This window comes from Rhinolophus sinicus, linkage group LG04, assembly GCF_036562045.2.
Source record: "Rhinolophus sinicus isolate RSC01 linkage group LG04, ASM3656204v1, whole genome shotgun sequence".
NCBI lineage: Eukaryota > Metazoa > Chordata > Mammalia > Chiroptera > Rhinolophidae > Rhinolophus > Rhinolophus sinicus.
Window position 1 is genome coordinate 188,527,199 of NC_133754.1, and position 129,950 is coordinate 188,657,148.

Consider the following 129,950-nt stretch of genomic DNA (forward strand, 5'->3'; position numbering starts at 1 on the left):
TCTGAGATGAAGCCCCAAAGCCCAGAACTCCCATTGTTCCTGTGGGCCAGGGCTCCTGTCCCCTGGGTGTGCAGCCCATGCTGGGGGACACTGGGCCCTCTGCCCTCCTGGCCAAACTCCTGACAGGCCCAGCTTGCCTGCCCAGCTCTCTGCCTGCAGCTCTGACCCTGGCAGACAACCGCAGCAGCCTCTACTCACAGCTGCCTCTGGCCTGGAGGCCACTGACCCTGTCATCCCTGAGGACCCGTCCTTGTCTGTGTCCGCTGTGTGTAGAGCGGAGGTCGGTTCAACACGAGCTCCACATGAGGCCCAGCCCCCGTCAGCACCCCCGTCACCCAGGGGGCCCTAGCATGAACAAGGGGGCCAGGTGAACCCCCAGGACAGGCCTAAGCCAAGCCTGAGGGTACAGCCTGGGCCAGCCCTGCCCCTGCATTGCCACTTCTCTATGTTCCCACTGTCACCTGCCAGGCCCCACAGAGCTCTGCTCCCCGCAGCGCCCCCAGCAGGGATGCCCTTGAGGACCTGACTGAAGCTGCTGAACCACGCCCAGCCTCCTGCCATCCCTCGTCCCGGGTTCATCGTAGCACTTGCCAGGTCTGTGTCCTTTCTGCATCCCTGCTGGCCTTGAACACACAGCGTGGTGGACATGCTCAAACGCTCTCTGTGCGCTCCTGGTCTTGGCTCTTCAGAGGTCAAGAGGGCCGTGATTCAGGATGCTGACTCGAGCTACCCTGCCTGGCTCAGTGCAGCTCCAGAGCTACCACAGCCTCGGGCACCCTGCCACCTGCCAGGCAGGCCACTAGGTACCAGCAGACATGGCTGCTGCCTGCACACAGAGACGGGACAGTGGTGTGCTGTTGCCAACTGTTTATTCAGGCCCTGAACAGTGACTAGTGACATGCAGTTCACCCAGGGCCATGGCAGACGGACCCACACCACCGACCAGAGGGGGGTAGCGTGGGGTTCCCAGGGCAAGGTTAGACCCAGGAAATGCTGCCAAGGGCTGGCTGAGAGCTACGTGTAGTGGTGACTCCCAGGACCCAGGCCCAAGAAACAGGTGGGTGAAAAGTGGGCCCCCAGGTCCTGTGCACCCCAAGTCAGCCTGGAGGCCTCCCAGGACGCCCCAGTGCTAAGCATCATGGCTGCGGGATGTGGTGTGTGTGCATGAGCGTGCTGGGGGCCAGGCCATTTGCTCCTGAAGCCCTGCCAGACCCCCTTCCTAAGGCATTGCTGCTGTGGGCTTCTCAGACCCCACACAGTCTGGGCGGTGGCTCAGCCGTGGGAAAGGGCCACAGCCTCTATGGCGTCCTCAGTGGGTCCCAGCAGCACGAGGACACCCAGGATGCTTCTGTTGGCCAGTGGCCCTCAGCGCCTCTGGCTGGCAAACCAGGAGAATAAGGCGCGTGGGCGTGGGCGCGGGGCCTGGTAGATGCGCAGTGTGCGCGGCGAGCGCCAGGCTTTGATGGTGGCGTCATCACTGGCCGTCAGCAGGAGCTCCTGCTCCTGGGGGCTGAAGACCACTGAGTTGACCACGTCCTGGTGCCGCAGCTTGGCCAGGCAGATGTTGTAGTGGCGGTCCCAGATGTAGCCGTGCCTGTCCTCGGCCCCACTGCAGGATGGCCTGGGATGAGGCCCGGCCCCGCTGCCTGGGATGAGGCCCCGCCCCGCCGCTATGCTGGGCCCCGCCCCACCTGGCCCTGAGCTCCTACCTGGCCACGAAGTCCTTGCTGACGTCCAGGAAGATGAAGAAGCACTCGTCGTTGGGCGTGTAGGCGCGGTGGGCGCGCAGGGCCCGCTTCACCTCCCGCATGGTCTTGAGGTCGAACACCAGTAGGTCGATCTCCTCCGCGATGGGTGGCGGCTGCATGGGATCAGCCACCACCGAGCCGCTGGGCCAGGCGCGGCTGTTCACGTACAGATACCTGAGCGAGGGGCACTCTGCTCGCTCGGTACGTGTGGCCTGCAGGCGCCCCCACCCAGGGCACCTCCGGGGGCGCACCTGTTGTCAGGGGACAGGCCCATGCCGATGATGTGTCCGTGCACGTCGATGACGTGGTCCAGGGCGTCAAAGAAGGCGTCGGAGCCCCGCCCCTCACCCAGCACAGGCCCAGCGGTGGTCATCTGGTGCGGCAGGATCTGCTTGATACCTGTGGGAGGGCCAGGTGAGTGCGTCCTCGCAGCTCCCAGGCTCCCTGACCCCTCTGGGCCCCCCATGGTGCCTGCACTCTTGGAGGCCGGAACAGGGCTGGGCCCCTAGCACAGACGTGAAGCGGACTGAGCCCGCAGCTCTGGGGACTGAGGGCGGGCCCTGCCCATAGTTACCGATCTGGTGGGGCGAGTAGGTGAGGCAGCCTGTGGTGAAGATGAGGAGCTTGTTCCCGGCGCCCGCAGTGCTGCGCTCGGGGGGCTTGGTGCGGCCCTGGGCCAGCAGCTCTGCCACTTTGGTCTCCAGCGCGCGCTCCGCCAGCTGTGGCTGCACCCGTGCGTCCAGGAACCCGTCCAGGAAGTGCCGCAAGCCCTCCTTGGGATGCGCCGGGGCGGGGGCCGGGCCGGCTGCTTCCTCCTCGCCTTTGCTGCCCAAGTCAAAGACGCGGCTGGGGGCCGCGCCGGGACTGCCAGCCTCCAGCAGGAGGTCAGGGCTGTCGAAGCGGCCGCAGTCGGCCACCATCACCGTGCGGATGGTGCTGGCGTTGAGGTTCTGGATCTTGAAGAGCCGCTTCACCACGTTGACGTTCTCAGACTCCACGTCCTGCGGGGGGGTAGCACAGGTGGTGGGCAGTGGGCGCCAGGCCTGGAAGGGGGGACCACCTCTGCAGAGCCTGCCCGCCCGCACCTGAAAGGCGTTGTTGAGCCAGAGCACAGAGCAGGACGTGATGTCTCCGATGCGGTGCAGGTTCCCCGAGATCAGGCTGGTCTCCGTGAGCCAGCAGCCGAACACGTCATAGGGCTTGTTCCGCACGCGGGACAGCAGCGCGAAGTTGTCTGCAGGGAGCCGGGGCTGGGCAGGCGGCGGGGCGGGGCCGGTGGGAAGGGGCAGGGAGGGGCGGGGCAGTGGGGGGGGGGTGCTGGCCAGGACTCCCCAGATTCATTCTCACCTAGGCTGATGACCACGATCTCGCCAGAGGAGGAGTTGTGGGGCCCCAGGAACACCCCCGAGGCCAGCAGCAGGGAGTCATCCTGGTTGAACTGGGAGAACTGGGTGTAGCTCCAGTTATAGGGCCGCATGTCCGCGCTGTGCAGCAGCGAGATAGTCAGGTCATTGTTCCAGATCTGGGGGGCAGAGGGGTGTCAGCAGGGTACCCGGATCCGTGCTGCAAGCTCCAGCCGATCAATCTCCTGGCCATCTGGGCCAGGCAGAAACTTCTATCAGGGCGGTGGCTCCTTGCCCCTGGCTGTCAGCCCACCCGAGGGGCATGAGGACAGGAGGCTTCAAGCAGGACCCTCTCCTCTCCCTTGGTAGCTGGGGCCACCAGCCCAGCCTCCCATCCTGTGTGGTCCTAGCCAAGGGGCCTCTTCCCTGCGCTGGCCCTCTCCACAGGGATGTGGCAGACGGGGCCATCTCTCTCTCACCTCTGGCCTGGCCCTCTCTTCCCACCTGGGTGGGCCACCTGGCTCCTCTGCAGGGTGGTGGGGATGTGCCTGGCCCTGGCTGTGGCTGAAGCTCCCGGAGGCCGCCCTCACCTTCACCGTGCAGTCCTTGGAGCAGGAAGCAAACTGGTAGCCCGAGTGGGAGAAGCTAAGGTGCAGGACCTGGTCAGTGTGCTCCTTGAGCGTCTGCACCTCCACGCAGGGCACTGTGTCATACAGCCGCTGGAACTCCTCATACCAGGATGTGGCCGCTGTGGGGGGGGGGTCACTGCTGGGTCCCCAAGTCTTCCTTTCCACAGAAGCCAGGACTCTGGCAGTGTGGAGGCCAGCCCTGCCCCTGGAGCACACAGGCCCAGCTGAGGGACACCCCCTGCCCCCCCAGCCCCGGTGTGGCCGTGCTCTGAGCTGTGGCCTGACTGTGCCCCATCACTGTGAGGATCTGAGTAGCAGGTGCTCAGCACAGTGGCCTCAGGAGATGGTGGCCGGGGGGATGGCCCCACTTCCCACCCAGCCAGCCTGGTGGCTGTGAGGCCGTATGTATGCAGGTGCTGACCTGGGTGTCGGGGAACATCTCGGGCCACCTTGTAGTGGCGGTAGAACTGCTCCCTCCACAGGAACTCATCCCGGGACACGGCCTGCCATTGGCGGCACACCAGCCCAGCGGACAGCACGTCTGCCGGGCCCAAACTCAGGAAGATCTGGTAGACCAGGCTGTCGGGGAGCAGGGGCGTGCCCCCCTCATCCATCGTGACATTCTGCCCAGGCGGCCCTGAAACTCACACGGGGCCCCCTTAGCTGCCAGTTGGACGGGGGGAGGACCGCCCCCCCCCAGGCGGAGATGTGGGGCTGAGGTAAGGCATCCTGGGGGCTGTTCCTCCAGCCCCACCAACTGCCCTGCTGGGAAGTTCACCGGACTGAGCCTGTGCGCAAGGCCAGCTGGCACTGCCCGCCGGGCCCAGGATCCCATGGCTTCATCCAGCTTCCCTGGACAGCCAAGCTCCTCAGACTGCACACCCTTGTGGGACCTCCCTCTACAAGCCCCACATTGCCTGGAACAGGCAACTTCTGGGCGGGCAGCAGACACCTCTCAGCACCTCCCGGCCTGGTGCAGCCCCTGGAGATTCCAGACCCGCCCACACCCCAAAAGGGTCCAGGCCTTGGGAACAAGCCATCTGGATAGGGTCCTCTGACCCCCCTCCCCACGACGTGGGCCCAAGGAGACATCTGAGTGCCAGAGCTGGCGACCACTCCAAGGCCAAGAAACGAAGGGCCGGTGACCCCAACACTGTCACTTTGACCTTGCCGCCCCAACGCTTCGGAGCTGTCAGCGTGGGGCTGTGGTCCTTCCCAGAAAAGGCTTGGGGCCGGCGGGACGACGGCCAGCCTGCCCCTGACAACGCCAGGTGCACAAGCCGGCCCTTAGCCTCTGCTTTGTGGCCTAGGGGAGCCGTGCCAGGCGGTCGGCGGGCCAAACGGCCACTACCCAGAGAGCTGGGGGCGGGACGGGGGCGGGGCCGCCCAGCGCCCCCTCCCACCTTTCTGAGGGGGCTGTCGGGGGCGGGGCATCGGCGACTCATTCATTGGCCGAGGATGCGGCCGGAGGCCGTGAACTAGGGGTCAGGGTTCTGGGAATCGTGGGTGGGGTGACGACGCTCCCCGAGGCCGGGAACTGGGGTCCGGGCCGGGTATCGGGGACCGGGGCCGGGTGACGTCCTTCCCCGGGGCCGGGCGCACTCACCGCGGCCGCCTCCGCCCGGTTGCGCTGCCCCGGCCCCGGCTCCCGGCCTCGGCCCACGGACCAGCTTCCGCCCGCCGCCGCTCCGGCCGCCGCGTCTCTATGATGGAGCCCGCCAGGCCGACGCCACGAGCCCCGAGGCATCGATGGTTGCGGAGCGCCCGGCAGCCTGCGTCAGCTGTTCCTGCGCCTGCGCCCCGGGCCCTGCGGCCCGGGCGGCGCTTTGTGCGCCTGCGCGCTGGGGCTCACCCGGAAGAGCGCCCCTGGCGGCCGGGAGGAGCGGCGGTGCGCCAGGGTCCGTGGGCGGAGCTGCGGGCAAGACGCTGGGGCGGTGGGTTCGAGACCCAGTTCTGGCGCTCCCGTTGTCTGGCCCCAAACAAGCGGCTTCAGGAGCCTCGTGTTTTTGGCTGTGGGAATAAAACCAGCGTTTACCTCAAGGAGCTCTTGGCGTTTTAAAGGATATAAGTGTACACAGGGCTGGGCACTGGCCACAGTGGAAATTCGCTGGGGGCTCCTGCAAAAATAGCCAGAGGTCAACTCGGACTTTGTACACAGGGAATGGCGCCAGGGCCCTGCTGGGAAGTGCAGAGTCGAGGTCAGATTTCCAGGGTAAGGCCAAGCTGGGGGGTGGGGGCCTGGCCCTGGGCGGGGGCTTGGGGAGCACAGACGTAGCCTTCCGGGGCCGGGCTCCTGGGCCGCGCTCCTGGGCGGCACTGACAGTGGACTCCGACCCAGGGCTCGGTCGTCCTGCCCTTGGTTGCCCCCAGTCCCGTCACTGTCACTGCCACCGCCATGCTGCCTCCTGGGACGGCACTCTTGACTCTGCTCCTGGCTGCGGGCTCCCTGGGTCGGAGGGCTCGGGGACCCCCTCAGCTCCTGTCCCCCATCAACACCATCCAGCCCAAGGCCAACTTCGATGCTCGGCAGGTACAGCTGGAGGAGGTGGGGAGGCAGGAGCTCGCCCAGCTGTGTGAGGGTCAGGCCTGGGCAGCCCCAGCCCCTCACGCCCCCACGTGCCTTGCCCCCAGTTTGCAGGGACATGGCTCCTGGTAGCTGTGGCCTCCTCGTGTCGCTCTCTGCAGGAGCAGGGCCAACGGCCTGAGGCCACCACCCTGCGTGTGGCTCCCCAGGGCACAGCCATGGCTGTCAACACCATCCGAAAGCTGTGAGTCCCAGCACGGACCCGACCCCACCTGGCCCCTTCCCCACCCCAGCCCCGCCCCTGCTTCTGCTGTGTCTTGGACCATTGTCCATCAAGGCCCTGCCTGGGTTGGGGTCCCCGACCCTGCCATGCCTCCCCCCCCCCTGCACCCCTAGGGATGGCATCTGCTGGCAGGTGCAACAGCTCTATAGAGGCACGCAGGTCCCAGGCCGCTTCTTGCTCCAAGGTGAGGCAGGGACAGTGGGGAGGGGGCCCAGGGCTGGAAGTTGGGGGCTGACAGCTGGCCTGGCTCTGTCCAGCTCGAGGTGCCAGGGGGCCGGTGGACGTGGTCATTGGGGAGACCGACTACCAGGGTTTTGCCATCCTGTACCTGGAGCGGGCACGGCGGCTGTCAGTGAAGCTGTACGGTGCGTGCACGCGGGAGCCGGGGCTCAGCACTTGGCCTGTCTGGTTGGGGCTGGGAGAGCCCACAGACCCTGCCTTCCTCCGTCCCTTGCCCTGATCCTCCCCTGCCAAGCGGGGCGCCAGGGAGGCGTCCCTGCAGATAGGTCCCGGTGTGGGGACAGAGCAGGTACAGGGAGGAGCAGCAGTCAGACAGTGGCCGGCGTGTCGCAGGCACACAGACCCCTGTCCCCAGAGCACCCTGCCCTGCCCCGTGACTGCCCAGCACCCAGGAGCCCTGTGTGTCCCACAGCCCGCTCGCTCCCCGTGAGCGACTTGGTCCTGAGCACATTCGAGCAGTCAGTGCAGCGGGCCAACTTCACTGAGGACCACATCTACTTCTTCCCCAAGTACGGTGAGTGGTCCCTCGGCCTGGGCCTGCCTGCCCTCCCCGTGGGCCCCCCCCTGCTACCCTGACCTGTGCCTGGGCCCTCAGGTTTCTGTGAGGCCGCAGACCAGTTCCACATCCTGGATGGTGAGTGGGCAGCACAGCTGGGAGGTGCGTTGAGGGCGGGCGCCCCTGGCTCCCGCACTGGCTGAGTGTCGTCTCACCCCAGAGCTGAGGAGGTGAGGAGGTGAGGCCTTTGGCAGCCCCACACCGAGAAGGAGTGAAGACCCTTCACGAGCTTGGCACCCCATCGGGCCAGGGCCACGCACAGGGACTCTCCCCCACCTGCCCCCAAAGCTGGCCCTCATCCCCAGGACCGGGGCACTGCCCCCATTAAATGCTGTCCTTTTCAGCCTGACTCCTTTCCTTTCCATGCTGGCCCTGGCCACCATCTCATCTCATGGGCACATGGGGCTGCTCGCCCGGCGAGAACCCTCCCCAGGGAGGTGGGGTAGGAACGGCTCCTTCTCAAGGCCCTGCCTTCCCAGGGCCTTGGTTTCCCCACCTCACTCGGGCCTCTTCACCGTGGTCACAGCTGGCCTTCCCTGCTCCCTGACAGTCCCCCCCACACACACAGACAGGCCGCCTTTTCTAGAGGGAAATTTCTAGACCTCCCCACAGGTCTCCCTGGTCTCTTGCTGACCCCTGAGCTCCCTCCTGGAAGGGAAAGGGCCCAGAGTCCCAGGAGCCCTGTGGCCTATGCAGGACAGGCACTGGGGAGGGGCAGGGAGACCCACCCTGGTGCCTGGATATGGTGCCCGGCTCTGGGGGAGGGCAGGAGGCTGGGCTGCCCTCCCTCGTGGCCGGCCCAGGGGCTGGCAAGGCCAGACAGGACTCATGACTGGCCCAGGAGTAGGACTGACCAGGGGCTGAGTCCACTCCTGATGCCACTCCTGGAGGTCGTGTGGACAGGCGCGCAGGGGCACAGAGAGGTGGGGGTGAGTCTACCCCAAGCTGGCAGAAGCAGGCCAGCCTATTTCACGTGCCAAGATTGGGGTGAGCATAGGGGCTCTGGGCACAGGGGAGAGACCCCTGATACAGTCTGGGTGGCCCCCCAGGAGCCCACAGCTGGGCCTTGGCCAGGGTCACCAGCCAGGGACACCTGGAAGTCAGGTGTGCGCTGTCTGTAGAGGAGTTTCCCAAACATGGAGCTTCAAGGCCGGGTGAGGGAGGAGCTGAAATGGGGCAACGGTGTCCTCTCCTCCTAATGGCTGCCGGGCGGGCCCCTCCAGGTGATGCCAGGCTGTCAGGAGAAGTCAGAGCGCTGCAGTAGGGCCACCTCCACGGGCAGGGTCTCCTCGCTGTCCCCCCCCCAGGGCAGACTGCGTCCTGCTCACACAGTGAGGGCCTTCCTGTCCCTCCGCAGGGGGCCCCTGACGCTGGAGGAGAACTGGGGTTGCAGCAAACTGACCCCAGGAGACATACTCTGGGGAACCAACAACACCAAGGTCACTCTAGGACCAGCTATCCCCTCCCGCCCTCCAGGTCAGCGTGTGCCCAGGGGGCCCACGGGGCAGGGGACAGCTGCCCAGGAGCTGGAGAAGGAAAGTGTACCCTCAGCTGATGAGAACACTCAGCCCGCTTGTCAGATAGCGAGGGCATCAGCCTTTCAACAGCTGTGGTAAATTAGGGGGTGCCGTGCCCCCACACATGCCCACCCAGGCCCTGATGGGTCTGGGGATGCTCTGCTCTCAGAGGGACCCCCACAGGAGGCCACCTCTCTCCCATCACTCCCCTGTCAGCCCCCTACCCCAGCCCCGCTGGGTGAGCGCCACGGCCACGTGGCTGTCAGTGAGACAGCACCCCCACCGCCACCCCCACGCTGGGGCCCGCACACACTGCCCAGCCTGGATCCCTGCATGCACAGCCCTCCTCCTCCCGCCTCCCTTCAGGAGGTCTTGGGGGAGGGTCTGAGGGCAGGCAGCAGCCCCCAGTCTGGGGCTGGGCTGGGGCTGGAGGGTCAGGAACTGGGCATGATCTTGGCCAAGGCTGGCCCTGGAACCAGCCCCAGAGCTACTCTGTCCTGTCTGGAACCCTTGGCGTCATCCTGATGGACCTTTCTGAAGTGCCCGCTGTGTGCCAGCCATGGGCACCCCGGAGGGGCGCGGTCCCTGCCCCTGGGAGCTCAAAGTCCAGGGATGGCCTCCAATTGCCACCAGTGGTGCTGAAGTGGACACCCCCACCCCACTTCCTCCCCTCCAGCAGCCCCCTCCCTGGGCTTCGGGTAGGACCAGGCCACCCAGGTGAGCTGTGCCACAGAGCAAACGAGACTACTGCCTGGCGGCTGGGCAGCGGGTTGGGGCCCTGGTCCCTCTCTGCACACCTCACTCGCTGGCCCAGTCCAGACCAGGAGCACTGCAGTGGACGTTTGCTGGGAGGGCCAGCAGCAGCCCTGGAGGGGCTCCATGTCCTCAGTGGTGGGGACTGTGCCCGACCCCCAGACTGGACTCTCAGGAGGGCAGATAGGTGGGGCTGGAGGGAGAAGGGCGAAGAAAGCTAGTACTTCCCACAGGACCCTGTCCCAGTGACCCACAGACACGGCTGGAGGTCATAGGATGCCTGCATCCCACGGGCCGTGGCTCAGAGTGGCAGCTCCCCGGAGCCCCTGCACCCCTGGCCCTGTGTCCCCCACAAAGTAAGGGCCTCTGCTCTGGGGTGTGGGGGTTCAGCAGATCCCCCCTCTAGGGCGTCTGGGAAGAGAAGGATGTTCCAGGAGGGCTGAGTGGCCGAGGGGCAGCGCCAGAGACCCTCCTGAGTGACCACAAAGCTGACGCCACCCAGCTGCCCCCACTTTCCTCCGTCTGGACAGTAGGTCCCCAGGACCAGGCATGAGCCAGGTGGCCGGTTGGCCCCTTACACTCGGCCTGGGTGTCCGAGAGCTATAATTGCGATGCATTCTATTTTCACAGAAATGTGTAAAGAGCTCTAATCAAATGTTCACATAACAAGTGGAACAACTGTAGTTCCAGGTGAATCATGTTTTATGTGAATGTGTTACTTGCTCACTAATCAGTACTGGGCTGGGCACTGTGCAGCCTGGGGTCTTGCCTGGCCTCCGCTGTCACAGCCACTCTGTGCCTTGCTGTGCTGGCCCGGGAGGCAGGCTTGCGGCAGGACCCTGGCCGGTCGGGGTCCTTGTGCAGGGGCCCACTGCCCCATTCTGACACGCTACTGACTGCTGCCCCCACAGACCTCTCCAGGGTGCCCTGTGGGTAAGGCAGCACGGGGAAGGGGCGTCACCTGGCAGGGCTGAGTGAGCAGAGGTGGCAGGTGAGGGCTGGTGCTGGCTGTGGGGCGGAGGGCAGGCCTGGGGGGTGGGGCTGCTTCCCAGGCTTCTACTGTGATGGTTCCTATGGAAGGTTCAGGGAAAAGCAGTCAGGTTATTTGCAACTTCTCATTGTGGGCCAGTCTCCTGAGCAGTGGGCACAGCAAAACCATGAACGGGGTCACTGCACAGTGGGCTCCGTCCTCTGGACGCCCGAGCCCCCTGCTCTGCTCTGGGGCCTGCAGGTGACTGGGACAGGCCTTGGCCACAGTCCTGCTGGCAATGGGAATGCTTCCCAGAAGGGCGAAGGTCCCAGTGGGGAGAGTGAGGACTGGGACAGCCCAGTGGCCTGGCTGGGGCTCCTGCCCAAGGCCGAGGGCAGGGGATGGGAGGAGGCGGCCCAGGAAGGGAACCTGGGGGGGAGGCGGCCCAGGACAGGGAGCTCACAGGTCAGGGCCACATCTTTCCCACTGTAATGGAGTCCAGCACCCACACACCTGGCTCCCCGTGGGCACAGAGGGCACTGTCTTCCTGGTCGCTTCCTGCAGGGGTGGCGGGACAGGGAGAGGGCTGCAAGTCCAGAGCCCACCTGCACTGTCCCCAGCTGGACTCCCGCCCCCAGGAGCAGTGCATAGGCACCCCACCCCAGCTAGGCCTGGCCTCCCCACCCCTGCTCTCCCTCTGGCTGAGGGTCCCTGTGGATGGCCTCCCCCTCAACTCGCCCGCACCCTCAGGACTGCAGGCCCCTGGCCCTGTCCTGTCCCACACTTTGAGTTTGGAGACATGTGGGCCAGTGTGGGTGTGAGCAGCAGGAACACTGTGGCCCTGACCCCTGACACTAAGAGGGGCCCTGCCCCCAGCCTAGGGCATTCTGTCCTCCACCCGGGGCGCTCAGAGCGGGGGTCGAGGGGGTGCAGAGCGGGGGTCTCAGGAGTCCAGAGACCCAGCTGCCACCCCTGCCTCTCCATTTCCTGCCCAGGTGCCCCCCATGTTTGGTGGACAGGATGGTGGAGGGCCTCCAAGCCTGTGCGCCCACCTCTCCTCCTGCCAGGAGGATGGTGGAGCGGGCACACCCCAGGGAGGGGCGTCAGTGAGGGGGGAGGACGGGCCCATAAAGAGGTGAGTCAGCAGCATCACAGGCCACTTCGTCCCTTGGTGCCGCAGGGATGGGGCCCCTGTGTGCCCTGGGGGTGCTGCTCACCCTGTTGGAAGCTGGGAAGGGCCAGACCCTGAAGCCCCCTCCAGCCATCACCCCAGTCTTGCAGAGTTTCCAAGAGGACCAGGTCTGGGGCTGGAAGGGAGGGGGAGGCAGCCAGCTGTAGGCACGGCCCCGGAGTCCAGTACCACCAGCCCTGCACTGACCAGGGGGCCCAGCCCTGCTCTCAGCCACCCTCCTGCCATGGAAACCCCTGACCTCCAACAGAAAAGGACCCTTGCTAGGTCAGCATTCCATCCTGTAACCCCTGTGAATCCCTGTGAGGGGAGGACACCGCAGTCCCTCTGCACAGACAGGGAGGCTAAGGCTCAGAGAGGCCAGCTGCTGGCCAGGGTCACCCCGTCCTGCCAGACCCAGGGCAGCCCCTGGCTCCGGCCAGCACCACTGGTGCAGGCCCAGCCTGGGAACCTGGTGAGGGGTCTTGTGGCCATCGGGGCTCTGCCCATCCCCCTCCCCTGCAGTTCCAGGGGGAGTGGTTCGTCGTTGGCCTGGCGGGCAGCACATATGGACGGGCAGACAGGTCATTTCTGAACTCTTTCATTGCAACGTTTGAGCAAACTGGAAACCGCCGCCTCAGAGCGTCCTATGCCATGATGCGGTGAGTGCGGACCCCGGGCCTGTACCTGGGGAGCCAATGGCTTGGTGGCCTGGGTCCACCATGGGTCCCGAGGCCCACCTCATGCCTAGTCTAACAGGCCGCCAGTGACCTGAGCCAGCTCTGGGGCATACACAAAGAGGGGAGGCAGTTCCTGGAACAGACGCAGAAGAGCCCGAGGGCTTGTGGGTTTCAGGTTCAGGTGGATCCAGGAGACCAGACGTTGTGACCGTGGCCTCATCACCCCTCCCTTGCCCTCACTTAGCTCTGCATGCCTGAGACGTCTGTTTAGGAAGGTTCTCGCCTCACAGGATAAGCCTGAGCTGGCAAACTTCTCAGCATCCCAATCCCAGAAAAAGGAGCATTCTTGGCAGCCAGGCAGTGGCTGCTGAGCGCTGTGCTCGTCCTGGACCAATCGCTGTGTCCGGGGTGACATGCTCTGGTCGGCCTGCCTGGATGAAGTGGCCTCCCCCTGGCTGGGGAGACGTGGGGACTTCGATGGACAGGCCCCATTCGGGGACACATTCGGGCAGCTTTACCCTGCCGCCCCCCTATCTCCTCAACAGGCCTGGTGACCCTCCTTGTCCACCTGCCAGCTGTGAGGGAAGAGAGGGCCTGAGACCTCTGGTTACTTGGTTTCAAGTAACACAAAGTAGGAAGCTTAAGCAAGTCGGGTTTGTTGTGTGGCCCCGGAGGCTCCCAGAAGCCAAGGGTGGGACACAGGCCCACCTCTGAGGAGCTACACCCAGCCCCCTGCCCCAGCCCAGCAGTGAGCACGGTCCTCGCTGGCCCTTGGAGTCACCGGCACAGCTTGGTCACACCAGAACCCCCACTGGGGAGGCTTTGACTCCGGGGTTATCTGACTTGTCCAGCTCGGCTCTGGCTGGAGGTTGATTGGGGGGGCAGGGCATCCAGTGTGAATGCCCCCTGCCCACGAAGCCCTGTGGGCAGCCTCAGCCCTCCCCTCTGGCAGGCCGGACTGCATGTAATGCTTCTCAAAGCCAGTGGGTCCCTTCAGAGCCCCTGCACTGCTGGACAGTCAGTGAGGACCCCAGACCCAGCACAGGCCTGCCGCCCGCACCCCCTCCCACCTTTCCCCGTGAGACCCCGCTCCGCCAGGCTGTAGGCCAGGGGCCGTGAGACCCCCAAGAGGGGGCTTTGCAGCTTGGAAGGGGCCTTGTTCATGTCACCACGCAGCCACGTGCATTTTGGCCCTGTTCCAGGCTGAGCAGAAACTACAAAGGGCTCCCGAGGGACACGGTGGCCTGAAGGGGCACAGGGTGGACACAGCCCTCCCTGGAGCGCAGCCAAGCCTTCATTCTGTGGGGCCCTGCTCCCAAACCAACGGCTGAATTCTCCTCAGGGGTCCACCTTGGAGCCAAGGAGGCCAGCAGGCTGGCCAGGTTCCAGAACCTTCCTCCTCTGCCTCTCCCCCTCCCACAGGGGCCAGCGCTGCATCACCTGGTCTTATGTGCTGATTCCCCAGGCCAACCCTGGGAAATTCTCCGTGAGCAACAGTAGGTGTGAGACAGTGGGAGGTGGGAAGGATGACATGGGGGGCGCTGGTGGGAGGGCCCTGACCTGGGGCCGTCCCCTCAGTGTCCCCGGCCAGCCTGGAGGAGGTGCAGGTACATGACACCAACTACACCACATTCGCCCTGATGTTCTCCAGAAAGCAGTCAGGCAGCCGGCTTATCGTCAGGGTCTACCTGCTGTGTGAGCCTCTCGCGCTCTGGGTAGCGGGTGGCTGGGGCGGAGGGACGAGGGAGGCCGGTGGTACTCCTGGGCCTGGGGCCACACTGGGCAGGGGACGCCCACCACTCACAGCCCACCCCAGTTGCTAAGGGCAACACCGTGTTCTTGGGCCCCAGGCAGAATGTGGGCGATTGAGACCCAGGTGCTGGGCAGGTTTTTCTGCCTGGTCAGAGCTCATGGCCTGTCAGAGGACAGTGTGGTCTTCCCAGACCTGACAGGTAGGGAACAGCTCGAGGGCGGGGTGGGGTGGCACTACAGTGATGGGGCATCTGCCTCCGGGGCTCCAAAGCCCTATGGGAGCCTGGCTTATGTGGTGAGCGTGGCTTACACTTGGGGCCCACTGTGGGGTCCTGGAAGCCACAGGAGGTTCAGCCTGAGCCAAAACTAGGGGAGAAGCTTGTGGCTCCTTGGTCTCTGTCCCCGCCTGGGTGCCCCTGCCCTGGGCTACCTCCCTCTCCAGGAGAGGCCCCCATCCCCCTGTATCTCCTGCCTCTGGCCCTCTACATGTGCATACTTGCACACCTGTGTACGCACACATGTGCACACATACTATGCACTCTGTACTCACCAGCATGCCCACTGCATCTAGCCACCTGCGTCTGCATTGAGTCTGAGGCCCCCGGGGTGGGGGCAGAGCAGCGCCCTGGGGGCATATCCCTCTGCTCCTGGCCTCCCACCCCAGCCTCTTCCCTGCAGCAGCTGCAGGCCCCTTTTATCCCTCCCTTCAGCCCTCCTCCCCTCCCTCTCCTGAAAGCGTCTGTCTCTCTCCCTTACCATCCCATGCCTGCCCCTGTGTGTCCCCTCCATCCTGGCTCTGTCTCTCCCATCAGATTGGTTACCCCATCTGGGTACCTGTTGAAGGATGAAGTATCCCCCCAACCAGGCCCTGCCTCACTGTCTGCGCTGCCCTCCTCATCTCAGCATGAAATAAACAGAAATGTGAACCCCCATGATGGCTCTGGCCATGGCTGATTTTTCTCCCGGCTTGGTCTGGGCCCCAAAAGCAGCAGAGGGCACTCTTTTCCTTTTAGGATCCACTGTCAGAAGTCTTGTGGTGTCACCAGCACCCAAATTCCAGGCGGGTGTACACAGACCCGCCCTGGATGGGAAGTGTCAGTCACATGGCAAGAAGGGCACTTGGGATGGGAAGTAGTGTGGTGGCATCTCGGGAAAGTCCAGTCCACCCACCTGGCAGGCAGTCGTGACCTCTGCCCCAGCGGGTGTGGGTCGCCTGGTCTGACAGCTGCTTTTGTCCCACCTGCTGTCCCCACTCCTTTCTTGCCACCTTTAGGATTAAGTAATTTCTTGATTACATCATTTCCTCTTTATTAGCTTGTTAATTTACTTTGTTTTTTAAACCATCTCAACCACGTTTCAGTGCCATCTCAGTGGCATTAAGCGCAGTCACCCTGTCATGTGGCCACCACCTGCATCGTCTCCCCAAACTGACACTCTGTCCCTATTGAACACTCACTCCCCTCCCCTTCCCCAGCCCCGGCCCCCCATCTACTTCCTGTCTCTGAATCTGACTCCTCTGGGGACCTCCTGTGAGGGGGTCCTGCAGGGTTTGTCCTGGGACTGGCTCGTTTCACTGAGCACAGTGTCCTCAGGGTCCATCCACGTGGTAGCGGGTGTCAGGACCTCCCTCCTTTCAGGGCTGTGACATTCCACTGTGTGGAGGGACCCCGTTTGGTGTACCCTGTCCTCTGTCAGTGGACACTGGGGGTGCTCCCACCCCACCCCCGGGCTGCTGTGGACGTGGGGTGCACAGGTCTCTTCAGATCCTGTTTTGTTAATTTTTTTACTGTTCTTTTCACAGTTAACGGGAGGTTATCAGTTCATCCTTGAGTTATTAATGTTGACTATAAATTAGCATATCTACGGTCCTCTGGGCAACACAATGCTGCAGCACTTTGGTTCCATTTCTACTCTCTGTGCGGCCTGTTTCTGTCATATCCTCATATGTTACCTCTGAGTGGACTTTACTCCCCACCAGACAGAAGGGCTGACCAGGCCCGGGTCACCAGGGTTTGCCTGGTGTCTTGAGTTTTCTTTGTGCCCCATCCCTCCCCACTGGATGGCTCCCCATCAACGCTGTCCCTCTGACTGAAGAACACCCTTTAGTATATTTTTAAATTGGTGATGAATTCCTTTGGGTTTTATTTTGCTGAAAAAAATCCTTATGTAGTTCCCAATTCTAAAATACGAAGTCTGTTGTATATTTGACAAACACTGAAGTGGACGCTGTTCAATCGTACACTTTGGTGAGTCTGACAAATGTGGACACCTGTGTAAACACTGCCCAAATCAGATGCAGAATACCCATCGCCCCAGAAAGCTTGCTGGTCCCCATTGGCAGTCAGCGCCTGCTGCTGCCCCTACAGCTGTGACCTAATTCCCATCAGTGCAGAGCTGTCTGGCCTGACTTTGAATCGCACAGTATGTAGCCTTTTGTGTTACACAGGCTCAAGGCCACCCCACCCCCGGTCCTCTGAGGTCAATGGACAGCTGCATCCACCTCTCCACCCACACTTCCTGCGACAGCACAGCCTCCAGCTGGGAGTGGGTTTGGGGTGGAAGAGACAGACTCTCTCCCTCCTGCTGTGCACATGGCAGTGTGGCCAAGGGCTCCCCAGCCTGTCCCCCTCGCGCATGGCATGGTGAGATGAACCCCAAAGAACCATGAGGGGTGCGGCAGGGACCAGGCAGTCCCCACTGCGAGGCCTGAGTTCCCTGGGGAGTGAGGAGCCTTGGGGCAAGTGTGAAAGCGACCTGGGCCCCGCAGACGGCAGCAGTTACACGTGTGGGGTGCGTGGAGAAGAGGACGAGGGCACCGCCTGGAGGAGGGAGAACGTCAGTCTGACTGTGAAGTTAAAACTGTAAACTGTAATGTTGACCATGGTCAGAAAGGAGTCAAGTACGTGTGCACACACACATATACACACATGCATACGCTTATATATGCACAAACAATACATACACACATATGCACACATACATATATACAGACACACAAACATATGTAACACACACACCTATACACATCCATGCATGTGCATGGATGCACACACACAGATATGTAACACACACATATACACATACACACAAGGGAAGGGAAAGTCAGAGGGCAGAGGAGTTTTCTGGGGTGGGGGGATGCGAGGATGGCGCCGGCTGAGGTGTCACTGACCTAGTGGGACAGGAAGCCCCCCCTCCCCGCATCCCCGCCCCCAGACTCAGTGGCAGTCACACACGACCCTGTGTGGGATGAGCACAGGGACCCAGGGGAGAAGGAAGGCTGTGGGCAGGCAAGGGGTGAGGGGGACCCCACACAGGTGAAGACACCCCCCCTCTTGGCTGCTCTGCTCCCTTCTGCTCCTTCCCAGGCACAACGGAACTTCCAGACAAGAAGGAGACACAGTGGTCCCTCGAACAGAAGAAGCTGTTGCCCTCTCCCTAAAATGAGGATGCATGATCCCAAGCGTCACCCATCCGTGGCCCCCAACCACGACAGGGACAGGGAAAAGAGCAGGGAATGGCTGGCCTGTGCCAGTGACAGCCCAGCCAAGGGAAGGCTGCCAGTCCTCGTCCCTGGACTGGTCGTGCCGGGGTGGTGACATCCAGGTGTCCCTTCCCTGGTCCCATCCCACGTTCCCCACCATCTGATGGTGAAGCCCACATCTCGGTCCCCAGGGGCTGCATCTTCAGTAGAACTCCAGTTTAGTGGCTGTCCTTTCCCAGGCTCTACTGCAGGCACAGATGTGCGAGTGGCCCTGGGGGTCCCTGCTCCCACATGGCCTTCTTCCTCACAGAGCCCTGACCCTTGCTGACCGGGTCACTCACTCCAGCCAGAGGGACAGTCCCTTTTTCCGCTTGTCAGGTCAGTGGCACAGTGCCCGAAATTGCCAGTGGAAGCCAGGTGGAAGTCACATGTTCTGGTTCAGGTATTGTGTCCCCTGGGGACAGGAGGTGGTCCCTGGGTACTTGGTGAGAGAGCCACCCCTCCCGCCTCACCCCTCGGTTCCTAACTCCCCAGGACTGGCTCTGGGGGAGACAGCACCTCACTCCCACACACACGCAGTTACAGGTTGAAAACATGCTGTGTCCCATGAGACAGAGCCCGTCCTCTGGGGTGCTGCCCTCGTCAGGGTGACCGGTCTTCAGGAAGCAGCCCATGGCTGGGAGCTGGAGATGGGCTGCGTGAGGATGGGGACCCGCTGTGCGTGCCTCCATTCTGAGCAGTGGGCTTACAGACCAGGGGCTGCCTCGGGGGTCCATGACTGCCAGGCCATCAGACACAAGTGGGGCCAGGAGAGGCCAGGACACAGGTGCCCACCCTGTGACCAGGCCCAGGCGCAGCAGGCTCTGGCCAGGGGGGGGACGCTGAATGGGGGAGGGGGCACCGGCTGGACTGGAGTCATCCAGTGAGGACCCAGGGCCCTCCCTCCTGCCTCAGACCCCACAGGGACAGGCTGTGAGGGGACAGTGTGAAGACAACGCAGGATCTGTCCTGGAAGCTTGTCCTGTGAGGGGGTAGCAATGGGACCTGGGAGGGCTGCTGGCTGGAACTGTGGGGCTGCCCCCGCCTCTGCCCTGCGCCTTGGCCACCTGCCCTCCTCACAGTGGTGGCAAGGTCAAGTCTCTTTATCTTGGCCCAAGAGCCCTGTCACCATCTGGGCCTGCTGGGCCCAGTACCGGCCCCTGGGGGCTTCCAGAGCTGACTGCCTGTGTCCTGAGGAGGAAGGGAGGGAGCAGGTGGGGTGGGGTGATCCGGGCCTGGTGTGGGGGTCTGAGTGGGTGCACAGCTGAGCTGCAGCCCTTCCTGCCCATCCCGGCCCTATGCCACCCCGCCCACTGCCCCGTGCCAAGGCCACACCCACTCAGCCCCTGGCGAATCACCTTTTCCCCAAAGCCCCTCCCCACAGTGGGTAATTTGGGCCTGGTTTCCCAGTTCCCCAAGAGTCACCCCACGGACCCCCCCAGCACACACACATAAGGAGGACACAGGCTCCAAGGAGGACGGTGCTGCCAGGCCTGGGGTCGCACAGGCTGTCTGGGGCCACCTCGGTTGGGAGGTGACAGGGTGACCGTGGGGAGGGTGTGTTGTGAGGGGAGTCCCTCATCCTGGGGGGCTGGGGAGGGCCAGCAGATCTGTCCCATTGCCAGGGCTTTTCTGTGTGTTTGAGACCCCTCTGCAGGGAAGAAGGGGAGTGAACCTTGTGAAGGGAGCGCAGCCCAGGTGGGAGCCAGGGCTGGGCTTGGTCTGGGAAGGGGCCCTTCGGGACCTACCCATGTCTGCAGGCTCTCTGACCTGATCAGGGAGCAGGCGGGAGGGGCTGGGACCCCAGCATGGAGAGAAGTGTGGTGGCTGACAGGACAGGCTCCCCACACCCCAGCTGACAGGTCCTTGGGAGCTGGAGGGAGGGTGAAGAGGCCCCCCATCAACTGAGCAGGCGGGGCCTTCCCCACCCCAGTACCTCAGAGCCCCCAGAGCCATCACACGCCTGCTGAAGGCTTATGAGGCCAGGGTGCCGGTGGCCAGAGCTCCACCTGTGCTGCCCCAAGGTTGGACAGTGGCTGTCCAGCGTCACCCACAACCCATGGCTGCCCGCAAGACAAGGGGCGTGCACAGGGCCTCCCCCAGGCATCCATGCTGGGGTCCACCTCTGGCGTCCTCCAGGCAGATTGGAAATGGGAGTGGACGCCAGTGGAGGGGCTCAGACAGGGAGAGCCGTGGGCTCTGGCCACTGGGACTGGCTTGCGGACAGAGGTCTGGGCACCAGCAGGGACCCTGGGAAGGTGTCTGACTGCCCACCTCCCTTCCATGGTGAGAAAGCTGGTTTCCCAGGCTGATGGCGGACACTGAAACATTGTCTCCACTGTGTTTGTGCACACAGACTACACATGGACACACACGGACACACACACACACAGCACACACACGTGCACACGCACACACGTGCTCAGTCGTGCACCGCCACGCCCCTGCTGTGTGACACACTCTGTGTCTTCGGAAAGCTCCCTGAGGGCTGCCCCTGTCAGGGATCAATGCTCTGGCAGAAAGCTGTTTTGTTTTGAAGGAAGTTATCTTATTTCTTATGTTTGTGCGGATTAACTGGAAGCTGGGTTTTTTCCACCCTATCAGTTGCCAGGACTTGAGACCCTGGACAGCAGATGTCACCCGAAGCACCTGTGCACTTTAGCGAGGGGGCCTGGCTCCGTCCCCATCCAGAGGGCTGGGCAAGCCGCACAGGCTGCTCTGGGGCTGGTAGTGGGGGAGGCTGCAGGAAGGCATGGGGCTGCCCCTGGAAGTACACCCCAACTGCAGGGGGAGGTGGATGACAGGCCTTGTCTCCGGTCACCACCCCCACATCCAGGGGCCTGCTTCTGGTCTCACCTGTCAGAAAGACCTCAGGGGCTCCGAGGGCTGGTACCTGGTGGCCCCCAGGTCCCACAGCACCTTGCTAATGGCATCCTCCAGGGCATGCCCACAGCTCCCTGCATACCTCCCGGTGGCCTGGCCCTTCCCCAGGGCAGAGTGGGCAGGGTGGCTCCAAGTGCAGGGAGCTGCCCCCACTTCGGAGCCAGGGGTACCCAAGAGGACCCTCCTAGAGCCGTCTGGGGACAGGCAAGTCTGTGCAGAGCTCACAGCTATGGGCGAGCAGAGGGGCATGGGACAGAGCTGGGCATGGCGTTCTCCATCTCACCCTGGACTGCTGATAGAGATGGTCAGAGCCCCAACTCCTGGTAGACCTGCTTATTTCTGGGGAGGGGGAGGCGCACCATGAAGCAGAGACACCCCCTCCTGCTCCCACATCGTCCTTACCTGGCTAGGGGAGGAGCCACTTCATCCTTCAACAGCTTCCCAGATGGAGGACCAACCTGGTTTTGATTTGGATGAGGATGGAGGAGAGACTTACAGGAAAAGTGGAGGGTGGTAAAAGAGAATGAGACGGATGCAGCTTCCAGGAGAGGGAGGGGAGGAGGCTGTGCACGGAGGGAGAAAGGGGCCTGCAGCTGCTCTGGGGGGCCAGGGGCTGGGGTGGCAGAAGCCAGGGAGGGGCTGAGGGCCATGTCCCAGGTGTTGCCCTGCCCCCAGCCCAGGCTCCTCAGGAAGCCCGTGTGGGCCCCCAGACTCCATGCAGACCCAGGTAGTCCTGCACAGTTCTCTGTGAAAGACAGAGTGGCCACGTGTGCACATAGGTGTGAGTATATTTGTGCAGATGTGTGTGTGTGCAGAGGTGTATATGTGCAGGTGTGTATGGCCCATAGGTGTGTGTGCAGGTACATAGGTGTGTCTGTAAGTGTGTAGGTATGTGTTCAGGTGTGTGTGTGTGTGTGTGTGTGAGGATGTGCATGCCCCATAGGTGTGTGTGTGTGCAGGTGTGTGTAGGTGATCACGGGCATGCTTGTGGGTGTGTTCATACAGTGTGTCCCCAGGAACGGGCTCATGGGCCACACCTAGGTAGGGGAAGGGGACTGGTCCAGACTTGGTTCACAGCCTGTGAAAAGGGAAGGACGGACCAGTCCCCCAGCCCTGCAGGCTGTCTCCGCAGAGATGAGGGGCTCCCTCGGCCTGGGTTCAGAGAAACGCCCGTCCCCAGCGGTGCTGTTGTCACCCTCACAAGAGGCCATGGTCTCTGCTCAGCTCATAAGTGCCAGAGACATTGTGAACGTCTATCAGCCTTCCTGTGAGTGCTGCTCACCAGGCTGAGGATGAACCACTGCCCTTGGAACCGCAGGGGGCCAGGGGTGGGCAGAGCCCCCTCCCACCCTGCCCTGGGGAGCCAGAGCCTAGGAGTACCATCCTCGTCCTCGGCAGTAGGCACCAGGCTGGGCCTGCACTGCTGACGCCTGCTAGAGCCAGAGGCTGAGAGGCCTGGGTCTAGTGGGGACAGTGACCTTGGCCATGGCTGGCCTCTCTGGTCTGTGCTCAGCCTGCCATTGCAGAAACTGTCCGTGCCATCCACCCACTGCCACCCTCCCCACGTGCTTCTTCAAGTCTGGCTGTGGTGGGAGCTGCTCAGGCATTTGTCACCGGCCTGGTTCTGGGTCTTCAGAGCCCTGGTGAGGTCAGCCCCTCCCCGCCACCAGGGATCCCTAGGACCCCATTCCCTAGCCTGTGAGGAGGCATGTGAGGCCGCCACCTTGTAGACCCTTGTTGACAAGCCCGGTGGCAGCTGCCCACCCTGCATGGGCTGCTTCATCCTGTACCAAATCGATGAAGCACCCCAGTGACCCACCCGTCACCACAGCCTGTCAATCCAGGGAGGCCTCTGGAGGGAGGCAGCCTTCTCTGTCAGGTGGGTGGGTATTCTCTCAGATCCCCTGCGGGGGTTGGGGGGGACAGCTCAGCTGTGAACAGTCCTGGCCTTGGCGCCCCAGGTGACAGGACAGGCCTGAATCCCACAGGGTGCTGCTGGGCCAGACTTATGGGCAGAGACAGTGTTGCTGGGGCCACAAGCTAAGGAGGGGCATGTGCCCAAGGCCAGAGTGGCCCTAGGCTGAGAAGGGGCACCTGCAGCCAGAGCCCCATGGGCTGGCTGTGGGGAAGCTGTGCCCCGCACGCCTGGCGCTCTGGCTGCACTTCACCGACAGACCCAGTCTCTGTACCCTGGCCTGTCTCCCATCAGCCCCTGGGGCCAGCTGGGTCTTCCAGGACCAGGTATAAGTGGGGACTGGCACCCCCTCCCAGGGTCACCAAGCTTAGAAGGGAGCAATGATGGGGCTTGTGAGAGAGGGGTCGCAATCTCAGGTGGGAAGTGACCAGTGGCCCCAGAAGCAGGGTAGCACCGATGCACATTCCCCCTGCCCCACGCCGGGGCGGTCTCAGACGGAAGAAGGGACTAGCCATGAAAAGTCTCCCCTTGCCCCTCCCTCCCCCAGCCACCAGTGACAGGGCCCAGCCTGTCCTGGTTAGAACCTCTTACATAAGCATCCCTGTGGGGGGTAAAGCTGCAGCTGGGCTTTGCCAATGCATCTCACCCCCCCATCAAGAGCCTCCAGTGGGCGGTCTGAAGGCCAAGCCAAGCCCATAAATAGGGGTGTCCCCAGTGGCCACTGCCTGTGCTGTCCGCCTCCCTGACTCTGCCCAACTGCTGCCACCAGGCCCCAGACACCTGCTCGGCTCGGGGAGAATGGCCGCTCTGCACACGCTGTGGTTGGGGCTGGCCCTGCTGGGGGCCCTGGGAATCCTGCAGACTCGGGCAGAGGCCCAGGTCTCCCCACAGCCCAACTTCCAACAGGACAAGGTGAGATGCTCCCCTGACAGGTCCCCAAGGTGGGAAGGGGGTGCTCTGTGGAGCTGAGATGTCTCCTTGGGAAGAAGGGAGCTGAGTGGAAGGAGAAGGCTGACCTCCAAGGGCCACCCGAAGCACATGTGTCCATGAGTGTGCACATGGTACATGCAGACACGCGGGCCATCTGCGTGCCTTCGCCATCCAAACAAAGTCACCCCTGTGAGCTCATGACATCCAGAGGAAACAGGCACACGTTCCACACCAGGGTCCCAGGACAGGTCTCCGTGCGCGAGCGCGCAGATGGAGATGACGCAGGGCGATGGCGCAGCGGATGGCCACAGAAACCTCAGGGCGCGTGGGTGCACGCCCTGCATACACACAGCCGGGGGCTCGCGCACGCTCGGGGTCTGCGCGGGGACGCGGCGGTCCTGTCCGCCCGCCCCGCCCCCCGCCCCCACCGTCGCAGACGCCCAGCGGCAGGCCCAGGGCAGCCGGGCCCTCCCCGCCCTCTGCCGCCCGCTCCACCGGAGGGCTGGGCGGACCTGGGCGCAGGGGATTGGGCCCTGGCCTGTCCTGGGAGGGGGCGGGCAAAAGGGGGGCAGGCCCGGGCTGGAGGCTGGACGCGGAGGGGCAGGGGTGCCACCCTCGTGGGCCCGCGAGGGTCCTGGCAGACCGCGTGGGGACTGTTCGTCGCAGTTCCTGGGGCGCTGGTTCATCTCGGGCTTCGCCTCCAACTCGAGTTGGTTGCGGGAGAAAAAGGAGCATCTGTACGTGTGCAAGTCGGTGGTGGTCCCGATGGCGGACGGTGGCCTCAACTTCACCAATACCTTCCTCAGGTGGGACAGCCGGGCGGGCTTCCGGGGCTGAGAGTGCCCCTCCCCGCGGTGGTGGCCTAGGGACACCCAGGACTTGATCCTGACCCAAGGGTCACCTGCCCACAGGAAAGACCAGTGTGATACCCGGACTCTACTGCTGCAGCCAGCAGGCACCCCGGGCTACTACAGCTACCGGAGTCCCCGTGAGTGGGGACCCCCTTCCGGACCCCTGGGTTCAGCCCTGGGCAACACTTGCTGGCCAGCCCCCTGCCTCAGCAGTGCGTGAGTGGGATGAGAGCCACTCCACCAAGGTCAGCGAGTCCAAGGCCTGGCCTGGGAGTGCCCCAGCTCAGGATGGTGGCCCAGGGACCCTGTCTCTCCAGCTCAGGACCCACTTCAGAGCCATGTCCTGCAGGGCCCCTCCCTGCCCCAGGATGGAACTTACCCAAATTTCTGCTGCCCGCTTCCTGCTGACCAGGCAGGCGAACACAGGCAGCTCCCCGCCGCACGCACACGCGCGCACATGGCCTCCTTACTCCCCCAGGGATGGCTCCCTCTTTGGGAAATCTTTCCTCCTCTGGGAGGCCTGCGTGTTTGCGGCCCCCAAGACTCCTGCTTTGGGAACACGGGGACTTGTAGAGGTTGTGCAGGCAGAAAACAGGGGGCTGGCCACCTGCCCAAATGGGGGAAAGGATGGAGAAGGCAGCCAGCCCAAGGGAGAGCATCCGGGCCGCTCCCATAGCCAGCCCACGGAGGCACCCCTCTCCCACCCAGCTTGGCCAGAGGTTTGGGGCATGTCCCCGACCGACCGACCGACCAGGGTGGTCTGGGTTCCCAGGCTGGGGCAGCACGCATGCCGTGTGGGTGATAGACACAGACTACGAGGACTACGCCCTGCTGTACACCTCGGGCTCCAGACACCTCGGCCAGGACACCCACATGGCCTTTCTCTACAGTATGTGCCCCCCAGCCGGGGACCCAGAGGGGCACCCGTGGCAGGGGGAGTGGAGCAGAGACCTTCCCTGCTTCTCCTTCCTGCCACAGGCCGCGCCCAGACCTCCAGGGCCGAAGTGAAGGAGAAATTCACTACCTTCGCCAAGGCCCAGGGCTTCACCGAGGACAGCATTGTCTTCCTGCCCCAAACGGGTGAGCAGGCTGTTAGTCTGATGGGGAAGAGATCAGGTCGGATTAGAGGCAGACCATCTCCTGAGGGGAGGCCGGGGTGGAGTTCACCTGGCCACATGTCCACTGAGCAGCATGTGGCCTCTAGAGGGGGGCAGTCTGTTCTCACTGGGTAACCTTGATCTACAGCCCGTGGCGGGGGAGGTGGGACGTGGAATATGCTTCTTCTCCTGGAAACCCCCTCCCCAGATTCACCAAGCACCCAACGTGTGTGCCAGGCCTCAGTCAGTCCCCAGGACACAGGGGTCGGTCCCCAGCCTGGTGGGGGGTGGGCACTAGAAATGCAACCCATGGAGTGGGGGTGCCTGTGGGAATACAGGTGCTGTGGGCACACGGGACACCAGCACATTGGGGCTCCCTGAGGCCTCAGCAGGGGCAGGCAGCCCACTCTGAGACAGGTGGGGACAGAATCCTCTCTGTCTGGAGAGGCAGTGGCTGGGGTAGGGGTGGAGTGATGGACTCAGCAGTTTTGGGGGTCAACCAAGACCAAGTCTCCAGGGCTGTGGGTGGAGGAAATGCAGGCAGCCCTGCTAGGGAAAGTGGCCCTGGCCCAGGGTGATGACCGTGCCCCCCTTCTTTCTTGGCAGATAAGTGCCTGGAGTAGCACAAATAGGTGAGTGGGTAGGCTGTGGCCTGGCTTCACCCAACAGTTCCAATTCATTCATTCATTCATTCATTCTCTCATCATTCATTCAACACATACGCACTCCACCATGCAAGGGTGGTCCCAGGCAGACAGGGGCCGGTCCAAGGGGAAGGGGTCTCCACTGGGGTTCAGAGGGTGGCGGAGGGTAGGAGTAGCTGGAGGATGGGACAGGAACGTGTGGGGAGGTCAGAGGAGGCTGGTGCCCTTTGCTGAGAGTCAGGTGACGAGGCCCTGGGAGGGGCGTTCACTCCCCTGCTGCGTGGAGCCCCAAGGAGTCTGGAGACCCTGCGGCAAGGAGGGCCATACTGCCTGCTCCAGCTGCAGCCCTGCTCTCTTGGCCAGGTGACCCCAGACCTCAGGACCTGGATGGCCCGTGCTGCTCACTTCTGCTCCAAGACCCCAGCCCTGGCTCTTCCCACCACCGCCTCTGCCCCTCAGCTTTATCCTGCCTCTGAGAATAAACTGGAAGCAAGTCAGCAGCCTGGCTGCGATCTGTCTGTTCTATAGTCACCCGTCACTGCCCTGGGCCTGGCTCTGGCTGGCTCCCTGGGGACCTGACCATCCGTTTGTTCTGCGTGACATCTCAGAGGGGTGGGCAAGGGCTCGCTAGTGTTTGTTTCAGGTGGGGTGGGGGGTGGGCCGGGTCAGAAGTCAGGACTGCTAAGGGGACGTGCCATCAGTCCCCATCCACTCCACACATAACTCTGATCTCCCCTCAGCCCCTCCAGCTGCAGCCTGACCCTTACCAGCCAGGAGAGGCCCAAGGCCCAGGGGAGCTTGCACCCTGGTGGGTTTTGAAGCTGCAGGATTAGTACACTGGGATTGGGCAGAGATAAGGGTTTCTAGAGACAAAGAAGAGGGTGGCTGGAGTGTCTGGATCCCACTTCCCCAACTGGGACAGACTGACCGAGCGGGCTGGAGTCAGACCAATCTCACATCCCCTCTGGCTAGGTGAGCGGCCCCCAGCCCACTGGCCTCTTGCTGGCCCCCTAGAGCACAGAGCCCTGCCAGAGTGTGGTCTCCCTTGCAGACCTGCCCCTTGCTTCCTGCTGGGGTGGCCATTTCCAGGCCCTTGTCCTGGGCCCACCAGGTTCCCACCTGGGCAGACTTCAGCCAGGCCCTGCTGAGACACCAAGGACTGAGCTTCTGGGAAGGCTTCCTGGAGGAGGATTGGGGGTTGTGCCTGAGCTGAAGGCTGGGAGCCAACATTCCAGAGGACCTGCTTCGAGCCATCCGGCAGCCTCCCCAGGAGGAAACACGGGATGGGCCAGGGTGCTGCAGGGGAAACCTCATCAGGAGCCCATCTCAGTGGGTGTCCTGGCGGGCAGGCCAACTTCCCCGGGGCATCTTGGGGGCATCAAGGCCTGCTCCCCAGTCCCTGCAGTCACCGGGACCGTCCTCCACAACGCTGATGACACTGCTGGTCAGCTCTATCCTCGCCCTGCTTGGGGTGTCCACAGGCCAGGCCCAGGTCCCCATCCAGGCCAACTTTGATGCCATGTCACTGTTCTTTAAAGACATGTCCTAAAGAATTTGAGGGTAAAATGGCATAATATGAAAATTAATAAAGGAAACCTCTGCCAGAATTGTAGTGGGAGGGCCCGTAGGGGGAGCTCGCTCTCCTGCCCTGCCACTCATGGTCAATTACCCCAAACAGGAGGAGACACCTCCATCTCCAACAGATGTTTTCTAGGTTACTACCCCAGCAGGCGGGAGGAAGATTTTTCTCCTTGCCTGTGAGCAGCTCAGCTAATGAGACTGTCACAAACCAGCCAATGAGTAACCAAGACACTTCCAACTCTGTTTCCTCCAATATTCTTAACAGTCCTTCCCAACTCCCTCCTTTCCTCTATAAAAGAAGGTTCCCTTGTTTTGTTCTCCCGACTTGCTCATGGTTTCGCCATAGCTTGCATGTCTCAAATTCCAATTCTTTGTTGTTTCCCATTTCTGCTGGTATAAACTGACTGGTTTTTTTTGTTTGTTTGTTTTGTTTTGTCTTTTAGGACAACAATCTGTAATGTAAATAGTTCAGAAAAAAATAATACCAGCTGCAAATACATCCAAGTATTGATAATTGTTCCATCTGGGTGATGGCTCATCAGTACTTTTCCTTCTGCCTGACACCAGTCTGGACTTGAAGCCCTGGGGGAGGGGCCAGGAGAGTGTGGGAAAGCTCAAATAGCCAGCCCCACCCATATCTGTGACCTGTGAGCTCACCCTCCCATCCTTCTCCTGATGCTTGGATGAGGTGCCATCTGCCCACCTCAGTAAAGCATCTGCTGATACATACTGTCTGAGCTCCAGGTGTAAGTCAGTTGCTTGATCCACTGATAGATCTATCGGTTGTCATTCAGTTTCTACATGGACTAAGAGAAGAAGGGTGCTCTGTCACCAAAATCAGTTCGCAACTCAAGCACCCCGTTAATCCTCAGCTCGCCCCACTCTGTCTCTGGAACAGTCTGATCACTGGGAACCAGATGGAAGGCTAGAGCCAGTTCCGGGAAATAACCCAACTCTCAGGGAGTTCACAGTTAACTCAGTGGCACTCTGTTAACTTTCTCAATGAGGCAGCACGATCCAATACCGGCTACAACTGACCGATTTCAGTACAAATAACCTGTATCCCCAAAGGGATATTAGGCGAAGGCCAGTTTTTGTCTAAGAGGACGGCTTGCTTTCTGAAGAATTCAAGCCAACGTGCCACAACGAATACTCACACAGCATAAACAAATAGGCCTTTAATGCACTCGCGCGCGCGCGCGCACACACACACACACACACACACACACACACACAGCAACAAACAAAAAATTTTAAAAATAATTCCCAAGCAAAACCTGGAGAGTGCCAGACGCAAAAGCCCTTTGGCTCAGATCCAGGAGGCTTCCAAGACGAGGAGCACAAGCACCGAGTCCAAACAGCTCAGTGAGTTCCCAAACCTGGTTTGCTGACCATTCACAAGCCGCCAGAATTCGTACTTCTCTGGATCCCAAAGTGGACCCAAAAAATGTTAATTGGACAAAATAGCCTTTTAGGGCCGGCCCAGTGGCTCAGGCGGTTAGAGCTCCATGCTCCTAACTCTGAAGGCTGCTGGTTCGATTCCTACATGGGCCAGTGGGCTCTCAACCACAAGGTTGCCAGTTCAATTCCTCGAGTCCCGCAAGAGATGGTGGGCTGTGCCCCCTGCAACTAAGATTGAACATGGCACCTTGAGCTGAGCTGCCGCTGAGCTTCCGGATGGCTCAGTTGGTTGGAGCGCATCCTCTTAACCACCAGGTTGCCGGTTCAACCCCCGCAAGGGATGGTGGGCTGTGCCCCCGGCAACTAGCAACGGCAACTGGACCTGGAGCTGAGCTGAGCCCTCCACAACTAAGATTGAAAGGACAACAACTTGACTTGGAAAAAAGTCCTGGAAGTACGCACTGTTCCCCAGTAAAGTCCTGTTCCCCTTCCCCAATTAAAAAAAAAAACTTTAAGAAAAATAGCCTTTTAGACAGTCCGCCAAAAGGAGCGTTTATTCGGAAAAAATAAAAAGCAAAAGCCACCACAGCAGTGAGAGGAAGAGCACACCCCAGGACCCACTTGCAAAACAACAATAAGCCTTCCCTAAACAGCTTCAATATACACGAATCCCTCCCCGGAAGTTACCACAAAGTGTAAACAGGAAGTCAGCACTAAAGAGTTAACACGGGGCCCAGCTCCGCCGACAGTCCTCCCAGCTCTATGGTTAGTCATCCTAAGATGCCGGTTCACTGTTATCAGGCTGGAAGGGGCATCTCTCAGGGCGCCAGGGCTGGAGCCCCCACTGCTCTGTGCAAGCAGCTCACGGTGCCCGCGGGGCCCAAGTTGGAAACAGGCCATTCCGGTAGGCACGGCCCACGCACTAAGTCCCGCCCACAAGACATGGGGTCCGCCCCACAATTGAACTTCGCCCCGAGGCCCCGCCCCTTGACCAAGCACCGTGCAGATAGCCCCCGCCCTCAGCAATGCAGGCCGGACTTCTCACCCTCAGCTCCACCCCCCGGCTCCGCCTTCCTGGCGCGGGTCGACTGTTTTCTGGGCCCTAAGCCCCGCCCCAGGTCCTCTCCCCGGTGCAGGCCCCGCCCCTGGTTCCGGCAGCCGCCCGCAGCGCAGGGGCGGTGTCCCGGCGCCTCAGCTCGCTGAGGTGCCATGGTGCCGGTGCCGCCGCCGCTGCTGTCGCCGCCTCTCTGCACGCTGCCGCCGGGCCCCGGGCCCGCGCGCTTCGTGTGCTACTGCGAGGAAGGAGTTGGGGCCAAAGGCCAAGGCGACTTCAACCTCTAGTGAGTGGCGGGGTCCGTGGCGGGGAGCGGGCAGCTCTGCGGGCGGTCCTGCCTGACAGCCCCTCCCCCACAGTGTGACAGACGCCGCGGAGCTTTGGAGCACCTGCTTCACGCCGGAGAGCCTGGCGGCCCTCGTGGGTAACGGGGCCCCTGGGCGTGCCTGGCAGCCCCCAGCATCCCATACTTGCAGTGTGGGCCGCCTATGGGGCGGTAGGGGGTGGTCTGCATTCCCTGGAAGGATCTGGGCACCCTTCCCTTGGCTCTGTAGCTATAGTGCTAAGATTGCCTTAGGGTCCCAGGTAGCTCTTGGTCGGGCAGGTTTGGGGTGTCCTCAGTGGTTCTAGGGTCTTGAACAGATGGTAACTACTCGCCTCTGTGGCCTGTAGAAAGCCCGTTTTGGCCTGAATGCAGCTGAGGACATCACCCGCAGGTTCAGGTGAGCTCTGAGCCAGGAAGAAGGGTGGGTGGGGAGTGGGTGGGTCTGGCCACTGCACTCAGTACCCCTCCATTCCCAGGGCAGCCTGTGAGCAGCAAGCTGTGGCTTTCACCCTGCAGGAAGACGGAGCATCCCTGACCGTTTCACGGGGGCCCTTGGCACTGGACTTGAACCTCTCCAAGGTGCCAGGCCCAGAGGCAGCCACCAGGTTGCAGGCACTGACACTGGGCTTGGCAGAGCGCGTGTGCAGCTTGGAGCGGCGGCTGACAGGTGGAATTGGGGGTGGGTACCCCGCAGCCTCACTGGGGGCCCCCTTCCCGTGCCTCCATTCTTGGCTGTTTTCCCAGCTGCAGAGGAGACCGCTGCCAGCCCCAGGAAGAGCGCTCGGCTGGTGGGGCCTCAGCAATTCTTACCAGGTAAGGACTGTCACCTGTGACTGGTTGGGGCTGTGCTCATTCCTCTGTGACTCAATTCCCCCAAAACAAGACTCAGGCTCCAGAGATAGGTTCTTATGTGGAGAGGAGGGTGTGGACCTGGGGTCCTCCTGGATTCAGGTGCTCCCCCATCCTGTTTCCCCCAGACCCGGATCCTCAGAGAGGCATTCCTGGACCTGGCGTCAGGAGGCGGTGTCCTGGAGAGTCCCTCATCAACCCTGGCTTCAAGAGGTGCCCACCCACTGCCCCTCCCTCCTGTGCCCAGGGTCCAGCCCTGGACCCTGTCCCTCCCTCCACACCTCCATAATGTCCCCCCTCTTCTTTTCCAGTAAGAAACCAGCCAGTGGTGTAGATTTTGATGATCTCTGACATGCAGCAAAAAGAGATCCTGCTGGGAGTTGGAATGAGGGGAGGGGCAGCCCCCGAGACCTCACAACGTCCACCTGCCCATTCTGCTGTCCAGCGGCAACAAACCTTGAGCCCCTTCCCCATCAAATAAATGGCTTCCTCAGGCTGACGTCATGGCCTGGCTCTGGCTCCTGGGGGATGGCTGGGGGAGAGGGATCAGGGATTCCCCTCAGCCTACGATCTGGACATGGGACCACAGGAAGTAAACGGATGGATGAGGTGCTCGCTCCCTGGTGGAAGAGCTGCCAAGCTCCCCCGACTGCCCACCTGCTCCTGCCTGGCCAGCCCAGGAACTGAGGGCCGTGCAGGGCCCTGCCAGGGCTTCCCAAGGCTGGAACTCTGTTCCACCCCACGGGGCACACACCTCACTCTTCCAGACCCCACCCAGCAGGGCCTGGCCTCCAGTACCCGACGGCATGCACACAGTAGGTCCTACGTGAGATGGGGGTGTGGCCTGCCCCCTGGGGGCAAGGCTGAGGAATGCGGGCCACCCCGCCCACTGGCCGGGAGCCCCGAGGTGCCCAGGCAGGGCTCTGCTCCCCACCCTCCTTGGCCATCCTGCCTCCCTGCCCTGGACTGACTGGTTTGGGAGCCCAATCCAGTCCCCGCCGTCCCTGTCGAGTGGGGGGGATGGGCTGCGCCCCGCCCAACGGGCTCTCTGCCTCTGTCATTCTGGGCTGTCATCCGAAACTGAGCGTCCCACGGTCGGGGTTTGAGGGTGGCAAAAATCGTGGGCCCTCTGGTCCCTGGGATGTGCGGACACGCTCACTGGAGCACAGATGGCTTTATGGGGCTGCAGACGAATGCGAGGGGCTGGCAGAGGCGGGGTCGCTAACGGGGTTGGACAGCGGGCCTGTAGGCCGCCAGGATCTCGGAACTGTGAGGACAAGTGTACTTGAACTCCTTCTCCTGCAGCGCGCAGTCCAGGTAGCGGCGGACGCCACGCAGCTCCGCGGGGATGGGCGCCTGGCGGAAGTGCGCGCACACAGTCTGCGGACGAGCGGAGTGGGCGGTGTCAGGGCCTCCTCGAGGGCGCGCCCTGCCGCCCCCCGCCCCGCACCCTGCCGCACCCGGCCCGCGCTCACGTCCACGATGTGCAGCTTGGGCAGCAGGCCGCAGTCGGCCAGCGTGAGCTGGTCACCGTCCAGGAAGCGGCGGCGCGACTCGCGCAGCTGCGGCTCCCGAGCCAGCTCGTGCTCCAGGGGCGCGCGCAGATACCTGTCCAGCCTGACGAGGGCGCGCAGCAGCAGCTGGTACAGGGCTGGGGCGGGGGCAGGGGGGTTCGGTGAACACCTGGTCTGGGACACAACTCCCCCCATCGTCATCACGGCTACCAACCCTCCTCACCATCATCCTGCTCGGGCACTGGGTTCTTGATGAAGGCGGAGAACTTGTGAAAGACGTCGTTGCCAGCGGTCGTGGACTCCCTGTAGCGGGGCGCCAGGCTGGGGAATCTGGGGTGAAAAAGGAACTCGTGTCAGACCCCCGCGCTGCAGGCACCATAGCTCCCTTCCTGGGCTCTGTACTGGGGGTCCTCTCTGGGGGCCCCTCCTGCCGTGCCCGGGCCCTCACTCTGGCGGCCCCAGCGTCTCCTCCAGAAACTCCTCGATCTGCAGCGTGTCCGTTTTGGCGTCGCCGTCATACAGCAAGATGGGCAGTTGTGAGCCGGGGGCGAAGTCCTTCAGTACATCTGGGGACCTGTGGGCACGAGGGAGGGGAAGTGGCTAGCCTGAGGGGACAGAGGACCCTGAGGGGTCCCTCAGGCGCGGGCTCACCTGCGCATGTCCACCGTGGTGAGCGTGAAGGGCACACCCTTGAGCAGCAGGATCATGAAGAGCCTCTGACAGGAAGGGCAGTGTCCCACGCTCTCACAGTCCTCGCTTGCCTACGGTGGGTGGAGTGAGTTGAGGGGTGTCAGGTCAGGGCAGGGAGCAGACCCAGGAATCCTGCCACCAGGCTGGGTGGGACCTGGGCTGCCACTGCCAAGAGACTGGAGCGATGCCAGGGCTCCGGCTAGGTCGGGCAAGGCCTCAGCAAGTGGCCGGTGAGAGCCCTTGACTTGGTCTCTAGGAGGTGGGGAGGGGCACAGAGCTGCTGGAAGCCTGGAGGCTGGGTGAGGGCACAGCGGCCTGGCCCCTTGACCCTTATCTTCAGACCCTGGGCAGAGGCCCCCTGGGCTCCAGGCCCCACGGGCTGGTCTCAAGGGTGGGGTGGGCTGAGTGAGCTGTTTTCTGAGTGATTCACATGCCAACTGGGCACTGAGGCTGGCAGCATACTAGCTGCCCCAAGCCCTGAGGGTGGGGAAGGGTCCAAGGCCTGGCAGTCCCTACACTGGGCCCCACAGATCTGGCACCAATGGAGCTGCCTGGGCCAGCCACACACACCCCACCTCCCGCGTCGCCCCCAAGCTCTACTTGGGCATCTGCCACTGGCTGCCTGGTTGTCACCTCCCCCTGGAGGGGGGCTTTTTCTCCAGGATTGCTGGACTGGGTCCCGGAGCCCATGCTGGGAGTTGGGACAGGGCCACCCCCAACCCCTTTGGAGACGACTCATTGACCCTTCACCCCCAGGTTAACACCACTTTACTCAGCCTCCGTAGGGCTGCCTGAGCCCACCCACCGTGGGAAGGGGTGCAGATACTGCTGTGGAGACCCACCCCTCAGCCCACCCTGGAAAGTGAAGCCCCACAGAGCACCCCTCCCCGAGGCCTTCCCCAGCCCATCCTGACCCCCGCACCTTGACAAACAGCTGGAGCTTGGCGGTCTCGGCCATGGTGGGGAGCTGAGCGGCAAGGGCGGGGACCTGAGGAGCTCTTTAAAGCTCCCTGGGCTCCCGCCCTCCCCCGCCCTCCCCCGCCCAGGGCCCGCCCCCAGAGTCACCTAAGCAGGCGGGCAGGCAGGCGGACGAGGCTGGTGGGGCTCACTGTCCAAGCATGAGGGTGTGACTATGGGGGGAACTGAGTGGGCAGGGCTGGCCGCCTGAGGCAGGGGACCTGAGCACCCCATGGGGGGGATGGCACGGTGGGATGGAGGACAAGACCAGTGGACTGGGAGGCAAGAAGAGAGGGGCCCCAGCCTGGGAGCGGCAGCTCCGCATCAGATCACCCCCTCCATGAACCCCACTGCCCTCCCCGCAGTGAACACCCCATTATCTGTAGTGTCCCCCAGTCCAGAAAGCTGGGGAGTGGATAGAAGAAATGAACAGCTTGGCCGCAGCCTCAGTTTCTCTATCTGCCTACCAGGGCATTACAAGAGTGACAAGCCCACTTAGAAGGAAGGGGTATCCCCTCCCACCAACAGAGCTCTGTCAGACAGCGCTCCCCCTCCCCAGGGCGGGGCCCACATTCCAGACTTGCCCTTGGGCAACAGGCCTGGCTCCAGCATCCGCCCAGCTGACCCCTCAGCCCTGCCCCTCCCACGAGGGCTCATGGCAGCTTTATTTCCCCTCTTACCCTTTAAGAGGAAGAACCAGGAGGGATTTGGAGCCACTGCCTCTTGACCCACAGGATCCGCACACCCCGCCCTCAGCTGGAAGTCCAGGGGAGGTCGGGGAGCCTGCGACCTCACAGGTGTGCACCTGCTAGCCCCCGTAGGATGGCCCGCCGCACCTCCCGCAGTCCACCATAGGGGGCACCCCAAGGGAGGAACCCACAGAGGCTTAGCGCCACCAAGTGGCCGAGAGCGGGATCAGCCCGGCGCATTTGCCTCCTCGCCCAAGGTTGTGGCCTCCGCTGGAACCCCAGCCTGACGTCTCCTTCCCGGACTCCACCGGGGTCAGGGCTCCTGGGCATAGGCCACTCCGAGAGCCTGGCGGTTGGCTTGGATATACTGTGGAGTTTGGTGCCCGGCTCCCCTCTGGGGCTTGGACCTCCCTTCTGCCCACCTCTATTCCACAAGCCAGATTTTAAGGGCCCTTTTCCTGCTTTGCCTGCACACAAACTGCGTCCTGGAGAAGGCCCCTCCACGTGCATGCTCGCCAGATGTCCTGCGTGTGTTTCTATGTGTATAAAAATACCCTAATGTATCTGTAAGAAAAACGGTGAACTAGACAGTGAACAGGTGGTTAAGAGAAAAGGAAATAAACGCCAGCCAAATGCATGTGAGTGGGTTTCACCTCACTGGTTTGCAAGAAACAAACCAGAAAAAGTTCATGGTTGCAACGGGAAGACATGTGGTGGTCATATTTGTGGCAAGGATGTAGGGGACCCAAGTGTCAGCAGCCGCCAAGATGAGTCACCCATCTGGGAATTAGCCCAGAGCTATCCTTGTAAATATGCGAGGGATCTATGAACAGGTGTGTGCTGGGTATGGGACAGTCCTGGTGTGTCTCACTGGTCTGAGGTTTAGTGGTGTTATGGGCTGAATTGTGCTCTCCAGTTCACATGTTGAAATCCTAGCCCCCGGCACCTCAGAATATGGCTGTATTTGGAGATGGGGTGTTTAAATATGTGATTAGGTTAAAACGAGGTCATGACTACCCTCACAAACAGGAGATTTGGACAGACATGCACACAGGGAAAACACTGTGTGTACATGGGGGCAGAGACTGGGGAGGTGCTTCTCCAAGCCAAGGGACACCAGAGATGGCCAGATACCACTGTGAGCTAGGACAGAGCTGGCACTGGTGGTCCCTCAGCCTCCAGACACAGAGAGGAAATGTCTGTTGTTTTATGCTATGACTTTGTGGTCACTTGTCATGGCAGACCTAGCAGACCAATACAGGTGGGAGGAAAACACCCGGTCGATGGAAACAACGGAAAGCATCAGTATGTGTCGCTCCGAGTCATTGCTTGGATACATGTGGGAACGGACGCAAGGCGCCTCCTGTAGGATGACCGGGGGCGTGGACATCTGGCTAGTGCCTCCTCTCCATCAGCACCGATTGCATCTTCTGCCAACTTGCCATCGTCAGTTGTTTTTAAGAAGAGCAGAAACTCATGGTCACCAGCCGTGATTGGATCAACGACCTACCCAGGCCATGGATATCTCTGTGCTCTCCTGCCACATCCATGGCACAGCCCTGGAGGTGTCCCTGCAGTGACAGATGGGGGGCCTCACCCATGTTAGAAACTCCAGTCCTGAGCCCCCTCTGTGGGCCCTTCCCAGCGCCATCTTAAAGGCTCTGTGCTCAAGGGAGACAGTGGGGTGGCACAGGGGTCTCCCCAGGAACGGGTGCAGGTGCTTCCTAGCTCTGCCGCCAGGGGGCCGAGACGCAGCGAGCACACCCACTGCCCTGGAGAAAGGGTGGATCCAGACATGGGCGGGGGTTCCAAGCTGGCCTGGGAATTGTACCACAAAGTAAGAGACTGCCCTAAAACACGTCTGGGACTATTCAAAGGGACACAGAAGCCACTGTCGAGGGGCTGCCACTGGCCAAATCTGGGGCCATCTGAGTGTAAGAGTGATACTAGAGCTATACATTCACAAATGTTTGAAACAATAATTACAGGGGGTGCAAAAAAATGTATGCATGTTTTAAGAAAGAAAAACTGTATTAAAATTGTAATACTCAATATATACTGATAACAAAAGATGAATACAAGTCACGTTTGACTCTGCAATTGCAAGAGGTGCTCAGAGCGGTTCCCATCAGCGTCCAGACACTTCTGATGACGGCGAACAACTGCTTGAGCAACGCTGACCAAAGTGTCCACTTGTACACATTTTTTGGCACCCTTGGTATTTTGTGTATTTCACCACAATAAAGAAAATTTTAAAGATGATGATAATGAATGAGAACATGTTTTTTGAAACCCATGAGTCCACAATGACTATTTCTAAAAGCAGAGGAGATCATTGTGAGAGAAAATGACAGCTAATAAATGCAGGGGGAAAATGAAGTAGAAAACTGCCATTTTGCAGCCCCCATCGAGGTAAAAACGTTTGGGGTGTAAGCTGGCCATATGGTTCTCCAACTTCCTCAGGGGTGTTCTGTGTCCCTTCCAGTCCCCTTGAAGTGGTCTAAGGTGGGCGGCTGACTATGGCCAAGCTCACGGGGCGGGGCTCTGGGACCCTTCCTTCTGACCACCCTGTCTCCAGGTTCCATCACCATGGAACCCCCAGGCCCTGGGAGCCTCCACAGCACCTCCAAAGTTTGTACACAGTCCTGCCTGGACTTGGGTCTCAGCCTAGAGATCACCTCCTCCAGGAAGCCTTCCCACGGCCTATAGGAGAGGCAGACAGCCCAGCACACACCACCTACGGCCCCTGCATGGGCACCAGGCCCCTGGAGAAAGCAGCAGAGCACATAGGACAACACTGACATAGCAAAGCCCACTCAGGACCTGCCCCCAGGCCCTCACCATGAAAACCCCATTGTCCATTGGTGCCCCGAGCACAGGGAGTCCAGGCTGTGGAGGTGCAGAGGGAGGGGAGTGACGGATGGGCCTGCCTCAGTCTCCCCACCTGTAGCAGCAGGGCATTAGAGGTGTGAGAAGCCCACCCTCCTCCAGGCTGACCCCACTGTCCTGCTCCCATGCTGAGCCCACGACTCCAGGAAACTGCAGGGAAGCCTGCAGGGCAGGGGCCATCTGCATCCCAACACCCCACCCCCCACACACACAGGCCCACGTGAACTTTTTGTTTATTTATTTAAAACAAACATCTGTGCGTTATGTACAGGTCCGGCTCCTGGGTGGGTGGGCGGGCAGGGTGCCAAGTTGGGTGGGAGAGCAGTGGCAGCTGAAGGGGGTGGGGAGGGGTCTGATCTTGGCCTGGCCAGTGTGGCCAGCTTCTCCACTCCTGCTACCCAGCCCGCTGCCCTGTGGCAGCCCCTCCGTGATGAGCTCCCAGCATGAAACCAGGGTGAGGAAGCCTCTTCCTATAGCAAAACAAATAGGTGCCTGCAGGTGGGACCTAACCCACCCACACTCAGCCCTAGGCATGCGACAGCCAACTTCCAAATTGGATGTAAGAGAAAAGCCGGTTCAGGAAGCCAGGTCCAGGCCCGGCCAGGAGAGGGGCGGGTGGTACCTAAAATCCCGTGTCACCCCAGTGGCCCTGGGGATGGCGGGCAGAGCTGGGCAGGGGCAGAGGCGAGGGGCTCTCGCCCCAAGGCTTTAAGGCAGAGCAGGGTGAGGGTGTCACAGCCCAGGGCCAGGCCAGCCTTTGGCACAATGAGGGGAGGGTGGCATAGTGGCCACGGGCAGGGCTGAGGACGGGCAGGGGGCTGGAGGGGCTGGAGCCCTTGGTCCTGGACCTCCCACTCCAGGGCCCTGCGGATGGCATTGGGGCACAGGTGGGGCCTGGGCCACTGCCTGACTTCTGTCCCTCAGCCGCGTTGTTGAGCCAGCTCCTGGCGGTCAGCAGAGCGTGTCTGTGTTGAAGGAGAGCTGAGCCTGGTAGACAGCAGGCAGGCCAGGCTCAGGGAGGCATGTGGCACCCAGCACTCCCCCACCCCAGGACTGGACACGGTGTCTCCCTCCTCCACCTCCCAGTCTGGGGGCCACGGCATCTACAGCTCTTATGTCCCCTGTCCACCTCTGCGCTACCTATCTCCGAGGCCCCTCCAACTTCCACGCGCTGAAGGGTCACAGTGGGTGTGTGTCCTCTGCCTGTGCCTGTGATTCCCACGTCCACTCTATCCCTGAGCATCAGGTGGGTCCCTCTGTCCCTAAGCTGGAGACAGCAGCAGTCCCTGTGGCCAGTCGCCCAGATCCCGGAGCCTCTGGCCAGCCTGGCGCCGAGCCTGCACCCCGGCTCACCCGTTCCTCCTCAAAGCTGATGAGGCCCTCGTCCTCTGTGTCCAGGTCCTCAGCCTCCTCGGTCACAAGCGCCCGCAGCTCGGTGGGGGCAGGCCGTGTCCGGAACAGGCTGAGCAGGCGGCCCAGCGGGGACTGCAGGGCTGAAGGTGGTTCTGTCTCCTGCTGCTCCAAGTTGTCGCTCTGTTTCTTGGCGAAGTTCACAAATACCTGGTAGACAGAGAGGACGAAAGGGGTGTGGGGGATGGGGCGGGCAGAGAGGGGATGGGCAGGGCTGGCAGAGGTGGGGTGTGGGGTGGGCGGGGTGGCACTTACATTGTCCAGGGTGGTTTGGCTGACAGAGTAGTCCTCAATGCCCAGCACGCCCACCACCTGCTCCATCTTACTGAACACCTGAGCCAGCGAGATGTGCTCCGACTTCAGCTGGTACTGCACCTTCGTGTGGTGCCGCTCCTGGGGACGCAGAGGTCAGGAGGTCAGAGGCCGCTCGGGCCGTGCCCCAGCCCCACCGCCGCATCCCTGCCCACCTTGAGCACAGCCTCCGGGAAGTTCCGGTTGAAGAACCGCACCACGTCCTTCACGTACTGGCTGCTCTTGGTCCTCACCGTGATCATGTAGCCATCCCCAAACCTGCCGGGTAGGCCCATGCCAGAGCCCCCGTCACCCCAGGGAGCCACCCGCCTGCCCCACACCCACACGGGCTCCCTCCTCTCACCGGTTCTTCAGGTGCTGGATGCTGCCCAGACAGCGCAGGCGTCCGTTCACCATGATGGCCAGCCGCGTGCACAGCGCCTCACATTCCTCCATGCTGCAGATGGAGACACAGGGGCTTGCACTGGGTGGGCAGGGCAGGGGCAGGGGGAGGAGGGGTCCACACACACCTGTGTGACGTCAGCACCACTGAGCGTCCTGTCTTGATAAGGTCGAGGATGAGATTCCAGAGGAAGCGTCGGGCCTTGGGGTCCATACCTGTGGTGGGCTCGTCCTGGGGGTCGTGCCAGGCTTAGCTCCTGCACCTCCCTTACTCCGCCTGGTTCCCCCAGCCCGGCCACCTCCCACCTGGGCTCACCAGGAACACAAAAGTGGGGTACTTGACTCCCCCAGGCTCACCAGGAAGACAAAGGCAGGGTACCCGATGAGGGCGATGGCCGTAGACAGCTTTCTCTTGTTGCCTCCACTGTAGGTACCAGCTGGCTTGTCGGCATATTTGGTCAGCTCTAGCTTCTCCAGCGCCCACTTCACCACCTGGGGGAAGAGCAGGAGTCAGGGGCCCACCCTCCCCGCCGACCCCTGCCCCGCCTGGGCGACCCTTACCCGGGCCTCGTCCTTCCAAGGGATGCCGCGGAGCCGCGTGTACAACTGCAGGTGCTCCCGGGCCGTGAGCTCGTCGAACAGGGCATCAAACTGCGGGCAGTACCCCAGGCTCTGCTGGACCTGGAGCAGCTCCTTGAGCACACTGGGGACACAGTGTGGTCAGCACCTGGTGAAGTCATCCCACCAGCCAGGGTGCCCACCCAGGCCCGCACGCCCTCACCTGTGCCCGTTGACAAAGGCCTCGCCCCCCGTCGTGCTCTCGTCACCCGTCAGCATCTTGAAAGTGCTGGTCTTGCCCGCACCGTTGACCCCGAGGAGGCCGAAGCATTCGCCAGGACGCACGCCCAGGCACAGTCGGTCCACGGCCAGGATGCTGCCAATCTTCCGAGACTTGTACACCTGGCAGAGGTGAGGGGCTGCCCACTCAGAGGGGCAGCAAGGTGCCACTGGTGCACCTCACCCTAAACCGCATGCCCACCCGGGGTCCCGCCCCTGCCCAGAGTGACTCCCCGCACCCGTCCCCCCTGGGCCTCATCCACCCCTCAACCCTGTCCCACGGAGTCCTGCCTTGTCCTAGAGCTACATCTGGCACCTGCCCTACGTCTCCCTTAAGCGCATCCCCACATGGGCTCCACGCCCACACCCTGACCTCGCCCCGACACTGGAGGCAGCCCCTCTCCCCATGCCCGAGGCCCACCTTGGTCAGGTTCTCAATCTTGACCATGTCATTGTCGGCGTCCCCCCGCAGCACTCGCTGCCGCTCGCTGGCCACGTCCACATCGTCCTCCACAGGTTTGGTAGAAACTGGCATGCGCCTGGGGGAACAGGGGCGAGTGTCCAGCCAAGCCACCTGCCCCGACGCCACTGCGCTCGCCCACGCGCTGGCTGGCCCGCACTCACTGTGGCTGCCGCAGGAAGTTATACTGGCACATGATGGTGAGGAAGAAGCCCACGAAGCCCTCGACCGTCATGGCCACCAGCCCCCGGGTGACAATGTCCCACTCGAAGGGGGACTTCATCTTGTCAAATTGGCCTGTGGGGCAGCAGACTCAGGGCCTGTGCCTGGGACCTTGAGAGCCCCCATTTGCCCCCCACTCCTGGAACTCCCTGATCTCTGGAGCCAAGTATGACCCTCTCTGTCCTCCCCACCCAGAGGCACATGCTGTCCAGCCCCCCCACCCAAGGGTCCCAACTGCCCCTGCCCGCCCTGACCCCCACCCCGAGGTCCCCTGCAACCCTCCCACCCCCTGCCCTGTGACAAACCCTTGCGGGTCCCTACTGCCCGCCTGCCCCGGGCCCGCCCACCCGCCTGCCCTGGGCCCGCCCACCCGCCTGCCCTGGGCCCGCCCACCCGCCTGCCCTGGGCCCGCCCACCCGCCTGCCCTGGGCCCGCCCACCCGCCTGCCCTGGGCCCACCCACCCGCCTGCCCCGGGCCCGCCTGCCCGCCTCACCGATTTTGGCGTAATACTCATTGATGTACTCGTTGTAGGCCATCTCCATGAGCCCATGGCCCAGATTGTAGTTGGGGAAAATGAGAAAGCAGCTTTTCAGGTAACTGTTGACAACCTTCAGGTCCTGGAGGGTCACAGTGGGTCACAGGCACAGCCTCAGCCCTGCTGCCCCCCTCGCCCTGCCACCCTGCTGGCCGTACCTTGTCATGCTCAAAGAGCTGCAGCAGGAAGGTGGCCACAGTGGCCGTGATGCCAATGAAGAGATTGATGACGATAAGAAACACGTAGGCCGAGCTGGGGACCTCAAACCAGAAGGAAGCCGGGTACATGATGGGGGTGATGGACCACCTGCAGGTGGGCAGGTGGGTGGCAGTCAGCAGGCGCCTGAACCCACCCCGCACCCACTCCCCCTACCCGATCCCCCTTACCCATACAGCAGGAAGAGGGAGAGCACGGCAGGGAAGTTGGTGGGTGACGTATAGGCCGGCAAGTCGAACACAAACAGGATGATGACGCAGCAGGTTGCTGGGACCAGGTAGTTTAGCTATCAGAGCAGGGATGACTGGTGAGGGGCAAGGGTGAGGGCCTGGGGCAGGGGTGAGGGGCTGGAGGCAGGACAGGCGGGCCTGGCAGTGCACAGGGTGACAGGACGGCCAGGGGTCTAGGGGTCAAGGCCCTGGGGAGAGGCGCACCATGTCCCACACGTAGTTGGCCAGCCAGTAGATGACGGGGTTGCAGCCACTGACGAACTGGAGGTGCTTGGCCTTGGTGGACTTCTCGGCCACCAGGAAGACCACGAAGCTAGCCGGCACGAAGGACATGGCCACGATGATGAAGATGGCGATGACCACATCTGTGCCCTGCAGCCTGGGGGTGAGGTAGCCTTCAGCCCTGCCCTGGCCCGGTCTCACTGTAGTGCCCCCGCCCCTGCCCCCACACGTACAGGTAATCCAGGGAGAGGCTGGCACTCGTCTTGTTCATGGGGTGGTTGGTGACAGTGATGCCTGTGGCACAATGAAGGACAGCCTTAGGTACCTGCTCCACACCACCCACCCTCACCTGTTTCGCCCCGACTCACCATAGGCCGCTGGGTGGCCCTTGTTCTTGGGCAGGTTGGCACGCAGAATGGCGTTGTTGAGACTGTTGAGGTAGGTGGGCATGCTGTGGTAACCCTTATTGTTGTAGAAAACCTGGGGGGCACAGGAAGACCCCAAGAGCCTGTGGGTCCCTGCAGACCTAGGCGAGGGCCGGACCCCGTGGCGCCTGGGGCCAGGCGGTGCTCACCTGGGCTGCCCGGCGCACAGCCATCTTCCGCACCATGGCTGGGGCCCGGGCGCCAAACGAGGCCGGGATGGACTTCTGGACGTTGCCGAAGGTGATGGCCCCATACCTGGACAAGCAGATCGAGGGGCAGTGAGGCCAGGTGGGCAGTGGATGGGTGTCCCTAGCCCACAGCCAGCATGTGCCTCCAACCCAGCTCACCGGTGCAACCGGAAGCGGTCAGAGGTGAACAGCAGGTACTCGGAGACGTTGTGGCCGGTGATGTCGGTCAGGATGTCGCCTGTGACCACACGCATCTGGGGCGGGCGCCCGCCCACACCGCTGGGGCAGGAGAAGCCAGTGCCCTGTGTGGAGCAGGTGCAGCGGACAGGCTCCCGCACCAGGCGTGGCAGGGAGGGCGCTGATGTCCAGTTCTCTGTGGGCACAGTGGGCAGTCAGTCGGGCCTGCTCCATCCCACATCCCCAGGAAGCCCTGAGAGCCAGTACCTGGCCCGGAGGTGGGAGGCAGGGAGGTGTTCCAGGCCTGCAGCGGGTCCTCATCCTGGGACACTGGGGAGTCAGATGGAGCGGGCGAGGGTGGGGGTGGCACGAAGTTGGACAGAGGTAGCCCCTGTGTGAAGGATTCCAGGCACATGCTGTCGAAGAACCGTGCGGCCAGCAGACGTGACTCGCCACTGCTCAAGTTCAGCGTGGAGCCCAGAGAGCCGTTGGCTGGAGACTTGAGCACACAAGTGGCGCCCACACCCGATGGCAGCCGGAATGTGCTCATGAGCTGCTGGGGGCTGGCATCAGGCGACAGCTGAAATCTGGGGGAACCCGCAGCATGAGTCCAGGTGGGGAGATGGGTGCCCACCTGCCCCAGCTCTCGAATTTAGTCCCTGCCCACCGCAGCTACCTGGTGGGTGGCCTCACCGGTACTCCCGGCGCTCCTCGTTGGCGTAAGGGATGAAATTGCCGCGGGGCTGGGTATAGTTGTGGTACTGGGAGGGTGACAGGACCAACGGGGGCAGGTCACCTGGCAGGGTGTGTGGGGAAGCCTGAGTGAGTCCTGAGCGCCTGCCAGCAGCCCCATGCCCAGGTCCCTTAATTCCAATCCTATGAGGCCCAAGCTCGAGGCCGGGGCTCCAAGAAGGCATGAATCCCGCTGGGTGCCCACCCGTCACAGATGTAGTGCCCAGGCCCTGAGCTGGGAGGGCCCCGAAGTGGCTCAGGGGCAAGGCAGAGCCATAGTCCCACCCAGGTAGGATACTAGCCCCGGAAGCCCCTCTGCGCAGTGAAGCAGATGTACCGATCTCGGGGACGGAGAGCGCCACGGTCATGGCCACACAGACAAAGAAGGCGGGGAGCAGGATCTGCGAGGACAGTGCCTTGGAGTTGCGGCGGGCGCAGTGGAAGCGCTTCACCAACAGCCCGTGGAACTGGCGCAGCTTCAGCCACCAGCCTTCCAGCTTGCGGCTCCCCTGGCCAATCCGCGCAAGGGCCTCCGCCTCAGCCTCTGTACAGGGAGGCAGGGCTGAGCAGGCAGCCCAATGCCACCCTCCAGGGACCCTACCCAGCCCCACCCAGCTGCCCCCCACCTTGCAAGCTGACATTGTCGGGGTCCTGCAGGTTGTTGAAGAGGGGGCGGTAGTCGCCGTACACATCGGCATAGCCAGCTCCCTCATCCCCACGGGCAGAGCCCACTGAGGACGTGGACTGCAGCGATGCCTGTGACTGGGTCAGCTCCGCACACCGGGCCAGGTTCCCTGCGTGAGCCTCCCCCAACGAGGCCAGGCCCTCTGTCCCCGGCAGCATGTCCTTCCTGGACTCCTTCACGTCTGCCATGCAACAGGGGCCAGGGAGAGGGGAGAGAGGAGGAGGCTCGGGACTGCCTGCCACCTCCACGCCTGCCCCACGCTCATCCACCCACCTGGGACCCCCCAGCCCCAGGACGACCTTGGGGAGTCCTAGGCCTTTGTTCTCAATCAGGATTCTTGGCCACCAGAAACAGGAAGAGTGAGCAGCCTAGACCTGAGTTTCAGCCTGGTGGGGTGGGGTGGAGCAGGGCAGGTCAGCGGCTCAGGAGCCTCTCACCAGCCTCACTGTTCTCCAGCGACTGGTCTTCCTCTGACACCTTGAGAAACACCTCCTCTAACGTCGTGTCCATGAGCCCAAAGCTGCTCAGGTGTAATGCGTCCAGACTGCACTCCAGGTGCTGTGAAAGGGCTGGGTGAGGCCCACAGCAGAGTGGGCCAGAGGGCGGGCTGTGCCCTGCCCCTCCACCAGCCCCACTCCTCCACCAGTGCCATCCCATCAGCCCTGCCCCTGCATCAGCCCTGCCCCTCCACCAGTCCCATCCCATCAGCCCCGCCCCTCCACCAGCCCCGCCCCTCCACAATCCCCACCCCTCCACTGGCGCCAGTTCTTCCACCCCCACCCCCACCCCCTACCCCCCACCCCCACCCCGTGCCGGGCCTCCCCCAACTCCTCAAGCCCCACCTGAACCCCGCCCTGCTTCCACACCTGGAAAAGGCGCTCGAAGGCCCCCTTCTTGGCGGCCTCGCTGGGCAGGATATAGGAGAGCTCCGTGCTTGTGTCAGAGACCAGCAGGCAGGAGGCCACATGCTTGCGGATGAACTGGGAAACCTGGGGCTCTGAGCAGCTGCTCAGCTGGACCCGACCTGGAGGGCTAGACATCAGCCCTGGCTCTAGAATAGGGGAGTAAGGAGAGGCTTCACCCAGGGGCTAGGGAACAGGCATCCTCTATGAGAGCACACATAGGTCCCGGTGGGGGCCTGGGGACAGGGTGAGCCAGGCCTAAGCAGGCGTCCTGGGCCCACTGGGGAAATGGTAAGGGCGTAGCCCTTCTACCTCACTGGTCTTGGGAACAGATTCCTGGGGCAGCAGGCCCTAGACCAGCTCAGGCGATCTCAGCACAGACCTTGGGGTCCCCCTGGCTCAGCAGGACGCTTAACCAGCGTGAGGCGGTAGCCGTCCCCATAGGCGCCCTTGAGGAACAGCGGGGAGCCACAGCACTTCAGCTTCCCGTGGGAGATTATGGCGATGCGATCCCCGAGCAGGTCAGCCTCGTCCATGTGATGGGTGGACAGGAGGATGGTGCGGCCTGGGGGATGTGGGATCAGGGTTAGAGGGTGGGGGTGGGGCCGGGTGGGGCCAGGCAAGGGTACCCACACCCACCCAGCGTCCTGCTCACCAGGCTTATACTTCAGGATGAGGTCCCAGATGGCACGGCGTGCATAGGGGTCCACACCAGCTGTGGGCTCGTCGAGTATGATAGCGCGGGAGCCACCCACAAAGGCAATGGCCACAGAGAGCTTGCGCTTCATGCCACCCGATAGCGTCTGCACCAGTGAGTGCCGCTTGTTGGAGAGCTCCAGGTCTTCAATCATCCTTTAGGCCAGACAGAGCTCGTGGGACCAGGATTGTGGGAACCTCAGCCACAGCCCCTGGGCCACGCCCCACCCCTGGGCCCCACCTCTGCCCCACGGACCCTCCCCTCACACCCTGAACCCCACCCCACCCACTTGTCCATCTCCTTTCGGATCTCCCCCTGAGCCATGCTCTTGAGCCGGGAGTAGAACCAGAGGTGCTCCTCCACTGTGAGTCGGTCAAAGAGCACGTTATGCTGTGGACACATGCCCAGGTTCTTGCGGATCTCATCCATCTCCGTTCGGATGTCATGCCCATAGATGGTGGCCGAACCCGATGTGGGCGGGAACAGACCAGTGAGGATAGACCTGGGCGGATGGGCAGGGTCACAATCCCCACCTCCTGCAGGAAGCCCACCCGGCCGCCCACTTGGTCAGGGACTTCCGACCCAGCCCCTGACACTCACATGGTGGTGGTCTTGCCGGCCCCGTTGTGGCCCAGAAAGGACACCACCTGGTTCTCATAGAGGTTCAGGCTCAGCTTATTCAAGGCCAGCTTCTTGTCATTCTTGTAGACTTTGGTGAGCTTGTCCACGCAGACTACTAGAGGCAGGTGGGTGGGCTCCTCCTCCATGCCGCGAGTCTCCTCTGTACCACAGCCACAGGTCAGCACTAAGGCTGCCCCAGGTCCCCGAAACCCAGCGACTGCCCCAGCTTCCACCCTGGCTCCCGCCTCACCCAAGCGCCGACTCTCCATGGCACAGGCTTGGTCCTCCTCCATGACGCTAAGGCGCGAGGCACGAGCCCACGGCCAGCTCCACTCCCACGCCTCTGTCCGCCCACTGCCCAGCCAGTAGGACTTCTGCAGTGGGAAGTACCAGGGCCGGGGCAGCCCGTACATGCCTGGGGGTTGGGTGGGGGGGAGACTGAGCCAGGGCCTGGTGTTACTGGCCATGTGACCCCCCAGGGAGCTGCAGCCTACCCCCATCCTCACCCCTCCAAAGGGCTGGCCGGTACCTGGATGCACAGCTTCAATGTACCATGTGAGCACGCCATAGACAACCGCATCCACCATCAGCATTGTGACAGCCAGGAGCAAGTTGAAGTCGTCCCCTTCCACAGGTGACTGGCTGAACGTGTGCCACTGGATGCCTACACCCGCCACCTCGTACAGGGCAAAGTACTTGGAGCCCAGGCCAAAGGCTGTTGTGGACATCAGGGACTGAGGAGATAGTGGTGTCAGTGGGGGGAGGGGGACCGCCGCCACGCCCCACCCCGCCCTGCTCACCGTGACCCTTACCGCAATGCACTTCTCGAAGGCAGTGATCTTATCGTGGGCCACCTCCTCGCGGATTGCCACGTACATGTAAGGCACGTAACTCAGGAAGTAGATGATGCCGCCGCAGGCCGAGGCCAGCTTGGCCTTGGAGTATAGCACGGACACCAGGAAGCTGGGGCAGGTGAGGCCATAGGCTATCAGCCACACCCGATGCCTCCTCAGTCCCCTTGCTGGGGCACAGAGGGGCTCCAAGCCGGGCTGTTTCTGTGTTTTCTGGGTAAACCTGAGGGACACTCCCTCCCAGTCCACCAGTCACACAATGCTCACCAGAACATGATGGTGGCCACGGCATAGACGGCCAGAAAGAGCCAGATGATAAGCACATGGCTGTGCATGAGGACTTGGCCGTACTTGAGGATGGCGGTGAGTGCCGTCACCGAGATGGACAGCTGCACAAAGCCAGTGATGAACCAGGCCACCCAGTGCACGGCATTGTTCAGGCCCATCGTCTTCATCACCTGTGGCCAGGCGGGCAGTAAAGTAGGGAGCCTTGGGGCAGGGCTGGGTGGGAGAATGCCCGCAGCTGCCCCCCACCCCCACATCTCCCTCTGCCGCTACCCCACCTCCTTCAGTCGGTGCTCCTTTTCTGCTACAATGTGCTGGATGGTCATGGCCACGGAGTAGACCCAGGAAATCACCATGCAGAGTGGCATCATGTGCTCGATGACAAACAGGAAACTGGGGTGGGAGCAGGGGCATGAGGGGTGGGTTCGGCCCTGCCTCCACCCCCAGGTGCCCCGAACTCACTCATCCCGCGTGTAGCAGGGGTAGGGGAACATCTGCACATAGCTGCCCGGCTCCACCACATCGTGCCCCACAAAGGTGTTGATGATGGCACGCTCCATCATATCTGTGGGTGGGGTTGACCGTCAGCAGGTGCGGTGGCCCCGCCCCCGGCGACCCCTGGGGCGGGCCTCACCCTGGATCCAGACGAAGCCATACAGGAAGTAGAAGCGGCCCCCGGTGTTGGGCCCCGGCCGCCAATAGGCCCGGCGGATCTCGTTGGTTTTCTCGGTGAAGCTAGAGTTTTGACGAATCTTGTAGTGCACATGGGGCGGCAAGGAGCCATCCTTACGTGTCTGGAAGATCACGCCTGGGACAGGACAAGGGGCAGGATGGGGGGGATGAAGGGACCAAGACGGGGGATGGGGCCTAGCAGAGAGCAGGCAGGGACAGGAGTCGGGTGAGGTGGAGCTGAAGAGGAAAGGGCAGGGCGACAAGGGGCGGGATGGGGAGGGGCTGCGGAAGGGTTTAGGGGCCCTCCCGGCTCACTGGCGAACACTGTGACATTGTCCTGGTAGGCCTGGTTGAGGGTGTAGTTGACGATGCTCTCCTCATCCGGGAAACCCTTGAAGATGTCCACGCTCACCTGGGGGGAGGAGCATTGTTGGCGCCGGCTCTGGGCACCAGCAGAGCCACGTATGGCTGGCCCACCCACCTTGGACATGAACTGGATCCAGCCGCAGGCTGCATTGTCAATGGTATCCAGCTGCTGCAGGAGGGCAGAGCCATTAGGCAGCGAGAAGTTGTCCTGGCGCAGGGCGGGCGGCAGCTCCTCCAGCGAGAGGTTCAGTGCCTCAGGATGCAGCCGCAGCTCCGCCACGTACTGGGGGCAGAAGGCTAGCTCAGAGGGTGGCCTGTGCTGGCCACCACCCAAGGCACAGTGGGCTCCCCACCACCCCCAGCACGGGCCCCCTGGCACCTGCTGCAACCAGAGTAGGTGCTGCTGCAGCCTGCCCTGCTCCAGGAAGCTCCGGATCTCGGCCGAGATGTTGAGCCAGACCTGAGCATAGTGGGTCACGTTGCCCACAAAGGCAAAGGTCTCGTTGGCCTGCAGAGGTTGAGGGCACGGAGCATGGGGCTCACTCGAGGACCCCAGCCAGCAAGGTCCCTCACCTCCCCCAGCAACAACCACTCTCGCTCTGGCCTTGCTTCCACCTGGAAGCTTCAAGCCCTCCCCCGCGCCGCTGTTCTGCAGGGCCCCCTGAAACTCGCTCTGACCCCCCTCCCAGGGCAGCATGGTGCCCCACTTCCCCTGCTCACCTGCTGTGCGCTCCCCGCTCCTTTCTCAGACCCCTTCTCAAGCATCCTTTGAGCAGCACTAACACTTGGCCCTCATCTTGCCCACACTCAACCTAGGGACCCCCGCCACAGCCTCTCCCCTTCCTGGGCCATTTCCAGCTCTTGTTTCTACTTGTTCCAGGACCTCTCTCCTAGGATGGCCATGAACACCTTGCCCTTAGCCAGCCCCAAACTACCAAGCGGCCCGGCCCACACCTCGCCTACTGGACACTGCTCTGGAAGGTTTCTGCATGCGGCCTATCCTCCTTCCTCACCAGCACTGACTGGCCCTGGCCACACCCAGCCAGGCCAGAACCCTGTAGCATAGCAGCCCATGGGTGCATCCACACTGCAGCCCCCACATGGCCCTGAACCCTGAACCCGCCCACAGCCCCACATGACCATACAGGAGCTCCATGGCCTGGCTGCAGCCTTCCTATGCCAGTTCTACTGACCCCTCTGCTCAGGGGTCGGTAGACTCTACTCCAGCTCAGGCTCCAAAGGACATATGCAGCTCCAGCCCCGGAAGCGCAGACTCACACACCTTGAGGATGACGCGGTCCACCTCGGAGCCCGCTGGCGCGTACAGGATCTTGGGGTTGCTGGTCATGAGGTGCACGAGGAGGCCCAGGTTCCGCTGCTCCTTGCTTGTGAAGCCCAGGGAGCTCATGTTGCCTCGCCTCAGCGCCTCGGGCTCAATGGTGCTATGGGGGTGGGGCGGCCGTTAGCGGTGGAGGTGGGGCTTTCCCGGTGAGGTCTGGGGTGGGGCAGGGCCTCAACGGTGGGAACAGAACTACAGGAGGGGGCGGGACTTCAGAGTGGGTGCCGTGTGAGGCGTGGAGTTGGGGCGGTGTGCCAAGTACCCAGGGGACACGTGGCGGAGTCACTACCAGGCCTTGGGGTCAGGCCTGGCCCCATCTGCCTTGTTTGCTCCCACCCCTACCGGTTCCCTGAGTCCCACCTACCGGTTGTTGCCACACAGGATGGGCTGTAGGGCAGCCCAGAGCTGCACGAAGGCGGAGCACTGGCCCTGCTGTGCGTCAGAGGCTGGGGACACAGCTGACGGGGCACCCTCCTCGACCGTGGTGTTGGAGCTCATACCCACCCCGGCCCCTGTGCTGTTGGCTGTCCCGGCAGGGCTGCTGGCTGGGGACCCAGGAGCACGGCCGGTGCACGCGCCCTGCGGCAGCAGCAGAGCCAGGGCCGAGAGGACGTCCACGTCCTGCAGAACTTTTTGGGCATCCAGCAGGTCTTCTAGCAGTGCCTGCAGGCGCCGTGGGGGAGGTGGCTGCTGCCGTGGGGCTGGACCGTTGCTGGCATCCAGGCCCAGCTGAGGGGAAATGGGGCATGTGGAAAAATGCAGGCACAGGGAAGGGGACAGGCTGGGGACTGATCTACAGGTGCGTGACATGTCAGGGTGGAACAGGGAGCACCCTAGCAGAGGGACATAGGCTGCGGGGCTGAGTGAGCGTCTGCAGCCTGGGGCTAAGGGGAGCACTGGCTATGGGCTGGGAGACACAGACTGAGGTGAGGACGTTGGGCAGGGTGGGGGCGCGAGGGTGCTGGACACCCAACCACAGGCACACCTCACTCACAGCCTCAGGTCCAGGAGGCCCCCAGGAGTGCTGGCACGTCCTCCAGCCATGCAGCAGACATGCTCACCTGCTGGGCGACCTTGGCCACATCCAGCTGATTCCGGAGCTCAGCGGCCAGCCCAGAAAAGCGCTGGGTGCGGGCTGTAGCCTGCCCACTGCAGACGGCGTCCCGGTAGCCCTGCAGCGCTGGCTGCTGCCCCTGGGGCACAGTGAGGATACGGCCCAGTTCCCTGGAGCCTGGTGCACACGTGAGCTGCTCCAGGAGGGCAGGGGCAAACAGCAGCTCCTAGGGGCGGATGCAGGGGAGTGGCTGGGAGGAGCCCCAACTAGGAGGAGGCCAGAGCCCCACCTGTCCTACCCATCGTGCCAGGTCTGAGACTGCCCAGGGTCTCCAGTGGGGTGGGGGGGAGACACACATCACCATCCTGCCTTCCTCCCGCCACGCCAGTCACAAAACCCCGGGTCACTCCCTCACCCAGAAGGGGCTCAGAATGATCCAGGGGTCCCCTTTCTGCACCCACCAGGCAGAAACATCCACCCAGAGGCAGACAGCAGCCTCCCGTCCCAGTAACAGGCCCCTCACCTCCAACCGGAATAGGGAACTGGCACCCAGGTGTCCCCAGGGCTCCTGACCCCTGGGAAGTCCTGAGTCCACATCTAGGACAGGCGAAGGGCCAAAGAGCAGGCGATAGACCTGGGGTGTGAGGGGGGCATGGCTCAGGCTGGGGGTTGCCAAACCTGGCCCCAGAGCTGCCTCAGAGCCCTGCACACCCCCCTCCCCGCAAGCAGGAGAGGGCAAAGCAGAGTAGCCAGGGCTGGGAGCTGCCCCCAAGAGCAGACGCACACTCACTGACAGTGCTTGGTCCACCTCACCTCAGGCAGGTCCACCTGAGCAGCCAGGAGAGCCCGGGCAGTGCTGTTAGGCAGCGACAGGTTCTGAGACAGGAAACGCCACAGCTCCCTCGGGTCCCTGGCCACCGAGTCCAGAGAGAAGGACACTGGACAGGCAGGAGGACAGCTGAGGGCCCGCCCTGAACAGGCTCAGAGCCCAGATCCCGGGCGCCACAGCTCAGCACTGTGGCAGGCAGCTCAGCCAGGCCCATGAGCTCGTGCCCTGGGAACTCAGAGCAACGTTTTAGATGGCTGAACCCAGGCATGGCAGGGTCACCAAGCCGGGCTTCCAGCTCAGCTGACCCTGTAGCTCGGGCCCCCTCCACACACACACACACACACACACACACACACACACTCACACACGTACTGCCCAGCCTACCCTGCACATACCTGCGGGCCTGTCCAAGCGGCTCTCCCTGGTGGCAGGGCCCAAGCTGAGGGCCTCTAGGTGCTGGTGCAGGGCCTCGAGCCCTGAGCCCAGGCTGGGCCGCTCCGGGTCGAAAAGGTTTCCCTCCTCCACCACACGGTTGAGGCGCTCCAGCAGCTGAGTGACCCTGCACCACCATCAGATGTCACCCGCCGGCTGCCAGGCCCTGGGGTGGGGTGGGGAACGGGTGGCTGGGCTGGGGGGTGGCACTCACGTGGAGTTGGAGTACTGCAGGAAGCCAAACTCATCCCGCTGGCCATCTGGGCACAGTGACTGCATCACAGGCAGGATGCCAGCGGAGGTGAGGGGCGCTGCTGTGTAGAAAGCTGGGGGGGACAGGGTGGGTGAGAGGGCCCAAGGAAGGAGGGGACAGAAGGAGGGAAGAGAAGGGAGGAACCACGAAGGGGTAGGGGGAGGAAGACAGAGGCCAAGAAGAGAAATCAAGAGAAAGTCAGGAAGGAAAAGCAGCTTCAGGCAGCAGACAGGAAACACAGGGCCAAGAGTTCTGGTGCACATGACCCCAGCAGGTCAGAGGTCGAGTGGCGTCTTCCCATCCAGTCCCTACAACTCTCAGAGCACCCCTCTTCCCTTAGCCAGCCAAGGCCAAAGTGACCTGACACCCCTCCCCCAGGAACGCAGGCATATCTCTGCCCACATAGCCCACGGGAGCACATGGGGTTCCCTGCTGGGAAGCGACCTCTGACCTCTCTGGCCAACTGGTTAGCAGAGTGAATGCAGGAACCTACCAGGGTCTCAGAGGAGAGCAGCCAGATGCCCCAGCCCCAGCCCAGGTGCCCCAGCCCTGCAAGGCAGGACCAGGCGACCGACCCCACAGAGAGAGAGACACCCTGGGAGTCTGAGCCCCTGTGGCCCTTCACTCCCACCACCCACTCCCCACTCCCGAGAGCCAGCTGTTGCTGACAATGGGCAGGGGCTCTGCAGGACCCAGCGGGGCCCAGAAAGGCTGTTAATGCAAGCAGGGAGGGTAGGGGTGCTCAAGCCACACCAGGAGGCCCCCCAGGGCCATCCTGCCGCTGTGCCTGGGCCAGCAAGGAGGAGGCGGCCGCTCACTTACAGACTGCATGCGGGCAGCGGAGGACAAGAGACCATGCAGGGGAGGGGCAAAACAAAACAGAGGAGAACAGTGAGGAACGGGCATCTCAGTCACTTGTGGTCACCAGCCAGCCACCACAGCCAGCCACATCCTCCAGCCCCGCCAGGAGGCATGGCAAGGGACCACGCGGGGGCACAGAAACATGGACTGCCCGGGAGGGGGGGCCAGTGGGAACTGGGACACACACGTGTGGTCACGTGCACACACGACATGCGTGCATGATGCAGTGAGGACTGCCTGCCCTGCCTCACCCCACCCTCACAGATGTGCCCTGGGCCCACCCCAAGGACCCTCACCTTCCTTCACAGAGATGGTGGGTTTCTTCTGCCGCAGCCCCAGCAGGATGAAGAAGAGAACCAGAGGGATGAAGATCTCGAAAGCCAAGACCCACTGGAAAGGGCGGGTGGAGTGAGGCCACCTGTCCAGGGCTGGACAGGACAGGACAGACCCCAGCCCTCCTCTCCCTGCCAGACAGACAGAAGCCCTCCTCGCAGGGCCAGTCCAGCCTGGCCCAGCCCCCACATGCTCCCCCAGGGGCCACAGAAGGTCAACCCAGGCCCTTCCTTCAACGGCCTTTTCGAAGGGCAAGCAGGGAAGTTGTCTGGCTCAAGTGAGAATCAGGCCTCCTACCCCACAGCCCAGGTCCCACTCGCCACGCCGAGGGCCAGCAGGGACCAGTCAGCCAGCTTGCCATCCACTCTGGCCCATGCACATGCCCCGCCCATCTTCTCGGGCAGGGCCTAGGGAGATGAGGCCTGACTGGAGGAGGCCTGGTCAGGGGTCTGACAGTCCCCAGTCCCCAACACACAAGCACCTCCTTCTGCCACAGCCCCTCCCTCACCCCAGGTGGCTCAGTGTTCCTAGGATAGCTCCTACGATGCCAGGCTGAGCCCTGTAGGGGCCTGATGTGCGGGAAGGAGCTGGGGAGGGTGGGAAGGGGGACGCAGGCTTCCTCTGTTTCACTGGGACAACGGAAGGACTTCACTGCTCTCACCCCCACCTCTTCTAGCTTGGGGAGGGGGAGTGGGAGGAGGAGGAGGTCCTCAGGCCAGCTGCTGCTGGGGATGCCTGCCCAGCCGAGGGCGTGTCCTGACCCCACCCCCACCCAGCTCTTCTCAGATGCATCAGATTTCCTTCATCCTCACTCCCCACCCCAAAACAGACTTCAGAGCCCCTATCCCAGCAGCGCTCTGTCTCACCCAGGGCGTGAGCCTCTCTCCCCTGGGTTGGGGCAGCTGCTGCTATGTTTACTGTGCTTGGACAAGAGTTCTCTGTGGTCTGGAACACCCTACACCCGCCCCAGCCTGTGCCAGCCTCCACCCCCTCCCTCAGCCAGGATCCAGCCCTGGGCTGGCCCAGGAGGTGTCACAGACACCCACAAGGCTGGGGACAGGGGCATGCCACATGTATGCATGCCACAGGGCGAGGGTGGCTGCTTGCAAGCAGCGACTCAGGAGGCCGAGGTCATGGCAGTGGTGTCAACCTCACCCACACCCCCCGCCACTGGGCACCTCCACTGCGTAACTGCAGCAACAGGCCTCACTGCCTCCTCATTGCTATAGCAACGGCTGCACACGAGCTGCTAGGAGCGGGAGGAGGAGAGGCCTGCTGGGCAGGCAGGCGGGCAGCCAGAGGGGCATCTGGTTACAGGCAGGCAGCACAGGTTCAGCCCCACCTGGCCGGCAAGGTGCTCACACCCTGTCCCTTGCGAGCAGCTCAGTGTCCCATGTTGTCCCTGGGGCATGGGTGCCCGCCCTGGGCCTGAGCCCCCTCCTGCTGTGTCAAGGGCGGCACAGGTGAACCTAAGGATGGAGTTACTGCCTCCCACCTGGGTGATTTGGTGACAGTAATCTAGTGACTCCCCCAGGAGCAGCCAGTGGCCCCAGGGTAGACCCATGTCCAGCTGACTATGATAGGCCACACCCACAGATGGAGAAACTGAGGCACAGAGGGAGGGAGAGTGAGCGGCCCCAGAAGTCCTTGGTTCCTACACTCCGGACCAAGCTTCCCACAGGGTGCACCCCATTCCCCCAGCGAGGTGCACAGCACATAGGGCAAAAGTAATGTCGACCAAGCCCAGGGGTCCAACTCTGAAGCCCAAGATACTTCCGGGAAGGTGGGGGTCCAGCAGGAGCGCACCCTGCCTCTGGGCAGCCCCAGCCCCATAGTGCCAGCTGGCAAGGCCTTGGCCACCCTGAGGAAGAAGTTTCGGTATACTACCCAGGCCCCAGGACCACCATGGGGCAGGGGCACAGGAAGGTCTGGGGGAGGCCCAACCCAGCAAGTGGGGGCCACTCCTGGGTGTAGGACAGTGGGAACCCCTCCTGCTCGCCAGGTGCCCTGCAAGTCACTACTCCTTTTCCTGAGCCTTGGGGTCCCCAGTGGATTCAGGGTACATCATTCCAGCCTCTGCTCCCAGCCCCCATGGGCCCCTTCCAGCCAAGAACCCTGGGGCTGATACTCATGCATGTCCATATGCCAATCCCCCTTCTTCTCCCGAGCCCCACCCTGCTGTCCCCAGTGACCCAAAATCTGGGATGGAGAAAGCGGCATCAGAGGCTGCCTGGGGCTGCAGGCCTGACCCAGCGCCAACCAGCCCCTGGCGCCCTGGGCAGCGAGTGTACCCAACCCTGGCTCCCCGCCAGGGCCAGGTGCCCAGAGAGATCCTGGCAGGTCACGGCGATGACAGCCACCCTGCCCTGTGCACTTCAAAGCCCTTCTCAAGGAGAGACCCAGGCAGAAGCTGGTTGGCCCAAGGGGTCCCAGGAACAGGTGGGACTGGAGCCGCCTGGGCCCCAGGTGGGCAAGAGGATGCCTCCTTCTCAGGCCCCCACTCAGACCCTGGCCTACTCCGGGCCCCATCCTGGAAAATCCCCAGGGCCCATTCAGAAACCCAAGCTGCCCAGGCCTCTGATGCGTGTGATGCTGCCCTTCCTGGGGCAGGAGCAGTGAGGGCCAGCATGACGACATCCACACCGCCCCAGCCCTCTTCTCATCAAGGCTTCTGTCCCTGACATCTGCTGTACCCTGAGCTCTCAGACCCCTGGTTGCCCCAAGCACATGGCAGAGGACTGGAGAGCCTGCTGATCACAGCTCCAAACAGCACGATCTGGCCCCCAGAGGAGGCTGTGTCAGGGGGATCAGACAGTGGATCGGCCTTGGGGAGGACTACCCCAAAGGACAAAAGGGTGTGGGGACTCGGGCTGGCCGAGGCTGGCACAGCAAGGACATTCCCAGTGGTGAGAAAGCAATAGCCAGGACTAGTTGACAGGGGAGGCTGCCCAAGGACAGAAGAGTGGTGCAGGGAGGGAAGGGACAGGGTCTCCGCAGGGGCTCCAGAAGGGCTGGGCCAAGAGGCCATAGAGCCTCTGAGCTGGATCAAGTCCCCCAGGCCAGCCCCCTGTCATGGGAACCAGGGCCTCCCTCGACCCCAGGGTCCCAGGGCCACCTACCCCCTCCCCCGCGCCCCTTCCCCGAAGTTGGCCCTGAAGAGCGCTCTGCGGAGGGCGCCCGTGACTCAGCCGAGCACCGCGAATGTCAGCGGGCGCGGCAGGCAGGCTGGGCACGGCCGAGCCCCCTCGCCAGAGGCGGGAGAGCGGGCAGTCGCAGGCGGGGCCCGGCTGGGAGGGTCTCCGGCCCGCCTCCCGCCCGCACCGCCCCCCGCGCCCGCCTGGGGTCTGCGCGCGCCCGACCCGGTCCGCCGCACGTGCGCGCGGGGAACTGGCCGCTGGTCCCGTTGTGCGCGGCCTTGGCGGACGGCAGGCCCGCGGCGCGGGGTCGCTCACCGGGCTCCGACGCTTCAGCGTCACGTTCTTCCAGAGCAGCAGCTGCAGCTGATGCAGGAAGCCCATGGCGGGGCCGCGCTCCGGTCGCCTCCGCGCCGCGGCCCGCTCGTCTGCGCGTCCCGCTGGACCCGCCGCCCGCCGCGCTGTTCGGCATCGCCCGCGCGGGGGGCGGGGTCTCGGCGCCGGGACCGGCTGCACGCTGGCTCCGCCCCGGCGGCCGCAGCAACAGCCACTCGCGCCTGCTCCCCGCCCACACCGCCCCCGCTTAAAGGCGCCTCGCTACGTCCGACGCCCCGCCCCCGGCCCGGGAACCCCGCCCGGAACCCCACCCGCCCCGCCCCGCCCCGCCCCGGCTCCGACGGATCCTGGAGCTCTAGCCCTCCACCGGAGGCTCCCTGGTCACCCCCATCTCGCCAGGCGCTGTAGTGATGTGCCCAAGAGCCCACATCTAAACCCAGACCCCCGACTCACCCCTTCCAGGGCGCTCTTGTCCCAGGGTCACCAGGCCTGAGCGCAGCCCTCACCGCATTGGAATCTTGCCGCAGAGGCGCCCCAAGGTGGTTACTGGCCCCGAGGGCGCCCTGAGGGGATGCTGCGGGAGGTTCGGCTCCTACCAGGTCACCACCTCCGCCCACCTCTTTCTCAGTACTGGTGGCAGGAATTTCATCTGGACATAAGAGCCAGGTCCCAGTTCCTGCGAGCTGGAGGGACAGCCGCCACACTTGGCTTGGGGAGATCTTAGCCCTGGCTGGAGATCCCACCTGTGCAGTGCGGCCACTGCCCTCAAGGCTCCGAGTCAACATTCCGCCTACCTGGAAGCTTCCTGCCCTGCGCCCCATAACGGGGTGGGGCTGGTGAGAGGGGCGGCAGGTGGCCTGTGTCACATCTGTAAGAGTTTCCTGTGCCCCTTGTGAATGAGCCGCTTGGTAAACCACATGGCAGGATGGGACTGGCTGGGCTCTGCGGGGCTGCGCTCTCTGTGCATCAGGAGGAGGGGAAGGGACCTGCTGGCCGCCCAACTGCACCCTGGGCAGGCAAGGTGCATGGGGAGACTGAGGCTGCCCCTCTGTGTGTGGCTCATTTTTCTCCCCATATCCGAGGGCGAGTCTGGCCTGTGCACAGGGAGTTTGGAGTCGAGTGAATTCCGCAGAGGTGATTTGGTGCCTCCTAGAGCGAGGCTGCTGCTGGCTCCCCGGGAGGCGCCGCCTTAGTTGGATGGGGAGGTTGCAGAGTGGATTCCGAGGTGGCCAACAGAGGGCAGCAGAGGGCTGGCCGGCTCCTTGCACTAACAGGGTGGCTCTCATACCTCCTCCCAGCCTGTTTCCCCACTTGTGAATAGGAGCGGTTGGAAGTATGATGTCCAGTGTCTGGGGTGCACCCTTGAGGGCCGCAGCTCCCCCCCCCTTTCTTTGAAATGGGAGGAGAGGTGGCCTGGACAGGTAAGCAGGGCACAATTGCCCACCCACCCTACCATGCGGCAGGAGTACATTTCCTTCTCCTCGGTCAGCACCAGTACGTGGGGCTAGGTCAGGGCAGGAAGTCACTGGTAGGCCTTTCCCACAAGCCACTGCCAAGAGGGAAGGCAGCTTCCTGCCTCGACCTGCTGCCCACCCCCACATAGGGCAGGGACAAGTCCCAAGCTTCTGTCACATGTGCTCAGCATTTTGGGGCCCCTGTCAGCAACCCCCAGAGACTCACCACCAGCCTTTCTTCTTGCCCCACAGGCCGCCGACCACAAGGGGCTTCCTGGCAGCAGCACCCTCCTCAGTGCCCCCTCACTGCCCACACTGCCACTTGCCACCCATCAGAAGGAGCCCCACATCACAAAGCGTTGAGCTAGCCTGAGAATGAAATCCCAGGGCCTTCAGGATGGGGCACGTTCGACACCTCCAGCCAGGTTTCTGACCTTGCAGCCTGCTGTCCCCCCCCCCCCTCGGGGAAGGCTCAGGGAAGGCTCTTTTGGGAGTCAGGGAAGGCTCTCTGATGCAGTGCGATTTAGTGGAGGGGAGAGTGCGCAGAGCAGTGCGGGGGAGGGCATCTCAGGCAGATGAAGTACAAGGCCCTGAGGTGGAGCAGGCAGGTCCCATCAGGACAAGGAGGCCAGTGTTGCCAGGAAGGCAGGAGAATGAAATGGCAGTGGGCGGGGGAGAGAAAGGGGGAACGGATATGTGAAGCCCTGTGCCTAGCAGACTTGACACATGCCACTCTTGTCCTTTGTTTTTTTATTGATTAATGGCCCCTCCCCGAGTGGACTGCAGGCTGCAAAAAGCCCAGAACCACCTGGCTGGCTCCACCCAGTGCCCCACCCTACACAGGTCCACACACTGGGACTCCAGAATTGTGAGCGGGGCACACGACGTGCCTGCACATCCTGGGGACCTTGGGTACAGAGGAGGTTCAGGGGATCCAGGTTTCATCCCCACAAACCACAGGGTGACATGTCTTCAGCCCCAAGGGCCCTGCCTCCAACCTGTCTCAGCCCCACATCATCACATGGCTATGTCAAGGGTTCAGCCTTGACCCACCCAAGATTTGATCTTGGTGGGGAGGGAGGGCCTTAGCAGCCTCTGGTCTTCAATGGGCCTCAGCAACATGCACCTCCACTAACTCCCTCCCTGCTCTCACTTCTGCCCCCGAATGCCTGCTCCAATGCCCACCAGCCTCTTCCTCTAGGCAGCTTGCCCAGACCTGCCCACTCCTCCTGCATCCTTGCTCACTGGCCTCCCACCCCAGCCTCCACATTAGCATGATGGTTTCCTGGGGGGCCGGATGCCTGGTGGTTTGATTTCAACACCCAGCTATCCACCCACACTGCCTGCTCCCAGGTGGCCTTGCCTCCTCTGCCCGCAGAGTTCAGGCCTGGAACCAGCCTTGGAGGTCCTGATAGACCTGGTCCCGGGGGAGATGAGGGTAGCGGGCACAGATGGCACAGAAGCGCTCCCGCCAGTCACCTAATAGTCGCACGCGGAGCCGGTGTCGCCAGGCGAGGTAGCGCCGATACTGACTCTCGTTCATGCCAGTGAGGAAGGCAGCCAGCTCTCGGGCCGAGCCGAAGTCGTCCACATGCACGAAGGCGTCAGGCGGTGCGAAGGCCTCGTAGGTGGCCCTGGGGGGCCCCAGCACCACCGGCACGGCGCCAGCGGCCAGTGCATTGCGCCAGAACTTCTCAGTGATATAATCTGGGTGCTGAGAGTTCTCAAAGGCCAGGTAGAAGAGGTAGCGGGCCACAGTGGGCAGCAGGCAGGTGCTGCACAGTGGCCGCCTGTTGGCCCGGCCAAACACGTCCACCGGCAGGTGAGGCGCCAGCTGCTGGTACAGCTGCACGCGCCGCTGCCGCGTCTGGAAGTTGCTGACCACCCAGGCAGCCACTCCGTTCTTGGCTGGTAGCGGTGGTGCGGGCCCCTCGCGGGGCTCCAGGCGGCCGTAGGGTACGAAGATGTCTGAGTCACGGCGGTAGCTGAGCACCCAGTTGAAGATACCCTGGAGACGGCCAAGGCCGCGAGTGTGGCTGGGCGACTCCATGGAGGCCCACACCCAGGGCTGCCCATGTGGCCGCTCGGCCAGGGGCAGGTGGGCCCCCCGGGCCTGCAGCTCACGATGGTGGAAAACCACGGCATCCGCGCTGGCCAGCAGGCTGCGGTTGGTGCTCAGGTGGCAGTGGGTCACACCGTAGCTGCTGCAGGTGTTGCTGGGCAGCTCTGGGGGCCGGTTGGCAAAGGGCCAGTGCCAGATGAGGATGGTGAGTGTGGGCTGGGGTGCCGGGACTGCCCCAGGGGCCCAGCGGAGTAGCCACAGCAGCCAGAGGACTGTGAGCAGGACCACCCCGGCCAGGCCCCCCAGGGCTCGAAGCTTCTGGATGGAGACACGCCCTATGCAGGACACAGGAAGAGAGGCTGTCTCCCCAGGGCTCACCCACAGCCCATCCTCCCAGCCTGAGCCACCCTGAATTTCAGACACTCACCGGCATTATTCATCTACAGCTCCCAGAATCAGTCACCCAAGAAGCCCCACGCTTTCAAATCACGGCAGCCACGAGGCAGAGGTGCCCTGAAATCACAGTTGCACGTTGCACCCGGCCCCACCTGGAGGCACAGTCCTTTTATCTGCCCACGATGAGGGAAACCGGGGGTACCTTCCGCTGCCGCCCCGCCCCTACCCCCCCCCCAGGCCTTTGGCATGTACCACCACCCTCGCTCCGCCTCCCTCTAGTCCTTTGGCTGCTGGGGGAGGGAATTACAGGAGGGGCGCCAGGCTGGGTCCACTTCCATGCTCCCTACCCCTGCTGGCCTCTGGGCAGGCACAGGAGACAGGGTGGGGGTGGGGGAGTGCCTGCTGGGCCTCAGGGAAAGGGCCTGGCTGGAGGCAGCCCCTCCCCAGAGAGCTCCCGGACATCGAGGACCCAGACCTAGGGCCCTGGAAAGTAAACATGCTTCCCTTGGATGCCGTACCACACTGAGCTGCAGGCCAGTGCCACCCCCTCCCCCTGTGGCATCACCCACTTCCCCTGCTCACCGCCTGTCCGCTTGCCTGTCACCTCCTCCATCGGCTCCCAGCCCTTGGTGCTGCAGATGTGCTGTGCTCAGCTCTTTGCCAGGAGGCTGAGCTTTCTCCCATTGCTTCTAACTGGGCCACCCCACCCCACCCTACCTCTGCCCCTCTAGGACACCATGTCCCAGAACCCAGATTCCCGGGGTCCTAGGAGCGTCTGTCCACACAAGGCTCCGGCACATGTCCCCAGCGAGCAGCTGCAGGGCCTTCTTTCCCTGTCCCAGGCCACATGGCCATACAAGTCCCAGGCTGGGGGTAGACCCAGGGTCCTGGCCAGGCTGGGAAGAGCTGCTGATGGGGAGGACCGTGAGGTGGGAGGGATGCCCTTGGGGGCTCCAGGTCTCTTCCTCCAGGCCCCACAGCCCAGGATGAGGGCAGGGAGGGGGCTTTCCAAGCTGGAAAGGGAAGGAGTCGTTGTGTCCCTGACGCGGGCGGGCAGGGGGCTGGCGCCCGCTCCAGGAAAAGGAAGGCTAAAGTCCAGAGTCCCTCTCCTCCCCCACCCTCCGGCCAACCTGCAGGCCAGGGCCTAGAGGTCCAGTTCCTTCCCCTTTTGATCTGGTTTCGCTGAGTTGGAGATGTGGCCAGCTAGCACTTCCCTTATCTCCGGCCTGCACCCCACTCTCAGCCAAGGTGGTGCTTCGTTCGCTTCCTTCTCCCCAGCCAGACTCTTGCTTGATCCTGGATATGGCAGGGCAAATCCCAGCCTTCCTGCTCAGCATCAGGGAGGCCTCAGGTCGGTCAGGTTCTCGGAGGCTATGGGCCAGATGTCATAACAGGAACAGCAACCAGAAACCGTTAGCCAGGTCTGCCACCTATACCATGCTGTGGGTCTCCCTGTGCCCTGCCATCCCTACCCTGCTCCACTCAGGGATGCTGGCCTCCTCCGGCTCCTGCCCCCCAGTGGGGACCAGATTGCCATCAGGGTGGGAACCAGGGAGCTGGCAGCAGGCGCATGGGGGACACAGAGGCAAGTCCAGGAGAGGGGGCAGTTTGGCCCCTCTGAGGCTCCCCACCCCCTGCAAAACCTCCGAGCTGTGGTGGGGACTTGTGCAATACCGAAGGAGGGGAGGGCGGGCTGTGGGATCTGTTGGAAACCATCTGGCAGACCCAAGGTGTGGAAGCAACAGCCAGGCCTGGATCCCACTGGCCATCATCAGGGCCTGACAAGAGTGGGTGACTGTCACCAGCCCCCAACCCTTCCAGCCACCCCAATGTTTGGGGAGATGAGCACAGTGGCACTGGGTCTTTGGTCCCGCCCTGGTATCTCTTTCCTGGCAGAGAGGGTCCCAGAGAAGCCACAGCCTGCTTCGGGCCTCGCTTCAGCCCACCTCCTCCTCGCTGTCCCTATGGCAGACCCCCAGCAGACGGTGGGGGACGCAGGAAGGAGCTGATCCTGCTGCAGCCTGTTAGCGACCTGGCTTCTGGCCGCCAGCACCTCTGCTCTTCCTGTTTGCACTGCCAGGCTGGCCTGGGCCCCTGCCAGAGGCCTCACCCACACCCACTGCCTGCTCCCTTCCTGGGTGGATTCGAAGGAGTCTCCCCACCTCCGCCCTCGCTCGGTGACTCCCCCAGCACAGCCCACCAGCTCGTGTTGGCAGCCACAGGGCCCCAGTTGTGAGAACCTGCTGGCTGGGAAATGGAGCTCTGAGGTTGGCCCAGAAATGGGTCAGAATGAGAGGCTCTTGGAGGAAAGAAGGTGAGAGACCGTGAGTCAAAGGAAAAGTCAGGGGCCTCATCCTGCCATCTCCTCCCAGGCCTTGTGACTCAGTGGGACGCAGGCGGGCACCCAAGTCCAGCTCCACAGCCCCTGAGCATCTCAGAATCAGGAACACGCTGTCACTCCCGTAGCTGAGCCCTTGGGCCTGCTCCAGGCCAGCCTCCCAATGGGCACCAATTAAAACCAAAACCAGGGGCTGTGCCGGGCCAAAGGGCAGGTGGCTAGCCTCCCGACCACTGGCCCCTGCAGATGACAGCACCTTGGGCCGCAGGCAGGAGGCCACCGAGCCCCCGACCAAGGGGCGCCTCAGGGAGAGAGAGCCAGAGCCTAACTGCCCACCTGCCCACTCCAACGGTTGGCCTAAGCAGGGCAGAGCCCAGACACGAGACCCAAAGTCCGCCTGATGGTGGTGCTCCAGAGCCATCTGGCTGCCAGGGAGTGAAGGCAGCAGAGGGAGCCAGAGCGCAATTTATTCTCAACGAGAGGGTGGGGATAGTAGTTCAGGGTATCCCTTTGGGAAGATGGGTGCACAGAAGCTGGCAGGTGGCCAGGAGGCCCCCAGGTTGGGGCGCAGTCGAGGAGGCAGTAGTAGGGTAGTGTTGGGAACTAGTTGAAGCAGGCAGTAGGAGGGGCGGTGAGTTGGACTGCCTCAAGGGCACAGGTACGCCTGCAGCCAGCTAGCTCCTCTCTCCTACTCCTTTCCCTCCCTGCCCAGGCTGGGGGCACACCCACGTCTGGTCCGGGAGGTGCTCCAGGATCTGCTGGCGGCTCCTCCAGGGACCTACGCACCATTCCCACATTTGACTCACCCCTTCTGTTGTGCACTGAGACCCAAGACCCACTCCTCTGTGCTGTACACCTGGGAGACTCAGGATCAACTTGCCCAGGATTGGGGTCTCCAGAGACCCTATGAAACCAGGGCCTCCCTGGGCCCTAAGACCCACACTTAGAGAAAGAGGGTTGTAGGAATTCGGACAAAAGCAGGGGCTGGCTCTGTCTGTGCAAGCTTGGGGCCAACAGAAACCATGAAAGCCAGGCGGGCAGCAGGGTGCTGAGCTGCTCAGGGCACTATGCCAGGCAAGTGAGCTAAGGGAGGCCCCACTCCCCAGATGATCCCAGTCTCCTGCCCTCCCTTCCTTGACCCATGCCTGCTGGCTCCCCTCTCACTGCAGCTGCCACTGGAAGGGGGACCCTTTTCACTGGGGCCCTGGGGAATGGAAACAGGGCATCCAGGGACAGGTTAGGGACTCCCGAGAAGTTAGAAAAGAGGGTACACCGGTGATCACTTTCTGCCCCAGTCAGGCCAGCAGGAGGTTGGAAAGGCAATTGTCAGGATCCCAGGGACTGAGCCCAGAGCTCCAGGGGAACCTCCTGGCCCTGGGTCTTCAGAGTCAAGCGAGGTAGACTGGCCTGGACCAGACCCAGTGGGGTGCCAGGCCACCTTTGCCCACGAGCGAGGACTTAGTGTCTCTGCACCTGTTTTCTCCGTGGCTGTCTCCAAATGGCTCGGATGAAATAACACTGGGTATGTGACCCTCATCAGCCTGCCCTCATCTCACACAGGTTCCCAGCTGCCTGCACCCACCCCTTCCCACCTTCCACCTTCCACCTCATGCACCTGTGTACAAAGGGAGACAGGCTCCCAGCAGACGGCCAGCCCAAGGCAACAGAGCAGGAGTCCAGGCAGGCAGGAGGAGTGACTTTCCAGCCTGGGTGGGCTCTGGCCCCAGAAATGTGCTGCTTTAGGACAAGTCATTAGATGCAAGCAAGGGCCAACCCTGATGCCCAGCCCAGCTCAGCCTCGCCCTGTCTCTCCTCAGGTAACTGTCCCATTCAGGGCTGCCCCATCATCTGAGAGCCAGAGATCCAGCATTCTCTGGAATCCCACCCTCAGGAACCACTGAGGGGCTTCTGAACCCAGTGCTTCCCCGTCCCCAGCCTTGGTAGGGTACATGGGTCTGACCCCTCACCCCCAGAAACTCTTTTCCCAGGCTGTCTCAGCACCTTTGACCACGAAGTATGACCCCCCACACCTGGCTTCTGGCTGAAGGTCACCTTCTCTAACCCTCTTGCTCCTCAGTGGGGAGGGGTTGGGGTGGGCCAAGACCCTGCTCCTGACACTTGGTGTCCCCACCACCTCTCTTGCCCCAGCCCACCCTGGTGTGCCTGCCTGTGTCCATCAGGTCCCTCTGCCTGGCAGCCCACCCCATGTATGCTGTAGGGGCGCAGGGGCCCAGGGGCCTGTCTGGTCCCTGGAACAGCCACGCCCACGGCCTGCAAGCTGTTTCTCCCTGCCTTCTGGCCCAAGTGGATAACAGGAAGGAATAGAGGCATTGCCCAATGCCAGGTGTCCGTGGGCACCCCACCCTTTTATCACATATGGGATGAGTCTTCCAGGGGGTGGCATCAACTCCAGACCAGCCTGGCCCTGCACTGTACCCCTCCTCTACCCCACTTGGGGCAGTGTGGGTAGGGGTGAGGCCTGGAGGAGGAGGGTGGAGGGTGGTCCGCTCTATCTGCAGGAGACTAAAGCCTCCCTTGCCCAGCAGGCAGGGACAGTTTCTCCAAACAGGGCAGAGGTGCCCCCTCTCTCTGGGGTTGTGGTTGGAAGCCTCAGGCCCCCACTCGTGTCCAAAAACAGGGCTCGTGGGCCAGTCTCCAGCACACCAGGGCCCAGGTTTGAAATATACTTTAATTGGCTTTTCTCCAGCATCCCCCTTCATGCCTGGTCTCTAGGATTCTCCCCCATACCCTCCTTTGGGAGTCAAGACTCAAGAGCACAGGTTCAAGGAGAAACAGAAAGTCCCCTGTCCACCACAAAGGGGTTCCCAGCTTCCTGGCTGGCGCCCAGGGCCCAGCCACAAGCACAGCCCAGTGTCAGAACATGGTGTCTTTATTGGGAAAAGCCAGTACCTGCCCTCCCACCCGGGGCCGCAGGATCAAGAAGGGCACCGGCCTTTGGGTCACTGCGGTGGGGGTGGCAGAGGCGCCGACAGCGAGGAATGGTCGAACAGCGGGTTCCGCACCTCCATCTCTCCGGTCTGTGAAGGCAGGCGTTAGGCAAGCCCAAGCGGAGGGACAGGCAGCAGGGCGGCCAGGTGGGGGCCGGGCACCCACCTGGGGAGAAATCCCCCAGGACCTGGTAAGCCCCGCCCCCCATGGCACTCACCGGGGCCAGGCCCGGGCACTCGTACACCGTGAAGTCGCCATCTTCGTTCTCTTCATCCGAGGAGGCTGAGTCCAGCTCCTTGGGCGGCTCTTTATGCCTGGGGGGGGGGGGGGGCAGGATCGCTGGATCCTCCTACACCTTTCAGGTGCCAGGAGTCCAGACTAGAAGTGGGCGCTCAGCACACTTCCGCCCGAGCCAGAATGGCTTCGGCGGGGCCCAGCAGTGGGGGTGAAAGGGCCTGAGGTGGGGGCAAAGGAGCCCGAGTGGGTGGGCCGTCCGGTGGGGCAGCTCACCGCTCCAGGCACCGCATCTGCTGTCTCTGGTGCTGGTAGTGGTACATCTCGGCGCTGTGCGCCAGCCGCTGGTCCCCGGGCTGCTGGGGGAGCGGGAGGGAGGGTCAAAGCGTGGTGGGGGACAGCACTACGGAGGGTGCGCCGGGCAGGGGCGGGGCCACGCACCGAGATCCCGGGAGTTGCTGGGGAGCCCTGCGCCTGCGGGGCTGCGTAGTCGGCCTTCTGGGTCAGGCGGATGTCTCGCTGCAGCCTGCAGGAGCAGAGCCTGAGACCCGCGTGGTGGCCACGGCCCGACCGCCCGCCCTCCTGCCGGCCCCACGCTCACCTGTACCAGCAGAGAGCGGCCACAGCGAGGGCGGCCACGCCAGCCACGGAGCATGCCACGATGAACACTGCGGGGGAGGGGCGTGGTGAGGGCGGCCTTCCAGGCAGGACCCTACCGCCCCGCTGGCTCAGACCTACCGAGGCCGAGGCCGTCACTGCGCCCGCCCTGGGCCTTCAGGGGGGACATGTGCACGGGCCCAGACGACACCAGGGAGCCCAAGGTGGTGCGGGGCGTGGGCGCAGGGACTCCCTGAGTGGAGTGGAAGCCCAGGTCCGGGCCCTGGCCTCGCTCTGAGAGCCCCAGGGTGGCTGCTGCAGAAAGAAGGCAAGTTATAAGAGCAGGACCAGGCGGGGGTCAGGGAGGTGGGGAGACAGGTCAGGCAGGGCCGGGTCTCACCAGGCTCCAGGAGCCGATGGGGCGCCTCAGGCTGGGGCAGGGCCGTGAGCCCCCAGCGCCCTGCCTCCTGCCCGGCTAGCTCCTGGGCCAGGAAGTCAATCTCATCTTCCAGTCTGGGCTGGGGTGGGCCGTGCCCTGTGGACGATGAGGGGCCATAAGGTGGAGTGCCCCCCCCAGCCCCTCCCTGGCAACACCAGCTGCAGGTGGCCTCCAGAGACAGAGAGACCCACCCTGGAGCCAGTCCCTGGGCCTCACTCCTCCGTCCAGGCTCCTCCCAGGCACTTGTGGCCTGAGGACGGGGGTACCAGCCTGCAGCCCCTGGCCATCCTGGGTTGCCATGGTGACAAATGAGGGACCTCAGTGTGAGCAGCAGCATTCCCAGAAAAAGGGGGGGTGACGCTAGGAGCACATTCAAAGGCCAGGAGAAGGGCAAGGGTGCCCCTTACCCTACTGTTACCAACAAAAGGGTGGGCAGAGCATTGGGACAACACATCACCTCACCCCATCACCTTCTCTGTCAAGAGGGGCAGTGGGGAGAAGCCCCATTCTGTCCCCCCACCACCTCTACCAGGTCATGAGGAGGGCGGGCAGTTGTCCGGGTAGAGCTAGTGGCTGGGTCCCCCCTTGTCCCTGCAGTGAGCTCCACAGGCCAGCCAGGCTCCAAGAAGACACCTGCACACAGCACGGAAAGAGCTAAGCGCTGCCTCTGCAGCCGGCCTGCACTTCTCTGTGCCCACCCCATTCACTGCCAGGAACATGGCCCTCCAGGAAGCCCCGCCCACTGGACCAGACTCACAGCAGCCCCACAGCCCTCCGAAATGTTCCAGCCATCACACTTAAAGTCACTCAGCATCTGGGCTCTGGTCAGCGGGAGGGGCACCCCAGGTGCACATGGAGTGGACGAGTGAGAAATGGAGAGAGGGCATGCTGGGCAAAGAGCAAGGGCAGCCCAGGGGGTGGGGAAGTGGGTGCCTGAGGGGTTTGGGGCAGACCTTCTGGGGACCCAGGCCTGGGGAACTCTGACCCTGCCTCTTCCAGGATCACCCCAGCATTTCATTCCCGACATCCTTTGCCCTGGGCCTCAGCCCACCACCAGGCTCTGGGCCAGTACCATCTGGAAAGGATCACCAGGCCACCTGGAGCATGACATAAACTTCCCTGGCATCCCGCAGAGCTCAGAGGACCTGGGAGCTGAGGCTGGGAGTCAAATGTATCAGGGTAAGGAAGAGAGGAAGGCTATCCTGCTCTCTCGTATGTACCCGGAGGCTGGCGCATCCTGGGCACACAGAGCCCTTGGTGGTCCTCCTGGAAGGGCTGAAGGCAGGGCCCACAGACATGTGCACCTGGGGGGCACCGTGCCCGTCTCTTCAAGGCACAGTCCAGGCTTCCAGGACAGGCGGCCACATCTGGGAAGGAAGCAGAGGCAGAGCGAGGTCACAACCCTGCACAGAGGCAGTACTGTCGCAGCCACCCGGCCCCTCCCCGCCAGAGCTGGCCAGGCCTGGCTCTAGCCATTGTTCTGGGCAGGCCCTTCCTCCCAACCGCCAGGAATCAGGACCAGGAAGACAAACAGTCCCAAGATTTATCGGAACGCCCCTGCCCCACCCACTCCCAAGAGTCCACTCTCCAAGCCTGGGCCAGCCCTCTGCACGGAAACTGACTCTCACTGTGCGGCAGCACTGAGCTCTCTTGGGCAGGGCCGTGCAGCCCTCCAAGTGCAGCCCCCCAAGTGCAGCCCCTGGTCTTAGCATGCCCCAAAGAAGCCTCTGTCCAGACTGGGAGCCCCGGAGGGTGGGGCTCAGGTTTCTCTCTCTGGCTCAGGGGCAGCAAAGAATGCTGGCTACCCCCCCCCACCCACACACATCATGGCTGTCCTTCCAAAACCCGACATGCCGTCCTACCACCCTAGAGAGCAGAGCTGGAAGACATGACAGAGCAAGGGCCCAGCCTGGAAGTCTCTCCCCCCAGGTCTAACCTCTGGCTTGTCACCCAGGACACAGAGGGGCTGCTGGGGCTGGGGAGATTTGGGATGGAACTGGCCTGTTTCACTTGCTTTGGATACAGAAACCAAGCTGGGGTCACTCTGGCAACCACCATGGCCAGGGCCTGGGGAGCACCTGGGACTCTGGCGAGGCCCAGTTCTTAATTTGGGGCCCAGACTGTGATGTCCTATACACACAGCCAATGGCTCCTATCCTGATGCTGGGGGTGGAGGGCAGTGGCCCTCCCTGCCTCAGTTTCCCCTCAGCTGCAGAAGGTGAATTACCTCAAAGCTAAGGAATATCTAGAGGCCTAGGACACTGGTCCCAGTTAGTGGGCAGCAGATCCGGAGGGTACCCAGCAGGCTGGTCAATTCTACTTGCGGAGGCTGTGTTAGGGGTGTCTCTGGAGGACCAGGACCCTTCCTGTCAGCCCAGCCCCCCACACACACTGCAAAAGGGCCACTGGGGCCCAGGGTGACATGGAGGATCTGAGAGTGCCCAGCTCTGCCCTTCTCCAGACCTTGACTGGCCTGGCTTGGTTTCCGTGGTAACCTGACACAGCATCCTTGCTGTAGGCATCCCCTACAGGAAGTACCAGCAGCCCCTGTGGCAGGTGGGCAGACGCGCCCATCCTGGGTCAGCAGGTGCCAGTATCAGTGAGCTGGGCCTGGGGCTTGGGCTAGTTAAACATTAAGCCTGTGCCAGCAGGTCTGTCTGGACCCCACCCACTAGCTGGGTGCCTGGGGAGCCAGGTATTCCCTGCCCCTGGTGCTGAGAACCCAGAATGCACCCAGATCACGGGTGGGGGCCTGAGGTCCAAAGCTGGCTCCAGCGTCTGGGTGGCAGGGGCCTCCCTACACTCCCCCCTCTCCTGCGCCACCCCCAGCCCAGGAGGATGTGGCTGCTGCCTGTTTAGTCCTGGGAAAGTCCCCACTCCAGCCTCAGGGTGCAGGAGGAGGTTCCAGGAACAGTGGCAGCTGAAGAGTGGCTGGCACCCCAGCCCACATCTGGGTGATCATAAAGCCATTGAACACCTGACCTGGCACCTGCATGCCCCAGGGGCTGAGCACTGCGGCTACAGTCCATTTCCTCAGGAGGCCCCACCCTGCAGGCCCTGGAGCCAGGCTCTCAGTGGGCGGCCTCTGCTGTCCCTGGCAAGCCAGGCTCCGGCCCTCAGGCTTCCTTGGGCACCTCTCCTGGTCATGCCAGCCTCCCATCCAGGGGTGCTATGCCCAGGAGGAAGCCTGCTCTGCTCTGGCCACACATACAGAACCACACTGCCCAGGTCAGCATCCCAGTAGCACCACATACCAGTCACTTAACTTCTCTGTGCCTCAATTTCCTTGTCTGTAAAACAAGCTAAGAACAGTACCTCCCTGTGGAGCTGCCAGGAGAACTGAGTAAATGTATGGGCAGTGTCCCAGCTCAGCCCCCTGGGATCCCCGGATCCCCGCAGACCTTCACTGCCTGGAACCTCGGTGCCCATCTGGGAAAAAGAGCAGGTCTCTGAGGACCCAGGCTCATGCTCTCTGCCCAAGTCTACCCTGGGAGGTGCCCCTCAGCCCCTAGCACAGAAGACAGGATGGCCGGATCCTCCAGGGAAGAGGGCATGGGAGGAAGCTTGAGACAGGAAGCACCTCCTGCCCCCACGGAAGCCAGAACAAGACCCTAAGCCTGGGACAAGCTGTCAAGTACCCCAGGAACCTTCAGACCCTGCCGTGGCAACCAAGCAAGGCATGTGACCAACACCTCTGGGGGTATGGGGATACGCATATCAGCACTGCGACCCCAACCCCAGGACAGACACGGGTAGGTAGCCAGGCACGCAGGGCCAGCCCCTCACAATAGAAACGCAAGCAGGACGGACTGCTGGCGCGGGTCCCCGCAGAGAGCCCTCCAGAGACACGGACACAGATGGTCTCACGGACTGAGACAAAGAGAAGCGCCTGAACTCGGGGTTCGCCGCCAGGAGCCCGGGAGAAGCCCCATCTAGCGGAGGCCTTCGGCGGCCCGATGGATGTTTACCGCAGCCCGCGGGAGGCGAACCAGGCCTGCGGGGCCTGCGGGCCCGGGAGAGAGTGACGGCGGCGCCGCGCGGCCCGAACCCCGCCCTGGGCGCCCCGCGGCCTGCGCCCAGCGCTCTCGCTCACCCGGGCGGCCGGCGGCGGCACCGCGCAGGGCCGCGCCGAGGATGAGGCCGGAGAGCAGCAGCCGCAGCAGCCGCAGGTGCCGCGGGGAGGGCGGAGGGACGGGCGTTGCCATCCTTCAGCGCCGCCGCCGGGGAAGCATGGCACCGTGTGGCCCGGGGCTCTGCGCGGGCTCCCGGCGCCGCGTCGGCGGAGGCAGAGGGAGCAAAGGAGGCGGAGGAGGAAGAGAACCTGGAGGAAGAGAGGCGTAGGCACTGACGCTGCGGCAAAGGATCAGGGATGGAGGCGCCGAGGCGAAAGGGAACACGCAGGGAGTGCGCCTGCGCGCTCCACCTGCGGGGGCGGGACGGCGCCTCCATTCTGCGCCCCTCCCCCCTGTCCAGTTCTGACCGAACCCCCACCCCCCTTCTGTGGGCCTCAGGCTGCCGCAACCTCTGCAACCGAGAACCTTCTCTGTTCTCCACAAATCCGGCTAGGGACTGGCAGAGGGTGGGTTTCCCCGTGAGGCCCTTTCCCCCAGCCCCTCCCTGTGGGGCTGCCAATTTCCACTTCACCCCCACCCACCCTGCTGGAGCACAGGATCTGCCCGAGTCTGGAGGAACGAGCACCGAGGAACACTAGGCGCACACGGACAGGTGCACAGAGGTGCACAGGTGTGCCCAGAGATGCACTGGGTACTCAGAGACACACGGGTAAAAGCAAACACACGCACAGAACTAAGCCGGTGCTGGTGAGCACTACGGTTGGAACGGGGCGGCCGCTCTCAAGAGAGGCCAGCAGGGGGCAAGAGTAGCCTGGAGCTGTGGATGAGAGTCAGTTGGGAGCTGTCCACGGTCCCCGGGTGACAGCCTTTTAGCTCCCTGGGGCCCCACGACAACAAAGCAGCTATGATGCATCCCCTTACACTCCACCTGTTGCCTCCTGAGAGCACACCCACCCCATCCCACCTGGAAACCTCCCTCCAGCTCAGGTCATTAAAAGAACAAGGATGAGCACCCAAGCAGGTGCTGCCTCTCAGAACTTTGTGTTTTGAACTCATAAGATAGGCTGGCCACCCTCAGGTTTGTGAAGTGACTCGCAAACCTGCAGAGGTGGTGGGGTGCGCGGTGGTGGTGAACAGAACGAGGATCGCCATCCTCCCCGACAGGCCACTGACCAGGCGGAAATAGTGTCTGAGCTCACTTCCCAGAATGGTTGGGGCCAGCGGGAGAAGCAGCCAAGACCACGCCTTCCCATCTTCCCACGCTGCAGAAAACAGTGCATAGGGGAGGCGCTGCAGGAACAGCAGGTGAGGGCCGGCTGACGTTTTTTTGGGGATGTAGGAAAACACCCAGCCAAGAGACCAGCGCTGTCCCTGTGCGCTGGCTAGGCTTGGCTCAGAGCCAGGTTTTGCACAAGGTTCATCTGCCGGAGCAACGGGCCCAGCATCCCTCCTAGCCCCTGATATTAACACTGCCCACACACCTCCTGTTGAGGGTTTGCCCCTCCACCAGTCTCTTCCAGCACTGACTGGACCCTAGCACTTCCAGAGCCCACGACCTCCACTCTTCCTGGCCCCAGGCCAACTCCAGGCAAGGGACCAGCATCCAGGCTGGCCTAGGACACTGACGTAGATCTAGGGGTGCTGCAAGGGTTGTGCCAGCTCGAGAAGACTCAAGCGACTCGAAGACTCTCAGGCCAGCCACCTGGCAGCGACTCCAGGCCACGAAGGTGGGTGGAGCAGGGAAGCAGGGTCCGCACCGCCCCAGGTCTGGACCCGGGCCTGCATGACCAACAGAGTTGTGGGGAGGGAGGACAGGCAACAGTAAAGTTGCCCCTCCCCATGAACATTGTCTCCACGGCTCTAGGAAAAACTTTTTATTACAAAATTTTACAAGTAGGCGCTGGTCTGTCTCCCAGCCTGTGGGCTCTGGCCTGCTCCCTAACACAGACCCGGATGGTGGTGGGCGTCTCTGAGGGCCCCAATTATCAGAATAAAGGCTTCACTTTTTGGAGACCCAGTCCTGCAGTCATAGGCTAAGGACTGCGGGGTGTCTGAATCGCCCACCCCCAGTAGGAAGAGGAGGAGCACGAGGCCTTGAAACGGAACCCAGGATGGAGGGGGCTGAAGCGGCTGTTTTCTGTTCAATTCGCCCACTTCGGGCCCCTTATGGGCATGGGCGCTAAAGTTCGGTCTCGGTTTCGGGGCTGCATTCGGGACAGAGATGCTGAGGGTTTGGTGGGGTGAGGGATGGGGGTTGATGGGGCTGGGGCACCTGCCCCAAACCAGTCCCTAGATGGCGCTCGGCGACTTGGTGGAGCGCGCCTGGCGCAACAGCAGGACAAGCGCGGCCAGGAGCAAGACGGCGAAGAGCAGGAGGAGGACGACCCAGGAGCCGAAGTCGGTGCCCTTGCGCAGCTTCGGCGGCTCCGCGGGGATCAGGTTGGTCAAGTTCAGCATGTAGCCGAGCGCCCAGCCGACCGCGGTGTCCCCCGCCTGCAGGTGAGGGGCATGGCCTCAGCCTCCGCGAAACCCTGGAGGCCCCGCCCCTCCGCATCGGGCCCCACCCCTCTCCGCACCGGGCCCACCAGCCAGCTCCCACCTTCTTCTGGAAGGTCACCCTGCCAAAGGCGCGGTCGTCGAAGCCGTAGCCCCGACTCAGCAGCTGCTGCACGAACATGGCCCCGGCGCAGTAGTCGGGCAGGCGGGCTCCCTCATTCGGCGCCCGAGCCTGCAGCTGGGATGCAGGTGGGAGAATGTTGGGCCTGCGGCTACCAGGAAGTCTTGGCCCCATCCGGAGGGGTGGCCAGCGGTGTGCTCCTCCCCCTTCTCCCCTCCCCTCTCAACAAACACACGGGCAATGTGGGGTAGAAAGACTGGGGCCGAGGGGGCCACCACCAGGCAGGGCTGTTCCTCTAGGATGGCAACGAGCACCTGTGCCTGGGAGGTGGATTTGGAGGGGTCAGCAGGGATGGCCACCCAGGGAGCAGAGGGCTGCAGCAACCTTGGCCCCTGATTAGGGAACAGGAGAAGCTCCAGGTCTGAGCTTCAGCCGCTGGGCTTGCTTCCTGCCCCCCACCTCCGGGTCTGCCTGCTACTAGACACAGACAGGACAGGGGCCTGCATCACCACACGAGCCCACAGACACACGTGTTTCTCCCACAGTCTCTGGTGGGCACCTCACTCTCTACGGGCCATAAATCCTGCATCTGCCTTTATTTGGCACCAGTGCTTGCTAGTGGCAGAAGCCAGAATTCTGCAACTTCTCATTAAGTCCTCACTCTCCCAGCCCCTCAGGGCCCTGCCAATTCTACCTGCTAAGTCCTGAGTCCTTCTACTTCTCCACCCTCCCCACCTGTCTGCTACCCACTCCCCACAGTCACAGAGGTGTTGCACTAGCCGTTCCGCTGCCGTCTAGGTCTTGTTTCTAGGGTCAGGCCTCAGGGAGGCTTCTGCAGCCCCGTCTTGTCAGGCTCCCAGTCTCTGCTGCAGCCCGGCCACTTTTCAAGTCTTGATTCCCGGTGTCTATACCAACCCCCACCCCCAGCTGCAGTGGGCGCTCTGAGAGGCCCAGGTTCTTTCTACTTGTAGAACAGATGAGTGACTGGGAGGCGTGAGTGGCTGGCTAAGCCCTCCTGCGAAGCGCTGGAGGAGGGGAGCAGGCCTTACCTCACTCCATGTCTGGTTGCAGAGGGTGAACGTGGCATCCTCCAGTTGCTTCATGGTTGCCACGGGCAACCCCATCACAGTCCTCAGGAAGTCCACGGTATAGAAGAAAGCAGAGAAGCCCTGCAAGGGGGGTAGTCACACTGTGTCCAGACCCCAGGCACTGCAGGGCAGCGGCCCCCACCTCGCCCCTGACTCACAATAAAGTCCCCAGCCACAGGGGGCTGGAAGATGCTGTTGAAGGAGCATTGGGAGAAGCGGCAGGAGGAGAAATCGAAGAGCCCCAAGACGAGGCTGCGGCAGAGGGCAGGGTTGCTGCTCCCCGACAGGTGGACCCTGCTGCTGCTGTTGAAGGTCTGGGGCCTCTGGGCCACGGTGCATGGTGACTGATACACGTCTCGGAGCAGCACTTGGGTGGAATAGCCCCTTGGCCAGCAGGGGTGGAAGCTGTGGGGCTGGCTGTGGGCCTGGGGCAATAATTAAGGTATGGGTTGCACCATCCCCACCCTAGGACCCTAGGAGGGCCTCCCCAGAGGACCAGCCTGATGAATCTCCCACAAGTCCCACTTGGTGACATCACTGCTGTGCTCAGGAGCAATCCATGGCTCCGCATTGTTTGCTGGGCACTCCAGGCTCACTGAGATCTGCCACTGGTCCCTCTTTCTCCCCAGCTTGTCACTTACCAGGCCCACCCCCAGCCACTGAGCCTTTGCCCATACTGGATCCCTCCCCACCTGTCCTTTCAGCTGATTAAAGCCGACTTTCGTCCTACTGCATGGAGAAGCCCTCCTCAGTCTGGATGCCTGCCGTCCAGGCTCTGCTCTGTGCCCTTGGCCCCATCCCTTCTTGCCCCCTCCCTCCAGGGGCACAGTGGTATGGGTGGGCTGGGGGTGCTGGGGCACCTGCAGTGCACTGGCCAGCAGCCTCTGGAGGACCTGGTCACGGCCATAGCAGAGGAAGCTGTGGGTGTAGACACGGTACTGCTGACCGTAGAGCCGCAGCTGGACCTCGTTGGCTGGATCCTCAGCCGGGCTGGCCGTCTCAAAGGTGATCTGTGTGGAGGCGCCCCCCAGGTCCATGGCCCCCAGCGTCCCCTTCCTTGGCCGGAACCAGCGGCCCACCCAGTCGTACTGTGAGGAGTGGAGGTTAGAATGAGCTGGTGGGTGGGTGCCCACGCCCCCTGGTTCACAGGGCTGGCCAGCAGGCCCACCTTGATGAAGTTCTCCAGCAGGTAGTTGGCGGTCACCCAGCCAAATACTCCCTCGTCCTGGCCTGAGAGGATGCGGGCACCACGGAAGTCAAAGGGGTACTGGGTCAGCTTCTGCGTCACAGCTGCGAGCACACTGGCCGAGGCCTCGGGACTGGTGAGGCTGCGATACAGGGTGGACTCTGAGGGGCTCTTCCCAGGTGGCCATGATCCTGCCGCTGAGGTACATGGTGACTACCTGGCCAGTCAGGACCGTCCCAGCCCAGGGCTGCTTGCTGCTGAGGGCGTGTGGGCCCCGCCCTGTGCTGAGGCTGCTGTGGGGACCCAGGGCCAGCCAGGTCAGGGCATGGGCACACTCACTTGAGCAGGCGCATGCCTGCAGTGGCTCCCAGGTAGAGGGGAGTGCCCATGTGTCTGTCCCTGGGCACGTCCCGGAGCGCTTGGTCCAGGCATTCAGCAAGACTCTGACCAGCCCCGGAAGGGTTGTCTGCATAGCTGGAGATGCCCCCACCTAGAGGGAGGCAGCGAGATGGACCCAAGCCTGCGGGCAGCCCCTAGGCGGGCCATACACCAGTAGGGCTGGAGCACTTGGGCTCCCAAACCAGGTGGCAGCTTAGACACACCTGCCCAGTTTAAGCCCTCAGAGACACCCAGTTCAGTGACAGACAAAGGGGCCCACCCACATGCCACCCAGAGTCTCTGAGGCTGTTGCCTGCACAGTGGGTGTGTACACAGGTACCAGGACAAAGCACTGGGCATTGCCAACCTGGCCTAGCCTCCCAGGGGGCCTGAATGGCTGTGCCTACCAGCTCCTCCGAGTTCCAAGGCTCAGAGAAGGCGAGGGACAGCCAGTGACACAGCTTGGTTGGGGGAGAATGGGGACAGGGGTAGATGGCAGGAGCCTCCTGCCCTGTCTGGGGTGTAGAGGCCAGTCTTGGGCCAAGCAAGACCCAAACCTCCCAACCAATACCTGGGCCTTCTTTCTAGAATGGAAGTGCCTACAGCCCCGCCAAGGCCCAGGGGCCCAGCCTCTCTTTTGGGGGCTCCTGCAGCTCCTGCTTGGAGCAGGCCCCACCGGGCAGCAAGCAGAGGGGCCTGACTGCTTGGCCTGCAGAGACGAAGGCTGCAGAGGGCCCCTGAGGCCCTCCAGTGAGTGTGTATCCAGGTCAGGGAGCACCTAGTGCTTGGGGGAACACTCACCGCGCACGTCACAGGAGCTGTGCTGGCCCACAATGCCAGTGTCATTCTCCTTGTCCGCCGGCCACTTGTAGATGAACATGGATGTGTGGGAAGAGCCAGCGTCCAGGACGATGCCATACTGGGGGTGGAGGCGGGAGGGGGCATGAAGGCCATGCCCTTTGCTCCTTCCCCCTCCGGCCCCCATCCCACCTTATGGCAAGGTTGCACGTTCTGAGGCTCAGAGAAGGTGAGGGACAGCCACAGTGACATGCCTTGGTTAGGGGGAGAATGGGGACGGGGTAGATGGCAGGAGCCGCTCCTCGTCTGAGGGCAGGAGGCTTCCTGGCAAGGATAACTGAGGGCTGTGTCAGGGTCAGAGAGTCCCAGGATCACCCTTGGAACAATGCTCTGGGAGTGGCGCCCAGCTGCAGGCATCCTCTGTGTCCAGCTCTTCCTTCCTACCCCGTCCCAGTCTCTCTGACCTCAGCCCAACCTGAGGAAGTGGAGTCAGGACCTTGGGAGCAGGCTGGGAGAGGCTGAGTGTGGACCTCTGGTCCATGCTGGCCCTGCTTGAAGACACCCCCTCCCAGGCCTCAGAGCCAGGGCCAGAGTGAGCTCTGTCCTGCAGAGCTGGGGCGCTGGCCAGGCAGGCCTTCCTTGCAGGTTGGGTGAGATCAGCACCCAGTTTGCAAGTGCCGTTCTCTAGCACCTGCCACCCAGGGCCTGGATTCTAACAAGAAGAGCCACGCTGGAGAACAAGCCCTCCTGAGCCCCGGGGAGGGGGGCCCTCCAGTCCTCCCCCTAGCAGGGAACTCCAGCCCATCCACTTGCCAGACCCCTGCCAGGTGGTCACCCTTGGCTACAGAGCACCCACCCCTGCAAACTCCCATCCTGGGCTCTTGGGACTTAGAGCACCCAGGCACACACACCAAACCTCCCCCACCCCCGCAAGTCTAATAAATGGTTAAGGGAACCAACTGGACTCCTGGAGGCCGAGCCTGGCCTAGCCCACCCCAACCCCTTTAGGACCAGCGGGCTCTGCCCCCCAAACCCCACCCGGCCCGTTCTCCCTCGAGGGCAGCGCCTGTACTGTCTGGACCACGGGGAGGTGGGAAGGGCTCTCTGGGCCCTGGATCCCGTCTGGTCCGAAGCTGAGCCAATGCGCCCATGGGGACCGCGCGGCTCCAGCCAGAGCCGAAAGACAACCCCGCGGCCGCACCCATGACAGGCTCCGCGAGCGGAGGAGTTCCCGGGACTTCTGCCTCCAGCTCAGCGTCGCCCCGGAAGCGCCGCCGCCGGATAGACGGGAACGGGAGAGGAACTCATGTGGCCCGACTCTACCCTGCCGGCCGAGTGCTGAGCACGCGGGCCGGGACTCCACCTTGCCCGGCCGGGAGCGGAGCGCGGGTGAGGGTCTTGGGTAGTCACTCTGGCGCAGCCTGGCCCTGCGCGGGTTCCGAACCTTCCGGCCCGGGCCCGCTCCTCCCCAGACCGCGCTGGGTGCCGGAGCATGCACCTTGAGGGCGGGCGGCTCCCGGATGTCGCGGGTGGGAATACACAGCAGCAGGAGGCCGGTGAGGCCCGCCGCAGCCAGCAGCAACGGCGGCAGCAGCGACAGCATCTTCCTGGCCATCGGTGGCGCGCGGGCAGACGAGGCGCTGACGGAGGGGTGGCGGGGAGCCGGGCGGCCGAGATCCCGGGCTGCGGGATAGGCTCCCGGGGCGGGGCACGAACCGACACCGGCCCCGCCCACTGGAGACCGCCCCGCCCACAGCCCTCCAGGGCCGGCTTCTGGGAGCGCAGGTGAGAGACGTCGGGGTGACTCACTCTGCCCTCCCAGCTCCCAGGTCGCAACCCCGAGTCACTCTGCCCTCCCAGCTCCCAGGTCGCCGCCCGGGCACCCTGAGACAATTGCCTGTGTACTCTCCTTCCTGTTCACTCACCCCCAAGACTCATCCTCTCTGACCTGTTCCTTTGACCCAAAGGGCTGGCCTACTAGTGTCTGGATTCTGGGGGTTCCATTAGGGCAGGGCCTAGAGAACCCCCAGCCCTCTCCAGGAGGGGTCGTGGTGTGGCTTTGGGGGAGGAGGCAGGAGGCCTGGCATGGGTGTGGGTTGAGCTGGGCTGGGCAGGCTCTGGGGCAGGCTTGTTCAGAAGGTCATGTGGCTGGAGAGCCCTTCTTCTCCTGCCCGCTCCTGAGGATAGGAGGCACTGCCAACTACAGGAACAACGTGGTTTCTGGGCTGGGTCCCTGTCATACCCTCCCTGCAAGAAAGGGCTAACCAGCCTGCCGGGCTGACCCGGCCCTGGGCTGCATGGCAGAGTACCTTACAGGTCAGGCCCCAGACACAGAGCTGGCCCAGGCTGGGCCTGCCATTGAGGTGCTGGGAGTTCCAAGCTGAGCAGCCAAGCAGCATTGAAGTCAGACCTATGTCACACAGCCCCAGTACCAAGGTGACAGGCAGAGAAGCGCAGCATGGCCACAGTCACACCAAGCCCAGAAACCTCCTGGCTCAGGGCCTGTGCCATCCCTGCTGCCTCCTTTGCTGCGTTGGGGGGTGAAAAGCTTCCCAAGGAGGGGAGCAGGAAGAGGGTCCTCTGTGCCCAAGGCCTCACCCTGGAGATAAGGGAGAGGGTCCCCCAGGCCAGGCTTGTCAGCACACAGGTCCCTGGATGCTGGCTGGGGTGGGCAAGTGGTCAGCTGGCTCCAGACCCCAGCTCTGCCCCTCCATCCCACAAAATGTCTGGTTTCTGTGCTTTAACTCCTCCCCCCACGTGCCCTGTGTGCCAACTTGGCCAAGCATCACCCCTTTCCCTGACCACTGGCCATGCCCACTTCATGACCTGGCAGAATGAATTCCAGCACCAAGAACCCAGCGGGACAGCAGCAGGGAGCCATGTGGCAAGACCACCCTGGAGTGCTAGCGATGGGTGGGGCAAAAAGAGCAGCATTTGATGGGGGGCAGGGTCTGGGCAACACCCTGGCTGGTTGGAACTGGCAGGGACAATGGGGCTGGGATCGCTGCCCAGGCTGAGGGTCTGGTGTCACAGGCCCAGCAAAGGAGCCTTTCTTCCAGTTGAGGACCCCGACGGGAAGGGTGGGAACCCTGGGAGGTCGCTCAGCCTCTTCAAAGCCCGTTGGCTGGGCCCCAGCAGAGAGCCTCTGGGTGGGGCCCTGCACCGGGCTCCAGGCCCCGGTTTCCCGCCACCACTCCTCCCTTTCCCCCCCAGGTCCTTTCTTCCACCCCAGAAAGCCCAAAGGAGGGAGAGGCCTGCAGATTAGGCTGAAAAAGAAGAGACAAAGGCAGCCTAGAGGGAGCCCAGTGCATGAAAGGGCATGAAAAGCAGGCATGCTGCAGGCCTGCCCTCTCATTGAACTGACCTCCCAGAACCCCCACTAGCCCCACTAGGCCCTAGCAGGGCTCCCCAATGTCCTGGACTGTTCTTGGATGGAGCCCCGCCAGGCCTGAGGATGGGGCCTGGACCCTGTCCTCGGGAGAGCTGAGCTCCTGGCCGCAGGCCCAGATCAGCCTGGGAAAAGAAGAGGGGAAGGAGGCAGGGAGCAGGGAACAGCCAGGACAAGGCTGGGAGGGACTTCTGTCTGTCCCGAGAACCAGCGCAGGAACGCCCCTTCTTGGCGTGGAGATGTCCTTCGGGAGCTGGAGCCGGGGCTCTGGAAGGTGGCTGGGGGGTGTGAGATGGGAGGCCAGCCCTGGCAGGAGCCTCCTGGGTGGGGCCGGCCCACTCCCCCACCCCTGCCCTCCCAGAAACTCAGTGGGTGTGGGGCTCCAGATGTGCTTGGCCCTGGCCCCAGGCAGGAATGCAGCTGCAAGGGGAGTGCGGGGAGAGGAGCTAGGGGAGAGAGGGCCTAGAGCCCCCCTGCCCATACAGGATCCAGACCTCTCTCCCAGGGTGAGAACGTTCGCTCCACCTTGGCTGCGTCTGCCTCAGTCTCCCCACTGGAAGCCACAGTGTCTTGTGTCTGAAACAATGACAGGTAAAAGCCTTTCTTCATGTGCTCATTCAGTCATTCAACAAATGCTTGCTGAGCACCCCTGTGGGCCAGAGGCACCGGCAGGCTCTGTGTGTGCACAGTGAGCAAGGAGTGTGCGAACCACATATGTGGGCGTGGGGAGGCCCAGCCACCGCCTGTCCTGGGGGGAGCTGTCTTGTCAAAGGCTCCCAGGATGGGGGACCTGTGCTGCCTGTGAGATGACACAGACCCACAGAAGGGCAGGTAGCGAGTGACAACACAGGAGTAGGTCAGAGACCATGGTGGCCCTGACAGGTGTCCACGCTCTTAGATTCTGTTTGTCACTGTCTCGCTTTGCTTTACAGTTTCCCACCAGCCGGGACGTCTGTATTGTAGTGTGCTGTTTTCCTGGTTTTCGCACCATATTTTATTCCCTGGACCTGCTATCGTAACTGGCTTCTATCACTCAGAATCCGTCTTTGAACTGCATCCTTTGAGTTGACCCTCCAAGCTGTGGCCCATTCGCTCTGGTTGCGGGATGGTTTTCTGGCGTGAGCATTTGCATGTTTCCCGTGAAGCACCTGTTCAAATCTTCAGTCCGTTTTCTAGGGGGCATCCATCTGTGTCTTACTGACTTGCAGGCATTCTGTAAGTGGACAGCTGACCCTTGAAGAACACGGGCTTGAGCAGCTCGGGGCCACCTATACGTGGGGTTTTTTTTCAACAAATACTGTAAATGTACTTTCCTTATGATTTTTAAAATAACGTTTTCTTTTCTCTAGTGTCATCGAAAAAGCATCTAGTCTAAGAGAAAGCTTATAAGAGTTTATTTGAGCCAAACTGTTGACAATTGCCGGCAAACAAAATCTCAACAGTTTGAGAAATTGCTTTGGAGAATAACAGTTGCAGCTTATTTTATACATTAGGATCAAAGGAGGAGGCATAAGGAGGGTTACATGAAATCCGTGGGTGGCAGGTTAAGAGGGCAGGAGAAAGTAAAGCGGGGAACTCTCTGGGATTGGATAAAAGCAAAGAGGGAGACACACACTTCTTTTTTTTCCATTGGTGTCTATAGGACCGTGAATAATTAACACTTTACAGCACAAAAAGGTGGTATTTGAGGAACAAGATAAAAGGGAAGGGTTCTGTAGTCTCCTGCTCTAATGGTGGGTGCCCTCAGGGGTCCAGGGGTTACTCTGACATTCCAAGGGTTTATTATCTTAGGTGCAAAAAGACAACAGACAGGCTCACTTCAGGTAAAGACTTACCTTTATCAAGGAATCTACAGGTCAAGGATGTGACTTCCCACCATGGCCCACCTTTACATAGTTAGGAATTTTTATGTTCGGACCATCCTCTTTTGGTCTTTTGGTCTCTGAGTTTGTAAGGCCCATTGTGTTGGCCTTCCCTGAGCTTGTCAGGTTTAACACGTGGCCCCTTTTCAATACAGTATAAATACACGTAACATACAAAATACGTTTTGACCGACTATTCGTGTTATCAGAAAGGCTTCTGGTCAATAGCCGGCTATAAGTCTTAAATCTGGGGTGAGTCAAACATTATTCATGGATTTCCAACTGTGCTGGGGTACAGGGCCTTAAGCCTGGTGCTGTTCAAGGGTCCACTATACCCTGGACATAGTCCTCTGGCACTGAAATCATGGAAGCTCTCAATCAGTCCAAATGTGTCACTTCCCTTCCATTGTTTGCTCTTTTGACTCTTGGATGAGGAACCTACCATGAGGTCTTAAAATATTCCCCTGTGTCGTTTTCTAAAGGTTTTACTGCTGATTGCAAGCCTTCAGGCCACCTGGACGAAGGCTTTCTGGAGGATTTGAAGGAAGGATTGATTCTAGTTCCATGTTCTCTTGTGGAGAAGGGGCTGGCCAGTGCCGTGTGTCACATGGGTCCCCCTGCCCTGATGTCACCGCTGGCATCTCTGTTCACCCAGCCACGACATGCATCTGAGAGTGCTGGGGTCTGTCTTCAGCCCAGGGAAGAAAGTCTCCCTCTTCCTGCTTCTTTCCCTGGAGCTCTTTGGTCTTCCACGGAAATTTTGGAACAAGCTTCCCAAATTCCTTGAAAACCTCTGTTGGGAGTTTAATTATGGTTACATTGAATCTATACACCAATTGGAGAAAGCGAGCATCTTTAAAACATCAAGCATTTTGTCCAAAACCATGGTTTACTTCTCTATTTGCTTAGGCTTTCTTGTAGGTCTTTCAAAAACTTTTTAGATAATTTTCTCCTTAAAGGTCTTGCGTATTTTTTATTGGATTTAGTACTTGGTGCATAATATTTGACGGTTTTAAATTACATTTTTTAAGGAGTTTTTTTTGCTGGCCTATAGAAATTCAATGGGTTTTTTTGTATTCTTTTTGTAATCACAACCTTGTTAAACTCTTAATAATTCTAATACTTTGTCAGTAACATTTTTTTTTTTTTAAAGATTTTATTGGGGAAGGGGAACAGGACTTTATTGGGGAACAGTTTGTACTTCCAGGACTTTTTTTTTTTTTCCAAGTCAAGTTGTTGTTCTTTCAGTCTTAGTTGTGGAGGGCGCAGCTCAGCTCCAGGTCCAGTTACCGTTGCTAGTTGCAGGGGGCACAGCCCACCATCTCTTGCGGGAGTCGAACCGGCAACCTTGTGGTTCAGAGGATGTGCTCCAACCAACTGAGCCATCTGGGAGGCAGCTCAGCTCAAGGTGCCGTGTTCAATCTTAGTTGCAGGGGGCAGAGCCCACCATCCCTTGCGGGACTCGAGGAGTTTAACTGGCAACCTTGTGGTTGAGAGCCCACTGGCCCATGTGGGAATCGAACCGGCAGCCTTCGGAGTTAGGAGCATGGAGCTCTAACCACCTGAGCCACCGGGCCGGCCCTGTCAGTAAAATTTTGAATAGCATTGCCCATGACAGGCATTATTGTTTTCGTCTTGATCATAAAAAAAGAGTACTTTCAACATTTCATCATTAACCATGTTTGCTGAAGACTTCTTGGTGAATGTTTAGTTAACTAAAATTTCTTAAACGTGAATTAACATTGAGTATTATTGAATGCGTTTCTGCATCTCTTGCAGTCAGTTTCCTTCTTTAATCTGTTAATGTCATGAATTACACCAAATTTTAAAAATATTAAAGTAATGTTGCCTTGGGATTCACCCAAGTTGGACAAATTTCTCACTTTACACGCTGCTAGAATGCGATTAATCTGTATTTTTCCATTCTTGTAAAAATCTCAGTTCAGTTTTGAGTTCAAGGTGATAAAGTCAAGGTCATAACATTTTTCTCTGAAAATTTTGCAGAGTATTTGGATTACCTGTTCCTGGAGTCACAGACGACTTGCATGCGAGAGCAGCTGGGCCTGGCGTGCTTGCGGTAAGGTTCTAACCACTACTTCAATTTCTTCCGCAGTTGGAGTGTTAGGTAGGAATTTCTTCTGCCTCTTGAGTTCATTCTGTATTTTTCTAGGAATTCTTCTCTTCCAATGGATGGACATCATCTTGTTTAAAATATCCTGTTAGCGGCTGCTTCGCTCCTGCAGCATATGCCATCATTTCCCTTTTTTGTTCCTAAGGTCATTTATTTCGGCCTTCATCACTTTAATTCGATTTAATTAGTGAGGCCTAATCCAGCCAGATGTTTATGTGCTTCGTTAGTTTCTCTCCAAGGTTTGGCCATTATCAGTGATTTCTGTGATCCATGTTTGTTTTGTGGTTCACTGCTTACTCTCTAATCTTTATTGTTCTTTCTCAAACGTAACTCTATGCGAGCAGGACTTTTGTGTCTGTTTTGTTCAGCTGTTCCCTGTGTCAGGTAAGTAGTATGTGCTCAGTAAATACATCCTCATGTCCTTTATTATAATTTCTTCCACGTTCTTTGTCTTTATTCTGCTATTTCTTGTCCCACTTCTGAAGTTCAATGCTGACTTAGGTCCTCCTTCAGGGCTTTCTTTGTTCCTCTTGTAAGTGTTTGTTTCCCTCTTATCACTGCTGTCAGTGCTTGCTCTTTTTGTTCCCATTTAGGTAATGTTGTTCGTTTTCCTTGTGAATTCTTATTTGTCACATGAGTTGTTTAGATGTGTGGGTTTTAATATCCCAAAATCTGGGCTTTCTCAGTTCTCTTTTTGACGTTTTCTAACTTGCGTTGTGGTTGGATCGTTGATCTGCTGTCGTTTGTGGTTTGTGGGACTGGTTCCTGGCCTAGCGGAGTCACGAATAGTCACCAGTGTGCCATCCGTACTGGAGAAGGTTATGTCCTTGAGTGAGTGAGCGCACTGGTCTAAATGTGTCTGTTACCTGACCGTTAGCGATAATACTCAGGTGTGCCACAGCCTATCACTTATTAAGAGACATGTCAAAATTTACCACTGTGATGGCGGGTCTCTCAGTTTTTCTTTACATATGTATATATATAAAATTTGTTTTTTAAAGTATTTGTGCTTTACTTTTTTGCTTTGAAATAATTACAGATTCAAGAGAGGCTGCAAAGAAAGGTGCACAGATGTGCTTGTGCCGTTTTCCCAGCACCCCCCGTGCTGAGCTCTTCCTCACTGGTAGTGCAGTAGCCAAGGAAGACGCTGGCACTGGTCAGCACGGAGAGCTTACTGACTCTTCACCACTTCTACACGCACTTGTGCATGTGCGTATGCGTGCGCAGCTCTCCACGATTTCCACACGTGTAGCTTCACTTTACCACCATAACCAAGAAACTCACCTGAACCAACCTGAGACTCCTTGCACGGCCCCCTTCTAGCCACACCCACACCACTCTCATCGCTGTCATGCTAGTTCACACGTGTTGTGTACATGAATCATGCCTAACGCACCCTTCTGAGACCAGCCTTCGCACTCGGCATAACTTCCTGGAGGTTCATCCACATGGTTGCTGAGTCACGCCCTATGACACGGGGTGGCCCACAGTCTGCTCATATAATGACCCACAGAAAGATGCTGGCGGTTTTGAGTTTGGGGTTATTTTCTATAAAGTCGCTATGGCATTCATGTCCATGTTCCTGCGTGTGTCTTCATTTCTCCAGGTAAATGCTCATGAATGTAATTGTTAGGTTGTGATATGTCAGGCAGGGGGCTCCAGAAAGAGACCTGATAGGAATATATAGAGACAGAGAGATGGGGAGGGGAGGAAGAGATGTCTCTTAAGCAATTGACCCATGCAACTGTGGGAGGTGGCGAGGCTGAAGTCTGCAGAGCAATTGGCAGGCAGGTGACTCAGCTTGTGTCGCAGCCTTGAGTCCAAAGGCAGTCTGCAGGCAGAATTCCTTCCCCTTTGGGAGACCTTAGTCTTTTCTCTTAGGGCCTTCAACTGATTGGACGAGGCCCACCCATGGAATGGCGGTTAATCTGCTTTACTCAAAGTCTACTGATGTAAATGTTAATCTCATCTAAAAAACACCTTCACAGCAACACTTACATGGGTGTTTAATCAAATGACTGGGCACCATCCTGGCCAGGAGACACATAAAATTAACCATCACACATGGTAAATCAATTTCAGTCTTAAAAGGAACTATCGAACTCTTTTCCAGAGCGGCTGTATCATTTGACAGTCCTGCCAATAATGTATGAGTGATTGTTTCTCCACATCCTCACCAGCATATGGTGTTATCACTACTTTTTATTGTAACCAGCCTGAGGGGGGTGTAGCCATATCTCACTGTAGTTTTAATTTGCATTTTTCCAATGGCTAATGGTATTGGACATCTTTTCACATGCTTATCTGCCATCTGTATACCCTCTTCGGTGAAATGTCTGTGTATCTTTTGTTTATATATTTTGAGGCTATGTTACTGGGTGATTACAAGTAGAGGGTTGTTACAGTTTACTGGTAAGTTAAGCTTTTTGTTATTAGGTAGTTACTCTTTCCACCACTAATACTATCTCTTGTCTCAAAATCTATTTTGTTTTATATTAATACAGCTACTGAAGCTTTTTGTTTGTTTTTTGGGTATCATGATATTTTAGGTGTGTCTCCTGAAACGGCTTTGGATCCGAGTTTCTAAAAATCCAGTCTGACAACTTAATCTGTAACTAGTTTAATCCACTCACATACTTGTGATTATTGGTGTATCTCTGCCGTCTTACTATGTGTTTCCTGGATGTTGTGTCTTCTTCTTCAGGTGGAACGTCTTCCTTTTCGCATCCCCACTCCCTGCCCTGCCCTTCTTTGGAACATGTACAACGGACGCTCTTATAGTGCCTGGTTCTCCTGGTTACTTTCATGTACATACTTGATAAAGCTAACATCTTTCTCCTCCTTGTGAACAATAAAGACCCTAAGAATCCCTTATCTCCCACCCCCATGCCTGCTCACATGGCGTTACTGCTATTACTGCAGTTCTATCCCAGTGCCCCATACATAGATTAGCATTGTGATTATTATTATAAACATTTGCCGGCTACGTCCGCTTAGAATTCCCTGCACATTTAATGATGTATTTGGGATGGTCTTAAAATATGTCTACAGATTGGGGCGGCCGGATGGCTCAGTTGGTTACAGCATGAACTCTGAACAACAGGGTTGCTGGTTCGATTCCCATATGGGCTAGTGAGCTGCGCCCTCCACAACTAGATTGAAGACAACGAGCTGCCACTGAGCTGCCAGAGGGGCAGCCAGATGGCTCAGTTAGTTAGAGCGTGAGCTCTCAACAAGGTTGCCGGTTCAACTCCCACATGGGACGGTGGGCTGCGCCCCCTGCAACTAAAGATTGAAAATGGCAACTGGACTTGGAGCTGAGCTGTGCCCTCTACAACTAGACAGAAGGATAACGACTTGACTTGGAGCTGATGGGCCCTGGAGAAACACACTGTCCCCGAATATTCCCCAATAAAAATTTTAAAATAAAAATAAAATGTCTACAGATTATTTGCTTCTCCTCCCTTGAAAAGATACAGCCTAATTCCCCCTCCACCCCTTGAGAAAGGACTGGCTGCTAATGAATAGAGTCAGGCAGCAGCAGCGACCCTGTGACTCGCTCAGTGACTGGGTCCTAATAGGCACATGGCTTCCTCCTGTCTGTTTCTCTTGGATCATTTGCTCCAGGGAGCCAGCCGCCACGCTGTGAGGACACTGTGCGGACAAGAAACCCAGACGCTTTGCAAACAGCCATGTGAGTGTGCTAGCGTGGAAGTGCAAGCAGCTTTTAGAGACCTGCATGCAGCCTCCTGAGATGCCAGTGGCTCCAAAACGCATGGAAACCACAAGAAAGTCGTTGTTGCTTTAAGTCACTGAGCTTCAAGTTCATTCGTTTTGCAGCAAGAGAAAATGAACTCGTTCTTATTCCCCCCTTTTCCCGCCTCTTCCCTCCCCCTCACTCCGGTTTAAGCCGTTGGTTCAAGCCGTTGTTTCTCAGTCTAGTTGTGTAGGACACAGCTCCCTGGCCCAGGCTGGTGTTATGAGCCTTGCGCTCCTCCCCCTGGCTGAGGCAGTCGGTCACCAGGCGTCGGTTGGCCGTTCACAGCAGCTCATGGCAGCTCTCGCCAGCTGCTGGCCACTCACGTTGGCTACCGGCCACACAGACAGTAGCCCACAACAGCACACAGCAGCTCACGATGGCTGCCGGCCACTCATGGCAGCACACGGCAGCCCACACTGGCTACTCACAGAGGCACACAGTAGCCCATGGCAGCCCATGCCCACCACCAGCTGCTCACGGCAGCCCAGCTCCAGGGAGAGCTGTTGTTCACAATCTTAGCTGTAGAAGGTGCAGCTCATTGGCCCATGTGGCCCATAGGAGCTTCGCACTCCAATCACCTGAGCCACTGGGCCGGCCAGCCCCAAACTCATCCTTATTTATGGCTCTTTGAACTTTCCCTTCTTTCTGCAGTCCTTCCTCTGGAATTCCTTATAATGAAGTTGCATTGCTGGTAAACTCAGATTTTGTTCGAAATGTTTTTATTTTGCCCTCATTGTTGAAAGGCTGTTTCTCTGGGAATGGCCTCTGGGTTGATGGCAGTTCCTCTGGGTGCTTTGGGATGGAGCAGTCCCTTTGCGAGTAATGGTTTTCTGCCTCTGGACCCTTTTATGATCTTGTAAGAGAAAATGTGCATTTCTTTTTATCCTTGCTGGCTGGGATTTGTTGGGATTCCTGGATCCAAGAATTGATGTTTTCAGACAGTTCTGGGAAAACGTAAGCCTTGTCTTCAGATATCGCCTTCCCCCCATCCCCTTTGAAGAAATACCACCAGGTGGACGGTCCTGCCTGCCCAACTCACCTTGCTATTTCCTGTCTTGCAGTTCTCTAAGTCTCTGCAGCTGTGCCGAATATTTCATCTTAAGTTTGGTCCACTTGAGGTTTCAATTTTAATTGTTATATATCTTTATTTCTAGAAGTCCTGTTTTTATACTTTATCGGTCACCTTTATAGAACAAAATATTATATTTTTTATAGCATAAGAAACCACAAAGACTATTTCTTGTTCATGTTTTCAAGGACCTTTTATTTCCTTAGACATAAAAGTTTATCGTCTCTGACAATTCCATATCTGAAATGTCTAGTCTGCTGGCTCTGGTGGACTCCTTCCTTGTGATTTGTGAAAATTTGTTCACCCGGAGATGCTCATTTTCCTTGAAATTTGATCTACACCAAACCCTGAGGCCTTAAATTGCATTCCTCAGGAGCAGTGGTTCCCAACGGGGGCAAACCACCCCCCCACACACACACAGTCTGGAGACATTTTGGGGGTGTGTGCACTGCTGGCATCTAGTGCAGAGGCCAGGGTGCTTGTCAATGTATTGGACTGAGCTGATTTACCCGACCTCACAAACATCACGGTGCAAGGCTGAGCCCTGCTCCAGAGATGTTTGCTTCTGCCTGTCACCTGGCCTTGCCAACCTGGGAACACTTGAAATCCTGCCCTTGAGGCCCCTAGGGCCACACAGGCAGTCAGCTGTCACCCTTCACGGAACACCAGGGCCAAGGGAGGCCACTTTCCCTGAGCCGCCTTTGCGTAGCTGGGCTGTCTTTGTACCTGAAGGGTGAGTTTCCTGTGGAAGGTCTCCTAACAAGTCTGGGAGCGTGGGGGCATCGCAGAGCCCACAGGCATGGCTGCACGCCTGCCCAGAGGCTGTGCCCTGGCTGTTTCGGCCCCTGCAGGTCCTTCATTGGATCCGTTTGGAGGGCTGGGCAGGCGCAAGCAAGGTGAAGTGGGGGGGGTGGGGGTGTCCAGGCGGAATGGCGCTACAAAGCCGAGGTGTGAGGCCGACTGCAGGCGCAGCCCCGCACCATTTGGGCTTTGGGTCTGACCTGAGGGATGGAGTCATAGAAGGATTGGGAGCAGGAGAAGATGCACTTTTCAGTACTGGACATGTCAAGGGCTGCACTTGGAGGGCTTGGGAGCAGAGGGACACCTAGGAGGGTGGGCTCAGAGCCTGGGTTGGTTTGGGGCATTGGGCATGGGATAGGAGTAGGGAGGGGCAGATTGCCGACTTGGGGAGGTCCTGGTGGGCAGGCCTCAACCTGATGACCAGGATCCTTCCTTGCCTGGCACTGGTCTAATGGCTGCACAGCAAGTCCACCTGGTTGGGGCTGCATCTTGCCCTTCAGGACTTGCCCTCCTTCCAGGAGAACCCACTCCCATCATCCAAACAGGGCAGCTTGCACGATGAGATGATTTGAGGCTGGCCTGGGACACTCGCTGCCACCCCCCACCCCCCAGCCCTGAGCACGATGAAGGGTGTGGCTCAGTCCAAGTTGATGCTGGGTGTTTAGCAGAGCTGGGGCTGGGAGGGAGCAGCCAATCTGCACCCAGGACCCCTCCTCTGTGGCGGGGGTGCTCTCCGGGGCCCCAGGAGGCTGTGCACTGAACCACTCCAGGTGTGGGGGTCCCTGTGCTCCATACATACCCACACCACACTTTTGGAGCCCTCAACTGTACAACCCACCTATGTCATTGCACCCTCAGTATGAGAGTCTCCATGGAGACGGCACCAGGCCCCTCTTGGGGTCAAGGTACCTGTTAGCAGATCTGGCCTGGTGGGGGTGGGGGGTTACCCCTGATGGGGACCCCCTGCCTCTCACGCTTCTCTTCCTGATTCCTGCAGCTACCCTTTTCAGAGCAGAAGTGTTCTCTCCCAGCCCAGACCTGGGGCCAAGCTGGGGCAGGGGAAGGAGGGAGAGACAAGTCCCCAGACCTGGGGACCATACACAGTGGGCCCTGCTACGCATGCTCAGCCTATACGGCACCTTGGGCATGTGTGGGAGGCCCAGGCCGACACCCACCTGAGCCACACCAGTGACCATAGCCTGCCCTGGCCAGGTGGCCTGGTGGGCCCAAGGTCCTGATCCTGGGTCACAGATTGCTCTGTGGGGCTCAGTCTGTGTGTCTTGGCCAGGAAGGATGATGGCTAACCCCAGTTGGTTTAGGGTCTGAAGTCTATGGAGGGGGCAAGCAGGCCATCGTTCCAGCCCCACTCCAGGAACCTTCAGCCTTGGCTCAGGTGTGCACCCTGACCACCATCCCCTGGGGCCCCCCTGGAACAAGGCACAGGTAGACACCCCCCTTAGAGCCATCCCCATCCCCTCCATCTTCTCCTGGTGGACAGCCCCCTAGCTCGGCGCCCATGGGTTGAGGGATGATGTCCTTGAGCCCCCAGGCCCAATCACCTGCAGGACACTCAGGTACCCAGCACACCCAGGGTCCCCTACTCCCAATTCCCATGTGAGACATCACAGTGGGGGCTCCAGGGCCCATGACCAGTGTGCATACAGCACCCTCTGCTGGCCACAACTGGAAGTGCAACCTAGTGTGACCAGCACAGTTTATTGGAGACTCCAGATGGGAGGGGAGACAGGTCAGCTGTGCCACAAACCCAGGGATGCCTGAGATCTGGTAAACATGACCGGTCCTCCACTGTCCACTGACTGTGGCAGTATCAGCTTCAGGCTGTGCCTGCACAATGGAGTCCTACCCCAGGTTGGCCTCCCACTCCCCCCTGCCAGGACAAAGGAACATCCTGGGGGAGCAGCCCACCTGCTGGTTCCACCTGGGGTTGGGGGAATCTGGGGGAGCCCATACTGAGAGGAGGGAGGGCTATGTCCAGGCCAGCTAGGTGGCCTTCAGCCGGAGAGGTGGGGATCAGGGGGTGCCCAGCCAGGGCCAGCGCCAGGCCAGGCTGAGAGGCCCATGTCCATGCCTGTGGCCAGCTGGCCAGCTAGATGAAGGTGGAGTCCAGGGGCCCGGCATCCTGCTGGCTGAAGGCACGGGCCTCAAACAGCTGCTTGATGAGGGCAGATTTCTCCTGCTCCAGCTGCGTGATCCGTTCACTCTTGTCGGTCACCTCCTGGCAGGCGGGGGGGGGGGGGCAGTTAGGGCCTGCCAGGCTGCCAGCTACCCCCTACACCCCTCCTGCGCCTCACCTGGGTGAGAAGCCGGTTCTGCTCTTTCAGCATGAGGATGGTCTGCTGCTGCCAGCCAGGGTCCAGGGCAGGGCCTGGGGGCCCCAAGGAGGATGAGGGCAGAGCCTGCAGGAGGGTACCGTCAGGCAGGCCTGGCATTCCCCAGCTGAGCCTCCAGGACAAGCATGAGGGGTGAATGGCACCGAGCGGGGCCTAGACCCCAGTATAGGTGTGGGGTGGCCTGGGGCACTCACCCTGCTGGCACAGGCTGCAGCCAGCAGCTCCCCCAGGCACCGGGCCACCTCCTGTACCTTAGGCAGCAGTCGCCCCAGTGGGGGGGCGCTCCCGTCAGCCCCAAAGTCCTATAAGGAAAGCAGGGGAGGGTTGGTTAGAGGGCAGGGCCAGCCCAGGCTCAGCCACTGTGCCTTGAGGGAGTCCCCACAGGTGACACTCCTGCCTCTGGAAGTTAGTGCTCAGTCAAGAGGCAGGGCTGTTGTTGCTGGTGGGTGAGCATCATGGGGTGGGGGGGATGGTCCCCACACCCTGGATGGAGGGACAGCCACTGCCCAGGAACAGAGCGTTGTGGGGGAGGGTCAGACAGGTCACTCACGGTGCTGGCCCTGCTCTGGCCCAGCCGCTGGCGCTCCCGCACGCGCTGCAGCTGCTGCCGGCACCAATCGCGGCCCCTCGTCATCACCCGCAGGCCCTGTAGCAGCACCTCCTCCTCCTGCTCCAGCTGTGTCACCTGCTCCAGCTGCCACATGCAAGGACCACGTGTACGTGCAGGTGAGCACGCCCACAGTGTGGGCACAGTGTGGGCCACGTGCACCCACCACACACGCACAGCCATGCACGCGAGCCCTCACGTTCCTGTAGAGGGAGCACAGCCGTTCCCTCTGCGGGGTCCCGGCCTCCGACAGCCCCCCACCCCCGGGCTTCCCCAGGGATGCAGGCACTGGGACCTCAGCATCCCTCCTGAGGCCAACTTAGCAGACGTGAGCTTTCGGAAATGGGCTGTGGAGGGGCCAAGCACATCGCCAGGGCCCATCCAGGCCACCTTCCACCTGACCTGACCCTGGGCCTCTCCTAAGGTATATTCAACTTTGGGTGGGGAGACAGGTTTAGAAGTGACCCATGTTCCTGCCATAGGCCACCCCCAGAACCCAGGCCTGGCTGCTCCCTCCGGTGGTCCAGGAGGCCAAGCATGAGGGCCGAGTCCAACCCTAGGCAAGATGGAGAGCCCCCTCATGGCCTCCCAGGACCCCTACTCACCAGGTCACAGTCCACGCCATTGGTGATGGTGTGCCTCCGCCGTTCCCCTCGGGCACGGGGGGCCCGCCGGGCATTTCCCATACCTAGTTCCCAGGCCCTGCAGGCCACTGTACCTGCAGCACAGGCGAGGGGCTGGCTCACCTCCAGGCCTGCCCAGCCAAGCTCAATCCCCGCAGCCTGGCTCCCAAGCCTGTCCCGGACCACCCTCCCACCAACCCTGGCAATGCAAAAGCTTAGTCCAGGCCTGCACGCGACTGTGGCCTTCAGCGACTCAGCCTCTCTGGGTCTCTCCCCATCTCAGTCCAGCCCCGGAGTCGGGCAGCAGCCTAGCCTGGCCCACACCTTGCCTCTGTGCATGGCTGAGATCTGGCTCCACTTGGGTCCCCACCTGCTCCCTTACATCTGCCTTGGGGGAGGGCCGTGTGGCTGCATGTCTGCACACACCACACAAACGTGCACACACTTGTGCTGGGTGTGAGGTGTGTGAGGCCACGAGCTTTTTACCCATCATTCCTCTGCACCCCCAGTGCCCACCTCGGGCTCAAAGGCTGTAGGGAGTGAGCGAGTAGGGCCTCTGGTCTTCCCCGCTCTTCTTCTTGTAGCCCGGCCTTTAAGGGTGAGTTCACACAGGCACAACGTGGGGGTGTGGGTGGTGGAGACCTAACTTTTCCCAGGCAGGTGATCGCAGTACCGTTAGTCCTAGGCCTACGTGCAGACGTAGTGCACTCAGCAGGTGACCGAGAAGCTTCTGCAGCTCACACATCCACCTGCAGCCGGACGGCCAGGGCTTCTGTCTGACAGCCACCTGGAGGGCCAGCCAGCTTCTTTGGGGGGTGGGGGGACATTGTAGGACCCCCCCGGGAGGGGAGGAGTGGGGTGCAGGTGTGCAGGGCACCCTCCCCTGTCTTCCTAGCCTTACCCACCACACTAGACTTATCTTCAGAGGCCATGCTCCTTGCATTGGGCAATTGGAGTGGGTGGGTCCTGCAAGCAGGGGTACAGGTGTGCCTGGTAGGTACATGTTCAGAGGGATGGCACAAGGTGCTCTGTGGGCTGCAGAGTTCACGTTCCAACCTGTCGTGTGGCCGGCAGAGAAGATACAGGCAGAGGGAGGTGGGGGGGGGGACACACACCAAACAGCTGCACAGTCTTCACTATCCATCCTGCAGAGCAGCTCCCGGGTCCCAGGATGACCATACACTGGACGTCCAGCTGCATGACCAGCAGGCAGACAGCACTGCCCCCATCAGGGCCTGAGTTAGTAGCCTGTACTTACCGGGCCTGGGCCAGGATGGGGTACACACTGAGCCCCGACAGGGGACAAAGAAGGAGGACCTGAATCTCTGGGGGTGAGGGGGACTCTGTGTGTGTGGCTTTCTCTTCCTGGGGAGCTGACGGGGGTCTCAGAGCTCCAGATTTGGCACCCCAAGAGCCTGTCATGCTCTGTGTCTGGGCCTCTGCCATCATAGGTGATAGTGAAAACCCTGGCCTGAGGCTAACGCTGTCCCAAGATGGGTCATGGGGCTGGGGCATATGGCAGAGGCTGGGATCCAGCCAGGCTGGCAGAGTGGAGGCCAGCACAAAAAGGGTTGGAAACTGCCATGGGTGGAAGGCTCCGCACCAGCCATAGGCAAGTCCTATTCCCAGGGCAGGCACAGGGGGCCATTCAGCCATCTTCTGTCCCTGCCAAGTGGACCAGAAGCCAGGTGGGCAGACTGCTGGCCATCGCCAAGGGCTGTGGTCTAGGTTCCTCCCTAGTGTCAGTGGCAGCTTAGCCCCAAAGGCCTCGAAGACCCACCCACTCCTCTGCTCTTCCTGGCAAGCCAGGTGGTTCCTCCTGCCTGCCCCGGCCTCAGTGAGGAGCAGTGGGCCCAACCCTCTTAGCCCAGCTGTCAGACTAAGAGGGACCCAAGAAGCCAGCGAGGGCCCCTCACCAGTCTGGGGGACTCTCTCTCATCTGCACTGGAAGGAAATGCCTCTGCCTAAGCAGTCTCCAGCGATGAGACCGACGGGCCAGGTGTCCCCAGGTGTGACGCAAGTATTGGAAGTGGAGAGCCCTCTCACACCAGGCAGGTGTCCCCAGTGCCTAGTTCATGTTTGGTATAGAGTGGGTTCCTGGTGGGGTTTGCGGAGTCACCCCTTGGCCCTGGCGGCCTCACGCTACGGTGTGGGAAGGGCTGGCCTGCCTCCTGCCCCTTGAGCACACTGGGACAGGTGTAAGAGGCCTTTTTCCTTCCAGGCCTGGAGGCGCGTCCCAGGCTCATGAGCCGACCAAGAGCTGCCCGCCCCCGGGTACGATGGGAGATGCATGGGCGGCACTTCTCGGGCTCCGGCCGCAGGCGCTGGAGGAGGAATGCTACGAGGCTAGCCGCCCCGCACTCACCAGAGTCCGCGCTCGGGCTCCGCTCCAGCGCCGCTCCCTGCGGCCGCTCGGGCTCTGCGAGGCCGGGCGCCGCCTCCGCGGGGCCGCACAGCTTGTCTAAGCTCCGGGCCGCGCCACCGGGGCCGGCCGCCGGGGGGCGCGCGCCCAGTGGCAGGGATTTTCTCTCCAGGACCGTCCGCGGCTCGTCTGCCGGCGCGAACACCAGGCGCTGTGGCGGCGGCGGCGGCGGCGGCAGCTGGCTCCCTGTCGGCGCCGGAACGCCTACCCGGGTCGGGGCGCGCGCCGGGCCCCGCGGGCCGCCGTCCGCGTTCAGCAACGAGGTGCGCAGGCCGGCCACGAAGCGCTCGAAGGTCAGGTAGCCGCTGGCCGGGGCCACCTGGCGCAGGCCCTCGAGCACGCCGCAGGGCAGCTCGCGCGCGTCGGCGCCCTGCCAGCGGGACTCGATCTCGCGCAGGTGTACGTAGCCGCGCCGTCGGTCGTCCAGGATGTCGAAGAGGGTGCGCAGGCTCTGCAGGAAGGCGCGCGGCAGCCCCTCGGTGCTGGGCGCCGCAGGCAACCCGCGGCTGGGCTCGGCCATCGCGGCTCCGGCCATGAGCCCACCGGCCGGGCTCTGTCCTGGGCTGGTCCCCCGCGTGCGCCCTGCCTCTGTCCCCTAGCGGCCCGACCGCGGGGCCCAGCCGAAACACGCAACCGATCTCGACAATAGCTGCTACTTTTTGAATGGGACTCCTCGTGGCGTCAGCGCTCATTAGTATTCGCGGCGGCCATTGGCCAAGGCTGGCCCATCTCCTCTCCGATTGGCTGAGAGGCGGTTTGATTTTTCCGGCCGTGGGGCCAGAGCTCTGGAGGCTCCTGCCGCGGTGCGGGGAGGGGCCGGGGGCGAGCGGAGACCCAGGGTTGGCAGGGGCGGGGTCTCCCCACTGTACCTCCCTCCTGGACTTGCAGGGTGGGGTAAGGAGCCCCAAGCGGACCCCCCTCCTGCTTCCCCAGGCCCACCACACCAACCCTCTCACTGCGGCTCAGCCCTTGTCTCGGACGAGCCTTCCGCACACCTCTCCGAGGGGCGGGGCCTGGCGCCTAGCACAAAATCTGTCCCCAGGTGGCCTCGAGGGATGGGGAGCACACCCCCTCCAGGGACCCATCGTTCCCCTCTAGTTTCCCTGAACGCTCTTCGCTGAGGGTCCACGGGCACAGAAACCGCCAACCCTGGGCCCCTTTCTCTTGCGCCAGGCAGGCCCCAAGAGGATTGCGGGCTCCAGCCAGCTGGGCGCTTCCCTCATAGAGGCCTCTCTGTCCCTACTGCTGCTAGCTCCTCGCCTGGCCCCTGGAGACAGCCTGGCCTTTCCTGCCTGCTGCAGGACAAAGCTACTTTTTCCTGTGTCCCCAGATCCCCATCTGGTGACCAGTTCTCCTTGGCTCCCGAGGTCCTCTGCTCCAGCCTCTTCCTCTGGCTGGACATCTCCTCCAGCTGCTCTTCTGGCTCTCCCGGCCTCCTCAGGCCAGCCAGGCAGCACTGTTTCCCTCTCGGGTCCCTGCTTCCTTTCCAGCCCCCATCCAGTCACTCTTTCTGGTCAGTCTGGGAGGGCCCCAGCGTATAGCCTACTGTCTGGCTCTGGGAGCCCATCACAGGACTGGCTGGTGGGACCCTCCTAAAGCCAGGGAGCTGCCCAAGATACAATCTGCCTGGGACCCCTGCCTTCACCATTGCCTGTCCTCTAGCCCCTGCCCCGGCGCTCTCTCTCCCCCCACAGTATTCCCACCAGCGCCTTGCCATTGAGCACTGACTACGCGTCGTCTGCTGCTTTCTAGGTAGACTATCCATCTGCAGGGGTAAATCAGCAGAGTCGCCGGACATCTCCTTCAGACAGGCCCGCAGTACAGGGTTCACCTTGGCCCTCTGGCTGGCCTCCCTCGAGCCCCTCTTTAGAAGTCTGCGGACTGGGCCTCTGTGTCCTTGAGCCCCAAGGCGTTGGTGTCTGTATCTCAGGCAGTAAGGGCAGTTGCCCTGGCCAGAGTGTGTGCTGGGTCCACTTCTCTCCTGGGGTTACCCCTCAAAGTCAGGGCTCCCTTAGTGGTAAGGAATTTGGGGGGACCTAGAAAGCTGTGAGCTTGGAGTCACCATATGAAGCCTGGTCTCTCCCTGGCTTCCCCATTTAGCGACAGGGCCAGCCAAAGTCCCAGGACAGTATTCAAGCCATTTGTCCTGTAGTTCATCTCCCCCTTCGTCCCACACACTCTGCTCCCGGCCTCCCCTCCCTGGCCCCCATGCTTGGGCACTCCTGAGCTTTGGCCTCTGCATGTGCTGGCCCTCCTGCCAGAAATGCCCTGCCCTGTCTGCTCCTAGCTGATCACTGTGCACCCTTCAAAACGCCGCTCAAGCACCTGACCCACCTCCGGAAGGCTGGGTAGCAGCCCCGTCCATCAAAGCATCGGGCTGCTTTCTCCTAGCTAAGGTGGTTGTCTCCCTACCATTCCCTGTGCTCTTTGGGAGCAGGGCCAGGCCAGCCCAAGGCCTGGCATTGGCTTGGCCCACAGTGGGTGCTCAGTGGATGGCCAACACACAGGATACCACATCCTAGAGGTCACCACAGGAACACCATCCTCGGGTGGGACACCAAGCCATGGGGAGGCCTGTGGGATGGGGAGGGCTGGGGAGAGCTCTGTGGGGATTAGTGTGGGTGTGGAGGCCACTGGCCGGCAGCATGCGACACTATTGCCGCTCAGGACAGCATGGCCAGCAGTGCCCAGGCTGGGCCAGGGCCCCTGTGACCCTGAGCTTACCATGCAGAGGAAACAATGGCTTCTCAGAGTGTGAAGCTGTGGGGGAGGCCACCCCCCCACTGCCCCTTGGTCTGTGGGCTTCCCCATGGCCCCTGGCTAGGTGCTAGAGAAACTGGAATTGGTGCCAGCTCTGGGCATGGGACTAAGGTGTGGCTTTCATATCCTGAATTCTGATCACTTCCTCCTTCCAGCCTACTTCCCAATCTGGCTCGACACTTTCCCAACGCTGTAGCTTTCAACTTTGCTGTCACCCCCGAGGGGGCTTCTCAGAGCCCCAGGCCAGGTGAGTCCCCTAGGGACCCTGTACTTTTTGAAGCACTCATCCCAATTGTAATTACTTTCTCACTGTGCCAGCTTGGAGCACCCTGGGGGTGGGCAGGGGGATCGGACCCTTCTGTCCCCTGCCTAGCACTGGGCATTGAGTGAAGCATGGGCAACTGCCTCCCAGTCCCTGAGCCTGTCCCAGGGTTCTCTGGTCTACACTTCTGCAGTGACAACCAGGGACCTGTGGTGGCCTCTGGGCCCTGCTCCTCTGAACACTTTGGATGAGGTCCTTAGGCAAAGGGAAGATGACTCCTTGGCCACAAGCCTGCCCTTGGCAGGTGATCCAGGAAGTTGTCACCCATCTCTGCCTCACTGGCACTCACCTGTCTGTACCCGTCTGCCCAGGTGGGTCAGCTTCACTCTCTGGGCCCTGCAGTTGCCTCTGGCTACACAGCCCCGATTGTCCAAACCCTTCTGATGTCAAGCCCACCCCCACCTTGAGGCAGGATTCAGGGGTCACCCTGAGTTCATATTCTGACACCTGCCTTCAGGTGTACGTACTGGGGTGATAGGGTTTCCATGGACTTTGTCCTGGGGTGTGGAGCCCACTTTTTTCCCTGATTCCCTACCTCCCACACACATCTGCCCCAAACTGCCCTTCACAAACTATTGGAGCAGACCATTCATTCATTCATTCATTCATTCATTCATTCATTAGCAACACTCCCTGAACACTTGCCATGGCCCAATCACTGTGGCCCAGTTGGGCTTGGGATCCAACACTCATTTATTCAGTCAACAAGCATTAACTGACTGCCTCCTGCGTGCTGGGCATTGATCCATGGTGATGGGCAGAGCGGTGAACCAATAACATCCATTTCATGGAGTTTACTTTTCATGGGCAGGGGGTGGATTTGGGCAGTACAGAATGCAGAAAGGGAGCTGATATGACCTGGGAGGGTCTCCCCAAGGAGTTGACACATAAGCAGAGGCCTTGCAAAGTGGGGCAGAGAGTCATGTAACTTTCTGGAAAACAGTAGTTGTCCAGATAGTAGGAACAGCAAGTGCAAAGGCCCTGAGGCAGGTTTAAGACCATCCTTGGAAAGAGAACTATTTTCAGGTCCACAGAACTTACAGTGGGCCCCCAGGGGGCTGTGAAGCTCCCCATCCTAAGCCAGGAAGGGTGTATGTGGGGGAGTGGGCTCTGTGCAGAGCCTGCCTACAGGGGAACACGATTACCTTAACAAGAGTTAGCGGGCGCCCACCTACGGGACAGGTTATTTTTCATTTTGGGTTGTAAAGCACCATCTAAATTAATTTTAACCATGTGCATGTATCACTTTTAGACTTCATAAAACTGCTTTCTAAAAGAAAGTTTTGTACCAAAATGGCCGAAGCTACTTTCACATTCTTCACAATGAAGTTCACGAACAGCAACATATTTTAAAACCTGATGGTTAAAACAAGGAAGGGCAAGGGGCCACTCCTGGGGGGTTCTGGTCACAGGGCAACGGGAGGGAGGGGGGTTTGAAGGAAGGAGCCACCAAGGATGCAGGGTGGCCTTCTTGACCTTGGCGACATCCAGACGCCTGGCCCTGCAGCTGACCTGGGTCCACCCTCCCCAGCCCAGCCCAGCTCAGCTCAGCCCAGCCCTGAGTCTGGCCTCTTACGTGACTTTGGTGCCTGCCACCAGGCGTCTTGGTAAGCGCAAATATGGCCACGTGCAACCGCAGACCCTAGCCTCCCCCTCGGGCACCCCTACCTCTCCGGGCTGTGGGTAGAGAGGGTGTATTAGAATTGGAGTCAGCCCTCATGCTCCCTGACTAGGGAGAGCGCAGAACCTGCTGGGAAGGGCTCCCTGTCCTAGGAGCCCCGGACCCTAAGTTTCAAGCGTTCCTGGAATAGAGGTTGGGCTACTCCATCCACTGCGGCGGCAGCAACCCCGGAGGTCGGGCTGCGCCGGCCCACGAGCTCGGGGGTGGGGCCGGGGCGGAGTCGAGGCGGAGCCGGGGCGGGGCCCGCAGGGTCCTGTGACCGGGGTCCGAGCGCGCAGGTCACGAGTGCCAAAGCGGCCGAAAGCGGCTTTGGCGGCGACATGGCTTCGGAGCAGGACGTGCGCGCCCGGCTGCAGCGCGCCGGCCAGGAGCACCTCCTGCGCTTCTGTGCGGAGCTGGCGCCCGGGCCACGCGCCGCGCTGCTGGCCCAGCTGGAGTCGCTGGAGCCCGAGGCGCTGCGCGAGCACTGCCAGCGCGCGGCCGCGGCCTGCGCGCGCCCCCCGGATCCGCCGCACGACGTGTCCGCGCGCCTGAGGCCCCTGCCCCCGGAGCGCGTGGGCAGCGCGAGCCAAAGCGACCCCAAGACGCGGCGGCTCTGGGAGGAGGAAGGTAGGCGGGGCTGGAGGCCCGGGCGGAGCGAGGGTCCCAGTAGCCGGGCGCTCCTATCTGGCCGGAAGGGGCCCTGCCTATAGACTGAGGACAGAGAAGAGGTTGTCCTTGCAAAACTTTAGTTTGCCTTGTTACTTTGTGAAGTCTCCTGCCCTCTCACACGCACCATCTAGCGACTGGGGTGGGGATCCCCGCAAACGCTGTGGAGCTGGCAGCCGCCCCCAGGCAGCTCACATCTGGATGGCCAGTGCCCAGCCCACAGGAGTATTGACAGCGGGGGACCCCTTGTACACTTTTATCTGCTCCTTTTCACACCAGCGCTGGCGCAGGTACACGCCGGGCCTCTTGGCCCGGAGGTTGGGCAGATGCTCCTGGAGATGAGCCTGCCAGGCTCTCCCACACCCCCACCCCCACACAGCTGGAAGGGCCGGGCTAGTGTGGGGGGGCAGTCGCAAAGCGGACCAGTCAGACCCGGTGTCCCTCTGAAGGGAATGAACCCAGAAGGACGTCATCCTTTGAAGTGTCCTGGCCCAGATAAGATCAGAATGTTATCTAGAAATTTCCATTCCCTGGCTGTCAAGTCTCAGTCCCAACACAGTTTGGCTTGCTCTAAAATGAAGGGGTGGTTGTGTGGCAGTTCCAGGCGTCTCCTGATGGTACCCCATGCCCCCAGGTTTCCATCAGATTGCCCTGAACAAAGTGGCCGTGCTGCTGCTGGCTGGTGGGCAGGGCACTCGCCTGGGTGTGACCTACCCCAAGGGCATGTATCAGGTGGGGCTGCCCAGCCAGAAGACCCTGTATCAGCTGCAGGCAGAGCGGATTCGGCGGGTACAACAGCTGGCTGACGAGCGCCACGGGACCCGCTGCACGGTGCCCTGGTGTGCCCTCTCTGCATTATCTTGGCCTCAGAGTGATCCCCGCCCCTGTAGCCCCAGCCCTGCCCCACACCAGGACTTGAACCCCAACCCCAGCACAGCCCTGGACAGAGCCCAGCATCCACCAGACTGGACCCTGATGCCAGCCCCTGACAGAGTCCCATCTGTCAGAAGAGCCACGCCCCCCTGAAGGCTGACAGCCTTGCCGTCCCTCGCAGGTACATCATGACAAGTGAGTTCACGCTGGGGCCCACGGCTGAGTTCTTCAAGGAGCATGACTTCTTTCACCTGGACCCGAACAATGTGGTCATGTTTGAGCAGCGCATGCTGCCTGCTGTGACCTTCGATGGCAGGGCCATCCTGGAGCGGAAAGATAAGGTTGCCATGGCCCCAGGTATGCCCCATCCCTGAGACTGTGTGGCCTAGAACCAGGAACTAGCTAGGGGTCAGGAGGCCTGGCACAGAGGCCGGAATGCGCTGCCGGAGGCAGTGTGGTTTTGGGAGAGTGGCCTCCCCATCTGGGCCTTGATTTCCATCTGTCATGTGAAACCACAGGGCTACTTGGATAGTGAGATGGCTGCCTCAGCCCGCAGGGGCCTCCTCTGCCTCCAGCTTGTCTGGACTAGCCGGCTGAGGCTAGCCTGGAGCCCTCACGAGGCCCACCCCTTTCTCCCTCTGCAGACGGCAACGGGGGCCTGTACTGCGCCCTGGCGGACCACCACATTTTAGATGACATGGAGCGCCGAGGAGTGGAGTTTGTGCACGTGTACTGTGTGGACAACATCTTGGTGCGGCTGGCAGACCCCGTCTTCATCGGCTTCTGTGTGCTGCGAGGTGCTGACTGTGGTGCCAAGGTGGGCTGCCTGCCTCGGGCCCCACCCTAGGGGGCACTGTCCGCTGCCCCTGACCCCGGCCCCGACCCGTCCCACCCATCTGTGCCGGCTGCAGGTGGTGGAAAAGGCTTACCCCGAGGAGCCTGTGGGCCTGGTATGCCAGGTGGACGGGGTCCCGCAGGTGGTGGAGTACAGCGAGATCAGTCCTGAGACCACACGTCTTCGCACGCCCGACGGAGGCCTGCTGTACAACACAGGCAACATATGCAACCACTTCTTCACTCGAGGCTTCCTCCAGGTAGTCACCAGGTGGGTGCAGCAGGCCGCCAGGTGGTGGCCACAGTGACTGGAGACGACCTGAGCCGGGTGGGGCTGTGGTCAGGAGCTTGCAGGTGGGTTGGGTAGAGAAAGGTTCATGTGTCTAAAGAAGCGAGAGGCACCAGCGAGCCCAGCTGCTGGTATAAAGCTCTGTGGCCAGGTTGGCCCACCCCTCTCATGGCACCACCTCTACCCAACTTGCTGTTTCACCTGGGCAGGGTTGGGGCTGATGGTGCTTGGCTCCCAGGCAGTGTGCAGGAGGATGTCTATGCCGTCCCAGAGACCAGGCTTAGCTCCTGCCACTCGGTGCCCTGCCAGGCCCATCTGCCACCTGTCCCACCTGGCCCCACCAGCCGAGAGGCGGGATGGGGCTCTCTTGGGTGTCCTGTCTGAACTGCGTCTTTCCTCCCCTTGCCCTCCTGTGCCTCTCTAGGGAGTATGAGTCCTTGCTGAAGCCACACGTGGCTGTGAAGAAGGTCCCGTACGTGGACGAGGAGGGAAACCCGGTAAAGCCGCTAAAACCGAACGGGATAAAGATGGAGAAGTTTGTGTTTGATGTGTTCCAGTTTGCTGAGTTAGTGGCACAAGTCATTTATTTTTTCCTTCTTCTCTCCTGTTTTGGTGGTGGGTTCTGAGGCCCAGTTGGGCAGGGATGTGGAGGCTGAAGTGGGGGGGACACAGTGGGAGCTGAGGACTGCCAGCAGGTCTTGGGGAGGAGGCCAGAGGAAGCCGGCCCTCTGGGTGGGAGCATGGGGAACACCAGGGGCTGTGGACTTTGGGGGGACACCCAGGTCCCTCCTGAATCCTTTATCTGCTGTTTGCAGGCCATGTTGTGGGGGGCTCCCAGGGTGTTTGGCCCTGGCTCTGGGGTCCTGGGGCCTGGGGGTTTGGCAGGGGGATGGGAGGGAGGACGTGAAGCAGTGCCTGTGGGGTCCTTCCAGGCTAATGGAACAGAGCCTGCCCAGGCACTGCCCCTGGCCTGGCCTTCCCCAGCCTGGGATGTTGAGCCACCAGTTCTTTCCTCACCAGGAACTTCGTGGCCTTTGAGGTGCTGCGGGAGGACGAGTTCTCGCCACTGAAGAATGCCGACTCGGCGGGCAAGGACAACCCCACCACGGCCCGGCGGGCCCTGCTCTCTCAGCACTACCGCTGGGCCCTGCAGGCAGGGGCCCACTTCCTGGATTCCCACGGGGCCCGGCTCCCCGAGCTGCCCAGGTGAGTGTGGGCCCTGGAGTGCTGCCAACTCTGCCATGTCTGAGCTGGGCTGGGGGCTTCTGCCATGGCTGTGCACTGAATGCAGGTGGCCGTGTGCCCAGCCCGGCCACACAATGACCGCTGCCGCAGCCTTTTGGCCTGACCCCTGGAGGTCTGCTCAGGGCCCTGGGGGAGGCAGGGGGCTGCAGCTTTCACTGGTCATTCACAAACTTTGAAACCAAGACCAGGTAGGATATTCAGAAAATGTCACGTCCAGCACAACGCGGGCAGTGAGGGTGCGAGAAGGGGTGGCATTAGGTTAGATTTTAAGAAAGAAAGAAACAGAGACTTAACACAGTTAAATCTCAGAAGGCCAGGGGGTCTCATAGTCACCAGAGACTGGAGCCCTGAATCGGGCCGACTGGTGGCTTTTATTGATAATCATGCAAGGAAGTAGCATTATCTTTTCCATGGCCTGTAAATCTCATACATCATGTCACAAAAGTGAATCAAACCAATTATCTTTGTCCCCAAGCAGCCAGAGCAGAAAGTCTTGTGATGACGTAGGTGAGGTATGCACCTCCCTGGGGGGGCAAGTCTCTCATGTTGGAACAGTTCCGTTGAGATAAGCGGAGAGAGCTGATCTTTATTGCCCTCATGACTTTTCTCACAATCAGGTGAGAGAGGAAAGCCAGAGTAGCAATGGCTTTTCCCAGGCAGGGGGGAAGGGGAGGCAAGGCTCCTTCCCGGATCTTCCAAGGCAGCGCATTGGGGGTCCCCACTCAGTTCCTCCTGTCTTAGGTTGTATCTCACGTGAGATATCTTACCCATCTTTGGCTGCAAACCATCTTTTGGGGACCAAACAGAGAGACATAAGGTGTAAAACATTGAGATAAGCAAAGTCCCAAAAAGATACAGTCTCACAGACTTTTCTTTCCTCAAGGAGAGATGGGGGGACTGTCGGCTAGGCTGCTATGTGACAAGAAAATAGCAACGCAGGTCACTTTTCAGGGCCGGGAATGAAAGGGACATTAGGTTTTTATCTCTCCGATTGTCCGCAGCCACCACCTAAGTCTGGCAGCCCAGGCTCTGTGCAGGATGCCTGTGGGGGCAGGGGGGGCTTCCAGCCCAAATCAGGACCTGTCACTCGGGCAGGAGCAGTTTGCTCATGGCTCTGGGGTCTAGAGGAAGAGATTACTGAGAAAAGGGCTGTGGGAGCTGGGTGTGTGGTGGTCAGCCTGCTGGGCCAGGAAGGGACTGGACCAGCTCCTGTGATGGGTGCTGTGGGGGACACACAGCCCTGAGCACATGCTAACACCTGGGCTTCCTCAGCCTGCCCAGCAGTGGAGAGCCTCCCGCCATCTGTGAGATCTCGCCTTTGGTGTCTTACTCTGGAGAGGTGAGAGCTGCCTGGCTGTCTGGCGCTTTTCTGGGGTCAGGCCTGTGTGATCAGAGCAGGACAGTCTGGGGAGAGGTGGGTGCTTGAGTAGAAAGTCACAGCTCTGCCTCATTTTACCAATGGGGTAAGTACATCCTAAGTTGCAGAGGACCTTCCAGGCCGTGGGGTGGGGTGAGGGCTGAGGCCCTTGCAGGTCCTGGGAGGGGCAGGGAGGATGAGCCAGCTCCGGTCTGGCTCAGCCCGTCGTCTTTTGTGGGAGCCCTGCAGAAGGAGGAATGCTGGCTGGCTCCTGCCCTCTGGGTAAGTGTGAGCTTGCCAGGAGGGCTCATGCTGGCCTGTCGTCTTGAGGTGGTACCCAACCCTTTTTCCTAGAAGCCCCTCCCCAGCTCCAGGCAGAACTGGGATGCTGCCCGGGGCCAAGAGATGGACACTTGGCTTGTTTCCAGGGTCTGGAGGTGTACCTGCGAGGCCGGGAGTTCCAGTCCCCACTCATCTTGGATGAAAACCAGGTCAGGGCGCTGCGGCCCTGACTGGCTCCTAGACCTGCCAACCCTGGAATCTGCAGGGGTGAGGACATGGCCCCCACCTGGGGCTCCGGGGAGGAAAGCAGGCTGCTGTGTGTTTTCAGACCATGGAACACAGAAGGAAGAGAGCTGGTTTACTACTCCATGGGGGTGGACCCTATCCTGTCACCGGTTCCCAAGGATACAAGTGACCATAGGCCTTCTGTGGGCCAATGAGGACTCTGGGGCTCCATTCTTGGCTTTGGCAGCCGGCGGGGGAGGTAGAGGAACTCAGGACTTTGAACAGTGGGGCTGAGGGAGGTGTGGCGTCAGCTCAGCCCTGCCTCTGTCTGAGCTGACACAGGACTGGACGGCTGCTTCCCTGTCCCACACGAAGATCCCAGTGTTGGGGAGGAGTGCCAGCCATGCCCAGGTCTTCTGTAGATGTGCAGCTGAGGAAATGAGAGGAGGGGGACAGCATCCTTCCCTCACAGGATGACTTGTTTAGAGTGGGGTGCCCCTCCCTCCCTGGCAGATGAACCAGTGACTGGGATCAGGCTGGGGGCTCGGAGCCCAGCCTGCCCAGCTGAGGCCAACACCAGAAAGGGTCCGACTCCCCACCATAAAGGGCTGGCTGTGTTGACGAGAGCTGGCTCTCCGAGAAGCTGGGCCTGCACACCTGAGACTGAATTCTCTGTCTCCCAGGCCTCAGCCCCTCGGTCACCTCGGCGGCTGATTTAGGCGGCTGAGTTTTACTTACGTACTTCCCACAAGGACTAGTGGGACCAGTGTAGGTGGCTTCCTGTAATGGTGGTCGGTTAATCTGGAATTTAACCAGACAGGGAGCACCATCTCTCACCCAGCCTGCCAGCAACTTCTGATCTTGGTGCTCACATTCCCCCCCCACCCCCCCGCTCAATGGAGGGAGAGGCACAGCCTCCGTATTTGGGGTCATGGCCTCCTCACTGCACCCCTGCAGCCTGGCCGAGGCTGGGGGAAGCCAGCTGGCCCTGGTCCCTTATCCTGGCTTTGCTGCTCTGGGTGTCAGTGCCTCCTTTCCCCTGTGGCTACAACGCAGTAGCATCTACCTGTCCCCACTGGTGTGATAGAGCAGCATAAAATGCAGCCTGCTGTTAAATTGGGTCACCTGTCCCCCACCCCCGTCCCCCACAGCCCACATCCTGCAGGGAACCCACTGGCTTCCCCAGAGGAAGCACATTATCTGGATGCTGGGTTCAGGTGCAGCGGAGTCCTCCAGCGGCTTGGGGTGGATGGTGGTTATATCCACACATCCCGACCTGGGCATGAAGGCAGAGTCAGGGCTGTGCCTGCGTCTCCCAGTCCTGTGCAAACCTCAGAATCAAACCATGTGCCTAAGGATGCCCCGCTCAGCTGCTCCACAGGCGAGCAGTGGCCTAAGGGGAGGACGGCCTGCCCAGAGCTGCTCCTCAGCTGTGACTGGACCAGCTGCGCACGCTTTTCTGAGTTCACTTAAAAAGCAACAGCTTGCTTTTTTTTTTTTTAACAGCTTGCTTTTTAAAAAACTTTATTATTCAAATAATTATACTTTCACATAAAGTTTCAAACAGCACAGAAAGGCCCTGCGTCTCCTTCACTGTTTCCTGTGATGTTTGCCGCTTATGTGATTCCAGGACACAGCACCACACCAGCACGCTGGTGCTCGGTCCCTGTCACAGGTGTGGGTCCCTGGGTCCTCACTGCACTCAGGAGGCAGGATGGGCCCATCACCACCAAAAACCTCCTCCGTGCGATCTTTGTAGCCACCCCCCATCTCCAACTCCAGACAACTGCCAATTAAGGAACTGAGTTTTGAAAGATTGCCAAAGTCGTGATTTTCCCCATAAGGTGGGGCATTGCCAATAAACCCCATGTGCAGTGATTGACCCCTGGCCTGACAGTGCAGACTCTGAAGAGCATGGGCGATGGGAACAGCAACAGGTGTTTACACCTGTGTCTATCCAAGGGCTGGAGGCCCTTTGGGAAGGAGAGCCCACACGCTGAGCCGCCAGGAATCCCCTCACACTTGCTCCGCCAGCTCTACCAGGGCCTGATGAGAGCCTGCGACAACCTGGTGGGTCAGGCGCCCTGGGGCAGGTCCAGAACCTGCCCCTTGAACCAGCCCTCCGGGGTGGGCTCCTGCACTCAGCTGTGACAGCTTGGTGATGTCCCTGCGCTTGGGTTCTCGGGACTCCACTGGTTGCCTGGTAACCGGTGTGCAGCGAGGGATGCACGAGGGCTTTTCTGGAACTACCTGCAGAGCAGTGCGTGTGGAATAAGACCTGAGAGATGGCCCCTAGAAGGGAAAGGGGACAGGAGGGCGGCAGGAGCCTTCTGGGTCTCAGACCAGCCAGGTGCTGAGCAGGAGGCGCGCATAAAGGGGAGCCTCCAGACACCCTGATGTTACCGCCGGCGCTGCAGGGAGCAGTGGCTCACCCGGCCTGGAAAGCACCCGGGAGGGTGCTGAGCTGAGCAGGTCCGCTGTGACCCTAGGCTGCTCTGCCGCTGAGAGAAAGCAGGCGCCGGGGAAAGTGCGGTGAGCCTCAGTGCACCGGAAGACCGTCGGGTGGGATGGACGCGAACTTCGCGGGCCGCCCTGCCCCCGACTCCGCCGTACAGGCGGGGCGGCGTCGCCCTGACAGTGAGGGATTGAGCTGGCCGCCCCGGACCTGCGTCCACTCCCCGTCCACGCATCAGTCCCGAGGGGAGAGCGCGGGGCATCGGTGCCGACGTGGCACAGCGACCCGGCCGGTCCTCATGAACCACATGACCTCGGGGCAGGTAGGATCGCAGATAGCGGAACACCGGGAGACCAGCCAAGGCCCCGCCTACACGCGGGCGAGATGTACGCAGGCGCGGGACGGTGCCAGCGCCGTGGGTGTGAGCTCACTGCGCAGGTGCAGGCGAGCGCAGACGCAGGCGCTGTCGGGCGTACACACGCTCGTAGGAGCAGCACGGCAGAGCGCACGCGCAATGGGGTTAGGAGCGCGCGGCACAGGCGCATTGGCGGCGACCGCGATGGGCGGGGTGTTGCCGGCGCTGCGATGGCTGCCCGCGGGTGTCCGAATAACCGAGCCTCTGGCCCAGCTCAGAGCCCGGCCACTTGACGCCGCCAGTGGGCGGTGTCCACCGGGCAGCTTCCGCCTCTGTCATGTATCCGCCAGCGTCGCCGGCGCCGCACCGGGACTTCATCTCAGTGACGCTGAACTTTGGCCAGAGCTACGATGGCAGCAAAAGCCGGCGGCGCCGCTCGTGTTGGAGGGTGAGGGTCGGGTCCCGTGGGTCCCGTCGTTTCCGTCCCCGCCCGCCGCTCCCAGGCCTGAGACGCAAACGCTCGTCCTGGCTCAGGAGTGGTGGTCCCGGGCCTGCACTGCGCGTGGGGCCGGGCCTGGGGGGTGGGGTCGGGGAGGCGGGCTGGCTGGACCCCTCTGGGTTTCCTGGCGGCCCTCGCGGTCACCGCGCAAAGCGGAATGAGGTTTCCCGGCTGTGAGTTCTCCACGGCTGCCACCAGCTCAGCACCGCCGGCTTAACCGCCGGTATGTTCCTGCTGCTCTCGGGCCGCAGGGCGTCCCCGCGCGACATCTGGGCAGACGCCATACCCAGCCGGGGCCTGAGCCCCAACACACGAATGGCGGGCTCCCTCTCTGCCGCCCATGGACTGGACAGAAGTGGTGTCCCTGTCTGTATCCATTCTCCTCTCACGTGTACCGCTGCATTAGCTAGTCACGTGGGGCCTGGGCCCGGCCTGTCACCCCCACGGACAGGGAACTTGCCCCAGTGCAAAACAACAGGACTGCACACGGGACCTTCTGAATTACTCATTGTCCTCAGCGAGTTTGTTACAGTTGGAGAGATTGCCAGGCCTGCTCTTTCCAGTAAACAGAGTCACTCCGTCCCTCCCTCAGAAATGGAAGCAGTTGTCGCGATTACAGCGGAACGTGATTCTCCTCGTGCTGGCGTTTCTGGGGCTTGGTGGACTCCTGTCCTACATCAGCGTGGCGGACCAGTGGAAAGGTATCAGCTCCCTGAGCGCCTAGACGACTCGCGTTGTCACTGAGCCTCACTGGCAGGACGGTCTTGCCCTGGACCTCACAGCTCCAGGGGACATAAAGGGCAACGATCTGGCCGGAAATCCAGGGCAGAAGAGGTGTTTCTAGCCACCTTGCTAGACCACGACGTCCGTGTGACGACGTGACGGCCTCCTGAGTGGTGGAGGGCTGGCCTCGGTGTCCTCCATCCTGAGGTGGCGCACTTCCTCTCAGTGCATCCCGTGAATGTCAACACACGTGGCCGTGTCGGGCCGCGACCGGGCAGAGTCCCAGAGAGGACGCAAGTCCTGAATTCTTCTCAGGTTGCTAATTTTAGGAGGGAAGCTAAGGAGCTGCTGCAGGTCGCCAAGTAATCTGCCTGTCGGCCACCATTTGTACTTCCTGGGTGGGAAATAGTTGGGGTTGTGGGTTGGGGGTAAGGACAGAAGCTGCCAAGCGCTTGGAGAAAGGGTCGATTCTCTTTGGCCGTTCTTGAACTCAGGTCAGTGGCTTTCCCGAGGTGTCCTGGTGTCCTTTGATGTCTCGCTGTGGTCTGGGAAGCACTTGGAGTCTCCTGACAGCCTTGTGGCATACGTGAGGTGACACGTGTTCTCTGTTCAGCTCCGAACGGCAGGTCGGCGGACGAGCAGAAGATGAGGCCAGCAAACCCACCCGTCCTGCCAGCTCCCCAGAAGGCAGAGGCTAACCCAGAAGACGTCCCGGGAGTGCTGCCTCAGGTACTGCCAGTGAGCTGTAGGTGCAGTTGTATCCGGGGTCCGTTCCGGAAGCGTCGGAACAGGACGTAGTATTCAGACAGGTTGGGGAGAGTTCTTTTTCTTCCCGAGTGTCTGGCGTGCTGCCCTCGCTTGTTCTGGGCTGGGTGGACAGGGCGTGGGGAAGGAGGGAGGGGTGTTCTTCCCTTCGTTCTGCATTGCACACCTGCTGCTTAGGGGGTAAAGAACGAAACAGACCGTCCCTTCTCTCGCAGAGCTGCAGGCTGGCGGGAGGGAGAGGCAGGTGAGACGCCAGGAACAAACAGGAGCAGGCAGGTGGCGCGTGTGTGTCCTACAAGGGGAGAGCCGATGCCCTGAGAGAGAACCTGGGCCCGGCCCTTCGGTCGGGCAGGACACTGAACTGCAGTCTGAAGGCTGAGGATGGGGAGCTGGGATCCCAGCGCCTGCACGGGCAGGGGGCAGGGGGCAGCGCAGGCAGCCCTGGAGGCTCCGTCAGCGGGGGCAGGATGTCCGATTCTCACTGTGAAGACGCTCTGGGCGCTGGGTGGACACGGCGGCAGAGTCAGGAGTGGACGGCAGGAGGCGGCAGAGCCCAGCTGTCTGGACTGGGAGAGCCGGCACTTGGAGAAGTCTGGGCAGGAGCGGGTCTGTGAGGGGAGGGAGCGCCCCTGGGGGAGGGGCCAATGGGGGCTGAGAAGGGCCGGGTTGGGAACATCGGGTGGTCCTTTCTGGACCTGCCACACCTGTGTGAGGTGCCTGGGGCGTCAGGAGACGTGGGTGGTGGTGTCAGGATCAGAGTCAGGTGTGGGAGCCCCCAGGGACCGGGTGTCTTCTAGAGAGGGTGGAGGAGGAGCCAGGCCTAGTCCTAGTTGGGGTGGGAAGGAGGCGAGGGGCCGTGGAGACTAGAGGGCGGTCGGGAGGCCCGCAGGGGACCAGGAAGCATGCTCTCTGCAGAGAGCGGTCCCGGGAGATGGCCTCTGAGACCGGGGTGCTCTGCGCCTAGGGACGCCCTGTGTCGCTCCTCAGGTGTGGGGGTGGGCGCCGCTGCTGGAGAGGATGCTGGGCCAGCACTGGCCTCACACCCTGCGGGGCCGCCCCCGCTGCCTCTCCAGGGTCTGTGTGCAAGAGAGCGAATTTCCTCTTCAGAAGCTGACTCGCGTTCCTTGGCTTCTTTCGGCCGCTCTCTGACACACGGACTCATAACCGTGGGAAAGCAGAATGTGGCACGTCCCCCGAGAAAGTCGCGGGCCCACACTCGTGACGCCCACGGTCCCATCTGGCATCCAGGGAGGGCCTGCACGGTCAGGTGAATGCCCTCCCTTTGGTGCAAGAATCGGGGTGAGGCCCTTCCACTTGTCCCCTGGACACGTCTCCCACTCAGCGCTGGTCCCTAGATGTTTCTTCGACGGTGCTTTGTTTTGGCCGGACCCGAATCTCTTGACCGCCCCTTGAGTCTTTGAATCTGTCCAAGGAGCATGTGTTCGCGGCTTACGTGGACGTTGAAAAGCAGACACTGCACCTCGCTGGCCTCCTTCCTGTCCCCGGGGGTGATGTCCCTGGGCCCACCCACCGTGGAGGACTGGCTGAGAGGTCGAGGACGAGCACTGCGTCCACGTTGTCGCTGAGTCTGGCACCTTTGCCATAAGTGCTGAGGATGAGCCGGGCGGCCGGGGCCAGGCCTGCAGCAGTGTTCTCAGGGCTGTGTTCTCGGGACGTGGTTCTAACCCTTTTGTGCTCCCGTCGGGCCTGTGACAATCTGGAGTATCCTGGGCCTGGCCTAATCTCCCTGGGCTTAGCCGGGGTGGACTCTCTGTCTGCGTCCTGCAGGGCAGAAGGTTGCGTGGAAGGACGGAACTCCTCCAACCTGCTTATTGTGAAAAAGAAAAATAATCGGTCTCTGCACAGCCCTCTCTGGGATCGGGTCTGATTGGAACGAGTGAGTGTTCCAGGTGGGAATGGAATATATGCTGTTGAGTTCTCACAAGTGACTCTTGTGTTTGTCTAGGCGACTCGAAGACATTTCCGTCGGGGACCTCCCAATCTGCAGATCAGAGCCCCAAATAAAGACTCGGAGGACAGGAGGCTGGATGCCACCCAGAGGCGGGAAGGGACAGCAGACGCCGCTCAGCAGGAAGAGCACCCCCAGAGAACCCTCGTCAGGTACTGGGGGCACCAGCGGGCTGATGTGTGTGGCGTCTCTGAGAAGCAGCAGGGTCCTGTGTGTGTCTAACGTACGTTCGCCTCCCGAAGCAGACTGTGTGTTCCATCATGTGCGGGGCTGGGGATGGGGGCGGGGGCTGCTGCCTCCTGGTCCAGCGTGGGAGGCGCGGCCTAGCTGCTGCTGGGTGGCCACATGGGCTCCTGCATTTCTGTCCTGCGCTGGCTGACTGTTCCCCTTCCCTCCCGGTAGCTGGAGGGGGGCCATGATTGAGCCGGAGCAGGGCACTGACGAACCCTCGAGAAAGGCAGAGGCGCCCACTAGGACTCAGAACCAACCAGGTAAGGCCCCACCCGTGCCCTTCGGACCTCCTCACCTGGACTTGTGGATGAGCCTCCAGGGTGCGCAGTGCAGCCCTGCTGTTCCTGTGATACTGGTCGTCTTTGGACACCTAGGTGGGCCTCAGGTCCTTGGGGTCACATTCGTCAGAGCTCTGGTGACAACGTGCGGCTCCTTGTGGGCCATTGCCCTGAGTCCAGGCCGCAGACGCAGGAGGCGCGTGCAGCAGGCTCCTTTTCCTGTCTGGTCCATGAGGGGCCTGGGGACGTAGAGACAAAGCTGCCCTTCAGTGTCTCCTCCTGGCTGGAGGGGCTCAGCGGCTGCCTGCGTTTGGCCACCAGTGGTTCGGGGCCTGCTGGGTGCTGGTGCTTTGTAGGCTCTGCAGCTTGTCTGCTTCGATCTCACGGCTCCCTTTGAGGTCATCAGTCAGGCGTAGCTCTGTTCCCTAAACAGAACTGAGATTAGGTCAGGAGCCACCAAGGCCATGGGCTTGGTGTGTGTGGGGACTCGCACCAGGTCAGCTGAGTCCGGGGCCCCGGCTGTGACCCTCCGGTCCTGCTGGTGACACCTCGTGGAAGGAGGACGAGGGAGCCCAGAGCTGGGAGTGGCAGCCCAGGCCTGTGTGGACAGAGCTGTGGTGTGGCCTGAAGAAGGGATGACAGAGTCCTGGGGGGTCACACGAGGGGACACGTGTTGTGAGGCTAGACACCTGCTTTCATGTACACGGTGCCCCTGTGTATGTGCCCTGCCATGTGTGGAGAGAACACACTCCCACGTGCATAGGCTGCAGACGGTCCTCGGCGTGTGTGTTCCAGGCGTTTCCTCTGTAGGCACCTGAACAAGGGTCCTGACAGACCCAGAGGCTTGTCCACGTCACCAGCAGCAGTCACAGTTGACAGTCCCAAACCCCAATGGCCCAGCGCAGCACTCTGGCTGCTGCTGGTCTGCTGCCTCCAGGCCGTTTGCTGGCTGAGTGCTCCCTGCGGCCCCCGGGGGTGCCTGCCAGGTGCTGCTGGCGTGGGTGTGAGGAGCCAGGCGGGTGCAAGTCCAAGCTGTCACGTGCGGCCGTGGGGTCTTGCCACTTTGGCGGCCGTGTCCCGCTCCGAGGGTCTGACCTCTGGCACTGAGCCCCGACCCTCACTGCTGTTCACTGCTGCCCTATGGCCTGGACAGTGTCCCATGGGTCATCGGCGTCCCTACTTTGGGGCTGCAGCAGGGTTGGTCAGCTCCGACCAGGTCCAGGTCACCATGACCTGCTTCTCTCCTTCCAGCTCCCCCAAACGAGCGCCAAAAGGCCGTGGTAGATGCCTTCCGCCACGCCTGGGCTGGGTACCGCAAGTTCGCCTGGGGCCACGACGAGCTGAAGCCGGTGTCCAGGTCCTTCAGTGAGTGGTTCGGCCTGGGCCTCACACTCATCGATTCCTTGGACACCATGTGGATTTTGGGTCTGAAGAAAGGTACCTGTCACTCCCCAGCACTGTGTGACATGCGGGCGAGTGGGCGAGCCCTGCCCGCCGGGGTCCCCGAGCTGCTGTGGCCGCGGACAGGTTCCCTTCTCCTGGGTGACAGGAGTAGACATGCAAGGTGTGGGCACTTCCTTTGTCACCTTACGTCCAGGGGACCGGGACACTCCAGACAGCTGAACGGGCCCCCTGCCGAGAGCCGAGTGTACATGCTGGTGGGCGTCCTAGGGCATTTCCAGCCTGTGTTCCTGTCACAGTTGGGTGAGGGCCCTGTGACAGGAGGTGGCACATGATCTGATGTAGCTGCCAGCACCCCGGATCTGTCTCTAATGTCCTCGTGCCACACAGATTGGTGCAGACGGGGGTTACGCATTGTCAGTTACTTCTAACTGATGGTTTAAACATCTGTTGTACATTTCCTGGGCAGGTTGAAGACCCTCTGCGGTCCTCACGTGGTCCTTTGTGCGGTGGCCTGCGATGGCTCTCCCCAGCTGCACGCTGGCGCATTTTATTTGCAGGCTTGAAGAGGCGGGGCTCATGCCCTTGCACTAGGAAATGACATCGACCCCTCGGGGACAGAGCTGGACAGGACAGAATGCACATGGCCCCAGAGCAACAGGCCATGGGGTGCTGGAACTGTGGGCATGTCCTGTACTCTGTCCCGTTTTGTGTCGTAGAGTTTGGGGAAGCCAGGCGGTGGGTGTCCAAGAAGTTACGGTTTGAGAAAGACGTGGATGTCAACCTGTTTGAGAGTACCATCCGAGTCCTGGGGGGCCTCCTGAGTGCTTACCACCTGTCTGGGGACGCGCTCTTCCTGCAGAAAGCCGTGAGTGTCCTGCGCCCCGGGATAGGAGAGTCAGGCACTCCGCGTCTCCCCTTTGCTACAGGGATGGGGTGGGGCATCCACTTCTCTCTCCTGCTGTTCGTTTGCCTGTTTCGGGGACTGTGCTGAGCTGAGCACACTGCCTGGCCCCCCGCAGCCGGCAGGGGACCCGTTCCCAGCTCACTGAGCCCAGCTCACTGCTGCGGCCGTGAGCGTCGGGCCATGTGAAGCCAGCCAGCTCACATCTGCCTTCGTACTTGGATGGGGGGGAGGGGGGGCGTCTTTGGCAGCACATGGTGATCTTCCCACACTGTGTCAGGAGGACTTCGGGAATCGGCTGATGCCTGCGTTCCAGACGCCCTCCAAAATCCCGTACTCCGACGTCAACATTGGCACTGGTGTGGCCCACCCGCCCCGGTGGACGTCTGACAGCACAGTGGCTGAGGTGACGAGCATTCAGCTGGAGTTCCGAGAGCTCTCTCGTCTCACGGGAGTTAAGAAGTTTCAGGTATGGGGCCGGGGTTTCTGAAGGCTTCTCGCGGGGTCTCTGGCTCATCGCAGTAAGTGCCAGTGCGTGGACACTGACCCTGGGCTGGAGACTGCTGCCTTCTTTTTCCTTAGAGAACCCCGTTTCCTCACTGATTATTGGCAGGGACTGGAGGCCGAGCCCTCTGCCCTGGCCCTGCCCAGTGCAGTGACGTGTCCTTAGGGCCCCGGCAGAGCTCTGTGCCCTGTGCCCACCGGGCTGTGTGTCCCGGGGCCTCCAGTCAGGGTTGTGTGCTGTTGAGATGCTGGTGTTTTGTAGGCAGTTCTATGCTGGCGACATCGTGGTTGTCCTGACTGTTGCACGTGGCTTGGGCCCCAGTGCCCATGTGAGCATGTGTCCTGGGTGGACTGCTGGGGTGGCATAGCGGGCATGCGGCCACCCTGCTGTGTGATGGGGTCGGTACGTGTGCTCTTGTCGTTCGCTAACTTGTTGCCCTAGTGTTCAAGTGTCCATCACGTCCCTGTCCCCTGTCGGCAGTGTCATTCTTCTCATGGGACACTCCTAGGACGTGGGGGTACTTCTGGGCAGGGGCTTCCATTCCATTGGGATTTCTGTCTTTTTGCTAAATTGAGAAAATTCACATATCGAGAAATTTTGCCTTTTTTCACGTATGTTGCCGTGTCCTGACGTTTTGTCCCCACAGTAAGTAAGACAGCGCCGTTAGCGGTCCCCACCGTATAACGGAAACCGCACAACGTGGGAGGGATACATGTGTCTGGTTTCTGTCACTGAGCCCCATGCTTTCAAGCTGTGTCCCTGTCGCAGTGTGGGTCAGCATCAGCCCTTCCGTGGCCAGGCCGGGGCCTGTTGTGTGGTCAGCCCCCTGCTGCCTGCCGTCCGCCAGCGTGGGCTCCAGGGCAGCGCCGCCATAGTGGGGCCCTGCAGCGCAGGGCCCAGTTTCTCCAGTCATCGTCCTTGGTTCTGAGCAGGCTTGTGGGTATGCAGGGGCGTCTCGCTGTGGGTTTGGTGTCTGTGTTAAAGACGTGCAGCCTCTTCTCTTACGGCCACCTGTCTACCTGTGTAGAGAGGTGTCAGGCCCCTCGCCTGGTGGCTGATGAGAGTAGCGGTCTTGGCGTTGTCAAGGTGGAGTGAAAACCCAGCATTTGGCCAGTTACTCAGGAGGCGCCTGCAGTGTCCCATGCTGCTGGGGCTTTGCAGTCGCTGGGACTGGAAGAGGGAGCAGTACCGTGGCCCTCCGAGGGGTGATCAGTCGGTGTGGGGTGTGGCTAGAGCCCGGAAAGCACCCTCGGACAGGGTCCTGAGTGCTCTGATGAAGTGTGCACAGCTGCAGGGGCACAGCCGCGGGGCGCTGCCCAGCCAGGCCAGCGAGTCTGGAGCAGCTGAGGCTGCTGGGGTCTTGATGGGTGATGAGGAGTTGACAGGTGGCTGCTAGCAGCAACCTGGGCTCAGAGCAGACGTGCCTGCTTTCCTCAGGAAGAGGAGCAGACGGCCAGGTGGGGCGGGGATCCTGAGGACACAGCCCCCCCGGAGTGGGGCTGAGAACTGCCAGGGCGACAAGGGCCGCCCAGTGGTCAGGGCCTGTGGCGTGGGCCGCCATTCTCCAGGGACCTGTAGGGAGCAGTGGGCAGAGGAATGCTGCGGCCAGGACGCCACTGGGCATGGATCGGTGACGGGTGGCGCATGTGCGGCCCTCGCTCAGCACACTCTCCCCTGTCTGCTCAGGAAGCCGCGGAGGAGGTGACGAGGCGTGTCCACGCCCTGTCCGGAAAGAAGGACGGGCTGGTGCCCATGTTCATCAGCACCCACAGCGGCCTCTTCACCCACTTGGGCGTGTTCACCTTGGGCGCCCGGGCTGACAGCTACTACGAGTACCTGCTGAAGCAGTGGATCCAGGGCGGCAAGCAGGACACGCAGTGAGGCCCGCTTCTGCCGCCTGGGCACGTCCCTGGGGCTCCACTGCCTGGCTCTCGGTCAGGCCCCGCCACAGGGACCTTCTTCTCAGCACAGCCACTGTGCCGAGGTGGGGCCTGGCCGGTCGCTGAGCTGCACGCTCCTCGGCGCTAGGTGGGGCCCCAGCTCCCCACCGAGGTGGCCTCTGGGCTCAGGGAGGCAGCTCTGCCCGTCCCCTCACTGGGGATGTGGAGGCGGCCAGACTTCTGGGCCTCGCTCTGCCTTCACTTGGCTGCTTCAGCATGTCCACGGTCCCACGTGGACTGCGGTGGCCCACACACTTGGAAGTGCACATAAACCCTCATGAGGGACCTGGAATGGCCTGAAGTTTCCAGCCCAGGGCTGATTGTAACCCTGGTCCCTGGGAGGGGGTGCAGTTCCAGGCCGACCCCAGGGTGGCGACGAGGGCATCACCACTGGGGAGCCCGCCTTCCCGGGCCTCTGGGGGCTGGTTAAGGGAAATGTCCCTGTTCAGGGAGCAGAAGGCAGTACCCTCAGCCCCATGGGATGACCCACCACAGGCCTCCCCCCAGGCTGGTGTGGTGCCCCCCAGACAAAACCAGGCCTGGCACCCACAGTGTGTAAACGACCGCTCAGGGCCATGCGCCTGCCTGGCTTGAGCATATAAGACTTGTTGGTCTCCTAGGTTACGGGATGACTACCTGGAAGCCGTGGAGGGAATCCGAAAGCACCTGCTGCGCAGATCAGAGCCCAGCAAACTCACCTTTGTTGGGGAGCTCGCCCACGGCCGCTTCAGCGCCAAGATGGTGAGCAGGCGCGTGGTGCAGGCGCGGTTCGGGCGCTGCCTTGATGCCCGGGCTCTGAGTCAGGGCGACGAGAGAACAGTGAGTGCGGCCAAGGAGTGTGAGGTGTCACGGAAGACGCGGGCTGGGCTGTCCGCTCCCCTCCCCTTCTCTCCCCTCCTGCCAGGGCCCAGCTTGCCTCCCCCCATCACTCCCCTCACCCCAAGAAGGACCCCCCTCTGTGCTCCAGGGTCTGCTCCCCTTCCCCCTGCAGCTGGTGCTCCATTGTGTTTGACGGGTTGGGGGAGGCTCAGGTCAGTGTTGGCGTCCCCAGGACGTGGGTGACCTTCTACCAGCTTGTCTGCCCCTGTTGAGACCCTGGTGCTTGGCCTGTAGTGTGGCTGGTCCAGAGGCGGACACGGCTCAGGCCTGTGACTCCCACGCTGGCTCAGTGGTGAGAAGACCCTCCAATTCCAGGACCACCTGGTGTGCTTCCTGCCAGGGACGCTGGCTCTGGGTGCCCACCACGGCCTGCCCGCTGACCACATGGAGCTGGCACGGGCGCTCATGGACACCTGCTACCAGATGAACAGGCAGATGGAGACGGGGCTGAGCCCCGAGATCGTGCACTTCAACTTACACCCACAGAAAGCCCAGAAGGACGTGCAGGTCAAGGTGAGCAGGTGGGCGGGGCGGGGGCGGGGCAGGGCAGTGCTGTGGGGCCTCACGGAGCCTGTTCCCCCAGCCAGCCGACAGGCACAACCTGCTGCGGCCCGAGACGGTGGAGAGCCTCTTCTACCTGCACCGCCTGACCGGGGACCCCAAGTACCAGGACTGGGGCTGGGCCCTCCTGCAAAGCTTCAACACCTACACACGGGTGAGCCCCACCTCCTCGCTGCTCCACTCCTGCGGTGGCTGCAGCGGCCCTTCCTCAGGGTTCACGGCCCCTGTGACCCAGGGTCTTGGGCCGGGCATCCCTCTGTCGTGTCTCGAGGGACCAGCCAGGTGTGGGGGGGGCGATGTCCACAGAGCACGTCCCTCCTGAGTCCTCCTCATGGCCTGGGTAGCTCTGTCCCAGCTGGGACAACCTAGGGCCACTGCTCTCAGGCCCGGACGCCCGGCACAGCTGACAGTTGACCTTTGCCCTGTGGTGTGTCAGGCGACCTCAGAGCCTTTGCAAGGACTCTGCAGGCACAGCACATGGTCACTTGAGGGCAGCTGGCATCGCCCGGGGCCTCTGGAAGAGCTGTGGCAGACCCCCGGGGCAGCCAGTCCCTTTGTGCCCTCTACCCTAGACCTTGCCCTGGGGCCATGCTACGCCTGTGAGGGGGCGCCTCTGGCCAACAGCCAATCCTGGGTGTGGGGTGGGCTGTGCCTGCAGCCGTGACGCCTCGGCCTTTGCAGGTCCCCTCGGGTGGCTATTCTTCCATCAGCAACGTCCAGGATCCCCACAACCCCCAGCCCAGGGACAAGATGGAGAGCTTCTTCCTAGGGGAGACGCTCAAGTATCTGTACCTGCTCTTCTCCGACGACGCGGACCTGCTCAGCCTGGATGCCTATGTGTTCAACACCGAAGCTCACCCACTGCCCATCTGGGCCCCCGCCTAGGAGTGGACACTGCCCGGGGCCTGTCGGCCACATCCTGTCAGCAGGACCCTTGCCCTGGCCAGGTCCACCCTCCTTGACCTTAGCTGCGCAGTGTCCACCCAGCTGGCTGGACGTGCTCTAGGCCAGGCTGGTGACAGGCCAGCAGGCAGCTGGGCCAGGATGTCATAGGGCCCGTGAGCTGCTGGGGCGGTCGCTGTCCCCGGGCTCCTTGTCTATGGTTCCCATGGGGACATTGTTAGGGATGAGGAGGAGGACCCAGTGCTGTGGTTCAGGGGGTCCAGCCTCCCTTTTCCTCCTACCCCCTGAGAAAACGCCAGTCGTGACCTACATTCCTGAAACTGGACATCCTCCTGTCAGCCGGTACCAGGGCTTCCTGGGGGACCCGGGGCCATTGTGTTGTTCCGAGACGAGCGAGGAGACATGGGGATGCCACTCGCCTCAGGGTCGTGGCCTGTGAACATGTGCTGACCCGAGGCCTGGGGGTGGTGTCTGTGGACACCCCTGACCCGAGGGCATGGGGATCCAGGCTCCTGGCTGGCTGTGGTGTTTACGTGTTGGACTCAGGGACCCTCCCCACCCTGCCAGGGCGGGGAGGGGTGAAGGGTGGGTGGCGAGTTCACCCCGCTCCCAGGCCACCCGGATGGAATGGACTTTTCAGTCAGGATAAAAGATTTGCTCTAATTGGTATCTCCCGTGTGTGCAGGAGTCTTGTTTCCCAAAATGTCTGGGTTTCGGAGTTGGGGGCAGTGGTCTGGGCCCCTCACTCTGTCCACTGAGGTCTGCGTCCTGCCATCACCTGCAGGTGGGAGAGTGGGAAGTGTCAGCACAGTGAGGTGGGTGCTGGGCCCTGCGGTGCCTGGCCTGGTGCCGGGGACGGAGGGTGCCTAGGTGTGAGTGGCACAGTGGGCCTGGCCTGGCACCTGCTCTGCCCTCCTCCCGCGTGTGGGGGCGTCCTCTCTCCCTCCCTACAGCGTAACCTGCAGCGTCCATCCCTTAGGACTGACCTGGGGCAGTTTCTGGAGAGAAGACAAACCTGGGCCCTGGCAGTGGGGTCCCCTGCCCCCTAGGACCAGATGATCTTGTAGGACAGGCCCAGCTCTTCTCTCGTGTTAAGCTGGGAGCCCACTGCCCTCATCATCTCTAGAGGATTCGTGTCTGTCAGAAGCCAGGGCCTGTCCAAGCGCCAGACAGGCCTCTACAGAGGTCCAGCCTCCAGGTCAGGCAGGGCCAGGGTTCTCGGATGTGTTCCCTGCTACTCCCCACGTGCAGGTGCCCTGGTGGCAGCTCCTCGCTCTCCAACGACCGCCCCAGGCCCGGCTCCCAACCCCCCACATCCTGTGCTTGGACAGATGTGCAGGTCCTGTCCTGGATGTGGCCTCTTATCCCAGCCTCGTGGCTGCTGGCTGCCCGCCCGCACAGCCCCACAGCTGGACAGCATGTCATGCTTCCCGCTGGCCCCTCCTAGCCAGGGACTCTGGGCAGCCGTGCAGCAGGACTGACAGTCCACCTCAGATCCGCTGGGAGGCGGGGCCGAGGTAACCCCGAAAGGCAGACTCCCTGCCCCCAGACTCCCAGCAGGTGGACTGGGGGTGGCCGTGTGCCGAGGCACAGCCACTCCACCAGGCGCCCCAGGGACGCTCGCACGGTGGTGGCCTTGCAAAGACGAGGGCAGGGAAGATTGGTGGGGAAATCTTGGCAGCCTCTCATTTCTTGGTGTCACAGCTCAGCTGGCCACGTGAAAGGCCACCCCCCCAAGCAGCAAACTTAGAGTTGAGGATTCTATTTTATTCAACATGTGGCTGATTTTGGGAGGTTGGGCAGTGTGTTCACCATGTCACACTCCCTCCTCCCCTGCAGGGACCACAGCTGAGACGAGGGGCTTGGCTGGGCCACCAGATGTTTATTCAGCCCCTAACCTCGGGTAAGGCCCTACTGAGCCTGGTGGCCGAGTGGGTGCAGGAAGATGGGCCTGGGTTCTTCACCCTGGAGTCCCTTGGAGATGTGCCCCTGTGAGTCCTGGTCCTAGCTGGGGGAGTGCCTCTTAGTCTCTGTGCCCTGTGTGCTGCAGCCGCTGCTCACGTCTGGCTGCTGCAACCCACTCGCGGATGATGCTGGCCTCCAGCTCACGTGCCTCCCGGACAGATGTGGGGTCTAACGGGTGGGACGCTCTGAGGAGCAGGCACAGGTTGGGGGAGTCACTCAGCATGGCAGGCAGACCTGAGGCTCACCCCCGTGCCCCAGCCCATACCCAGCCATGGGCCCAGACGGTGCAGTGCCCCCTCCCAGGGCAGGACCATACCTGAGGTCCAGGTGATGTGCTCCCCCGCGGATGGTGATGGCAAGGACTGATGCGCTCAGGTTACTCTGGATCTGTGTCAGTCAAAGGACATGCCGTGTGGAGTGCTAGCCCCAGGCCAGTCAGTCCCCCAGCCCTCCTGCGCGCCCCAGCTGTGGGGTGCAGCTAAAGCAGTAACATGGGGCAACTGTATAGCCTGGATTGGCCCCATCATAAGGGATAGGTGAGCCAGAGGCCAGGTCCCATTAAGTCAGGAAAAGAATCAGAAAGGGGAGAGGATGAAATAATGAAGGTGTGGACATTGGCAAAGGCAAGGTGGGTTCCTGGAGAAGGTTCTGTGAACCCACAAGGACAACTCTGCACAGGACACTGCTACCATCTAAGGAGGCTCCAGTGGGTCAGCCCTGAGCGACTCACCCCACCCCCTGCCCAGGGGTCCAGGTCACCATTGGAGAAGATGATGTTGCTGGCGGCTCTGAGGTCTGAAAGGGACAGAGCAAGTGGTGTTGGGGGGATCGGGTACAGCACTCAGATCTGGGAGCCGTCGGGCAGATCAGACCACAGTTTTGCCCTTGGGAGTCGGGAGAGCAGAGCTGGCTCAGAGCAGAGGGAAAGACACTACCCCTGACCCCACCCTGAAGCTCACCGGCCCCCCCGAAGCTGGTCTGCAGCCAGTCCCGCCGGGGCCACACGCCCCACGTGTCCAGGCAGTACTGCTGGCGGAGCTCCTCGCTGAATGGCAGGTTGGGAAATATATCCGTCACATTGTTACTGGAGAATGTCAAGCTGATCTCAGTGCAGGCCTGCGGGACCCCGCATGCTGGATCAGGCCGGTGGGTAGGGTGCCTCACTCAGCACGCAGCCTGGGCAGCCCCAGGCCCCCACCCCATTTCAGGCAGTTCCAGGCCCTCCCCTCCATACCTGGTAGTCTCAGCACCCACCCCATCCCTGGCAGTCCTGGCCCCCCCCCCCCCCGCTTCTATACCTGGTAGTCCCAGGCCTTGGCGTCGGGGCCCAAGCCACAGCCTGTGGGGTCTGCACAGGCCTGGTACAGCCGGTAGATGTCATAACAGGGCTCGGTGCCCGAGGAGTTGTACACCAGTCCTGCGGGGAGAGGGGAGCTAAGGCCAAGCGCCTGGACACCCACCCTGCCCCTCAAGGTCCTGCAGGCGTCAGGGGCTCGGGGGTGTGCACTGTCAGCTCCTGCCATCCCTGCCTGGACCTCCCAGAGCCCCTGGGAGCAGTGACCCCCAGGCTGGGCCAGGAGGGGGATGGCCATTTCCTACCTAAAAACAATGGCAGAGGTGTCCTGGGCCCTGAGGTCCCCTTGGGATCCCCGATGCCCCACAGCCCTTGCCCGCTCCTCAGACCATCTGCCCCCACACTCTGCACCCGGCCCAGGGCTGAGGGACAGACGCACCTGCCAGCGCTCGGAGACCCTGGATCCTCTGGCTCTCACTGAGCAGCCGGTCGCAGCCGACCTGGGGATGCAGCGTGGCACCTCAACACGAGACGCCCCTGCGCGGCCTGCAGCCCGCTCCCCAGCTCGCCCCTGGTCCCACACTGCAGAGTAGGAGGTGGCCCTGGGGCTGGCCCTTCCCTGGGCATGGGAAGAGGTGCCTCACCTGGACGGGGTTGGCAGGGAGGCTCCCCATGAAGTCGGTGGGGTACGGGTAGTCCATCATGGCCAGCACGGTGAAGGCGTTCCGAGCAAACCCGAACAGCTGGGCCAGGTCCTTCCGGCCCGTGAGTGGTTGGCAGGTGCCAAGCTCCTGGCTGACCACCTTGTAGGCTGCCAGGAGTGGGCAGGACAAGGGCCTTTAGAGGCTGCTGGCACGTGGGGGGTGGGGGAGGGGGGAAGCCTCCTCACCTCCCTGGAGGAACAAGTCCTTGATCTGCCGGAACGCATCCCGCACAGCCTGGGCACACTTGGGACTCTGGTCCTCAAAGTCCTGGAGAACAGACCAATTGTGGCGGCAGCCCCCATGCCTGGGCGGGCCATGCCCCAACCCCCACCCCACGCCCTCACTCACTCACCACAGAGACGGCTCGGAAGAACTGGTGGGGGTCACCAACACCTGCCACCGACACCACGGGGGCACTGGCCGCCAGCGCCCCCGCCACGAGGTAGGGGTACTTCATCCTCATGTAGGCGCTGAGCATCCCCCCATAGCTGGTCGGGGTGCAGGGTCAAGGCTGTGGCCCTCCCGCCATGGCACCTGCCAGCCCCAGGGCCACAGCAACTCAGGCAGCAACCTGTCACCAGCCGGACCCACGCCACCAACGCCCCCATTCCTCTTGCCCTCCTCAGCCCCCAGCGCCCCCAAGAAGGACCAGAACACCACAGTATTCTGGCCCTGGGGCCAGGTGCACATGTGTTCCTCGGAAAGGAGATAGAGGACCCACCTCCCGCCGAAGGCAATGACTGGGGAGTCCTGGGCCCCGAGGTCACGCCGCAGTGCTCCGATCAGCCTGGCGAAATCGGCCAGGGCCTGCTCCACGGTCAGCAGCTCTGTGTGCCCACGCCATGTGGACTGCTCGCCAAACGGCAGCGACTTTCCATAGTAGCGCTGTGGGCAGGCAATGGGCAGACACTGACCCCACGCCCACCGCACCCACCAGCCTGCCCCTGGCCCACCGCGCTGCCAGGTACCCGCAGGGTACCCACGTGCTCTGCAAACACGACCAGGGCTGCCTGCTGCGCTGCCAGCTCCAGGATGAACCCCGAGTTGTTGGCGAAGGACCACACATCGCCCTCATTGCCCGTGTAGAAGAACAGGGGCCCCTCGCTCCTTTTCCAGAACTTGTCTGTCGGGTGAAGAAGAGCGGGGTGAGGTGTGGGACAGAACGCCCGGGGCCAGGCATCCCTGGGCAACCTCACCTGACACCAGGAACCTCTGGCGGAAGGTCTTGTTGCCAAACCTCTCAAAGTTGAAATGGTCCAGAAACTGCTCAAAGTAGTCTTCCCGGAAGTCAGGGTCTGGGGCTCTGTGGGCTGGAGGGGCGATGCTCAGCGGACGTGGCCCCCAGGGGCGGTAGGGGGAGGGCCCGCGGGGCAGCACTTACCCCTGGCCTCTAGGCGGAGCAGCCCCAGCGCCAGCAGCAGGGCGAGGGCCCAGGGCAGCGCCAGTCGTGCCTGGGGACTCATGTCTGCTATGACCGGCGTGAGCAGGTCATATGACTGCCAGGGATCGCAATCACGTGACAGCTTGCACAGGGCTGTCAGCAGGGTTGGCCCTTCCCTCCCCTGGCAGCTTCTGTTGTCTTTCAGTTCATTGCTCAAGCTTCCTGGCAGCCACTGTGTCACCACGGAGACAGTTGCCATGGGGACACATTACACAGGGCGAGAGCTCAAGGACCTGGCACTGGGGCAGGAAACGTGCCCAGCCAGCCTGTCTTCCAGTGGCCACCGCTGAAGGCCTGGCCTTCCCCACACCTCCCTGCTGGTTGCCCAGGCTGGTCCTCCTCGAGCTGGGTGCCAGGTGGACAGGTCACCAGCACACACCTGGGCGAGAAGTGACCTGCCCCACTGCCCAGGCCCTCCCAGGCTCTCTGCCACGGGGGAAGGGCAGCTCTGAGAGTCAGGTCTGGGAAAGCCTCCAGAGGAGAGAGGGATGGAGGGAGGGAGCCTTGGGAAGACGGGGTGGCCCGAATGTCCCATGCATAGGGCAGTGGCCCTGAGAAATGAGCTTGTCCAAGTGACACCAAGGGTCTGTATGGGGGATAGGTGGGGGGCCTGGAGCCCAGTCGGGGTCAGGCGGCCAAGAGGGTCGGCCAAGGCCTCTGCTGGGAGCTTGGCTCCTCCCTCCTCCCTGTCTGGCCAGTCCTTCACTGGCTCCTCAGTGACGCAGGGGTCCCAGGACCTGCCAATGCTGAGTACAGAGGAGCCACCTTGCACCTGGCGTCCAGTCTAGAACCGGAGTGAGGGGACCAGACCTGCAGAGTCACCCCCGCCCTAGGCTACAGAGGGAGGGGGCATCACTGATCCCCACTCCCAAGACTGTCCCTGGCCAGTGTGACCCCCCAGTCTCTGCCCAGGCCCGGCCTGTCTGAGGCTGGGACAGCCCTGACCTGGGCTGGGGCGCTGGGCTCTTGCTGCAGCTTGGGGACCAAGGCCCCTGGCCAGGTTGGGGCTCAGTGGGAGGATAGGCCACTTGAGTCAGCCCTTTGGCTATGCCTCACATGGTCCCAAGACCGTCACTGAGGCAACCAGTAGTGACAATGACTGTCCATCATGTCACACCACCCCATGGGTGTGGTCACCCTGTGGTCACTCAGTGCCACACCACAGGCCCTGTCCCCATCCTATGTGATATTTCCCCATCCCTGTGACCCCATGTCCCGGTGTCCCTGTCCCTGTGTCACTATGTCCCCATGTTCCTCTGTTCCTGTCCCCATGGACCTGTGTTCCCGTCCGTGTGTCTCCTTCCCTGTGTCCCGGTGTCCCCCATGTCTCCGTGTCCCTGCCCCTTTGTACCTACCCTCGTATCCCCTTCCCTGTGTCTCCATGTCCCCATATCCCCATCCCTGTGTCCCCATGTCCCTGTGTCCCCGTCCCCGTGTCCCCATCTCCATGTCCCCGTTCCTGTGTCCCTGTCCCCGTGTCCCCATGTCCCCATGTCCTTGTCCCTGTGTCCCCATGTCCCCATCCTCATGTCTCTGTGTCTCCAGGTTCCAATGTCCCCGTGTCCCTTTGTCCCTGTTCCTGTGTCCCCGTACCACCCAGGGCTACCTGTGTTAAGTAGAGAGCTGCCCTCTGAGGGCCCCCATGGCCTCTGCATGGTGGGGGCCGGGACCAGAGACAAAACCTGCAGCCCCTTTTTCCCGGATGGCAGGCTGATCCCGTCCCTGTCCCCTCAGCTCAGGAGCCTGACCCCAAGCCCCCACCGCAGACCCGCCGTGTTGCCCCCTCCAGACCCTGCAGGTGGCTCCTCCACGCCTGGGTGGCACCAGAGAGGCCCAGAGGTGCATTTTCATCTCCTCTCGGACTGTCCTGCCACACCTGGTGGCCCTGAGTGTGCAGGTACGTTTGGGGGTCCAGAAGTGCTCCTCTCAGCTGCATGGGGCAAGTAACTTTGTAACAGTCCACAGATTTGGGGAGCCAGGCTTGGTCTCCACCACGACCCGCTCTGCCCCTTTTACACCTCCAAGCTGCCAGCAACGGGGGTGAGAATGGGGCCGGGGACCCTTAAGCAGGCCCGGTGCTCTCAGCTGT

The 129,950-nt window shown here is 61.5% G+C and overlaps 13 protein-coding genes and 1 long non-coding RNA gene across 31 annotated transcripts; 6 read left to right on the plus strand and 8 right to left on the minus strand.

Moving 5' to 3' along the window:
• Positions 1-852: 852 nt before the first annotated feature.
• Positions 853-5,491, minus strand: FBXW5 (F-box and WD repeat domain containing 5). 2 transcript variants are annotated; one of them, XM_074331400.1, is made up of 9 exons: positions 5,327-5,491; positions 4,142-4,357; positions 3,682-3,839; positions 3,096-3,270; positions 2,834-2,982; positions 2,323-2,749; positions 2,000-2,147; positions 1,710-1,922; positions 853-1,609 (listed from the first exon to the last, which is right to left on the minus strand). In XM_074331400.1, the coding sequence occupies exons 2-9, from the start codon at positions 4,332-4,334 to the stop codon at positions 1,366-1,368; spliced, it is 1,707 nt and encodes a 568-aa protein (XP_074187501.1). In that variant the 5' UTR covers positions 4,335-4,357; positions 5,327-5,491; the 3' UTR covers positions 853-1,365. The 2 variants fall into 2 exon arrangements, with proteins under 2 accessions (XP_074187501.1, XP_019612283.2); XM_019756724.2 differs by having other exon boundaries at positions 5,124-5,491.
• Positions 5,492-5,528: 37 nt separating this feature from the next.
• On the plus strand, positions 5,529-7,666 carry C8G (complement C8 gamma chain). Of its 2 annotated transcripts, XM_074331404.1 has the most exons (9): positions 5,529-5,618; positions 5,879-5,932; positions 6,059-6,250; positions 6,352-6,488; positions 6,641-6,711; positions 6,785-6,892; positions 7,180-7,281; positions 7,363-7,401; positions 7,484-7,666. In XM_074331404.1, the coding sequence occupies exons 2-9, from the start codon at positions 5,882-5,884 to the stop codon at positions 7,495-7,497; spliced, it is 714 nt and encodes a 237-aa protein (XP_074187505.1). In that variant the 5' UTR covers positions 5,529-5,618; positions 5,879-5,881; the 3' UTR covers positions 7,498-7,666. The 2 variants fall into 2 exon arrangements, with proteins under 2 accessions (XP_074187505.1, XP_019612290.2); XM_019756731.2 differs by lacking the exon at positions 5,529-5,618 and having other exon boundaries at positions 6,406-6,488.
• A 15,526-nt stretch (positions 7,667-23,192) lies between these two features.
• On the plus strand, positions 23,193-26,503 carry PTGDS (prostaglandin D2 synthase). Of its 2 annotated transcripts, none has more exons than XM_074331406.1 (7): positions 23,193-23,393; positions 24,078-24,217; positions 24,323-24,399; positions 24,971-25,151; positions 25,241-25,342; positions 25,966-25,991; positions 26,367-26,503. In XM_074331406.1, the coding sequence occupies exons 1-6, from the start codon at positions 23,280-23,282 to the stop codon at positions 25,967-25,969; spliced, it is 618 nt and encodes a 205-aa protein (XP_074187507.1). In that variant the 5' UTR covers positions 23,193-23,279; the 3' UTR covers positions 25,970-25,991; positions 26,367-26,503. The 2 variants fall into 2 exon arrangements, with proteins under 2 accessions (XP_074187507.1, XP_019612418.2); XM_019756859.2 differs by having other exon boundaries at positions 23,195-23,393; positions 25,035-25,151.
• A 3,574-nt stretch (positions 26,504-30,077) lies between these two features.
• On the plus strand, positions 30,078-31,712 carry PAXX (PAXX non-homologous end joining factor). 4 transcript variants are annotated; one of them, XM_074331405.1, is made up of 7 exons: positions 30,082-30,325; positions 30,399-30,459; positions 30,712-30,761; positions 30,841-31,031; positions 31,115-31,177; positions 31,342-31,426; positions 31,525-31,712. In XM_074331405.1, the coding sequence occupies exons 1-7, from the start codon at positions 30,195-30,197 to the stop codon at positions 31,562-31,564; spliced, it is 621 nt and encodes a 206-aa protein (XP_074187506.1). In that variant the 5' UTR covers positions 30,082-30,194; the 3' UTR covers positions 31,565-31,712. The 4 variants fall into 4 exon arrangements, with proteins under 4 accessions (XP_019612395.2, XP_074187506.1, XP_019612390.2 ...); XM_019756835.2 differs by having other exon boundaries at positions 30,086-30,325; positions 31,109-31,177; XM_019756831.2 differs by having other exon boundaries at positions 30,841-31,177.
• A 659-nt stretch (positions 31,713-32,371) lies between these two features.
• CLIC3 (chloride intracellular channel 3) lies at positions 32,372-34,548 on the minus strand. Its single transcript, XM_019756837.2, has 6 exons — positions 34,340-34,548; positions 33,379-33,488; positions 33,176-33,301; positions 32,951-33,057; positions 32,689-32,864; positions 32,372-32,593 (listed from the first exon to the last, which is right to left on the minus strand). Exons 1-6 carry the CDS (start codon positions 34,373-34,375, stop codon positions 32,435-32,437), a joined length of 714 nt encoding a protein of 237 aa, XP_019612396.1. The 5' UTR covers positions 34,376-34,548; the 3' UTR covers positions 32,372-32,434.
• Positions 34,549-38,176: 3,628 nt separating this feature from the next.
• Positions 38,177-58,126, minus strand: ABCA2 (ATP binding cassette subfamily A member 2). Its single transcript, XM_074331407.1, has 48 exons — positions 57,933-58,126; positions 54,444-54,537; positions 53,248-53,359; positions 52,997-53,160; positions 52,586-52,710; positions 52,296-52,406; positions 51,780-51,998; positions 51,083-51,447; positions 50,662-50,821; positions 49,759-49,887; positions 49,495-49,662; positions 49,329-49,425; positions 48,976-49,149; positions 48,804-48,906; positions 48,620-48,734; positions 48,324-48,514; positions 48,018-48,168; positions 47,735-47,939; positions 47,456-47,620; positions 47,185-47,365; positions 46,874-47,086; positions 46,543-46,739; positions 46,270-46,452; positions 45,852-46,036; positions 45,423-45,543; positions 44,927-45,166; positions 44,638-44,844; positions 44,262-44,364; positions 43,836-44,155; positions 43,551-43,764; positions 43,353-43,458; positions 43,147-43,258; positions 43,012-43,072; positions 42,761-42,935; positions 42,497-42,612; positions 42,269-42,416; positions 42,069-42,192; positions 41,517-41,649; positions 41,314-41,431; positions 40,837-41,015; positions 40,617-40,758; positions 40,413-40,547; positions 40,184-40,287; positions 40,018-40,110; positions 39,830-39,932; positions 39,618-39,755; positions 39,306-39,512; positions 38,177-38,939 (listed from the first exon to the last, which is right to left on the minus strand). The coding sequence occupies exons 1-48, from the start codon at positions 57,996-57,998 to the stop codon at positions 38,904-38,906; spliced, it is 7,308 nt and encodes a 2,435-aa protein (XP_074187508.1). The 5' UTR covers positions 57,999-58,126; the 3' UTR covers positions 38,177-38,903.
• A 2,019-nt stretch (positions 58,127-60,145) lies between these two features.
• Positions 60,146-64,690, minus strand: FUT7 (fucosyltransferase 7). Of its 2 annotated transcripts, none has more exons than XM_019756676.2 (3): positions 62,445-64,690; positions 61,894-61,979; positions 60,146-61,801 (listed from the first exon to the last, which is right to left on the minus strand). In XM_019756676.2, the coding sequence occupies exons 2-3, from the start codon at positions 61,904-61,906 to the stop codon at positions 60,786-60,788; spliced, it is 1,029 nt and encodes a 342-aa protein (XP_019612235.2). In that variant the 5' UTR covers positions 61,907-61,979; positions 62,445-64,690; the 3' UTR covers positions 60,146-60,785. The 2 variants fall into 2 exon arrangements, with proteins under 2 accessions (XP_019612235.2, XP_074187509.1); XM_074331408.1 differs by lacking the exon at positions 62,445-64,690 and adding an exon at positions 62,170-62,429.
• A 2,384-nt stretch (positions 64,691-67,074) lies between these two features.
• NPDC1 (neural proliferation, differentiation and control 1) lies at positions 67,075-72,978 on the minus strand. 5 transcript variants are annotated; one of them, XM_074331410.1, is made up of 9 exons: positions 72,513-72,978; positions 69,640-69,786; positions 68,381-68,515; positions 68,122-68,295; positions 67,985-68,051; positions 67,825-67,909; positions 67,660-67,739; positions 67,367-67,463; positions 67,075-67,238 (listed from the first exon to the last, which is right to left on the minus strand). In XM_074331410.1, the coding sequence occupies exons 1-9, from the start codon at positions 72,622-72,624 to the stop codon at positions 67,161-67,163; spliced, it is 975 nt and encodes a 324-aa protein (XP_074187511.1). In that variant the 5' UTR covers positions 72,625-72,978; the 3' UTR covers positions 67,075-67,160. The 5 variants fall into 5 exon arrangements, with proteins under 5 accessions (XP_074187511.1, XP_074187512.1, XP_074187513.1 ...); XM_074331411.1 differs by having other exon boundaries at positions 67,660-67,742; positions 68,122-68,292; positions 72,513-72,827; XM_074331412.1 differs by having other exon boundaries at positions 68,122-68,292; positions 72,513-72,826.
• Positions 72,979-73,250: 272 nt separating this feature from the next.
• Positions 73,251-89,699, plus strand: LOC109460960 (uncharacterized). Of its 5 annotated transcripts, none has more exons than XR_012496022.1 (4): positions 73,251-74,219; positions 74,779-74,931; positions 85,814-85,886; positions 88,645-89,692. It is a non-coding gene; the product is annotated as an uncharacterized LOC109460960 (long non-coding RNA). The 5 variants fall into 5 exon arrangements; XR_012496020.1 differs by having other exon boundaries at positions 73,252-74,219; positions 74,779-74,991; positions 86,980-89,699; XR_012496019.1 differs by having other exon boundaries at positions 73,253-74,219; positions 74,779-74,991; positions 88,645-89,688.
• ENTPD2 (ectonucleoside triphosphate diphosphohydrolase 2) lies at positions 74,352-80,319 on the minus strand. Its single transcript, XM_019756824.2, has 9 exons — positions 80,058-80,319; positions 78,563-78,680; positions 77,723-77,873; positions 77,366-77,525; positions 77,058-77,285; positions 76,356-76,622; positions 76,159-76,278; positions 75,092-75,226; positions 74,352-74,985 (listed from the first exon to the last, which is right to left on the minus strand). The coding sequence occupies exons 1-9, from the start codon at positions 80,172-80,174 to the stop codon at positions 74,782-74,784; spliced, it is 1,500 nt and encodes a 499-aa protein (XP_019612383.2). The 5' UTR covers positions 80,175-80,319; the 3' UTR covers positions 74,352-74,781.
• Positions 89,700-90,972: 1,273 nt separating the features above from the next.
• SAPCD2 (suppressor APC domain containing 2) lies at positions 90,973-98,244 on the minus strand. Its single transcript, XM_019756861.2, has 6 exons — positions 97,517-98,244; positions 95,134-95,246; positions 94,472-94,615; positions 94,116-94,223; positions 93,883-93,987; positions 90,973-93,806 (listed from the first exon to the last, which is right to left on the minus strand). The coding sequence occupies exons 1-6, from the start codon at positions 98,106-98,108 to the stop codon at positions 93,678-93,680; spliced, it is 1,191 nt and encodes a 396-aa protein (XP_019612420.1). The 5' UTR covers positions 98,109-98,244; the 3' UTR covers positions 90,973-93,677.
• Positions 98,245-102,578: 4,334 nt separating this feature from the next.
• Positions 102,579-109,971, plus strand: UAP1L1 (UDP-N-acetylglucosamine pyrophosphorylase 1 like 1). 2 transcript variants are annotated; one of them, XM_019756802.2, is made up of 9 exons: positions 102,579-102,945; positions 103,619-103,823; positions 104,039-104,052; positions 104,502-104,674; positions 104,769-104,962; positions 105,405-105,545; positions 106,001-106,186; positions 107,498-107,564; positions 108,011-108,307. In XM_019756802.2, the coding sequence occupies exons 1-9, from the start codon at positions 102,657-102,659 to the stop codon at positions 108,092-108,094; spliced, it is 1,353 nt and encodes a 450-aa protein (XP_019612361.2). In that variant the 5' UTR covers positions 102,579-102,656; the 3' UTR covers positions 108,095-108,307. The 2 variants fall into 2 exon arrangements, with proteins under 2 accessions (XP_019612361.2, XP_019612360.1); XM_019756801.2 differs by having other exon boundaries at positions 102,580-102,945; positions 104,039-104,214; positions 108,011-109,971.
• A 1,026-nt stretch (positions 109,972-110,997) lies between these two features.
• MAN1B1 (mannosidase alpha class 1B member 1) lies at positions 110,998-123,126 on the plus strand. Of its 2 annotated transcripts, none has more exons than XR_012496023.1 (13): positions 110,998-111,347; positions 111,991-112,099; positions 112,735-112,850; positions 114,853-115,007; positions 115,258-115,346; positions 116,616-116,801; positions 117,485-117,633; positions 117,950-118,138; positions 119,861-120,051; positions 120,735-120,855; positions 121,309-121,506; positions 121,581-121,708; positions 122,236-122,375. XR_012496023.1 is itself a non-coding variant. In XM_074331414.1 (13 exons), the coding sequence occupies exons 1-13, from the start codon at positions 111,237-111,239 to the stop codon at positions 122,437-122,439; spliced, it is 1,950 nt and encodes a 649-aa protein (XP_074187515.1). In that variant the 5' UTR covers positions 110,998-111,236; the 3' UTR covers positions 122,440-123,126. The 2 variants fall into 2 exon arrangements, 1 of the variants encoding a protein (XP_074187515.1); XM_074331414.1 differs by having other exon boundaries at positions 121,577-121,708; positions 122,236-123,126.
• Positions 123,127-124,209: 1,083 nt separating this feature from the next.
• On the minus strand, positions 124,210-128,075 carry DPP7 (dipeptidyl peptidase 7). Its single transcript, XM_019756856.2, has 13 exons — positions 127,802-128,075; positions 127,617-127,730; positions 127,404-127,543; positions 127,142-127,305; positions 126,773-126,908; positions 126,606-126,687; positions 126,361-126,527; positions 126,156-126,216; positions 125,721-125,839; positions 125,382-125,538; positions 125,153-125,217; positions 124,739-124,809; positions 124,210-124,607 (listed from the first exon to the last, which is right to left on the minus strand). The coding sequence occupies exons 1-13, from the start codon at positions 128,058-128,060 to the stop codon at positions 124,481-124,483; spliced, it is 1,662 nt and encodes a 553-aa protein (XP_019612415.2). The 5' UTR covers positions 128,061-128,075; the 3' UTR covers positions 124,210-124,480.
• Positions 128,076-129,950: the final 1,875 nt, after the last annotated feature.

Excerpts from the sequence above, each read along its gene's own strand:
- FBXW5 (XM_019756724.2), bottom strand. The coding sequence starts at position 5,169 with ATGAATGAGTCGCCGATGCCCCGCCCCCGACAGCCCCCTCAGAAAG. Across the intron at positions 3,840-4,141 it reads AGATGTTCCCCGACACCCAG|CGGCCACATCCTGGTATGAG; the intron begins GTCAGCACCTGC and ends CCCCCCCCACAG. Across the intron at positions 2,750-2,833 it reads GGCTCAACAACGCCTTTCAG|GACGTGGAGTCTGAGAACGT; the intron begins GTGCGGGCGGGC and ends ACCCCCCCGCAG.
- C8G (XM_074331404.1), top strand. The coding sequence starts at position 5,882 with ATGGCGCCAGGGCCCTGCTGGGAAGTGCAGAGTCGAGGTCAGATTTCC. Across the intron at positions 6,712-6,784 it reads AGGCCGCTTCTTGCTCCAAG|CTCGAGGTGCCAGGGGGCCG; the intron begins GTGAGGCAGGGA and ends GGCTCTGTCCAG. Across the intron at positions 7,282-7,362 it reads CTACTTCTTCCCCAAGTACG|GTTTCTGTGAGGCCGCAGAC; the intron begins GTGAGTGGTCCC and ends CTGGGCCCTCAG.
- PTGDS (XM_074331406.1), top strand. The coding sequence starts at position 23,280 with ATGGCCGCTCTGCACACGCTGTGGTTGGGGCTGGCCCTGCTGGGGGCC. Across the intron at positions 24,400-24,970 it reads CTACAGCTACCGGAGTCCCC|CTTGGCCAGAGGTTTGGGGC; the intron begins GTGAGTGGGGAC and ends TCTCCCACCCAG. Across the intron at positions 25,152-25,240 it reads CCACATGGCCTTTCTCTACA|GCCGCGCCCAGACCTCCAGG; the intron begins GTATGTGCCCCC and ends TTCCTGCCACAG.
- PAXX (XM_019756831.2), top strand. The coding sequence starts at position 30,195 with ATGGTGCCGGTGCCGCCGCCGCTGCTGTCGCCGCCTCTCTGCACGCTG. Across the intron at positions 30,326-30,398 it reads CAAGGCGACTTCAACCTCTA|TGTGACAGACGCCGCGGAGC; the intron begins GTGAGTGGCGGG and ends CCTCCCCCACAG. Across the intron at positions 30,762-30,840 it reads GACATCACCCGCAGGTTCAG|GGCAGCCTGTGAGCAGCAAG; the intron begins GTGAGCTCTGAG and ends CTCCATTCCCAG.
- CLIC3 (XM_019756837.2), bottom strand. The coding sequence starts at position 34,375 with ATGGCCGAGACCGCCAAGCTCCAGCTGTTTGTCAAG. Across the intron at positions 33,489-34,339 it reads AGCTCCAGCTGTTTGTCAAG|GCAAGCGAGGACTGTGAGAG; the intron begins GTGCGGGGGTCA and ends CACCCACCGTAG. Across the intron at positions 32,865-32,950 it reads AGTGCCCGAGCAGGATGATG|CCCTGTACCAGCTGCTGCTG; the intron begins GTGAGGAGGGTT and ends CCCCCGCCCCAG.
- ABCA2 (XM_074331407.1), bottom strand. The coding sequence starts at position 57,998 with ATGGGCTTCCTGCATCAGCTGCAGCTGCTGCTCTGGAAGAACGTGACG. Across the intron at positions 46,453-46,542 it reads CATCCTGAAGTATAAGCCTG|GCCGCACCATCCTCCTGTCC; the intron begins GTGAGCAGGACG and ends CACATCCCCCAG. Across the intron at positions 41,650-42,068 it reads TGAGTATTACGCCAAAATCG|GCCAATTTGACAAGATGAAG; the intron begins GTGAGGCGGGCA and ends GCTGCCCCACAG.
- NPDC1 (XM_074331409.1), bottom strand. The coding sequence starts at position 72,624 with ATGGCAACGCCCGTCCCTCCGCCCTCCCCGCGGCACCTGCGGCTGCTG. Across the intron at positions 68,296-68,380 it reads CCATCGGCTCCTGGAGCCTG|CAGCCACCCTGGGGCTCTCA; the intron begins GTGAGACCCGGC and ends TTCTTTCTGCAG. Across the intron at positions 67,743-67,824 it reads CAGCAACTCCCGGGATCTCG|CAGCCCGGGGACCAGCGGCT; the intron begins GTGCGTGGCCCC and ends CCGCTCCCCCAG.
- ENTPD2 (XM_019756824.2), bottom strand. The coding sequence starts at position 80,174 with ATGGCCAGGAAGATGCTGTCGCTGCTGCCGCCGTTGCTGCTGGCTGCG. Across the intron at positions 77,874-78,562 it reads CAGCTCCTGTGACGTGCGCG|GTGGGGGCATCTCCAGCTAT; the intron begins GTGAGTGTTCCC and ends GCCTCCCTCTAG. Across the intron at positions 75,227-76,158 it reads GCAACCAGACATGGAGTGAG|CTGCAGGCTCGGGCGCCGAA; the intron begins GTAAGGCCTGCT and ends CCTGCATCCCAG.
- SAPCD2 (XM_019756861.2), bottom strand. The coding sequence starts at position 98,108 with ATGGCCGGAGCCGCGATGGCCGAGCCCAGCCGCGGGTTGCCTGCGGCG. Across the intron at positions 94,616-95,133 it reads ATGGCGTGGACTGTGACCTG|CTGGAGCAGGTGACACAGCT; the intron begins GTGAGTAGGGGT and ends TGCATGTGGCAG. Across the intron at positions 93,988-94,115 it reads CTGCAGCCTGTGCCAGCAGG|GCTCTGCCCTCATCCTCCTT; the intron begins GTGAGTGCCCCA and ends ACCCTCCTGCAG.
- UAP1L1 (XM_019756801.2), top strand. The coding sequence starts at position 102,657 with ATGGCTTCGGAGCAGGACGTGCGCGCCCGGCTGCAGCGCGCCGGCCAG. Across the intron at positions 106,187-107,497 it reads CGGCTCCCCGAGCTGCCCAG|CCTGCCCAGCAGTGGAGAGC; the intron begins GTGAGTGTGGGC and ends GGGCTTCCTCAG. Across the intron at positions 107,565-108,010 it reads TGGTGTCTTACTCTGGAGAG|GGTCTGGAGGTGTACCTGCG; the intron begins GTGAGAGCTGCC and ends GCTTGTTTCCAG.
- MAN1B1 (XM_074331414.1), top strand. The coding sequence starts at position 111,237 with ATGTATCCGCCAGCGTCGCCGGCGCCGCACCGGGACTTCATCTCAGTG. Across the intron at positions 112,100-112,734 it reads CGTGGCGGACCAGTGGAAAG|CTCCGAACGGCAGGTCGGCG; the intron begins GTATCAGCTCCC and ends TTCTCTGTTCAG. Across the intron at positions 112,851-114,852 it reads TCCCGGGAGTGCTGCCTCAG|GCGACTCGAAGACATTTCCG; the intron begins GTACTGCCAGTG and ends GTGTTTGTCTAG.
- DPP7 (XM_019756856.2), bottom strand. The coding sequence starts at position 128,060 with ATGGCAACTGTCTCCGTGGTGACACAGTGGCTGCCAGGAAGCTTGAGC. Across the intron at positions 126,909-127,141 it reads GTCATTGCCTTCGGCGGGAG|CTATGGGGGGATGCTCAGCG; the intron begins GTGGGTCCTCTA and ends CACCCCGACCAG. Across the intron at positions 126,528-126,605 it reads GGACTTGTTCCTCCAGGGAG|CCTACAAGGTGGTCAGCCAG; the intron begins GTGAGGAGGCTT and ends CACTCCTGGCAG.